At 42.0% G+C, this 144,179-nt stretch overlaps 1 protein-coding gene and 2 long non-coding RNA genes across 20 annotated transcripts; 2 read left to right on the forward strand and 1 right to left on the reverse strand.

Annotated features, from left to right (window-relative positions):
* Nucleotides 1-16,723: 16,723 nt before the first annotated feature.
* Nucleotides 16,724-81,813, reverse strand: PCGF5 (polycomb group ring finger 5). Of its 18 annotated transcripts, none has more exons than XR_013543974.1 (12): nt 39,034-39,170; nt 38,113-38,440; nt 37,135-37,231; nt 35,732-35,787; nt 35,568-35,627; nt 32,620-32,768; nt 30,472-30,570; nt 28,111-28,200; nt 25,218-25,277; nt 23,941-24,049; nt 23,200-23,242; nt 16,724-17,798 (listed from the first exon to the last, which is right to left on the reverse strand). XR_013543974.1 is itself a non-coding variant. In XM_078391333.1 (10 exons), exons 2-10 carry the CDS (start codon nt 38,222-38,224, stop codon nt 24,106-24,108), a joined length of 771 nt encoding a protein of 256 aa, XP_078247459.1. In that variant the 5' UTR covers nt 38,225-38,440; nt 81,679-81,813; the 3' UTR covers nt 20,820-24,105. The 18 variants fall into 18 exon arrangements, 10 of the variants coding, with proteins under 10 accessions (XP_078247459.1, XP_020658853.1, XP_020658854.1 ...); XR_012085527.2 differs by having other exon boundaries at nt 23,941-24,153; XR_012085528.2 differs by lacking the exon at nt 23,200-23,242 and having other exon boundaries at nt 23,941-24,153.
* Nucleotides 41,828-49,320, forward strand: LOC140705918 (uncharacterized). Its single transcript, XR_013543979.1, has 3 exons — nt 41,828-41,956; nt 48,223-48,297; nt 49,217-49,320. It is a non-coding gene; the product is annotated as an uncharacterized LOC140705918 (long non-coding RNA).
* On the forward strand, nt 50,434-51,658 carry LOC144588417 (uncharacterized). The gene is made up of 2 exons (XR_013543978.1): nt 50,434-50,597; nt 51,358-51,658. It is a non-coding gene; the product is annotated as an uncharacterized LOC144588417 (long non-coding RNA).
* Nucleotides 81,814-144,179: the final 62,366 nt, after the last annotated feature.

Genomic DNA, 144,179 nt, shown 5'->3' on the forward strand with positions numbered 1-144,179 from the left:
TTATATTAATTTTTGCTCCAAAAATGCACTAGGGCTTATTTTCAGGGGATGTTTTAATATTTTTTCATGTGAAACAATCCACATTTATTTAAAAACAATCATGTCATCTTCTTCTGGAAGATTGTCATAACTCTCCAAACCCCGAATTCCAGCCTGAATTTCTTGTGACTCCATTTTCTGTAGAACCATTGGCCCTAATCTCTGATGTCCAGCAATAAAGCTCTCTTTAAATGAGCACTTCTTGTCCATGTAGCCTACTCGTAATGCGTTGGCAACACAGCTGTTAGTGATTTTATCCCATGAATTCTTCACCCAAATCACCACCTCCTGCAGTCTGGGCTTCACAAAGTTTTCACACGGATTTCTCTCCATTCTATTTTCAATGTAGTCATTGATTTACATGCGCAAATGGTCACTGAATGGCTTGTTTATTGCAATATCAAGCGTCTGGAGATAGGTAGTCATGCCTGCCGGAATCGTTATTTGATCTATTCTTCTCTGTGCAAGAAAGTTCTTCATGTCTTTAGCACAGTGAGCGCTGGCTGAATCCCAGACTACGAGACCTCTTTGGCCGCCTCGCAAAACAAGTGGCAGCATTAAACCGACCCACTTCCTTATAACTGCTTGTGTGCATCAGGCTTTTTCAGTTTCAAGAACATAAATGCCTGAAACACATTCAATCTTATCTTTCTTGCCTTTGGTGACTATTAGAGGTGGGGCTTTCTTTCCATCCAGACGAATTGCCAAAACACAGGTAACACGTGCACTTTCATAACCAGTGGAGGGAACGAAGATTGACGAGACATCCCTATGATCAATTGTCATTTGAGATCCTTGGCCCATAAACGCTGCAGTTTCATCTATAGCGATCATGTTGGAGAGTTGGTATTTAAGAAAAGTCAATGCCATCAACAAAGGACTTGAATATAAGCGCACATTTATATAAGTTCAGTATCTTCCAGCTTGAACAATGTTGTCGATCTTCTTAGAGACAGTTCATATCACTGAAGGAAGCTATCCAACCAGTGTTGTGATGCTTTGAATTCTCCTGGGGACATTTCTAACTGTGGTGCTCTTGCAAGGGCAAATGCTCGAATGTCAGCCCTGTGCACAACCAAAGCCTTTGCTCTCCTGCCAGCAATCCATTTACAGATGTCTTCCAGCTCAGAAAATAATGGCTGCCTACCTGATCCACACTTGTGCTTCTTAACATTCCCCTTGTCCACCTGTTGACCTTGGTTATTGTACTCTGCTCACCATTTTTGGACTATTTGGAGATCCAACTTACTCTCTTTGCAGAAAGCCACAAGATTCTTGCTCCAGGAGTCTTCCACAATTCTTCTCTTGTACTCAAAGGAACAGCTCTTTCTTTTGGCACTCATCTTGTCTGGGGGTCAAAATATTCTTCCTTTTAAATCTATAACTTCATCAAGTGTTAACTGAAGGGCTATGAGACAGGAGTGGCTTAGGATGACATAGTTAGGAATGATGGCCTACACAAAAATGATGAAAAACTGCAGGTACCAAAATTCAGAAAAAAAAATTTTTTTTTAAAATTTCACATGAGTGCATTACGGGAGGCAAGGAAGAGAGGCAGGAAAGGGCACCCAGTGTGGATCAGTCACCTAGCAGGCACCACGCAAGGTGCCAACACAGCTATGGCTGACGGATGCTCACCAGGAAGGGGGAACTGGCAGGTCTCTTCTTCTTCCTCGTTGGGAGGGGCGCCTCCGGGTGCTGCAGCACTTAATCCGCAGCAGACCTCACAAGCTGCACTTAGCAGAGCCACACACACACCCCTCGCTTTCTCCTCGCCTGGCCAAGTCCTTTTTCTTTTTTTCTTTTTCCAAGCTACGGGGAAAAAACTCCCACACGAGATCTTGCACAGGAGCTGCCAGCCCTGACTTCCCTGTCCTTAACCCCCTCCTCTCCACGCCTCCCATCCTTCCAATTCGCTGGGTGTTCGGATTCTTTTCAACCCTTTCTCAAGCCCTCCCTTCCCGTTCTCCTTCCCCTTCTTTAAACGTACCTGGGGCCACTTCCTCCAGGGGTGTCGCCGCCGCCGCCGGGAGGTGCCACGGGGGTGCCTTGAGTTCTTCCAGGCTCCCATTGGGGCTGGCGGGGCGCTGGGTTCATTTTGTGGAAAACGGCGGAGCCGCGACCTTGGGGGTGGGGACCCGAAGCCGGCAAGCCTGGTTGAGGAGAGGGCAGTGGGGAGAGGGGGCGGAGAGCAGCTGCCTCTCAACATGCCGGTGGCCCTGCCGGCAGCACCCAGCACCAAAGAGGGAAGAGGAGGGTTAAAAGGCTTAGGGTAGAAAGAGAGGAAGGGGGGCGGGGAGAAGAAAGACAGGGCGGGGGGGCCTCCCCCCTCCAACTTTGTGCTTAGTTAGCCTCTCCGGGGCACAGACTGGAGACAGGTGTGTGTATTGCGGGGGGGGGGGGAAGCGCGCACACTGCAGAGGCGCGAGCCCCAAGAGTTGCTGGAGCAAGTTCCTGGCGGGGCGCAGCTCCTTCTTTCCTGGCCGTGAGCGAGGGAAGGGGGAGAGGAGGGGAAGAGGTTGTAAGCCTTATCTTGAGAGCTTGGAGGATCCTGATAAGTCCCTGGTGGAGGGCCGGTTTCGCTTAACGAGGGCTTATTGTCAGGGTAGGGCTTATATTAAAATCATATAAAAATCATACTAGGGCTTATTTTCAGGAGAGGGCTTATTTTCGGGGAAACACGGTAAGTGTGAGTAAGTGCACTAGTGTGAGTAAATGCACTAGTAAAAATCTAAGTGGCTGGACAATCCCCTTGACAAAATATACACATGCTATTGTGCATTTTACTTATACCTGCCTCAAAATACAGGTGTGGTTTCAAATAAAAAATGTAGATAATCATTAAGTAGTTGCCAAAAATGTAGATAATAATTAAATGCAGCATTAACCCACATATTTAATTTCTGAGGTTAGCCACTATACTAAGGCCTCAATCCAGTTGATGGTCCAAATGATAGCCAACCTGCTAAACCAACCACTGAGTCAGAAGTCTACAGTCATATAAATACCATTTGTTCATTGGGGCTATTTGAGTTGAAACTAGTTGGATATAGGCCAAAGGGTAAGGGTCCTTTGTTGTTTCTAGGTTCAGCAGGTATCTAAGGGTTACAATTCAGCTGAAACAAAATACTGGGAGGTCAAAATGTCATAACAAACACTAAATAACTTCAAAGCCATTGTTATAAAAGTTGAAGGTCTTAGGAAACAATGACACAATAATCAAGTTTTAAAATCACTACTTAAAAAAATCCAAGAGCATTTAGAATGAACATGGGGAACTTGCTCAGTCAAGTACAGTGGACCCTCGACGTACAGAATTAATCCGTATTGGAACGGTGGCTGCAGGTTGAAAAGTCCATAGGTCGAATATGCATTTCCCATAGGAATGCACTGAAAACCATTTAATCCGTAACCAGCCGTTTTTGCTCTATAGGAACTAATGGAAACCATGCTAATCCGTACTCTACCACTAGAGTTTTCTGATTTAAAGAAAAAAAGACTTTGGGGTCTTAAACTGCATTTTGCTTGCTTCAAAAATCAGCAGGCATTATTTATTTATTTATTTATTTATTTACTTACTTATTTATTTACTTATTTACTTATTTATATATATCCCGCCTATCTAGTCAATTACGACAACTCTAGGCGGCTTACATCATAAAATACATGAATACATATATATATAAAAGAGAGTTATTATACAATAAACAGCTACAACAAGACGGAAAAGAAACAAAGTGATTCACAATAAAGAAAGAAAAGGAAAACATCAGGGATTGGCTGGAGGGAATTAGCTGGGATTAGCTGGAGGGAAGGCCTGCCAAAACATCCACGTTTTCAGTTGATTCTTAAAGATACCCAGCGAGGGAGCCGCGTGAATTTCCGGAGGTAAGTTGTTCCAGAGGCGAGGAGCCACCGCCAAGAAGGCCCAGTTTCTTGTTTTTTCCTTCCGGGCCTCCCTCGGCGTTAGGTTCCTCAGCCTCACCTCCTGGCTCGCACAAGTGACACGGGTAGAACTTGGTGGGAGTAGGTGTTCCGCCAGGTACCGAGACCCTAAACCATTTAGGGCTTTGTACGTAAGCATCAGAACCTTGAAGTCAGCGCAGAACCGAATGGGCAGCCAATGCAATGCGACCAGAATGGGAGAAATATGATGGAATTTTCTCGCTTCACTAAGGAGTCTGGCCACTGCATTCTCCACCACTTGGAGTTTCTGCGTCAACCTGAAAGGTAGACCCATGTAGCACACGTTACAGTGGTCTAATCTGGAGATTACTAGCACATGCACCAAGGTAGTGAGTGCCCCTGTATCAAGGTTGCAGCTGGGCTATCCGCCAAAGATGGAAAAAGGCGGAGCGGACCACCAACGTCACCTGTGTTTCCATGGTGAGTGCCGGGTCCAGATGGCTCCCCAGGCTGCGAACTCCACTCTTTGCGGCAAGGGTAACCCCCCCAATGAGAGGGAGTCCACCAAGCCACCGATAGTGGGGGCCCCCACCCTCAGAACCTCCGTCTTGTCCAGGTTCAGCCTCAGCCCATTCTCCTGCATCCATTGCAGTACAGTCCCAAGGCACCGCTGGAGGGACAGGACGGCATCACCTGCAGTTGGAGGAAAGGAGATGTAGAGCTGTGTGTCATCAGCATACTGATGACACGATGCCCCACACCCCCTGATGACCCCGCCCAGTGGCCTCATATAGATATTGAATAGCATTGAGGAGATAATCAACCCCTGCGGAACCCCACAATTGAGACTCCACGGGGCCGAGGCACTCTCCCCAAGCTGTACTCTCTGGGGGTGGTCCCACAAGAAGGAACGGAGCCAGGCAAGCACCAGGCCGCCAATTCCTAACTTGGAGAGCCTCCCTGTGACAAACCCAGACCTACTGGGATCTATCACACAGTTACTAAGCTGCCACCAACCATTCCCTATAATAAGTCACACAGACCAGGGATGGATTTTTAAACAACAAAAGAATAAGGTTTATTTTAAATACAAACAGGGTAAATAAAACAATCAGGTGAATAAAATAAAGTAACGTGGCTTATTCTCACACACACAAGCATACAGTTTGGTTCACCTAGAACCTTTAACTTAAAGCACAGACCCTGAACCCATCAGTTCTGGCTAACCCACAGACACCTGAACTTATCAGGTTGGTACTCTGACACACAGTAGTACCCTGTCAGACACCCAGACTCCCACAACAGCTTCTTCTTCCCCAGCTGCTGCTTCGTCCCAACCCAGTGTCTCACAGTCTGTCTCAGCATCTTCTAAACTCTTCACACACACTCCACATATATATACAGTACAGCCCCTCCTCCTGATGTCCCGCCTTCCACTCCCCATAGGATGGAACTTTCCCTCCAAACCCATGACAGACAGGTAACATCAGTGCTGTTATGTAACACCTCCCCTCTTTATAAGTTGTTTTGTAGGGGGAAAGCTAACGTGCTTTTCACCAAAAAACAACCTGTATAAAATACACAAAAACAGTTATACATACCATATAATACTTACATATATTTACACTCCAAGTTAAACATAGCAAATAGGCATTTCAAACATTTACCATATGCATTACATCAATTTTACCTTTATTAATACAAACCAATTTAAAACCAGGTACATTTTAACTTTTTGTCTTCATTATATACATATAGTCCATGTTCTTTCGCCGTCTTCAGTCTTCAGGTCTTCTTGATAAGGCGTCAGCAACACAGTTCACTGACCCTCTGACCACCTTCACTTCAAAGTCATAGTCCTGTAGGTTTAAAGCCCACCTCATAAGTTTGCTATTGTGGGTTTTCATTGTCTTTAACCATTGCAATGGTGAATGGTCAGTGCACAGAATAAAATGTCTTCCCCAGATGTAAGGCTTGGCCTTCTGGATCGCGTAGACTATGGCCAAACACTCCTTCTCCACGGTTGCCAAATGTCTCTCACCTTTTTGAAGTTTCCTACTCAGGTAGGACACTGGATGTTGGTCACCATTCTCATCCTCCTGGCACAGAACTGCTCCTACCCCGCTGTTAGACGCATCGGTGTAGATGATGAACTCCCGGTCGAAGTCTGGAGCACGCAGGACAGGATAGTTGATTAACGCCTCCTTCAACCTCTGGAACGCCGCCTCACAGTCGCTGGTCCACGGGATGCGGTCATCAGTCTTCTTCCTCGTCGGATCGGTCAGCGGAGCCGCAATCTCGCTAAACCTCGGGATGAACTTTCTGTAGTAGCCCACCAACCCAAGAAATGATTTGACTTTTCTCTTGGTGGTGGGTCTAGGCCAATCTCGAACAGCTTCTATTTTGGCCTCCAGGGGTTTTATCATTCCTCCCCCTACCATGTGACCTAAGTATTTTATTTCTGGGCTACCCAGCTGACACTTGCTGGCCTTTACTGTTAGCCCTGCTGCACTTAACCTCTGCAGTACTAACTCCAGGTGTATCAGGTGATCTTCCCAGGTATTACTGAAGATCCCTATGTCATCAATGTAGGCCACTGTAAAGTCACTGAGCCCGGCCAAGGTCTGGTCCATCAGCCTTTGGAATGTGGCTGGTGCATTTCTGAGACCAAAGCTCAGGACTCGAAACTCATAGAGACCAAAAGGGCTGCAAAAGGCAGTTTTTTCTTGATCCCTGGGATCAATTCTTAATTGCCAATATCCCTTTACCAGGTCCAATGATGAGATGAACCGACAACCCCCTATGGTTTCAATCAGGTTGTCTAGCCTGGGCATTGGGTAGGCATCAGGAGTGGTTACACGGTTTAATTTCCTGTAATCGACACAAAACCTAATGCTCCCATCAGGCTTGTCTACAAGGACTATCGGAGAGGACCAAGGACTAGAAGAGGGGACGATTATGTTCTCCCTCAGCATTTCGTCCAGCTCCTTCCGCACCTTGTCCCTATAGGGTCCCGTTACTCGATATGGGGATACTGCCTGCGGGGGTGCATCCCCTGTGTGGATCCGATGCATCACTCCCTTCACTATCCCCGGCTTGTTGGAAAACACCTGTTGATATTTGCTAAGCAGCATTTTTAGTTCTTGCTGCTGGTCTTGGGTGAGTGCAGGACTGATCTTTACCTCCTCTGGGTTGTATTTTACTTCCCCTCTACCCTCCCAGAAGGGTAATTCAGCTTCCTCACTCTCAGCTGCTTTTATAGCAAATAGAACCCTCTGTTCCCCTCTGTAGTAGGGTTTTAGGGCATTCACATGAACCACCCTCCTTGCTTGGTTCTCCTCCTGCTCTATTGGGTAGTTCAGATCTGACATCTTGGAAATGACCCTATATGGTCCTGCCCATTTGAGCTGCAGCTTATTCTCTCTGCAGGGCCTAAGCCAAAGCACTTCCTCCCCTGGGTCAAAGTGCCTCTCTCTAGCTTTGCGGTCATACCATGTTTTCTGTTTGACCTTCTGAGCTTGCAGGTTTTCTGCTGCCAGCTCTAGATTTCTCCTTAGGTCATTCATCAAGGTGTCTATGTATGTCACTACGTCTTGTGGGTCATCCTGGGTGATCTGCTCCCAATCTTGCTTGATCAAATCAAGGGGCCCTTTCACCCCTAAGTGTGCAGCAAACATGTCAGAGTGACCCCTTTGTAAGATCATGGGGCGACACGTTTCAGGTACCACTAGCTGACTTCTGTTCCCATCTCCCCCTTTTGAGATATTCCTCAGGGTCTCTCTATATAAAATCCCCTTTTTCTCCAGAAATCTCACTGGGGTTTCAGGTGTTAGCTGAGCGTCAGTCACCTGTTCAAAACACTTTTGGAGAGTGGCGTCTGCCTTTTGCTCCTGTCCAAATCTGCTGTCTGTGGTTAAGGTTTCCACCACAGCTTCTGAACTCCCCTCTGCTTCCGTCTCGGGCTCATCATTACCCCCCTGAACTGTCCCTGTGGTGGCTTGTGAGCGTGTAATCACTAGCACCCGTTTCACATGTTCAGCCAGGTCATTTCCCACGAGCACGGCTGCTGGCAGAGTCGATGAAATCGCTAGCCGCCAAACCCCCCTCCAGCCTTGAAAGTTGACAGGTACCTCTGCTACTGGCAGAGAGATTACCTGCCCCTCAATCCCTGCCACCTTTATGCTCTCATTTGGGATTATAAACTCCCGGGGAATGATATCGGGATGGCACAGGGTTACCTGGGAACAAGTGTCCCGCAGCCCCCTATACTGACGGTCAAGTATTCCTACGTCCACCCCGGCTGTCTCAAACAACTGAGAATCTGTTTTTATCAGCAAGCAGCGCTTTACCTCCACAAGAGGACCATTTTCCTCAGCCTGCTCAGCATAGGTAGCTGTTCCAGACTGAGTAGCCATGGCAACAGGCTCCCTCTGTGACACTGAGCCTTGCTCTTGCTGGACACAGAACACAGCTTTTGGCTTGGTCCCACTAGAATTCTGAGGCACCATTCCTTTTAGCTGCTTCAATTTCTCACACTCTGAGATCAGATGACCCTTTCCCTGACAGAAATAGCATTTTCTGGTGTATTTTGATTCTCTCTCCTCTTGTTTGGGTTTTCCCTCCAAATTCTGAGGGCTTGGTTTCATGCCTGAGGGCTTCCCTTCACCATGGGCCCCTCCCCCTTGCTGGCTTTTCCCTGGTCCCTGAGAGTACTTGCTGTAGGTTTCTTTGGGTTTACCTACAGATTTCCCCTCACCCAAGGGCTTTCTTATTTGGGAGATAAAATCCGCGATTTCTGCGGCTGCTGCCACAGATTTCGGTTTCCTTTCCCTCACCTGGAATTTCAATTCCCCATGCAGAACTGAATAGAACTGTTCCAGGGCTATCAAGTCTTTAAGCTGTTCATAGGTCTCTGTTCCCTCCTGCGACAGCCATTTCTCAAGCAGCCTCACCAATTGGGCCCCCACTTGGGTAAAAGTCTGTTCTGGCTTCTTGGTGAGGGACCTGAACCTTTGTCTCAGCTGCTCTGCATTTATCCCATGTCTTGCAAACACCAGTTTTTTAAACTCTGCGAAATCTTTCATCCGTTCCTCAGGCATCTCGGCATAAACCTCAGCCAGGCTACCACTGATTAAAGACCGCATGATGGTCATCTTCTCAGTTTCCCTCACTGAGAAGTCCACAAACGCTCTTTCCACTAAGGAAAAGAACACCTCGGGACAATCTCCCTTGTGGTACACAGGGAATTTCTTCAGGTCAGCCTTAGACAGTTGGCCCCCCTCAGAATCCCTATTATTATTATTGTTCTGGTTCATCAGTTCCAATCTCTTTAATTCAAACGCCATTCTCTCTCTCTCTAATTCAAATTGCCGCTGTTTCTCTCTTTCCCTTTCCTCCATTTCCCTCACCCTCAGTTCATGCTGTTGGGCTATGAGTATTTTTCTGAGTTCTGGGTCTTGCTCTCCTGTGCTGTCACCTTGCACTGAGCCAAATTCATCCTCAGAACCTTGGTCAATCTGGGGGTCTTTCACTTCACTCATGTCTGCTATCTTGCTTCGAGTCAAGGGCATAATCCCCCCTCAGAACAGGCGGCTTTAAAAAGTCAAGCCTCAAAATAAAACGACCACTTTTTTCCTTCTTGCCTCAGAACCAGCTCTCCCTAGAGATTGCTGCTGTTCTTCAGCACTACTTGCAACAGTATCGAGTCAGAGCCTACCCCCCTCTGCTGGGCCTCTCAGCTGGCAAGCTAGCTCGCTGTTGCTACGCAGTTTTGCCTCAGCGTTTTCCCGCCAAAATCAGGCTGCCTCAGAGCACCTTAATCTAAGTCTCCCCAGTTGGCACGTTCTTCTACTAGTGCACCTCCCCGTGAGGTACACCTAGAAGATTACCTACGCGCCTCAGACTGTCCCTGACTGGACCCCCCTTGCTCTGGGCACACCTGCCAAGGCTTTGCTGGACCACTGGACAACTGGACCAGTCGTATCCCACACGCTGGACACCAATCAATGTGACAAACCCAGACCTACTGGGATCTATCACACAGTTACTAAGCTGCCACCAACCATTCCCTATAATAAGTCACACAGACCAGGGATGGATTTTTAAACAACAAAAGAATAAGGTTTATTTTAAATACAAACAGGGTAAATAAAACAATCAGGTGAATAAAATAAAGTAACGTGGCTTATTCTCACACACACAAGCATACAGTTTGGTTCACCTAGAACCTTTAACTTAAAGCACAGACCCTGAACCCATCAGTTCTGGCTAACCCACAGACACCTGAACTTATCAGGTTGGTACTCTGACACACAGTAGTACCCTGTCAGACACCCAGACTCCCACAACAGCTTCTTCTTCCCCAGCTGCTGCTTCGTCCCAACCCAGTGTCTCACAGTCTGTCTCAGCATCTTCTAAACTCTTCACACACACTCCACATATATATACAGTACAGCCCCTCCTCCTGATGTCCCGCCTTCCACTCCCCATAGGATGGAACTTTCCCTCCAAACCCATGACAGACAGGTAACATCAGTGCTGTTATGTAACACTCCCCAGGAGGATACTGTAGTCGATGGTATAGAAGGCTGCTAAGATGTCGAGGAGGACCAACAGAGACATTTTGGCCCTGTCAGCCTCCCTCAACAGGTCATCGTACAGGGCGACCAATGCTGTTTCTGTACCGTGGCGCAGCCTGAAGCCCAACTGAAACAGATCCAGGGCATCTGTTTCATCCAAAAGAGCCTGAAGCTGATCAGCCACCACCCTCTCCACCACTTTGCTCATGAAAGAAACGTTGGCGACGGGCCTGTAATTGTCAATTTTGTCCGCCGCCAAATTAGGCTTCTTTCTTATGGGCCTAATGAGTGTCTCCTTGAGGGCAGGAGCAACCCTGCCCTCAAGGAAAGACCCATTAATTATTGATGTGGCCCATTCTGTTGTTATCGGCCTGGCTGCTTTGATTAGCCAGGCTGGGCAAGGGTCAAGGGAGGAGGTGGTGGCACGACAGCGATCAAGCGCTTTGTCCACAGTATCTGACGTCACAGGCTGAAAGCGATCGAGGATCACCGGGCAAGATGGAGCGCTGGACATCTCTGCTCGACTCACTGTATTTAAAAAAGGAGAGAGCTCCTGGCGGATGGCCTCCACTTTAGATTTTTAAAATGCTGCAAATTGGTCCAGTGAAAAACTAGGGGGAGGCCCATCACTCAGACCAATTCCGGATAGGTCGCGGACTATATGGAATAACTCTGCCTGCTGGTTGGACGCTTTGCTTATCCGGTTAGCGAAGTATGCGCGAGCTGCAGCCTTTACCTTCGCCAGGTAGAAGTTAGTCGTGACCCTGACTGCTATCCAATTATAATCCGTCAGGTTCTTCCTCCACCTACGCTCTAGCCTTCTCCCGAGTCACTTCAATGCCCGAAGGTCCTGGTTGAACCAAGGCACCGGGCGGGCTCTGCGCTGGAGAGGGCGTTTAGGCGTGATCGTGTCTATAACCCTAGTGGCAGCGATGGACCAGCTGTCAACCAGAGCCTCGACAGGAGCACCAGCCAGGTCAGCCGTAACACCTCTCATGGCATCCTGGAATCCAATCGGATCCAGTAGCCTTCGAGGGCGGACCATAAGAATAGGTCCCTGCTCCCTGCAAGGGGGGAGAGCCATTATGAGGGTGCATTTTATTAGGTGGTGATCCGACCATGACAACGGGACCGACTCAAGGTCAGTCACCATCGGACCACACTCACTCCAACTGGTGGAAAAAACAGGTCAAGCGTGTGGCCACCCATGTGGGTGGGACCGTTGACATGCTGGGACATGTTCAAGGAAGCCATGGTTTCCAGGAACTCAAGAGCTGGCCCGGAAGTCTCTGCCTCCGCATGCACGTTGAAATCACCCAAAACCAGTAGCTTCGGGGATCTCAACAGTGCCGCGGAGACAAAGTCCACCAGCTCCAGAAGGGAAATGGCTGGGTCGCGGGGAGCACGGTAACCCAGCAAGATCCCAATTCCATCCCTGGCCCTAATCAACACGTGGAGAGCCTCCAGACCCGGCTTTACCACCGCGGAGTGCCTAGCAACCTCCAAGCTGTTTTTATATATAATGGCTACTCCCCCCGCCCCTCCAGTCTACCCTGGTGCTGGACAGCATAACCCGGTGGATAGACAAGTGCTAGGGGAGGACCCCCCTCTCCGCCTATCCACGTTTTGGTTATGCATGCCAGGTCTGCATCCTCCTCCAGGATAAAGTCATAAATCACCTGGGTCTTATTAGATACAGACCTGGCATTCAACAGCACCAACTTTAGAGTGGAGGTCTGGCTGGTCTGGCTACCTCGATACTGGGGGTTGGTCACAGTCTCAGAACAACAGACAGCCTTCAAACATCTACTCGTCGTTCTTCTGACACAAGTAGGGACTGTGCCAACACCATATCTCCCTCTACCCATGATCACAGAGATGTTCAGGGGCCCCTCGCTGGGAGGGCAGGCCTTCCATTCCATATCAAAGAAGGGAGGGGAAGGGAAAGGGGAAGGGAAAGGGAAGGGAGAAGAGCGAAGAAAAAAAGAGAAAGAAAGAAAAAAATTACTTAATATAGACAAATGAAATAGTAAAAAAATAACCATATACAGCGTAATAAAATTAAATAAATAACATACCTAGAATAAGCATACATAGACCAAATACAGTGCAATAACAAAACAAAACAAAATCTAATTAGAAAATCCCACAATGACTATCCCCCGCAAATAACTTTGAACTGGCTTTCTCCGCCACGTGGTCTTGTCCTTTTTGCTGTTATTGAGCTTTATGATATTAATAGCAGCGCTGGTGTGTAGTTCACGCCAGAAGGGCAGGACTCACAGTTCTCAGCAATGTGCTCAAAGTTCACAGTAAAGTGCATAGATGACATCAAAAGCACCAAAAGCGGAGCAGGAAAGAACGCTGTCTCTGCCATTTTCCACCCTTGGAAGCCGGTTAGGGAAACATTGTTGTTAAACCACAGAGAACAGCTGGGGAGAGAAGGACCTGAGGGAAGGACATCCAGCATGGCGCCCGCGTTCCGATGCTCCAGCAGCCTCACAGGCACCCTCGGATTATCATGAAAGACCCTGCGCCCTCCTGGCGACTTGCGCTCCTGGCACTCCGTCCAGTCTCCAGAATTCAGCTGCTGGGTCCTCTGCTACGGTGCCTCCCAAGTCAAACAGGGAACCTCCGAGCTACGCCAAGCAGTCTCCAGCTGACCCCTGTTTTCCGAGCTCCAGTTCTGTCCACTTCAGCTCAAAACCCACAGCCCAGACTTCTGAGCTCTTTCCGAGCTCACCCCCAGCGCTTTGGGTCAAGGTAGGGGAGAAAGGCAATTCGGAGAGGAGAAAATAATAAAAGGCAAAAATAACCAGAGAAAGAAGTGAGGAAAGTAAGAAAAGTGAGAAAAACAAGCAAGGCAGCGAAATCGCTACCCGCCCGTCACCGGCGCCATCTTTTTCCTTCCATTAAAATCCCATTTTACACCATGCCATCCGTCACAGGCCCTCACTGAAAATTTTCTGTATATTTGAAAACTACACATTTTAAAACAAAAGAGAGGTCTCATACACAAACCCTAGAAGCCAGAGAATGCAAAGATAAATACATACAGTAAAATTTACATTTAAAAATTACTGTACAGTCTAATTTTCACATTTAATTTTAATTTAACATTACAGTCTACTTTTCACATTTTAAATCTACATTGCAAGACCGATCAGAGCACAGAAACATAACCCCCCACCCAGCTCTAACCCCTGCCACCAAGCTGCAAAAAAACCAGTAAATGTACAGAAAAGTACTCACCCAGAACAGGTAGCCTCTCTGCTTAAAAAAAGAAAGTCAAAAATCAAAAAATAATTCTAAAAAAATCCAAAAAAATACAGTCCATAGTACAGTATACAGCACTGTACCAGGCAGCATTAGGCAGTACCAGGCAATACAGTACCAGGCAGTACCAGGCAGACTCGCTGAAGACTCTCTCCCTAACCACTCTCTAACTGCCGGGATGAGCGAGGAAGCAGACTACTCTCTTTGCTGGCCAATGGTCAACTGAAAGCAGTTCAAATTTCCCACTTTCTCCGCCTCTTCCGCTATTTTTCTTCAATCCGTAGATCAATTCTCTGGCTGTAAGTCAAAGTGAAACTTTGCAGCCAGAGAAGTCCGTAGGTCGAAAAGTTCGTAAGTGGAGCCGTACGTAAGTCTTGGGTCCACTGTACAGTATATTTCTGCTGAAGAGTTGAACTGATTAGAGCTATGGCTGTTTCTGTTACCTGCTGTCATGTAAGTCACTTCCGACTGTAGATAACCCTAGTAGAGTTTTTGAGGGATGTGAGATGTTTCAGTTCGGTGTTTGGTGTCAGTAATAGACTGGTTGAAGGTGAACAAACTGAAGCTTAATCCAGACAAGATAGACGTGCTCTTGGTCAGTTGAAAGGCACATTGGAGAATAGGGATGCGGCTTGTGTGGGACAGGTTACGTTCCTTTTTAAAATGCAAGTGGGCAGCTTGGGGGTGCTCCTGGATTTGTATCTGAGCCTGGATTCAGTGGTAGCTAAGTGTGCCTTTGCACAGTTAAAACCAAGATGTAACTGAGGCACGTGTCATCATGGCCGGATCCAACCTCTGAACAGGCACAGCACCAGCTGTGGGGACACATGCCTTAGTTACATTGTGTCTGAATTACTGTGACACGCTCTATGTAGGGCTGCCTTTGGAAGGTATTCAGAAACTCCAGTGGATCCAAAATTCCGCAGCCAGATAGTTAACTGGGGCTGGTTACAGGGAACATATAATTGCCCTGTTACAGCAGCTCCGTTGGATGTCAATCCATTTCCAGACACAATTCAAAATGTTGGTTTTAACTTATAGAGCTCTAAACAGCCTGGGTCCAAGCTGTTTCAAAGGCTGTGTCTTTCTTATGCCTATGTGTTAAGATAATCAGGAGAGGCCTTTCTCTCAGTCCCACCACCCTCAAAGGTGTGCTTGATGGGACCTTCTTTGCAACTTGCTCCCAGACTCTGGAACTCTTATGGGAGGCCAGGCTGGCCCCATCTTGCTGTCCTTCTGCAAAAAGATGGAGACCTTTATCTTCAGGCAAGCTGTCCTTTAGGAACTGGCTGTCTAAGAGGGGTTTTAGAATCAGGATGGTTGGTGTTTTGTTGCTTTCAATCTGTTTTAATAATAATTTAATTCAACATTTTAAATACAGTGTTTATTTAATTCTCCTTTACTATATGAATAATTTATTGCTCTTAGCTATCTTTTTTAATGATGTAAACCACCTTGGGTCCTTTTAAGGAGAAAGGCGGAATAAACTATGTTAACTAAACAATATTAAAAAACCATTTCCAGTGACTGTTTCTAATCTTAGTGATTTAATTGAACCTGGATCTCTTGTCCCTTTGCAAGTGTACAATGGAAAGAATTAGTCACACATGAATTGCAGTTGAAATTTTGTGTGTTTCAAGAACAGTTTCCTAGGGAACAGCTTTTCAAAGTATGCAGGTATAAAGACCATCCACCCATCTTTTCATCAGAAACAGGAATACCTATTCATCTGAATTATCTATCAACGCTTCTGTCCCCCTAGTTCCCTGCATTATTCACTATTTTATAAATCTAGTTGCCCTCCAGTCAGTATTTTCCTGGGCTAATGATGAAAAGTTGCATAATCAGTAAATCTAGTTCAGTGGTTCTTAACGTGGGCAATAATGCCCCCCAGGGGGTGATTTCATTTTTCAGGGGGGCGGTAGAACGAAAAGGGGCGGTGTGGGGGTGAAAGAACAGAAGGGGGAGGTAGGGGGGCACTGGAGTGAGCCAAACCTGTGAAGGTGACTGCAGCCGCAGTGCTGGCAGTAGATCCGGTGCTTCTGCTGCCGCCAGATGATCCAGCTATTTCTACCTGCCACGTCTCACCTTTCTCCTTTAGGGGAACACTGAGTGTGGATCGGGTAGAAGGAAAGGGTCTCTTGGGTTCTCGTCCTCACCCTGTGAAGTGCTGCCTCGCACCCGGGTGGGGAGGGAGACTAGGTAGGTAGGTAGGTAGGTAGGTAGGTAGGTACTGTAGGTAGGTAGGTAGGTAAGATATCATCACCTCAGGGAGGGGGCGATGCTAACTTCCTCAATGGCTCAAGGGGGCGTTTCTTTCAAAAAGGTTAAGAACCACTGATCTAGTTGACTCTAGATCACGACCCATTAGCTCAACCCCTTATTACCCTGAACTGTCTCCTCACCCATTCTACCTGATCCCTCCGGGCTCCACCTTGCCTTAGCATTTCTTTCCCCCCAACCCTGTTTTCACCAGCACTATCTTCTTGTCCTGAGAAAAGGCCTGCATTTTTGCAATTAAAAGTTGGCAAATATAATTATTGTTATTAATAAACTAAGCAATTTAAGAAACTATGAATATATCACCTTGGAATGTGACCTTCAAATAAGAACCTCGTTATAACAGAATGACAAATGTTGGGGTAGCGTAAGGCAGAAGGAAGCTAATATTAAAGATGAAAACACAGCATCAATGTATATTCTGCCTTCACTTAAAATTCAGTGAGAGACTCGAGACATACTTGGCTACGTTCAGATATAAAATGCATTTAGCCCAGTTGTAACTATTCAGCTATGTATAGAATGAACATGCCACAAATGGAAAAGTGGGGATGGGAACATTTGAGTATAGAACTAAAACTATTTAGGTGATTCCCCTAAGCAGCAACATTTCCCCCTAGAACAACACATAAATGACAGACAGATTAAATATTTACAAGTGCATTTCCTTTATAAAAATACATATATTTTTAATAAGCAGGATAGACTAAGTCATTAACAATGACCTGGTTTTTTTTTTCACTTCAATTTGAATTATTTATAAGCTAAGTTTTACAACCACAAAAAGGTTTCTTATGTTACCACTTTTGACAAAAAGCTTAAAATATTGCATACTTTAAAAGAAAATTAATAATGGGATGTTACATATTAAGATTTCTACAAATTGCAAGAGCTGTTGTAATATAAATTGATAACCATCAAGCAGAACATAAAAAGTACAGAATAATTACTAATCACATCTTCCTTCTTTTGTCACTTTTGGGATCACATCTTACAATGATGCTTAAGTCCACCCTATGCATGTTTATATTCAGAAGTCAGTTCCACTGAATTCTGTGATGCTCACTCTCAGGTCATGGTACATAAAATGTAATCATTTTCTCCAGCATTTAATTGGAATATGTGCATTTTTTTTTAAAAAAAAGCATCACAATCTCACCTTTTTCATGCCTTACCTGTGGGTGAACCTATCCTCTTTTTGTTGTTTTGTAATCTAGAAAGTTATGAAAAATATCTACTGCTAATTTGTCAGAATTTAAAATTCAGCATTTCTTTAAAAACAAACAAACTCTGAAAGTTAACAGCCACTCTGCAAAAGTTTTTACAAATGAACTAGATTGTATGTAATACCTCTCATGTTGTTGCCTTATTCATTGGGCAGAAGAGGTTGAAAGCAATGCATTTTACATAAACCATATTATAAAACTCTGTAGTGGATATTAATATTTTCAACAGTGAATGCAAGTAAACCTCACAGCTATTTTTAAAAGGCTAAAATCACTTTGGACAATATTTTGTGCTTTGTAGATTTTACAAGATCAACGGGGCAATGAATTTTTGGGTCCTTGTTCAGATATAGCAGAATAAGTAAAGGCAAAAGCCTCTTGTGTTTAAATCTGTCTCTTTCTTCATCTGTGGGTGTCATTCAGAACTTCTCTGCTGCTCTACACAGTGATTTCTGGCTGGCTGTCCTTTGGTGCTGGAGGCCTTCCTCAGAAACTAGAAACAAGGAATAGGGTGTTTTGTCAAATCCATGTAAACACTTGAGTTGGAGGGAAAGGATTTTTGTAAAATAGTAGCTTTTTAAAACAAAGGCTGAAGTGTTTACTTTCCAAAACCATCACTAATGCTGATGATGTCATCAGCCTTACATGGTGTACCATTATTTTTTCTGTGTATAAGACACCCCGTGTATAAAATGCCCCCACTTTTTAAAATCAAAATTTCTTTCTTTGCAAGAAAGTGGAGGGGGAAGGTTTCTGCTTTCCCCCCACATTTCTGTTGAAAAAAGTAGCTTTCGCCCTCCAGGTTTTGCAAAGAAAATACAGGGGGAAAGCAGAAATTGCTTTCCCCCTGCATTTTCTTTGCAAAACGTGGAGGAGGAAAGCTGCTTTTTGCAACGAAAATATAGGGAGAAAGCAGAAATTGCTTTCCCCCTCCATTTTCTTTGCAAAACATGGAAGGAGAAACAGGGATCAAAGCACTTTGATCCCTCCCCTCTCCTTACTTCTGAGTATAAAACAACCCTCAATTTTTCCTTTAATTATTTATACACGGAAAAATACAGTAAGTTACGGCTAAAAGGAAGCTGCAGGACTGTGATAAATAAATTCTAAGATAAATTGTGAAATTAAGACCTAAAAGTAATAAAAACTACAGTTCTAGGCAGGAGATAAATTTCACTGTTGGGGAGGAAATAAGCTCCCAGAAGTTTTCACTTTTTTTGTCTAGCAAGTGCCTTCCTTTCTTCTTTCCTTCCTTCCTTCCTTCCAGTTTCAGTAAAAACCTCAGTATACAACAAGGCATTCTTGGAATATTTCCTGTTTTGTCTGTCTTGGTTTACTAATCTTCTGTATCATCCATTACCCTTGGGGAGACACATACACATCCTGTGTGCTCTTATAGTTTATTGGATTTGTTAAACTCTGCCCTCTATTATGACAAGAATTTGTGAAAAGCACTATAAGACATGTACTGTATGCATAAAAGATGCCACAAGAAATAAGCACTGATTATGTTACGTTGCACACTCAATCTAACACTTCGATTTGGCAATAGTCAAATATAGCTTTGGAAATGCATTTTTTTCCCTTTCTTGTGCTGCTACCCAGAAGCAGTGTGCTTCTATCTAAGATGTGGAAAATGATTCTTCCTGGATAATCTTCACAGTACTTTCTGTATAAAAACAACTTAAGTAACGGATATAAGAACAAGCTTTCTGAATGAACACAGGCAACTGGATGTGCAAATACTGCATACATCTCACTAATGTAATAGAACTGTGTTACATAGGCTTTTGAAACTGGCCACCATCCACTCAAAGGGCGGGGAGGGAAAACATGATTTGGCACCAGATGTATACTGAACATATAGGACCAGCTAGTTGACTTTCTATAAGTGGCAGGCAAAATCAGGCACAACCTATGTGACATAGATCTAAAATTTCAGCATGTAACAAAGGAGATTACTGTAGTCCAACAGAGTCTACTTATATCCATTTATGAAGACTAATGTCTTACAAGAATCCCTTGGCTTAGTTTGAGTGGTTCCCCTGCAAACATATTGCAGTCCTCTGAACATAGTAATTAAAATAATAGCTTGAAATTTTCAGTGTGAAATTCAAAGCTTCCAAGCTTCTTTTGTGAGACAAAAATGCCCAGTGATTCTATGAGAAACACTGACTTCACCCCTTTCGAACACCATACAGACATCTTATACCAGGCTAGACCGATTTGTCCATCAAGCTAAGTATTGTCTACTTTGACAGCAATCTTAAGGTGGAGATCCCAGCAACTGAATCTGGATCCTTCTTCATGCAAAGCATGGGCTTTTCCGTTCAGTTATGATACTTCCTCATAGTTTAATATCAAAAATGATTTAGTAGGAAAAACTGCTTTGGAATGAGAGTCCCCTAGGACATGTGGATTCAGAGGAAATGATCCAGAACAGCTGCAGCAACTCTATTGTCAAATTTGCTATTTTTCTCCCAACCATGTTTTGTTTTACAGCTCGCAACAGAAATCACCATAACCATTGTTTCGCTTTACTGGATTATTAATATCTTCATTAATTGCTTGATATTCTTTGGCACAAAAAGCTTGTGGCTATGTTCTCTTAATCTCTCATCTTACTGCTATTTTTCTTGATCAACAGTAATATTATTAGGAGTGGTTGTAAGTAAAAATGGGTAGCATTTGCCATCAGTCTACCAAGAAGTTATTAAGTTCTATAGAAGACATCAGCAGTTGGCTGTTTTTTGGACAATTGCTCAACCAACAGAGTAGAGGCACTATGCAACTATACGAGAAATAAAAAGCTGTAGGCCACAAAGAGGTTACAGGTGGAAGAGACATTTTAAGGCTTCGAGTTTCACATCTGACAAACCTATCTTGGATTTCCATGTTTTTTTCAAGTGGGAAAAAACCTGTTCATATTTATCGAGCTTATAAAACAATATGAAAATGAAATGGGTGTTGTTTCTCAGCCTGAAACATCTGACAGCTGAATCTTACATGTTTAGATCCCCAAATACTTGTTTTTGCATGTTCTTCTCAGCGCAGTGAAAAGCAAAAATTCTTTTGACATACAAAAAGAGATAATTCAAGGTGTATTATTATTAAATACTGTATAATTTGGGCTGAATATGCTAAAAGAGACTATTAAAATGAAATGTGAGCTTTTGTGGATTATGATCCATTATTTCACACAATGGCCAAAATCCTGTTGCTTAGTGTAGTAATCACAGTAGAGCAGGTGGCTCACTGAAAGAGTGTGGATTTGGTAGTCAGTTCCTCTATATGATGTTTCTTTGATTCAATTGTGACCTGTGGTTTACTTTAGCATACTAAGTCTCAACTGGTGTAGCATCATTTGAATCAATGAAACTTACAGAAGAGCTGACTCATTAAAACTCCTGTAGTGTGATTTAGTACACTAAGCAACAGAATTTTGGTCAGTGTTTGGGGAATAGAACAGTATGTGATAGCTTTATTAAGCCACTAAAGTATCACAGAACTTAGGTTTTGACTTTTTCAAGAATATTTATTAGGCTGGACATTACAAAGCAGGGGGTAGTGCAGAAAAACAGTGTTCAAACTAGACTAACGGTGTGATCAGATGGTGAAAAAGTATGCAACTGATTGCACTGGAAAGAGTCACTTTACAGGGAGCAATCTCATTTAAAGTAACCCTTCTGTCTGTCAGGGAATCATTCCATCCTGCCCCCACCCCCCAAATAGTAGCCCTATGGATGGACCAAAAAGGACCAGTTTAGACATGGATTGGGATTGGGCTGAAAGGGCAATTTCCTGTGTCATGAGATTACCCAGAAATAGATTGCTCCAAACTATGCTTCAAGAGATCCAAAATGTGATCTATTTTCCCATATGATCACACTTTTACACTGCTTAGTCATTAAGGTGATGAAACTCTTTTGTTTTTATTTTTGTTCTGCTATTTAGGAAACCAGTGAGAAGGGAGAAAAATTGACATTTACTAATATTAAACTGAAATGTTTCCACAACATTGGTATTAAAAGACTAGCCCTGATAGTGTATTAATGATGGAAATTTCAGAAATTTCAGTAAAGTTATTGTATATTACTGACCTGCATTGACACAGTCTGGATATTATCTGTAGGTCCTGAAAGCACAGCTTTTGCATTGATTTCCAAACTTTGGGCTGATATATGGAGTAGAAACTTACATGCTTTCCCCATGGCAAGATTCACAAGTTCTGGCTATGTATCTAACATAGGCATTTCTTTCAGGAGGAGATGCAGGAATGGCTAATTTGAATGTTACTCAGAATCATGGAAATGCCCAAATTATTGTTATATCCCTTGTCCAGTGCTTCCAGGTAATGTCTAAAAATAGCTTTCAAAACACACTATTAATATATTTGCCCCAAAGCTAGTTTGTACACAGAGGCAGGTATCTACACTGTAATCAGATGGTGCGCTTGTGTCTGTTCTCATCTAAGATCCAAATAGATTCATCAGCCCAAAAGAACAGTAGACATCCTTTCCTAGGAGAAGTCTCATGTGCAGTATAGCAACTGCTCTTACAAACGAATTGAACTGAAGACGATGCAGTTTTTTATATTGCATGCAGAAGGATGTTCTGTTGCTCAAATTTTGAAACGTAAGATTTCACTGAGTGTGAAACCCTTTCATGAACCTAATTGCAGGGGCAGCCAGTGGTCTTTCAGACATGGCTGGACTCTAAATTCCATCAACCCAAGACAGCACACCTAATGGCCAGGGTCAACAGAATATCTAGTTCAATGTTTGGAGAGCTGAAAGTTCTCTGCCTCTACCTTAAGATGCTATTTGAATTAAAATTACTGCATCTACAGAACTGTGCCCACAATATTTCACAGGTGATCAGTACTGAGGAAGCAGGCACTGGCTTCAGTTCCTTTTCTTCCCATCTCTTTTGCTGCATCTGACAGTGCCGATCACATTATACAGGAGAAGGGACCTCCACAAGCCCAGCAGTGACAACACAATGTTCTGCTCTTCTGTTGGTTACTGTAAATTGGAGCTCACATCTCTTGCATGTGGTGTCTGAAGGGCACTGGGTTATTCCCCAAAGTGCACAATACATCTCTTTATGTAGCAAGACATAATGTTTCACATGCGATGGCAGAACAAATACTGGTTTGGAGTATTTGTTCTGCCACAGTATCCCAAATTTAATTAAGGACCCCATAGCTTCTCAAAGTGAACTATATTACTTATGTTCTATAATTTACTTACAGGTAAATGTGTTTATTAACAGTTGTACAGGTTATTCAACTATATAGTTATTTTGGCTTTCAACTGTGTAAAAATAATGGAAGACAGGAAACAATGTGGAATATATTGTGATCTCTGTAATGATATCCATAACACAACGTATTTTTTTACAAGAAGGAATGCACGTGCAATAGCTAAGGCAACCATCAACATTTTTGTAACACTACTGCTTCTTATCAAAAGAAAACCCTGAAAAGCCAGTAGTTTTGGTCAGGTAGCTTTGTCAATCATATTAAATCCACTTCAGTTTTAATGTGGCAATCAGTTCTACAATAGCTGCTAGATTCTAGATAACCACAGAAATTTGTAATGAATGCCATTAAACTGGCATATTTTAGAATACACCGTTATGTATTATTCATCACCCTAACTAATGCAGAAGTAAACTTAGTGGTCCTAATCCAGAACACCTAAGACCATTCGTTTTAGTAGATCCTCTTTTCTGCAATATTGCCAATATTTATCGAAAATGAAATAATTCAAAAGGGAAGCCCACTCTGGCAACAGTTTGAAGGATAGACAAACACTGTTTAGTGCATCACGAACTTGAAAACTCATGTTCCTCCTTGTACGTAAGTTATTATATAGCAAAAATAACCTTACCTGATGTATGTGTGCTGATCTGCTACTGCTCCAGTTCAAACATCTAGGTAAGTCATACATACTAATGAAGGGGGGTTATGAGACATTATACCATTTAGGTTCAATGCAAAAGGATTGTATTTACTGTCTCTGACACAAAATCTAAAATTTCAGATGCTGCAAACTAATGAGTACATTATATCTGGACCTATGAGAAATTGAACAAGATAAATTGTAGTGGCCCAATAACCACATTCCTAAACCATATATTATATACAATGTAACCACAGAAGGACAATCATGTAAGTATCACCTCTCCAATGGGCTCCCCTTTGTGTGCCCACTCTCAGTAGTTGTGAGACTGGTCATGTGATCAGTTGCACAAATAGTTGTGTAAGTACTTTGCCAGAGTAGGGTAATCCTTACATTATTACCCTTCTGCTCTGAAGAGGATACCAGCCCAAATATTTTAAAGGTATAGTTTTAACCTTTTATACAGTACTTTTTTTAAACAGTGGGTTTTCAATAAAAGTGTACATGTGAAAAAAAACCCCCATCAACTGCAACACCACATGTGAAAGAGCAGAGGGCTACCTCTGCTAAAATAACCAATGTTATGGACCAGTGAATGTTTCTAACAGGCAAAACAAGTATTCAGAGATTTAGACTCCTGACTATACATTTAACAATTTGGCTACAGTTTTCAGTCTCTGATGCCATAACTATCGTATGAATTTTCAGTATGAATGGCACTTGGCTTACTCTAAAAGTGGGGAAAGGATTGTTGATCAACTCAAGAAAAAGTCCGTATTTGCATGCTGCAATTCTGGTTGTGTCCCCCCAGTCCAGGCACATCCATTCATTGTGCAATCTGTCGATGAGTAAACATAGTGCAGGATTAATCTCAGTGGGATCTGGCCCTTTGGTCTAACTGAAGTCAATTCTGGGTCGATACTGGAGTACCATGGGGTAAGACTAAAATCACAATGGAAACAGAACAAACAGAAAAAATGACAGCATGTAGGCACAAGCATGTGAGGAATAATTATTAACATTTCTGAAGAGATTTTAGTTAGCAATTATTTATCAATCTATAGATGTTTAAAATAAATAAACAAAAAGATGGGGGCTAAGCAAATTAGAAATTCAGAGATACACAAACTCCTCCCATTTCATGTCAGATTGGGTTTGAATGCTGAACCAGATTTATGCAACTTCCCAGTGTGTGTGTGGGGGGGCTGTAAGGCTGCAATTAATCACAAACTGTACCGTTGTACTACAACCTGCAGCAACCCATGGGACGAGAGTGCTAGGGAACCCTACCATATCCTTGTTTCCTGCAGACCTAAAAGAGCAGAGTGTCCCTCTCCCTTCTGAAAGGGAAGACTCTTTCCTTCTATGTGTGGGGTGGTGGTGGGTGGTTGAAATCCTGCAGCACAACTCATACACAATGAAGATGATGTCAACACCAGCAGCAAACTAGTTAAAGATAAATTCATGCTGATTAAAGGCAATTCTAGGGTGCACGTGACTCATACACAATGTGTCAAAGTCTCATGCACCTTGAAATGCCCAAAGGAAGCTTGTAATCAGTGGTGACTTGCCACTAGTCATGACATCATTGCTGTGAATGCAGAGCTGCACAACAGAAGTACAGCACATCCATATGTTAACTGGTTGCCATTCAACATTCATTGATAGCAGCAGAGGGAGCAGTAAGTGCTCAAGTATTACAAGAGATCATTGAAGTATTTTATTGGATTTAGTGGAATTGTTTACGTGCCTTTCTAAAAACTAAGTATCTTGAGCATGCTAATGAAAATTACTGTATACATTATTTCCTTCTGCTTTAAAAAACAAAACTACATGGACATTAAACATAACAAATGAGGCTTTTGACCCCAAGGCTGATTTTAATCCAGATTACAAGAACTTTCCAACATTAATAGGGAAACTACCTCCCCTCAGATCTGATTTACAACGGATGTACTGATGTCCTCTTAATGACTATAATGTGTACAGTCGGGAGTGCCTCTTACCTGATAAAAAGAGCCATCCTGTGAGCAGACTTGTGAAGATGAGCAGTTCTGACACCGAAACTGCAAAGGAGATGATTTTCTGATCAGATAAGAGGCATCCACAACTGGACATTGATTATAAGTCATTACATTTTTTTTACATTTAGAATTTTATTATTTTATAATTAAGACAGTATTATATTGCTATCAAAACAAGAATAAGCAGGATTAGCTATTAGGAGTAGCAAACAATCTTTAAGTTGCAAAGAATTTAGCATTCAAATAGAATACACATAAACAAATGTAATATTCATTATTGTATATTCATGGAAGCATACTGTTAAGATTAACTCTTTTAAACATTAAATCAACCTAAACTTTATTTAAAAACAACACAGTAGCAGTCTAAAGGACCACTTCTAGCTATGTTACAGACAAAACTAAGAACATAATCTGTTCTGGCTGGAATCCTATTAGTTATGCTCATCAGCATCCTATTACTTTTGTCAAACTATGCAAATCTCAGTGTTAAATTGCTGCCACTTGAGAAGCTGGTACTTATATTTCTTTTTGTGACTTGACACACAGTAACAATTACTGTACCAGTAGAGATGGTTATGAAATAAACCATGAACCAAAAACACACATGGGGAATTGCACTTTCATGAAGTGAAATGAAATGTCGAACTTTTCATCATTGGCATTTCGTTTCGTCCCTGCCTCCTAGAAAGCTCCCCTTCATGGGCCCCAGGACCAACTTCATTCACCCCCTCTGCTACCACTGGCCAGCTGAGTAAGATAGTCTGGGCCTACTTCCTACCTCAGTGTTTCCTCAGCAGCTTGGGGTATTGTGAGAAGTGTAGCTTTGCTGCCTATTGGGCTATATATAGGGAACCCTCAAAGAACTTACATCGGTGGGAAACTCATGAAAGGGGGACTTTCTGTGTAGCTGAAATTTAGAGATGGGCCGAAACCAAAGGAACCATGAAGAAGTTTGCATTAAAAAAATTTGGCATTGTTCGTGGTTCATGATCACCAACAAATCACCACAAACCATTATGCGGGTTCATGTCCATCTCTAATTACAAGCTTTGACTTCTTAACTAGCAGCAGTTTGTAGATGAGATTTATGTTGTTGGGCTTACACTGGCTTAAGTAAATGAATTCTAGACAGAAAGAAGGTATCTTACTTAAGAGATCCAGACAAATGGAAGGACTTTCAGACTCTAAATATTTTAAGTGAAGATGTGCAGTCTTTATGAATCCGTTGCATTTACATTGATTATGAGAAAAGGTGGATTGTTTTGACTGAATCTGTCAGTTCAAGCTGAAAGTACAATTGTTCCCAAGACGTTATTGTTATCCTATATTACTTAAATGGGAACTAATGATTACTGTAAACCAAGAATGTGCACTTTTCTTAATTTTCTAAGCCTCAAACATTTCAAAAGACAGGGATGAAGCTAATAAATATCCACACAAAAAGTGCTGAAATAGTTCAGCCACTACTGCTAAAAACAGATGAAGAACCATGAAACTGTCCTGTTCCACTGCAAAATTATTTCTGTACTACTAGCATAAAATACTGATCTAACAGACTGTAAGCATCTTGTGAGTTGAATGTTCTTTGATCAAAATTGTTCCAAACATAAATTACACTATTTTTTCTACATTATTTGTTGTGCATTAAATCCAATGCCAAACCTACCTAGATCAGACTTACTGAAATCAGCAGCACTTAAACTAGTTGTAGCTCACAAGTTCATTTGTATCAATGGATCTATTCCAAATTGCACTGGCATCTTATATTAGGCCCTGAACACACGAGGCAAATGTTACCTAGTTATAACCCAGTTAGATTGTTGCATACATTTTTGGTCACACAATATGGCCATTATTAAACCATTTCCCCAGCCAGTGGTGTATCTGCGGTTTATTTCCCCCTCACCAGGAGGGTTGTTTTATTTTGTTCTGATGACATATTGGGACATTCCTTACTGGTACTGCATTTATGAACGTCAATCTCACCAGGAAAAACAGAGAAGGGAGAATGGCCAGATACAAGCGGCCCCCTTCAAGAAGCATGCACACCCTGTGAGGCTTGACAGAGGGGTGGTGGCAGGTACTCCAAGCCTTTGCTGGCAGAGGGAGGGAGGGAAATGGGGACCAGCCAGGACCAAGGTGCCACTTCAAAGAAGCACACTCACCCTGTGAGGCTTGGTGCAGGGGCAGCGGTGTCTAAGCCTGGCATTTGCTGGCAGAGGGAGGGAGGGAGAGAGGGAGAGAGTGGTTAGGGGCTTCATTTTTTATTTTATTTAAAAAACAATATAAACTAAGAAGCTGCACTGCCCAAGGAGACTAGATAGAAAATAAATCAGTTCCACAGTGTAGCCAGCCACAATATTTGAAATAACAAGAAATGAATCAGTCACGTTAAAACAAATTGGAATGTTAGTCCTGGTATATATACTATGTGACCTCCATTCAGTACAGCAGAGGTATGGATAGTATTTTTAGAAGTGGGGAACATTTGCCTGGTGTGATCAGGGCCTAAGTCACAAATATAGGTAGTACACTGTTACTCATGTACACAGAGATGTCACTCTGGAATGTTCCTCAGCTCTTGTTGCCCCCCCCCCACCCAAAAAAAGGTGGATATTTATCGGGGAAATACCCTTAGCTAATTATTCAAACAGATGGAACTATTTATGACAAATTCAACTTCATCTTCGTTGCCCATCATGATTTCCACAGGTTTTTTTCTTTTGGCAACTGTTTGGCGTTAAAGAGGCTTGAGGGGGGAGGCATTTTTGCTGTTATTTTTCCCCTCCTCTGCTTTTAAATATAAATGGACAAATAAGCAATACATATGCAAAAAAGGCAAATTTAAACAAAAAAGTTATATTTTATTTACATTTTCGCCTCGTAGCCTCCATCTTGTCATGTAGATGAATTCCATAGTGTGATCCTTCCCCATGATTTCCCCATTGCATAGTACATCCAGCTTAAACAAAAAGAAAATGGGAAGTTCAGTAAATCATAACTATTAAAAAGTTATAACAATAATGCTCTGTAATCCTTCCAATGTTTCTGAGAAGTGAATTATTACCATGTAACAGGAAATGAGGACAAGAGAATAGATCATATTTATGCAAGATTAACGCTTAGTGAAACAAAAAGCCAAAACAAACAACTCTGATCCAAACTGCTTCCATGTACTTCCACTTCCACTCCTAACAAAGTATTGTATTTAAATAGGCCATTTAAAATTAAAGAAGTCTGAAAAGTCTTGGGGTGTGAAATATGTGGAAGCATTCAGTACAAACATCCAAAGCATCTCAATGTTCTTAACCACAGTTTACTTGGGATCTGTTAGGGCCCTGACAGTATAAAATGGTTACAGGTCTGTCACTTAGAAAACAAAAAACAACCAAAATACAGCACGTATAGATAAAACAAAATGTCTATGTGTTGCTTCTAAAAGATGTGTTGCATCTGAGGTAAGAAGACAGACCAAGATTTGATTTAGTGTAAGAACCTGCCTTATAGGAGGTCAATTTTCCTCATCCCCAGTATTTCCTATTCTAGCTGATATGGAACATCATTCTAGGATGCAGCGATCTTCCATATCACTAGGTTAACCACTGCCCCCACACAACTGGAGAAATAAGAGATTCAATCCGGAACCTAAGTGAGCAAAGTGTACACTCAAATGGCTGAGCCAGAATCTTTTCCCAAATTCAGCCTGCCTGTATTGATAACTACAATATAAGGTGTGAATGTAGGGTCATATAATGAGTAAGAGGTTTCCTTTAGCTATGCTAAAAATCTGCTTTAATCTGTAGTCTATCAGGCTTATTGACACTTAACAGGATTACTCAATTGGTTGATGCTCATTTGGCTGAAATCTTGTTGCTTAGCATAATCAATTGTACTGAAGTAGGCCTATAAGTTGGCTGACTGCCAAAGAATTTATGCTTTTGAATTGTGGTGCTGGAGGAGGTTCTTGAGAGTCCCCTGGACTGCAAGGAGAACAAACCTATCCATTCTGAAGGAAATCAACCTTCAGTGCTCACTGAAAGGACAGATCCTGAAGCTGAGGCTCCAATACTTTGGCCATCTCATGAGAAGAGAAGACTCCCTGGAAAAGATCCTGATGTTGGGAAAGTGTGAAGGCAAGAGGAGAAGGGGACAGCAGAGGACGAGATGGTTGGACAGTGTCACCGAAGCTACCAACATGAATTTGACCAAACTCCGGGAGGTAGTGGAAGACAGGAGGGCCTGGGGTCCATTGGGTCACAAAGAGTCAGACATGACTTAACTAAATAACAACAAGCCCTATAAAATTAGTGGGGATATAGTGAATCACCCCCTCTGTAAGTTCCATTGATTCAAACAGGCGTGGGTTAAACCGCAGAAGCCTCTGTGCGGTAAGGTCAGAAGACCTGCAGTCGTAAGATTGAATCCCCGCGATGGAGTGAGCCCCCATTGCTTGTCCCAGCTCCCTCCAATCTAGTGGTTCAAAAGCATGTTAAATGCAAAAATGTGAGTAGATAAATAAGTACCACTACAGTGGGAAGGTAACGGTGTTCCGTGTCTAGTTGCACTGGCCACGTGACCACGGAAGATTGTCTTTGGACAAATGCTAGCTCTCTGGGTTGGAAACGGAGATGAGCACTGCCCCCTAGAGTCGGACATTACAGGACAAATTGTCAAGGGGAACCTTTACCTTTACCTAACTGTCTTTAGCATAGTACATCACAACTAGATTAGGTCCATTTGAATCAACACAACTTTCAGAGTTGACCTACCAAATCCATGTGGATTCAATTGGCTTACTTTAGTGCAACTGTGCTAAGCAATAGGATCTGAATCTGTTTCATTTTTTCTGTAATATATACCACGCTCTAGGAGTTAAGAACAAGACTTTCAGGGCAAGCACCATTTCTACTATGGAAATGTTTCTGCAAATAATAACATTTTCCACTGAGGTCAAGTTAATTCTGACCTCAGTTAAATATAATCTTCCAAACTGTGTAGTAATCTTCCATAAAACAGAGACCTAATTCTGGATTACAATAATTAAATTATAGACATGTACACATTTGCATTGGAGTAAGAAGGATTGGTTTCTAAATAAATACGCAAAGGATCAGATTACCAATATCTTTCTGTGTTTGGCATTCAAGCATGAAAAATATACTGCTGAAGTTTTTATATTTTAAGCCCACTTCACTTAAATGAATGGCAGGATTTGGGTTATTTTCCCTCATACCTCATAAGAACTTGGAAGCTTTAATTTTAAACTTAGAAATTTCTTGATAGTTCCTACTGTCACTCGTGTAGAACACCGGATGAATTTCTTCATCAATCCCTGTAAGAAAAGAAAGAAAATTTATAAACTTGAACTTTTAAATCTCAGTTAGATCCCAAACTATAAACAGAAACAGACAAATTTGTCTAGAAACATGTTTAGGATGAGGAGATAGCACAAATATATACTTACAATGACAATAAATTATTATTATTAAACAAGAGAGCACATTTAGGATGTGGAACCTCTTGAACTGCATCACACAATGACATTACAGTGTGTGACAATCCTACAAACTTAACATCCTGATGCAATAGTGCTCTAATAACCAAATATTCGCTAACATTCAACCCTCTGCCATGCTTTCACTATTTTATTTTAATGTTTTTATTAATATTATTTTCATTTTGTTTACACTGTATTGATTATTTTGTCTTATTGTCCCATTTTATTGTATTGTTTTGCTTTATATTGTATTATTTTATTGTATTGTGCAAATCGCCCAGAGTGGTCTGGGTTGCCAGATGGGCAGTATAGAAATTAAACAAATGAACAAACAAACAAACAAACAAACAAACATAAATCCACCTAAATTTTCAGTTATTTTTAATATATATATATAAATTTATTAAACCAACATCTGACCTAAACAACATAAACCTAACACCACAATAAAATACAATTACTTAATACACCAGTGCCACCATCACCCTCAGGGCTAGCATTAATAATATTTTAAATATCATTCAGTCCAGTTTCTCTCCAAAACTTCATTGTTTCTTCCCTCAGTGTATACCCCTTCCCTCTCCGAAATACATATTCCAAGAATACACTCCATATTTTCTTAAAATCATTATTTTTGATAGGCCTCTTCTTATTTTCATATCACATGTCAGTTTATCATTAATTGCCATATCCCATAGTTCTCTATACCATTCCTCTAAATTGAGTTGGTTATTATTTTTCCAGTTTCTTTCGAAAATTAACCTTGCTGCCGTAATCATTATTACTATTAAGTTCTTATTTTCTTTCAACAATTGAGCCTTCCTAAGCAAATTCAATAAAGCCATTGACAGGGACATTTGAATATTTAATCCAGTTTTTTCCTTTATTTCTTTAAAATTTTGCTTCCGTTCTTGCTTTCCTAGTTCACATGACCACCACATATGTATATACGTCTCCTTCTCTTTTTTACACCTCCAGCATAGTGATGATACATTTTTGTTTATTATATTCAGCTTTACTGATGTTAAATATTCATTTTTCAGTTATAACAACGCTGTCATTCTGCAAGCAGGTTTGTATTCAAGTTTGCTCATAAGTAAAAGACAACCTTCTCAATAATCATCAATTGCAGTTCCAGTCTGAGCTTTCTGATCCACATTGGAGGCCCTTATCTTGGTCCCATCACCTTGAGAGGCAGATATATTGGCAACATGGCAAAAGGCTCCTAACACCCTGTCAAGGAACACTAAACTGCTCTCACAGATTATTATGGAAGAGCTTTCTATCAGGTGGGAACTATGTTTAATTGAACTGATGTTTTTAATTTAACTGTACTGTATTTTATTTTTAGAAATTGTTTTTGTGTTCAGTTCTATTAATTTTATTCAGTCTCAGCGGCCTAAATCCTATTGCTTAGCACACTAGGGTAGGCCTGTTGAATTGATGGGGATTTGATGAGTCAGCTCCTCCACAAGTGCCATTGATTCTAATAGAATTTCTCTAACTATGACTTACTTTGGCATAGTAAGTTAGGTTCATTTGAATCAATGGAACTTATGGAAGAGATGTATCACTAAATCACCATTCATTCAACAGGCCTACTCTAATACATTTTATTATGTTAAGCAACAGGATTTGGGCTATTATGTGGTGTCCTGAGTTCCACTTTGAGGAGAAGGGCAGGGTCTTAAACAAGCAAGCAAACATTTGCATCTGACAACTAATGGTGCTTTTGACAAGACTTATGATTTTTAGATAACCACTCTGCTATAAAACACAATAATGATTTCAGTAAGAATTTTCACCAGCTTTGTTACATCCAAATAAAATCAAGTCCACAGTGTTTTACTACTTTAAAGCAGCAAAAATGATTTCAAAACTCACCTTTACTACATTGTCCCCAGACTGCCCATTGTTCCGTAAACAATCCAGACATATAGCAATCTGAGGGTCACTCCTGTGATAGTCTTTATCCTCTTGATTTCCATCTCCATCATCATCATCTTTGGGATTTTCTGATTTTGGATTTTCTTCTGGAAAATAATGATAAAGTAGTATGTATCATGTAAACATGTACTACGTATCAGCTGAATGAACTAAAAGTAACAATCCAATTTGTTATTTGAATGCGAGTTCTACCAAAACCAATGAAATGTGTAACTCAATAGTGTGATGCTGGATTTTCCTCTGTACAATGGCAGTTGTGCTATGGTGTATTTAGTAGCTCTATGCTACTCTCCCTGCTGTTCAAAAGCTACATAAAAATGTTGTGGCACATTAACTTGGGAAGTAGTCTGGTATCATGTCCTAGCTTTATTTTTTTTTCATACTCAGGTGAGATGGAGAAATGACCAAGACTGGTAATGAACTAGAGAAGGTCAAACAAGCTGCAACACAGTCGATTTAAGATGAAAGTACCACTGAAAGATGGCTGTTTATTCAGGAAGGTGGTGCTCATCTAGTTCTTGGTGGTACTCCCTTTTAATAAACAGCCCTCACATTTTTGTTCTAGTTCATATGATCTGTTGAACACAATTTCATCTGAATAGTGCCCAAATTAAACTGAGCAGGCTGTTCCGAAAGGGAGCCAGAAGATCGCAGAGAGGACAAAACTGGAGTCCAATGAGAGGGAGAGTTGGTATAGAAACCTGTTTCTTTTTATCTCAGGAAAATAGGCCATGAAAACAGGTTTTAGTGCCTTTGCATACTATAATCTGTTCACCAGCGTATTTTTTCTTTAGAATTCTGCTCCTAGGCAATCCAAATTTTATCTAACACCCCCACAACTGGATTTTGTGACTCCTATGGTTTGTGTATTTTATCATATTTGCATATGTTGCACAGTAAAAATAGCCTTAATGATGACAACTTACTGAAGTTGGTTTCAAGAAACTTGCTCTAGCAACAGCAAAAACATCTCAACTTATTCCAAGCACTTCCCCCATCAAGGATACTGAAATCTCTAGGCACTTAAATTTTGCAAATTTCTGAAAATATTATCCAGATAGTCCTTCAGACAACTTTACATTAAAAAAATGAAAGAATAAGTGGAAGAGGTAGATAACACACACATTACCTTAACCTTATAAATTCATGATATTAATCTGTGCTTCCCTGTTCATAATCAACTTTCAGTAATAGAGTTCTATATAAGGAGTCATGGTGCAAATTAAGGCCAATTGGAGCCAAGCTAAACAAAGCACTAATTTAATTATGTAATACTCTTCTAATCACTGGTTTCAGGTACAAAAAATTTAAGGTTTCTGCACAGAACCAGTTTTGGGCAGGAAAGCAATAGCATTAGGCCATATTTTTCCTATCATTAGATTATAATTATTTCAAATATTTATTTAAGGATTTAGGTTAACTCTTCTCAGGGCATATGGGGGAGGGAATATGGTATAGGCATGTCATTACAATTGTGCATGTTTGCCTCCAAATGTCTAGACATGTAATCACATCAGCAAGGTTTGAGATTTTGATATGAACATGTATTAAATATTAATATTGTATAGTTAAATGTAAAATGGCTGATTTTACCTGACTCACTGTACTGATTGTATTCAGGTGTGGGTATCAAGGATTAAGACTTAATGTTGTACAGCTGTGTACGTGATGAAACTTTGTGTAACAGAAAATGAAGTAATGTATTTTCTGATTGGTCACAGAACTGTATATAAATCATGTGTAAAATGAATGTCTTTATCTGCTGTAAGATCACTTTTTCCTATGCTGTGTGTTGCTTCATGTCATGTTATGCTGCCAGAGGAATGTCTGTTATCTATGAATATATGTAAATAGACTTAAGTTGTTGGTTTTACTCTGTGTCATAGTGTCATAAGTATCTCTGCTAACCAATATCTCCTTACTTTGCTTACATTTACCTTCACAAAGGTGATTCCTGTGCAGGATACATTTGGAAGACATTAGAATTTGTAATCTATGTGTATTGTTCAGTGTCTTACTGATTTTGTAAACAAAATACTAGCATTCTCCCTGATTCTATTCAATGGACAGCCACATAAAAATCCATGCAGTTAATCAATTTGAACTGTCAAATGCTTTCAGATACCTGCACATATGTAATATCCCAAGTGAACAAGGATAACTCATGTAAGACATATATTTTACTTTAAGAACAAAATTTTGCTGTACAAAAACACAGGCAAACTGGGTATCTTTCAATATATAAAGACAATCAAAACAGTCTAGTAGATTATTGGATTTGGACTTGCAAATCCAGGTTCAAGTCTTAATGGAGCTATGAAACTCACTGAGTGATTTTGGGACTATTACTTATACTGACACAATAGTGATTAATCCTTATGAGTTTTTTCTGAGGATTTGGTGGAGAGGAGGACAGCCATGTATACTGCCTTGAACTCACTGGAGGAAAAGCAATATATAAATGTATCCAATGGCTTCAAAACTGTAGACAAGCCAGTACTGTACTGAACTTCTGGTTGAGACAACGGTTTCTATAAATACTGCATTTTAATGTAAGCTATGCTGAAAACAAATAGCTCGGAATATCTAAGTTATATACCATAACCGACTCCAAGGGACAACATCAACATCAAGGAAACCCCAGGCTTGATTTTACAACAGCCGAGCTGGGCTGTTGAGGACCGGACATTTTGGAGATCACTCATTCCTAGGGTGGCAATATGTCAGAGGCAACTTGACAATACATAACAACAAAGTGAAAAACACAATTGCTAGACATGCATATGCTTTTTGTGAGTGTTGGGTGGTAATATAAAATATTTGACTTTACCCAAAAATACACTGGACCTTATTAAAGCACTGTTACATTACCACAAAATAATTACCATCGCCATTTTCTTGAGGTTTGTTTTTCTTCCAGAATTCAGTCTCACGGTACAGTTCCTCTAGATTGCAACATAAAGGCAGATCAATAATCCAGAATATCACAACAGGATGATGGGGGCGGGGATGACAGCAATCGAGTTGTGGTGTGGGTAGGGAGACTTACTTTCTCGAAGTCCTGGAACCAACTTAAATATAATTTCCTCTAATGTGTTATCCAACCTAGGACAGACAATATTAGATGGTTTTTTTAAGAAGCTGAAAGACTTAAGATGAATTTATTTATTTTAAGCTAGTTATTAAGAAACATTATAGACATGTAGTGCTGTAGATGCTAACAAAAACAGTACAATAAATATTTAAGAACATTTACATTTTACAGTAATGAATACAGACTGACCACATGGGTTATTTAAACTGCTGTCTGGAGTGCTGCTGGTGCACTCTCAAAGATGGCAGTCAGATAATATTTTTTGCTAAAGTGCACCAGACGGCCCCACCCCCTGAGTAATCTTACTTGGACCTTTCCGCCCCCTGTCAAGGGTCTTCTACTTTTCTGGTGTGGGTAGGATTGCTTTAGTTTAGATCGGTTCCAGTGTGTGTGATCATTAGAACTGATCCAAAGCAAGCCCTTCCCCTCTCAATTTGTCAATACTGTATCATGAAGTGGCTTAGTAAATAGGCCACTTCAGGATACTGCCCCTTTCATCCAGAATTTGTTTGTGAATAAGCAGGGCTTTATTCTGGGCAGATCTGACATTTAACAACATCAGGGAAAGAATGGAAGGTTGGTTGAGTGGGTTACCTCACACCTGAAAGGTGGCAGGCAAGCTAGAACAGGGTACAGCTTTAAGACATCTACAGAACGTTCTTCTACTATATACCAACTAGCTATGTCCTCTCCCTCCCATCTTCCTTCACGTATCTAATTCCCATGCACTGTTAAGATCTCTATTTATTTTTAAAGGTCACATATGCACACTGGTGATGGTGCACTTGGCAATATTTTAGTTTTCAAGAAGAAAATAAACAGACAAGCACCACGGAAGTGAAATCTATACAACACAAGAATTTTGGGGAAAGGTAGGGATTTTTTTCATCTCTTAGGAGCAAAGGAGTCGAAAGGCAGGTGATGTGAAAAAATATGATTATATACTGTATTATGGAAATTACTTTTCATTGTAATTGCAAGGAACTATGGGGTGGTATCTCAGATAGTCAGGAAGAGGAAGGTCTTCTAATTTAGTTGGAGAGATGCCTTTAGAAATATTTAAAATGAAACTAGGGAACATTCCCAAGCAGTACATAACTGATTACAATTTAAATGCACATGACATTCCTATTTTAGCAATAATTGACCAGCAGAATTGGACTAATAATAGTAATGAAGAACAATTTTAAATTGTGTGGTTTTATTTTATCTAAAAATTTCAGTGATCCTGTCAATATAAGTTTAAAGACAGCTTCTAAACTCTCATATTTTACTGCTATATTTTTTTCTTACCTCTTTCAAATAAGCTATGATATATTGTTTTTTGCTGAAACAATATGCATGTAATATTTCCTTACCGTAACATTTCTAATGGATTGGTCTCATGGACTTGATTGCCACATCTGGGACAGTCATTGCTGTCTTCAAAGTGCTGTACAATGCAACTCTTACAAACTGCAAAATCAGAGGAGAAATGCATTTTAGGCAAAAATGTAAATCAGAAGAATGACTGCTAAATACTGCCATCTAAAAGAGCATAACTAATGAAACAGCCTTTCACAAACTTTCAACCCATATGAAGACTGTCAAATTGATTTGTGAGATACAAAGCATACTTTTCAGAGTCAGGCAAGAAACAGGTATATATGGCAGATGTGCCTGCATACATATGTATCCCAAACTCAGAAGTAAAAGCATATTATTAACCTCTGTCTAGACCATTATATTTACAACTTTTCAACTGAGACAAATCTGCTTAGTACATGTAAATCTGCCTTACAGTGTCTTTTTTTCAACTACAAAGCTAAAATTTTTCTAGGTAAACTGAAGAAACTAGAAGAGAACACCCACCACCTTAAAAGTGAAAAATCCACAAGGCAGTCTTTTTGCCAAAACATTTACTAAAATAACCAACCTAGGAAAACTGAACTTGACCAAGATTTACCTATCAGCCCTACTCTATGCCATTTTGTCTTCGGGACAAATTTCTGCAGTCCTACAACTTTATTGAAATGTCAATTTCCTGGCAAATCCAGGAAGTAAAAGATGAAAAAATCTAGTGCATTTAATTAAAAAAAAAGTATTCAGGGCTTACAATCCATGACATATTTGCTGATAACAAAGCCCTAAATAAATGAAACTTTTTTTCAAATAACTATATAAAAGAATGTCATTTTTTCCTGTATACGATGCACTTTGAATATCTGAAATATATAAATACTATTACAATGATCCATAAGCCATGTGCCTTAATCCCAAAGTTATAAACTATTAGCATTAATTGGAGCAAACAGCATTTTGTTACAAAGACAGATGACTCACAAAATCCTACTTACAAGTATGGAGGCACTCAGTTACTGTAGTTGGTTTGATAAGATATCCTTTACAGATACAGCAAGTAATGTAGGGATTGAAATCTTTTACACAGTGCTTCCTCTGGGTAGCCATTCGTGGCACAAAACTGTGGCAATAGAAGGGTTTTGGACCCCAGCTGTGAGTCTGGAAGGCAATGATGATGATGATGATGACGACAGGATCACAGGAACCGGTGACCTGCTCTGTGCAGCGGGACCTCTCCAGGCATCTGATCAGAGATCCCAGGGGTGCTTATAGGGTGAGGATTCCTAACCTCTGCTTCTTTTTAAAGTTAGACATCTTTGAGCCCTGGAACACACACACACACACACAAAATGAAACCTAGAATATGAAATGTGACCAAAGAGATGGTGTCACAACAAAAACGAAAGGTGCAGTGCATTTTGGCAGGAAGAAGGAATGTCTTTATGTCCACTGCTTGAAAGAAGGTAGATAGGTAACTGGAGCAGCCAGAGTTTGGGCTAAAAGGAGCTCGAGAAAGAAATGCTGAGAAAGAAACGAGCGCATTAGGTAGGTGCCTCTCCTCGAAGAAGACGACAAGCTGGGGCGAGGAAGGGGGCGCTGCGTTTAGGAAGGAAGCCCCCTTTTCACCTGCAGCAGCCTGTGCGAAAGAGAGCTTCACAAATGGGACGCTGGCAGAGAGCGGCGGCTTGCTGGGGCGCTCGCTGGCTGTCCCCTTCTTTTTCCCTCATAACCTCTCCTCCTGGGAAGAACCCTGCTCTCTCCGCGCCAAAGGGCAATTCACAGGCTCATGTGGTGGCACCGTTTCAGGGCTGCGACCGAGACCATTTCTCTCCCCCCCCCCATCGCCCCCTCAGGCGCCGCACTCTCTTCTCCCCCCCCCCCAGTCCCTCGCCACCACCACCACCACCCCCTCCTACCTGCCGTCGCTTACTGGCCTCCGCCGCCACCGCCACCGCCGGCGAAAAAGAAAGGGAAAGAGGAGGCACGGCCTCCCTTTCACTCCGTGCCCGCGCCGCGTCCCTCCTTCCCTTCCCTTCCCCCGCCTCTCGGCTCCGTCGGAAGCTACTCGGACGGGACGGCCCCAAACCGAGTGTTCTTGCCTACCAACCTTGGCGGGCCGGTTTGTAGTTTCAGCCCTTTCAGCCCGCGCTCCCTCGAGCTAAGCCTCTCTCTCTCTCTCTCTCTCTCTCTCTCTCTCTGTGTGTGTGTGTGTGTGTGTGTGTGTGTGTGAGAGAGAGAGAGAGAGAGAGCGAGAGAGAGAGCACGTGTAGGGAGTTCTGTGCCTTCTGCCCCGATAAGGCAAAATCCACCCGTCCTGTGGACGGCAGATGGTCCATGAACGCCCGTGGCTGAGGAGCCCAAAGGCATTATTGGTGAGGCGCCTGGGTTATGAACCAGAGTGCGCATAGTCTACTGTCTGTGACAGAAAGTTTGGTTATTGATCTCTAGCCTTCATCTGATGGGTGAAGAGGAGGGATGGGTTTCTAGGTCAGGGGAAATCCAAAGAAACAAAACAAAAAGAAAAATATGTCGCACTTTAAAGACTAGCCATTATATTTTAATGTGAGCTTTCCTGGACCAGTCCACTTCATCAGACTTATGGAAAAAATGAAATGCTAGGTGAAACATTATGATGAAGTGGACCAGTCCATGAAAGCTCACATTAAAATATAATAGTCTTTAAGGTGCCACATGTTTTTGTCTTGTTTTGTTTTGTTTTGTTTCTTTGGATTTTGCCTGATACACTTGCACAGACTAACAAGGCTACCTCTTCTAAAACTATAATTAAGTCAGGAGAGACTCCAGAAAAGGGTTTCCAGCAGTCCTGAAGCCTGGCATTTCTCATTCTGTTCCCCACTCGTTTTTTTTTTTAAAATGAGACCCTGGTCTTATAGTTCTCAATCACATTGCAAAAGGATTCACTGATTTCTATCTGCTTCTATAAGTGAGGTCTGTTGCTGATTTTTAAACTGAACTCCAACTGACTCCAACTCTTCCTATCAGCAAGTAAAGCCCTATTGCCCAAGTCATGTGAGAGGAGATGGTGCTGTTCAGGATGGGCTGCAGATAATTGACAATACATTCAGGTATCAAGTCCAGGTGCCATATCTATTTTATCAATCAGTATCAACTGTGGCAGGTGAGCATCACTCTTATGTTTTCTAATAATTGTCATCTGCAACATTCAGATTTCATAAACATTTTTTGTCCTTCCTTGTGACAATACTGTCCCCCATGCTGTTCAACATCTACATGAAACCGCTGGGAGAGGTCATCAGGAGGTTTGGGCTGAGGAGTCAGCAATATGCTGACGATACTCAGCTCTACCTCTCGTTTTCCACCAATCCAGGTGAGGCGGTTTCTGTGCTGAACTCGTGTCTGGACCTGATAATGGACTGGATGAGGGTTAATAAATTGAAACTCAATCCAGACAAGACGGAAGTGCTGTTAGTGGGTGCTTCGCCGGACAGGTTGGAGGGCCATTTCCCTGCCCTGAATGGGGTTACACTCCCCCTAAGGGACAGGGTCCGCAGCCTGGGGGTGCTCCTGGACCCCAGTCTAACTTTGGAAGCCCAGGTGGACTCGGTGGCCAGAGGCGCCTTCCTTCAGCTGCGGAAATTATACCAGCTACGGCCCTACCTGGACGAGCGGAGTCTCATGACAGTTACACACGCACCGGTAACATCTCGTATAGATTATTGCAATGCGCTCTACGTGGGGCTGCCTTTGAAAATGGTCCGGCGACTGCAACTGGTCCAGAATCGAGCTGCGCGGCTGGTGAGTGGTGGAGCCGCTAGAGATCACATCAAGCCGATTCTGTTCAATTTACATTGTATTTATTTATTTATTTATTTATTTATTGGACTTATATACCGCCCCATAGTGCTACAAGCACTCTCCGGGCGGTTTACAATTTTTAATTATACAGGCTACACATTGCCCCCCCCAGCAAGCTGGGTACTCATTTTACCAACCTCGGAAGGATGGAAGGCTGAGTCAACCTTGAGCCGGCTACCTGGGATTTGAACCCCAGGTCGTGAGCACAGTTTTAGCTGCAGTACAGCGTTTTAACCACTGCGCCACGAGTTACCAGTTGCTGCCCGGGCCCAATTCAAAGTGTTTGTTTTGACATATAAAGCCCTAAACGGCTTGGGCCCTGGATACTTGAAGGACCGCCTCCTTCCATATGAGCCTACCTGGCAGTTAAGATCTAGCCAGGGGGCCCTTCTGAAAGAGCCATCCCTCAAAGAGGTAAGAGGGATGGCTTGTAGACAAAGGGCCTTCTCGGCAGCTGCCCCCAGACTATGGAACGCCCTCCCAACTGAAATTCGTCTGGCACCAACGTTGATGACATTTCGGCGCCAGGTCAAAACCTTCCTGTTCCAGAAGGCTTTTAATTGAAATAACAACTGTGGGTCCTGATGATGGAAATTTTAATTGTATTTTAGTCATTTTATTGTATTGAATTTTAATTATTGTAAGCCGCCCAGAGACTTCTGGGTAGAGTGGGCGGCATATAAATTAAATAAATAAAATAAATAAATAAATAAATATGCCATTATTGGTCAGGAATGCCTCACAGCATTTTGCATTTGAAAGAAGGAGCAAGGTATACACAAATGAATTAACACAACTCTAACCCCAGAAATAACTATAGTCAAAACAGTGGAGAAACATTTAAGTTTATTTTATTTGTTTATTTTATATATAGGCCACCTTTCTCCCAACAAAGGGACCCAGGGAAGTTTGCCAGGGAATTCTTGTCTTTGATCCTACTATGGACATCCTTCTACAGAAGAACTTCAAGGTTCATCTCTACTTCCTGTGGCTTGAATACAGGTAAAGGGTTTTCTGTCACACTCCATTTGTTAATTAGCTCATCAATACAAGAATGTGCATTGTCACTCAACTAGTATTTTTAATGGCAATCCATTGTTAAGGTAGTGATCATTGCAGTCAATTCCTTCACCCTCTCACCTACCCAAGCATGTCTATAATGTTTTTAACAGCTAGGACAACACTCTATGTATCTCATGAAAGTTACTTGCAAATAAGATAAGTTAGTGTTTAAGGTGCCACAGGTTTTTTGGCAATAAATTAGGGTGGCCATCCATCTTCTCTCCAAACTTTTACACTGATAGTGTCTGAGTACATTTCTATACCAAACCATTACTACTTCTAACCTTTTAAATTTTGAACTTGGAGTTATTCTGAACTAGCAGGTTTTACAAGCAAGGAACAATTTGAGGGTCCCTGTATATTTGCATTTAATGACAATATTAAAAGAACCACAATTTGAATTCCTTAATTCAAGTCTTTTCTTAGCAATTCAGGTACATTTTAAATAGCTATACGTATTGCTGAGCTGGTATAGCTCGGTGGGTAAGACTGTCAGTGACTGGGAGTTTGAATCTCCTGAGAGAGGACAACTGAGATTACCAGAAGCACATGTGGCTAATGGGATTATGTGACCTGACACCTGTGGCAATTTGGGCATTGTGACAACCCCAGACCTACTGGAGTATACCACCCTTTAACTAAGCTGCCACCAACCATTCCCTATAAGGAGTCACACAGACCAGGAATGGATTTTAACAAACAAAAGAACAAGGTTTATTTAAATAACAAACAGGGTAAATAAAAAGATCAAGTAAATAAGATACTGTAACGTGGCAAAGTCCCAAACATATACATATAACAGTTTGGTTCCCACAGAACCCTTTAAAGTAAAGCACAGACCCTGAACCTATCAGTTCTGGCTACCTATAAAGAAACCTGAACCTATCAGGTATGTACTAACTGACACACAGTTGTACTCAGTCTGACACACAGACTCCCACTCCAGCTTCTTCACATCAGCTCCCAAATATATATTCAGTACAGCTCCTCCCCCTGATGTCCCGCCTTCCACTCCCCATAGGATGGAACTTTCCCTCCAAACCCATGACAGACAGGTACCATCAGTGCTGTATGTAACACCTCCCCTCTTTATAAGTTGTTTTGCAGGGGGAAAGCTAAAGTGCTTTTCTCCAAAAAACAACCAGGATCAAAACACACAAAAACAGTTATACAATAACATACAATCCCATACTTACACTCTAGGTTAAACATATCAATTAGGCATTTAAACATTAACATTTACAATACATTAAGTCACCTTTATTAATACAAACCAAGCATGTTTAATAAACAAGTACATTTAACTTTTGGTCACCAAAATATACATAGTCCATGGTTTCTTCGCCGTCTTCATTCTTCGGTTCTTCTTGACAAGGCGTCAGCAACACAGTTCATTGACCCTCTGACCACCTTCACTTCAAAGTCAAAATCTTGCAGGTTTAAAGCCCACCTCATAAGTTTACTATTGTGGGTTTTCATTGTCTTTAACCACTGCAGTGGTGAGTGGTCAGTGCACAGAATAAAATGTCTTCCCCAGATGTAAGGTTTGGCCTTCTGGATCGCGTATACTATGGCCAGGCACTCCTTTTCCACGGTTGCCAAATGTCTCTCACCTTTCTGGAGTTTCCTACTCAGGTAGGACACTGGATGCTGGTCACCATTTTCATCCTCCTGGCAAAGAACTGCTCCTACCCCGCTGTTAGACGCATCGGTGTAGATGATGAACTCCCGGTCGAAGTCTGGAGCACGCAGCACTGGATAATTGATGAGCGCCTCCTTCAACCTCCGGAACGCCTCCTCACAGTTGCTGGTCCATGGGATGCGGTCATCAGTCTTCTTCCGCGTCAGATCGGTCAGCGGAGTCGCCATCTCGCTAAACCTCGGGATGAACTTTCTGTAGTAGCCCACCAACCCAAGAAATGATTTGACTTTTTTCTTGGTGTTGGGTCTGGGCCAATCACGAACAGCTTCTATCTTGGCCTCTAGGGGTTTTATCACTCCTCCCCCTACCATGTGACCCAAGTATTTTATTTCTGGGCTACCCAGCTTCAGTTTGTTCTCTTTGCAGGGCCTAGGCCAAAGCACTTCCTCCCCTGGGTTAAAGTGCCTCTCCCTGGCTTTCTGGACATACCAGGTTTTCTGTCTGACCTTCTGAGCTTGCAGGTTCTCTGCTGCTAGCTCTAGGTTTCTCTTTAGGTCATTCATTAAAGTGTCTATGTACGTCACAACATCTTGTGGGTCATCCTGGGTGATCTGCTCCCAATTTTGTTTGATTAAATCAAGTGGACCTTTCACCCTTCTCCCAAACAAAAGTTCAAACGGACTGAACCCGGTACTGGCTTGTGGCACTGATCGATAAGCAAACAAAAGGGATTGCAGCTTCTGGTCCCAATTGTTTGGATTCTCTGCCAAGTAAGCCCTAATCATGCGCATCAGAGTCCCATTGAACTTCTCCGTTAACCCATTACTTTCGGGGTGATAGGCAGTGGTTTCCTTGTGTTTAATTCCACAGATTTGCCATAACCGTTTCATGAGCTTCGATGTAAACGATGTGCCCAAATCTGTGATTATTTCTGAGGCAAATCCCATCCTGGACATATACCCCACCAAGGCATCTGCCACTGTGTTAGTTTCAATGTTAGTCAAGGGAATGGCTTCGGGGTACCTCGTGGCATGGTCCACAATGGTGAGAATGAACCTGTTCCCCCTCTTTGTGGCCTTGGGCAAAGGTCCCACAATATCCACTCCTATACATTTGAACGGGGTGTCAATCACAGGCAAAGGGCACAACTTCGCTTTGGTCCTGTCACGGTTATTCCCCTGCCTCTGACACACATCACATTGTTTACAGAACTCCTTGATCTGCTTCCCTATTTCAGGCCAGTAAAAATTTTGTGTGATTCTCTGCTGTGTTTTGTTCACCCCTAAGTGCACAGCAAACATGTCAGAGTGCCCCCTTTGTAAGATCATAGGGCGATACTTTTCAGGTACCACTAGCTGACTTCTGATCCCATCTCCCCCTTTTGAGATATTCATCAGAGTCTCTATATATAAAATTCCCTTTTTCTCACGAAATCTCGCTATGGTTTCAGGTGTTAGCTGGGTGTCTGTCACCTGTTCAAAACACTTTTGGAGAGTGGCGTCTGCCTTTTGCTCTTGGCCAAATTTGCTGTCTGTGGTTAAGGTTTCCACCACAGCTTCGGAACTTTCCCCACCTGCTTCCGTCTCGGGCTCTTCAGTACCCCCCTGAACTGTCCCCGTGGTAGCTTGTGAGCGTGTAATCACTAGCACCCGTTTCACATGTTCAGCCAGGTCATTTCCCACGAGCACGGCTGCTGGCAGAGTCGATGAAATCGCTAGCCGCCAAACTCCCCTCCAGCCTTGAAAGCTCACAGGTACCTCAGCTACTGGCAGTGAGATCACCTGTCCCTCAATCCCTGCCACCTTCATGCTCTCATTTGGGATTATATACTCCCTAGGAATAATGTCTGGATGGCACAGGGTCACCTGGGAACAAGTATCCCTTAGTCCCCTATACTGATGGTCAAGTATTCCTACGTCCACCCCTGCGGTCTCAAACAATTGTGAATCTGTCCTCACTAGTAAGCAGCGCTTGACCTCTACAAGAGGACCATTTTCCCCAGCCTGATCAGCAGATGTAACTGTTCCAGATTGAGTAGCCATGGTAACAGGCTCCCTCAATGGCAAGGAGCTTTGCTCTGTCTGGACACAGAACACAGCTTTTGGCTTGGTTCCACTCAAATCATGAGGCAAATTTCCCTTTAGCTGCTTTAATTTCTCACACTCTGAGATTAGATGGCCCTTTCCTTGACAGAAATAACATTTTCTGCTGTACTTGGAGTCTTTCTCATCTGGTTTTGGTTTTCCCTCCAAAATCTGAGGTCTTGGTGGTTTCATGTCTGAGGGCTTCCCTTCAACATGGGCCCCTCCCCCTTGCTGGTTTTTCCCTGGTCCCTGAGAGTACTTGCTGTAGGTTTCTTTGGGTTTACCTACAGATTTCCCCTCAGCACCTAAGGGCTTTCTTATTTGGTAAATAAAATCTGCGATCTCTGCCGCCTCTGTCACAGATTTCGGTTTCCTCTCCCTCACCTGGAACTTCAGTTCCCCATGCAGGATTGAATAAAACTCTTCCAGCGCTATCAGGTCTTTGAGCTGCTGGTAGGTCTCTGTCCCCTCCTGAGACAGCCATTTCTCTAGCAGCCTCACCAGTTGGGCCCCCACTTGGGTAAAAGTCTGCTCTGGTTTCTTTGTGAGTGACCTGAATCTTTGCCTCAGCTGTTCCTCATTTATCCCATGTCTGGCAAACACCAGTTTTTTAAACTCCGCGAAGTCTTTCAACAGTTCCACTGGCATCTCTGCATAGACTTCTGCCAGGCTGCCACTGATTAAAGATCGCATAATGGTCATCTTCTCAGTTTCCCTTACTGAGAAGTCCACAAACGCTCTTTCCACGAGGGAAAAGAACACCTCAGGGCAATCTCCCTTGTGGTACACAGGGAATTTCTTCAAGTCAGTTTTGGACAATTGGCCCACCTCAGAATCTCTATTGTTATTATTGTTCTGATTCATCATTTCCAATTTTCTTAACTCAAATGCCATCCTTTCTTTTTCCAGAGCAATTTTCTCTCTCTCCCTCTCCCTTTCCTGCATTCTTTCTCTCTCTAATCTTTCCTCCATTTCCCTCACCCTCAGTTCATGCTGTTGGGCTAGGAGCATTTTTCTGAGTTCTGGGTTCTGTTCTCCCGTGCTCTCATCCTGCACTGAGCCAAATTCCTCCTCAGAACCTTGGTCTACCTGTGGTTCCCTCACTTCACCCATTTCTGCCATTTGGCTTCGAGTCAAGGGCATAATCCCCCCCCCCAGAACAGGCTGCCTTCAAAAGTCAAGCCTCAAAATAAAGCGACGACTTTTTTCCTTTTTGCCTCAGAAACAGCCTTCTATAGATTGCTGCTGTTCCTTCAGCACTACCTTGCAACTGTTGCCAGGCAGAATCCACCCCCTCTGCTAGGCCTCTCAGCAGACCGGCTAGATCACTGTTACTTCACACAGCTTTGCCTCAGCCCTTTCCCGCCAAAACGGGTTGCCTCAGAGCTCCCTAATCTAGTCCCCAATCTGAGTGTGCACGTTCTTCCACTAGCGCACCTCCCCGTGAGGTAAGCCTAGAAGATTACCTACGCGCCCTCAGATTGTCCCTGACTAGACCCCCCTTGCTCTGGGCACACTTGCCAAGGCTTTGCTGGACCACTGGACAACTGGACCAGTCGTATCCCACACGCTGGACACCAATCAATGTGACAACCCCAGACCTACTGGAGTATACCACCCTTTAACTAAGCTGCCACCAACCATTCCCTATAAGGAGTCACACAGACCAGGAATGGATTTTAACAAACAAAAGAACAAGGTTTATTTAAATAACAAACAGGGTAAATAAAAAGATCACGTAAATAAGATACTGTAACGTGGCAAAGTCCCAAACATATACATATAACAGTTTGGTTCCCACAGAACCCTTTAAAGTAAAGCACAGACCCTGAACCTATCAGTTCTGGCTACCTATAAAGAAACCTGAACCTATCAGGTATGTACTAACTGACACACAGTTGTACTCAGTCTGACACACAGACTCCCACTCCAGCTTCTTCACATCAGCTCCCAAATATTTATACAGTACAGCTCCTCCCCCTGATGTCCCGCCTTCCACTCCCCATAGGATGGAACTTTCCCTCCAAACCCATGACAGACAGGTACCATCAGTGCTGTATGTAACAGGCATGATGCATGGTCCCAGAGCACCAAATGAAGCAGGAACTGGTAAACTATTTCTGTGTACTTTATTCCCAGAAAACCCTAAGAGGATTGCCACAAGGTGGAATTGTCTGGTTGGCATATAATTATTATTAAATGATTGATATTTGTAATACTAGAGCTATATGACACTGAAATGTTTCATTAAAATACCAAGAAATAAAAAAATTAAAAAATCATGCAACATACTAAGAACCTAGCCTTCATATTTCAATGTATTTAAGCCTTAATATCTATTTATGTCAAAAATAATTTCTCATGAATTAATTGTTCCACAGACCACTAAGTGGTTCCTGTTATGCTTACTATAAAATGGAAAAATAAAGGAGTCTTGCTATTATATACTCTCTCTCTCTCTTTATATAATGTGCATATAGATATGATAGTTTGTCCTTCATTTTGAAGATGACCATCTCCATCAGATTCACCACTTGGTGGGAAAAAGAAAAGTGGTAAGACTGTGCAATAGCATGTTAATGAAGATGTAGTTCAGTATGAGCCTATAAGATATGGAAACAGTAGGGGCAGGTTCATCTATCCAGGGCCTGTTGGGCTGTCAAGAAGTTGCATCCTTGCTTTCTGGCTTCTCTCTTCCTTTTTGCATCCTTAAATTTGTTTTGTTTTGAATAAGTACATATATGTATTCATATACATATAAATAGAGATGTTGATTAGGGATGTACTTTGGGCTCAGATATTATTTGGACTCCAAAACAAACTGGGAATATTTGTCAGTTTCCAAACTGACGCCAAGTGAAGTAAGGAAGTGGGGTATGAATTAAATCAGGGCTCTCTCTAAGGCATCAAATATTGATTATACAGTATGCTTCAATTTAAAAAGCTGGTTTAAAAAAATCTCTTGGTAGAGCAAGAAATGCTTTAACAGAGCTGTGTAGCTTAAAGCAAAAGGAGATTGACATCTCAAGCACCAATGAAAAACCCATTCTCTCCTGGAAATCTCAATCATGAAATGCTAGGGAGGGCTTAGATCAACCAGCCAAATTCCCTTGTTATCAGCCATTTTGCATCTTGGTAGGATGAGAAAGAGTTGTTAAGGTGCTACAGATTTCTATTTGCATTGCTCTACTTTTTCAGTAGGATATGTTTGTGCATTGGATAATTTCTTTTCTTTTAGGCAGCTGTAGATCTCATTTTGCATTACTGTGCACTTTGGAATCCAATAAATTGAGTGCCTGTGTGTGTAAATGAGGCATCAATGTCTTGAGTCTCTCATGCTGGATTTGAGTGGAGTAGATGTCATTAGCATTAATAACAGGACCTAAACAACACCCTCATAATTTGCTGCTGATGTATTTTATTTTTGTAGCACTTATACTTTTTCTTTTTTCGCTGTGCTATCCTGCATTCCAGATAGGATGGGTGGCAAATGTGATTGACACAGCAGCAATCAGATACTCTTCCCACTGGGGTGGTAAAGCTACTACAGAGGAATTTCCTTCTGCCTTCAACAGACATTTTCACTGAATAAATTAGAGTAAATTGCAACAGTTCTGCATGAGGAAGGAAGGAAGGAAGGAAGGAAGGAAGGAAGGAAGGAAGGAAGGAAGGAAGGAAGGAAGGAAGGAAGGAAGGAGGTCAGAGCTCTATATTTTTTCCATCTTCATGTTTTGTTTTTTTTTTACTGTTTGTACTCATAAAATACATACAATACATCTTTTGAATATTTAGAAACAAATCATAGTGATTGGGCTACAAGTGTAGGAAAGCGATGGGAGGAAAGCGATGACAAACCTCAACAGCATCTTAAAAAGCAGAGACATCACCTTGCCAACAAAAGTCCGAATAGTCAAAGCTATGGTTTTTCCTGTCGTGATGTATGGAAGTGAGAGCTGGACCATAAAGAAAGCAGACCGCCGAAGAACTGATGCCTTTGAATTGTGGTGCTGGAGGAGGCTCTTGAGAGTCCCCATGGACTGCAAGGAGAACAAACCTATCAATTCTAAAGGAAATCAACCCTGAGTGCTCACTGGAAGGACAGATCCTGAAGCTGAGGCTCCAGTACTTTGGCCATCTCATGAGAAGAGAAGACTCCTTGGAAAAGACCTTGATGTTAGGAAAGTGTGACGGCAAGAGGAGAAGGGGACGAGAGAGGATGAGATGGCTGGACAGTGTCTGCGAAGTAACCAACATGAAATTGACACAACTACAGGAAGCAGTGGAAGATAGGAGGGCCTGGAGTGCTCTGGTCCATGGGGTCACGAAGAGTCGGACACAACTAAACGACTAAACGAACGAACGAACGGGCTACAAGTAAGACAAATAATGCAAACCAAATCAAAGTAGATTTGCCCAGAATCCTGTTGCATAGCTACCTGGGCATAACTTGATGTTATACCTGCAGTGGCAGAAATGCTATCCATGAAGCACTTCCTCTGTCTCATTATGCAATTGATCATTACAGGAATCACACAGCTCATTTAGCAATCAAATTTCAGTCTCCTTTGCCTCACAAAGTTATACTACGAAGAACTGGATTTTGGCTATAGATAGTCATACCTAATTAGACAACTTTAGCATCTTACCCATGTCAATATATAAGGAGTAATTTTATGCATTTCTGATTGTAGAGACAATTAGTCCTGGTTGGCATTCTGGCTTCAAAGGGTTCCTAGCAGCAGAGCCCCATGGATGTTTACTGAGAAAAGACTAACTTCAATGTTGTCTGTCTAATGTCAAGTTATGTGGTGTGAAGTTGGAACCGATATATAAGGACCCTAATAAGGCTTTCAAGGTAAGTGAGATATTTAAGGATTGTAGGATGTTTATTATATATGAATTTAAGATGTCTAGCTTGGAATATAAGGAAGAAATCTGCATTCATTTGCAGCAAAAATGGAAATATAAGTTAAGGTCTGTTCTATCCAGCAGTTCTTCTGGATGAAAAGGCAGGTAAGATACTAAAGAGTTTTCTACAGATTTTAGGAATTACAGTACACACCACAGAGAATATTTTTTAGAAATTACTAGGTTCAAGCTTTATATCTTTAGACACCTAAGTGGGTTAATGTATGCGATTTTCAAGACATGATACAAGTTTCAAGGTAAAGCTTTAAAGAAATAAATTGACTCTCTGATCCTCCTTTTGAAACATTTATAATTTTTCAGTATCAAACTCAATTTATTTTGAAGTTAAGTTACTGTTATTGCCTTGTTTGCTGAGTTTTGATAAACTATTATAACGAAAGAGAATTTTTCTTTTTCATACACAAGAATGAATTTGGACTGATTCTACTTAAATAGGTGAAAAACAAAGCATCTATCAAAACAGCTACTGTATATGCATTGACAATACTGTATACTATTTATTTATTTATTTGATTTATATACCACCCATCTAACCGAGGATTACTCTGGGCAGTTCTCAACAATTGCAGACATAAAACAATATAATAAAAACAAATAAACACATTTTAGAAAAATTAAAAAATGGTGGTAATTAAATAATACTATGTAATATTTATCAATTTTCACTATAACTTCTCATTTTGCAGAGAAACGAACCAACCACTATCACCATTACTACCAAATTAAGAACAAATAAGAAGGCTCTGCCCTGCAGTTAAGATTTATTGGAGTGCCATTTGGAGGAAGGAGTCACAGATGAGAAATCAAGGACCTGTCTTCCTGCCCCAAATCAAGAGTGGCTCTTTTGACATCAACACAATGACGCAAGCATATTTTTTTCCTGTAGATGTTGATGTTATTTTAAAGATGTTACTAATTTTTCTATTGTATATTGTTATATGTATTTTAATGACTGGCTTTACCTAATAAACATCATTCCTTCCATGTTTTCATCAGTTGATAATGTTCTGTGCAATTGTGCACGGAGTTGGGTCTGTTGAACACTGAACATTCAACAGACCTAAACTGTGAAGTCAGCTGCTTACAAGTGAATATACTGAATTTCTCTAATGTTAATTCTCATTCACAATGAAACCCTCACTGGTGGCTAACAAAAAGCACATGTCATGTGAAGCCATGCTTTTAAAATATAAATTTAAGCCAGATTTTTAAAAATTAAAATCTATTGGTTGTCCTTTTTTTTAGGACAACTCAAATGTCACAAAATAGAAAGCAAGGATTTTTGTGTGCATGTGGTTTTTTTTTTTTTGTCCTTTTAGGATCAAATGAGGGGTTAAACAAAAAACAGAGATAAGGAAGCAAAAAGCTTGCATGACATTGGGTGCTTTCGGATAAGCCCTTCAAAAGGCAATCATCATGCTTCAAACATGGAATTTTACAGGGGATCCAAACCTTTCTTTCTCTTTGTAATTATCCTGCATTTCCCTACAAATCTTCCACCCATTTTCCATACCAGACACAGATCCATAAAAGATAAAAAGGTAGAATAGGTAGTGGGATTATTTATTTATTTAATGGCTTTGAACATACCGGTAGGTGCTGACTTGTTTTAAGTTCCTCAAAGTTTAATGAGATAAAGAAATAAAAAACAGAGCACAATTGTTGCTGTTGTTCTTTTTATATGAAGTCTAGCTATTACCTGGGTCCATCCACAGCTTTCTGTGCCCTACATGGCCAGAGCTCCAGCAAGTCTTTGGTTTGCTGAATGTTTTTGCTACATCAATTATCTTGACTGCTTTTTTGTAAACTTTTTAGTTTGCTACTCCTCCTCTAGATCTGGAGCAAGAAGGTTTACATCAGAACAGTTCAATTCACTCTTCTTTTTACATACCTATATTTCCCCCTTTATAATTTCCATAGAAAGGGCCAGGTCTTTTGAAATGACTTTAATTATGCTTGATTTTTTTATTGGATGGTTGTCTTTGTGTGTTCTCATATCCTTCCTAGTGTGTAAGGCCTAGGTTATGAACAGATTTCTTTAGGAAGGAAACTCTAGAAGTATGTGTCTTCTGCTATCAGCTCAGAACTTAAAGCAACCCTGACGGGGCTTTCAGAGTAAGGGTGCGACTGCTGTGCAAGGAAGCCAGAAAGGTGGTGGTGAGAGACAGCCTGCGAGTGAGGGAGCCCCCTCAGTCCTCCTGCATAGGGAAAGGAAGAAGGGAGCAGAAAAAGGAAGGGAGGGAGGACAAGCAGCAGAGAGAAAAACGAAGAAAAACCATGCAGGTAAAAAGAGTCAGGAGGATTCCCTCCTTCTCCTGGCTGTTTCTCTGTGTGTCTGTGTATGTCCACACTGACTGAGGTGATGCACAAAGTGGAAGAGAATGAATGGCCAACAGCCATCAGAGGAAGGCACTGATTAGAAGCATTGCACTGTTTGAGACCTCACTAAACCATCCAATCAAAAATGAAATTATTATTTTTGCCTCTGCTAGACCATCAATGATACACTGAATCACTTAGATTAATTTTTTTTACAAAAAAAATCTTTGCCTTATGTGTAGTGCCAATTGAGAAACTGCAGTGGAACTAGCAGAGTCAAATAATAATAATTTCACTTCCCCTGCCCTTACACAGAGGAGCAGTGAAGTGTTCAATTTGCTGATATCCTGAAGTGGCTTTCTTACTAAGCCACTTCATGATATAGGAAAATGTCACCTGCAAAGCTCAATTTTAGTCAATTCCCAGCAATTGCGCATGCTGGGAAGAGGCAAAACTAGAGTACACCAACCCGCATCAAAAAGTAGAAGCCCCTGATTAGGACTTTAAAAGGTGTGGAGTGAGTACCCTGAGGTAAGTTGGCTTGCTCTAGTGATTGTGTCAAGTGATCACTGGAATAAAGAGGGAGTCAATCCATCCCTGCAATGCAGCAAACAGTGGGACAAACATTTATCTGAATGAGTCCTAAGTGAGATATTTAAGGAGTGGTATTTACCAGTTCTACACAAAACACACACACACACACACAGACATAATTTCCATCACCCTATCAACTAATTAACCAACTAACTAACCATTTATTCATGCTCCTTAAAAAGGACCCAAAGCAGCTTACATCACTGAAAGAGAATATTTAAAGCTGAAAGCAATAAGTATACAACAGTAGCTTCCATCATTAAAAGACAATATTTAAAGGTAATGACACAGCTCCAGAAATTAAAGCTACACAACTCCAGAAATTAATGATAAACAAACCACCCTCTTTAGAACTCTCAGTAATGCCACATTACAATAATACTTTATATCTGAGGGTAAAATAAAATAATTTAAATCAGCACAATACTTTAGAACAAACACGGCTACTTAAATAAATTTAAAAAGGACTGACTTAGAACCTATTATTATTTCATCAATAGTGGTTGATGCCCACCGTAATTAGCAGCCAGTGGTGAGGAGAACAGGGGTTACAGGTTGACCCAGGACAAAAAGTGAGTGTTAACATGCACGTGCATACACAGACACCTTCACACATGCAGTTGAAGTAGGCAGTCAAATAAATATTCTCCCCACCCCACTTTTCTCTCTCACACACATGGACACAGGCTGGCATTTAGTCAGCTTATACCTCAAACCATTCATTCGCTCCACAACTATGCTGAAGACTAGAAGGGGGGAATGCTGGGTAGTTGCCTTATTCATGCACATTCATTTTCTCTTTCCACCAGGAGGGAAACCACCAGAAGGGAAACTCAGGCCAGGCCCTGACGTTCTGCTTCAGAAAAGGAGGCAGGCAGAAGTGGGCTGGCTGAGGTAGCCAGAGGCGGGACACTTCCCACTTGCCCTAATCGACCAGCTTGTGACTTGTAAAACTGCAAAGTAGACCAGCCATTTGTATAGATAAATGGCTTCTCAAGCAGTTTGGACTGCTCTGCTCACATCTTAAACATATGCAGTGCTACTTTTAAAAGACAAAATGTGCCAATAGACCCTGGAGCCTTGACAAAACTGATTCCAAAGTGGCAAGATTGTTGTATTAGCAATGTTGACTTTCACTTTCCCACCAGGGACTGAGCACAGTATTATATCAGCACTTGTGCTGCTTGACACAGGGTGAAGTCACACATTGAAAAACTCCTGGGCCTGCTTTGGGTTTAGTATGCTTGAAATCGATTTAAAAATATCCATTTACATGACGTATAGCTAAGAGCACTTTTTTAAATTTGAAAAGCACTATATTTTAAATAGCCATAAGGGGGTTGTTTCTTTTAACTCAACTGTGAACACAATTTATTTTGAATCGTTTTGGCATGTGTGAAAAACTATGTTAGAGCAAACTGTGTCTGTGAGGTTTGTCAAGTATTGGATGCCAGGATCACGTGTTTTTTTCCTCTCTGTTTCTATTTTATTGCTGTATCACTTAAGTGCTAGAAAGTGCTGCCAGCTGCCTTGCAAGTGGTTTATCTTCTTGTACCTTGCGGATCTATCGCTATGAAACTTTGAGATACATTAAAAAGCTCTCGTGGCTTCCAGCAGGTGAAGGGTGGAGAACGAGGCAGGGAAGCAAATGAACAGGCCAGCCAGGGTCATGATGTCAGGAAACTTCCCTCTCATGCCCAATAAGTCACCCAAAATCTCACGTGGGATCAAGAGTAATGACTTTCAAGTTATGTCAAAAGACTTCAAAGTCACCACCAGCTACAAGGGCTCTAAGCAGCTGCAGGGACCATGTGCTTGCACACATGCATCAAGAAGAAGACAGCAGGTTTCTTCCACACAGAGAGTTGGATAATGTCCAGCAGTGCACCTGAAGGCAGTGGTGTAACTTGGAAGACTTAGGGCAGGTCACATGGCATGTAGCTCTCTCTTCCAACATCTTGCTGCTACCTCCCAGCACTGGCTGGTCAAGGCAGCTACCCCATGCTGCCTAATGGCAAGACCAACCCTGAACTAGATTTTAGAAATCCAGCTAATGTACGGTTTTCGCATAAAAGGACCTCCTGGATTAATATACTCAGGAATTCCAAAAAAGCTGGAGGCAGCCCTCATCATTTTGACAATTTATTATTCTTTTCTTCTTTACATCACTAAGGGTAAGAGACCTCATAGTGTTGACGCAGGCTTAGACAAGATATGCCCAAATTATCAAGTAAAAATTTGAAAGTTATTCAACTGAACGTTCCACTTTTCCTCTGTCTGCAATACCCAGTATGTGTTCAGTCAAGAAAGCTATTGCTTTTATCTTCTGTATTGGGTATGAATTTTCAACAATGTGCCTGTATAAGGTTCCTTCATATGCTGTGGTCAAATCAGGTATACACTGAATATTTAGTACAGTCTCTTCTGCAATATTAAAGAAATATAACATAATTTGCAACTGAATAATTCTGTTAATTTCTCGATTAAAGTATGCTGTGATAAATTGTACATTATAGCATCCTAGGCATATTTCCGCAATACATCTCACCATCCGTTCTGTTGATAGCATGGAACATTGTTGAAACTTTTCATTGCAAAATGCCATTCTATCCAATTTCCTTTCTATCACAAATGAGATGTTGGTGAATAATAATGCAATTAAAATTCTATCTTACACCTGACAAAGGAAGATCATAAATCCTGTTCTAGTAATTAGACAATGCATATATATTTTCATATCAATACATGAGCAAATTAAGCACCTAAGTATGTCTTACTTGCCTATAAAAAATTAATAGGAAAAGAGAAGCAAGCCTTTCTTGCGAGGAAAGTGCTTTCCCCCTCTACTTTCCTCGCTAGAAAGTGGAGGGGAAAAGCAGGAATCAAAATGCTTTTATAATTCCTGCTTTCCTCCTCCACTTTCTTCCAAAGCAGGGATCACTTTGATGAATCTCTTTGATAATTCCTGCTTTCCCCCTCCACTTTATTCCGAAGAAAGCGGAGGGGGAAAGCACTTTCTTCGCAAGAAGGTGGAGGGGAAAAACAGGAATCAAAGCGCTTTGATCCCTGCCTTCCCTCTCCACATTCTTGCAAAGAAAGAAATTCTGGATTAGAAAAGTCTTAAACATGGGGGAGTATTACACATGGAAAAATACGGTATTTGCTACTTTAGTTGAAATCCAGCTCTGATTGCAGTTACAAATAAATGTGGGTTAATGTTTCAAAACTATTATGCCAATGCCCTGCTTTATGCATCACAAGTTTAGGATAGTCCTACACCCACCCATTCCACAGCAGAATACAATTCCAGTTGCATTCCATGAGAAATGGGACGGATTTAGGCAAGAATCATTCATCTACCATTTATCTTCCTGGTGCTATGTTAAAACAGCATATCTGTCTTACCATAGAAAATTCCCCCACTGCCTAGCTTTGACCAAACCATGTCCGATCTCTCACTGGAACCAGGCACAAACACTTGTTCTGGATTCACAGAGGTTTGTTAGCCCTCTCGTTTCATCTTTTAAAAAACCATGATACATAGCTATATAGACAGTACTTATTTATCATCCTAAATTCTAACTGTAATCCTGTTCTTCATCATAATGTTATCCTGGATTATTGACAAAAATCATAGAATCATAGAAAAGTGAAGTTGGAAGGGGCATACCAGGCCATCAAGTCCAACCCCCTGCTCAACACAGGAATACAATCAAAGCATATCTGCCAGGTGATTATCCAAGTTTTTCTTGAATGCCTCCAGTGTTGGAGCACTCACCAACCCCCACGGTAACTGGTTCCACTGTTGTACTGCTCTAACAGTTAGGATGTTTTTCCTGATATTCAACCAATATCTGGCTTCCTTTAACTTGAGCCCATTGTTGCTTGTCCTACACTCTGGGATGATCAAGAACAGATCCTGCTGCTCGCCTGTATGACAGCCTTTGAAGTATTTGGAAAGTGTTATCATATTACCCCTTAGTCTTTTCTCAAGGCTAAAAATGCCCAATTCCAATTCTTTCAGCCTTTCCTCATAAAGCTTGGTTTCCAGCCCCCTGAACATCCTTGTCGCCGTCCTCTGAACTTGTTCCAATATGTTAGCACCCTTCTTGAAGTGTGGTGTCCAGAACTGGACACAATACTCAAGGTAAGGCCTAACTAGTGCTGAATAGAGGGGGAGTAGCACCTCATGGGATTTGGAAACTATATTTCTATTAATGCAGCCTAAAATAGCATTTGCCCTTTTTGTAGCCACATCAAACTGTTAACTCATATTCAGCTTGTGATCTACGACAATTACAAGATCCTTCTCGCTCATGGTTTTGCTGAGCCAGGTATCCCCCATCTTGTAACTGTGCAATTGGTTTCTTTTTCTGAGGTACAGTACTTTGCACTTATCCCTGCTGAATTTCATTCTGTTGCTTTCAGCCCAGAGCTCAAGCCTATCAAGGTCATTTTGAATTTTGTTTCTGTCTTCTAGGGTATTAGCTATTCCGCCCAATTTTGTATCATCTGCAAATGTGACAAGCATTCCCTCCACTCCCTCATCCAAGTCATTAATATTATGATGCAATACAATATTATTAAGATGCATTAATATGTTTAATTAATTAATTAATTTCCTGTCCCTACAGCCTGGGGGCCGTACTGAAATGGATGCAGGAAAATGGGCTGAGGCTGAATCCGGACAAGATGGAGGTTCTGAGGGTGGGTGGCCCTGTGGTTGGTGGCTTGGGTGACTCTCTCATGTTTGGGGGGGTGACCCTGGCCATGAAGAGTGGGGTCCGCAGCCTGGGCGTACATCGCACCCGACACCATGGAAAGGCAGGTGATGTCGGTAGTCCGCACCGCCTTTTTCCACCTCTGGCAGATTGCCCGACTGCGGCCCTATCTTGACACGGGGGGCACTCACTACCTTGGTGCATGCGCTTGTAATCTCAAAATTAGACCACTGTAACGCACTTTGCGTGGGGCTGCCTTTGAGGCTGATGCGGGAACTTCAGGTGGTGCAGAATGCGGCAGCCAGAGTCCTCACTGGAGTGAGAAAATACCAACACATTTCTCCAACTCTGGCCGCACTGCATTGGCTGCCCATTCATTTCCGCGTCGACTTCAAAGCTTTAATGCTTACTTATAAGGCCCTAAATGGTTTAGGACCTCGATATTTGGTGGTATGCCTGCTCTCACCAAGGTCTACCCGGATCACCCGCGCGAGTCAGGAGGTGAGGCTTAGGAGCCTGATGCTGAGAGAGGCCCGGAAGGAAAAGACACGAAACCGGGCCTTCTCGGCGATGGCTCCTCGCCTCTGGAACAACCTCCCTTCAGAGATTCGTGCGGCCCCTACGCTGGGAATCTTTAAAACCCAATTAAAAACATGGTTGTACATCCAGGCCTTCCCTCCAGTCAATATCTGATTTCTTTTCTATTCCTTCTTATTTTATTCTCACTCTATTTTATTGTAACTGTATCAAATGATTATGTAATGTTCTTGTGTTTTATTGTTTTATCCTATACTGGAAGCCGCCTAAAGTGGTTGAGTAGACCAGATAGGAGGGGTATAAATAAATAAATAAATAAATAAATAAATAAATAAATAAATAAATAAATAAATAAATAAATAAATAAATAAATAAATAATGAAGAGCACTGGGCCCAGGACTGAGCCTTGGGGTACCCCACTTGTGCCCTCCTCCCACTTAGAGCAGGACCCATTAATCATCACCTTCCGAGTATCCACCTGACACTTGATCTATCTAGCCCACACCTAGTTAGCTTGCTATTCAGGATATAATGGGGAACTTTGTCAAAAACTTTGCTGAAGTCAAGGTACACTATATCTACAGCATTCCCCCTGTCTATCAGGGAGGTTCCCTTATCAAAAAATGAGATCAAATTAGTTTGGCAGGATTTGTTCTTGACAAATCTGTGTTGGCTTCTAGTTATTACTGCATTGTTTTCTAGGTGCCTGCACAATGACCGCTTTATTACTTGTTCCAGAATTTTGCCTGGAATTGATGTCAGGCAGAGTGGCCTGTAGTTCCCAGGTTCCTCTTTTTTGCCCTTTTTGAAGATGAACTCCAGAAAGGGACTATAGAGCTTAGTGAAGAACAAGTTCCACAACAAAATATGAGAGATGAAACATCAATACATCAAAATGTTTCTTAAAATTATATCTTAAGTAGCATGTCTGCTCTTTTTTTTTAAATATCAACCTGGGGGCTCAAAACCTTACAATGAGGGCAAATCATCTTACCTAAAAATTTATTCCACAGACTGTTTTGGTGAACTGTGTAGAAGAAAATTCCACTCTGCACATATTCAGAGGAAAATTTTGTTCATAGTTCGTGTAATACAAAGCTAACCCTAGCACAGTAATTGAATGCCACTATGTGAGAATGCAAAACAGCATACAACATCGTGTAATTTCCATGCACAATGTAGTGCTGGCCCAATATTAGTCTCCATCCTCCTTCTTAGCTGGCTGAAAAAAATACTTTAATACACCAGGTGAGCTTTGACGTCCCTTCTTACACTGCCATTCTGTATGGGTGGCAAGCCTTAACATGGTGAAGGGATTTGTGGGTGCTAGTGAAGCTGAGAGCAATGCTGTTAGGAGGCCAAACTTGATTACAAGCCTGAACTCATAGCAGGGTCACACCAGGCAGAAAGGTTACAGCTAAAATATCAGACTTAAGATGCATCCACCTTCTTCAAGGTAGCTACTGGACAGCAGTAATACTTGAAGTGGCACTGGCAGAGGAGGCGCCAGCAGTGATACTCAGTAACTTTTGTAAGTACTGTGCAGAAGGTGGCAATAGTTAAACCCATGCTAAACTTTCTTTAGGATTTTTCTTTAAAAAAACTGTTATGAGACAATCCAAAATGAAACAAGGAATAGTGCTGAAAGATGAGACTCCAAGGTTGGAAAGCACTCAGCAACTGGAGAATTTATTTATTTATTTATTTATTTATTTATTTATTTATTGGATTTCTATCCCACCCATCTAGACCAAAGGTCTACTCTGAGCAGTTTACAAAATTAAAAACAATAAAACCAAAAACACTTATTATAGGTTCAAGATAGCATAGTATAAGAAATTAAGATATGGCAGGAGGGAAAGCCTGCCCAAATAACCAGGTTTTAAGTTATTCCTGAAAACAACCAGAGAGGGAGCCAGGCGTATCTCCACTGGCAATTTGTTCCAAAAGAGAGGGGCCACTTCTAGGCCCCTCAGTCACCTGGCCTGGCTGGAATGAGGTCCTAAGACCAAATGACAAATATGAATAGCTCTTTTGCTAATGATGCAACTAGATTAAAGCTGAAAGGACATCTAGTGGCTGACATGCACATAAATGAAAGGATAGTCTGATGCGGCACAACACATAGAGTTGGAACATAAAACATGAGAAATATGAATCAAGATAAGCTGGAAACTGTAAAGGTAGAAATGGAATGTATAAACATTGCAGTGCTTGGTATCAGTGAATTAAAGTGGACAGAATGGGATATTTTCAGTTAGAAAAAGTACAAAGTGTTCCACCCTGGAAATTACAAATCCAGAAGAAATGAAGTGGCTCTAATACTGAGGCAAGATGTAGCACAGGCAGCTAGGGACTATAATACAAGCTCTAACCAAATAACATCAATCAGACTCTGTGGAAGGTCTATTGACATAATCATCATTCAAATCTATGCTCCAACTACAGATGCTGAAGAAGATAAAATTAAAAGCTTTTACACAGGCATCCAAGAGGAAATTGATCACATATCAAGACAAGGCATGCTTATAGGTTACTGGAGTGCAGAAGTAAAGAACAAAGCAAGGAACAAATGTTGAAGGAAATTTTGGCCAAGGGGATAGAAATGAAGCAGGATAACGACACTGCAAAGCAACAACCTTTTAAATGCAAATACATGCTTCAAACAACCAAACAGATGGCTGTACATGTGGACATCAACCAGATGGTCAATACAGAAATCAAATACTGTAGACCAGTGGTTCTTAACGTGGGCGATAATGCCCCCCAGGGGGCGATTTCATTTTTCAGGGGGGCGGTAGAACAAAAAGGGGCGGCGTGGGGGCGCTGGAGCAGAAGGGGGCGGTAGGGGGGCGCTGGAGCAAGCCAAACCTGTGAAGATGGCTGCAGCCTTTTTCCAATGTGCATGAATATATATTTTCCTCCAATCTTAATTTAGTTTCAGAGTTTTCATCTTGAAATTTTTAGTTCCTGCATTGTGGTTTGTTTTTATGCCCTTTTTATATTTCTTTTTGCGTCTTAAAATTCGCTTGCAACTAAATCATTAAGTGTTACTTTTTGGGGGCATTTCATTTTCTTGGAATTGAATTTTGTTTTCATGGGTCATTGGATTTAAGTGTCTTAAATAAATAAATAAATAAATAAATAAATAAATAAATAAATAAATAAATAAATAAGTAAGTAAGTAAGTAAGTAAGTAAGTAAGTAAGTAAGTAAGTAAGTAAGTAAGTAAATAAATAAATACATAAATATCATCGCCGCGGGGAGGGGGGGCGATGATAACTTCCTCAATGGCTCAAGGGGGCGTTTCTTTCAAAAAGGTTAAGAACCACTGCTGTAGACTACATAATTGGAAGCAGGGAATGAAAAAGCTATGTTCTCTCTGCCAAAACAAGACTAGAATTGGATTATGGGACAGACCGTGAACTGCTAATAGCTAACATAAGAGGGAAAACTGAAACACTAAGAGAATTATAGTGCCAAAATATGATTTAAATAACATTCCTGATGAATTTAAAGTCCCCATAAGGAACAGATTTGCATTATTAAACTCAGTTGACCATGAATGAAAAGAATTGTGGGTTGAAACCAGATATATTATTAGGGAAGAATGCAAAAAGACAATTCCTGTAGTAAAAAGAAAAGAAAAACCTAGATGGATGATGGAAGAAACACTGAAAATTGTAAAGGACAGGTGAGACTCAAAAGTAAAAGGTGACAGAAAAAGGGTCAAAATCCATAATGGAGCTTTTCCATGACTATCACATAGAGACAAAGAGAACTATTGCAAAGACCAGTCAAAGTAATAGAGGAGAATAAAGGGGAAAATACAAGATATCTCTTCCAGAAAATCCAAGAAATCAAGGGGAAATTTAAGCCTAGATTAGGAATACTAAATGACCAGCTATGACACACTGTCTGACTAGGAGACAATAAAGAGAAGGTGGAAGCAAAATATTGAAGATCTATACAAAAGAGATAAAAGGACGCGGGAGTCTTTTGTAGCGGTTACCCTATGTTGAAGAACCTGCAATTCTAGAAAGTGAAGTGAAAGCTGCTCTGAAAGCACTGGGAAGAAATTAATCACCACCAGCAGATGATTCCTTTGGCCAACAGAACTACTTCAAGCAACAGAGTCAAAATCCTAACATGAATTTGCTAACAGATATGGAAAACTAATCAATGATCCACAGACTGAAAACTTTCAATATACATTCCATTCCCCAAGAAAGGAGATGCCAAGGAATGCAGTAACTACAGTATAGGACTGTTGCTCTAATTTCTGATGCAAGCAAAGTGAGGCTCAAGGTGCTGCAACAAAGGCCTTTACCTTGTACAGGGAGAGAAATGCCTGATGTTCAAGCTTAATTCTAAAACAGGAGGAGGCACTTGAGATTACTGGCTACTGGAGAGCACCAAAGAATTTCCAAAAATTGATATGCTTTATAGACTACAGCAAAGCCTTTGACTATGTAAACCATGAGTTGTTCTGAAGAAAACAGGTGGACCTCAGCACTTGATTGTCCTGGTGCATAACTTGTATTGTGGACAAGAAGCTACTTTTACAATAGAATACAACAGACAAAAGTGTATTTTATCCCCTTATCTGTTTAACATATCATGCGGAAAGCCAGTCTAGAATCAAATGAAGGAGGAGAAAAAATTGGTGGAGGAAAAATCAATAATTTAAGATATGCAGATGACACAATCTTTCTGGCAGAAAGCAACAATGACTTGAAATGATTTTTAATGAAACTGAAAGAAAAAGTATCAAAGCAGAACTGTAGTTGAACATTAAGAAGACAAAAATCATGACTATAGAAGAACTACACAATTTCGACAATGAGGAAATTGAAATTGTTCAGAATTTTTTATACCTTGGCTCAATCATCAATCCAAATGGAAACTGCAGCCAAGAAATCAGAAGAAGACTGAGACTACTAAGGGCACCAATTAAGGAATTAGAAAAGTGTGAATTCCAATGAAGGAATCAGAGTAAGGATGTATCACTAGAGACCAAGGCTAAGATCATGCCTTCATTGGATATCCAGAGCAAAAGATGCAGGTGGCTCCTCTGACTTAAAAAAAAAAGAGGGAGTGAGGGGAGAAAGATGAATGCACCAGAATATGTTCTATCTAATATTGTTTATTGTATTTTATACAATAAAATACACCTTATACTAACAGAAACATATGCAACAAATAGATACAAATAAAATGCTGAATATTTTCTTAAATATATGCAATCCTGTCCACTTATATTTCACCTAGCTTAACAAGACCTAAGGCCTGTATCAAAATATTAAGCATGCCTTCCACCACAGGGTCATCTCCTTCTTCTAATAAAAGAAAGTGGGTGGAAACAATTATAATCACTGTCGCTTATGAATACAGTAATAGCTACAAATTGTTCTCCCCTTCAGGTATCTGAGGCTACTTGTAGTCAGCATATATGTTGCAGGGAGTGTGAATCTTTCATCTTTGTATGCATAGTTAGATTAGCCTCCCCCACCCACATCCACCCTCTCTTTTTATAAAGCATAAGGTTCTGGAAAAGCACCAACAACTAGAAACCAGAAAGTCAGTAGGATGTAGTCTTTGTGATTGTATGGTGTCTTTTCCACAATGCATGCATATGATAGAAGTCACAAACTACTGTTCACTGTGACTTCTGCTCAACATCCGCAATGGCTTTTCATTCTTACCAGTTACAGACACCTGCCAATCTATGGCAACACTAGACTGCCTTATTGCTTCTATTCAAATCCGTAGCATTCACCTGTTTCTGAGCAATTCCTTATGACCTTCAATGTTTGGAGGTTTTATTATCAGGCATAAAAAATCAACATGGAATTCAGATATGACCTTTGGGAGGAATTAGAGACTCTGTTTATAGATTACCTCATCTTTCTGAGAACATTAAAAAGAACAAAATTACCTACAATAAGTATGACCTTGACTCTTCTCAACCCTTTCTGTTTGCAAAACAAGAATCAAACAGGATAGCTTTTGATCTCGGACTAGTAAAGTTTGCTTTATATAAATTTTTATTTCAATATCAGTTCAAATAAAAATATGGCTTGTAAAGACATGTATAGTCTGATAAGGGTCAAGAGATTTTGTTGACTGGAAAAATAAGAAAGTAATCCATGTGTTTCAAATGTGTTTCATACACTGATGGGATTTTTGTGTGTATGATTAATGGTTTCTTTAATTTGGACATTAACACAGTATTCTTTGTCCTTAAATTGCAGATTGTTTGTATGACTATTCATTTTTTATCTTTCTGCAGCAAATGCAGCCTGTATTATGCATGGGTTCATACTACATCTCCACTTAATCAGCACCAGCTAACATGACAAGGCACTTCAGTACACGGAACAGCGGCCTAGCGTGGTCTAGCCGCCTAGAGTGGTCTTATAGACCTATGGGCGGGATACAAATCAAATAAATAAATAAAATAAATAAACAAGTTGCAGCTACCATGTGGTGCTCAAGAGAGGAATTCCCCTCCATACTTTTATGTACCAGAGACACTGATGAAGGTAGGATATGTAGCAGCCAGAACTCTGCAACCACATGGTTGCTGACTTTGATCAGTGGTTACCATCCTTGGGTCTGATGCTGTTGGGCTTCAGATCTTAGAATCCCCAGCCAGAATGGCTAATTGTGAGGGATTCTGTGAATCATAGTCCAACATCTGGACTAGATAATCAACTTGATGTGGACACAGTACATGAATGGAAAGTTGCAAAGTGATTTTTTTGGGGGGGGTTCACCATGGTTATTTTTAGTTGCAATTATGTTTATATTTATTATATTAAATATTGTATACATAATACTGTTTTATTTTAATCCTCTTGGCACACAGATAGATACTGTAATTTTAATTTGACCTGGAACTGCAGACAACCTAGAGTTTTTAGTTACTGTATCTCTGTACTCCTTCAGGTGGATTTTCCTTTTATGCACCCACATCACTCCTACCTCCTCCAAATGATCCACTCTTGCTCGTTTCTGTCTTCTCCTTGACATCCACCTTTGGAAGATTGACATCAGCTCTTTGGACTGGAGCATTAGTCTCCTGAATGAGGCAAGTATGTGGTGCATGCCAGGAATGCTGACACCAAGATGGCAGCAGGATTGAAAAGTTGTTGCTGCCATGGCAGTGGTACCTTTTGCTCCACCCGAGTTTCTGTCTCTTCTGGGTGCAGCAATGGCAAAACACAGTGAAGGGAGAGGGGAGCTGGGTGGGAAGATGCCTCCAAGCCTAGCCTGAGTCATGGACGAGGAAAGCAAGAGGGGCAAAAAGGTGAGGGGGGAGGAAGTGGGGCACAAGGCAGGAGAGGTGTTTATTTGGGCTTGAGGGGGAAGGGTTCTTCACTGAGGCGGCTTTTGGGAGGGCAGAGAAGACATGAAGGGAGGTTCATTTCCCCATACAAAAAAGTAAATTAAACTCAAAGTGTATTGACTTTTTGTCCTTCTTAAATTTGCTCTGGTAGAAAAAGATTCACACACACACGCAATTATGTATTATTACATTAATATTATTATATTGGGGAGGCAGTGGAAGACAGGAGGGCCTGGTGTGCTCTGGTCCATGGGGGTCACGAAGAGTCAGACACAACTTAACAACTAAACAAACAACAACAAAAACAACAAAATATATTGGGGTAGAATTATATTCTGAAAAAGCTATTTTAATGTGTGTTTTTTACTCTATTAAAAATGCCTTTTTATGCAAATGTGGCAGGGGGTTACTTAGCTGTTACAAAAAAAGGGGGGTCCCGATCCAAAAAAGGTTGGGAAACACCATCCTAAGGCAATTGTTTGAAAGTACTGCTACAAGCACATAACACTAGGATTTTGGTCCTCAGTTCTCCATTCCTGCAATGTTCCGCATCAGACACAGTGCTTTTTCTCCTGATGCACTCCAAAGTATATGATGCAGTCCTAGAAGATGACATAGTGCTGCAATTTTGGTCGCCACCTAGTTCTACAACAGCCATGTCTTTCAAAGATCTCTGAGATTTCAAAGGCACCTTATACGTAGTAAACTACTTGAAAAATCCAGGAATGCCTTTTCATTTTTATACAAATGCAGACAACCATATCATTTTGAGTTAAGCTGTCCTGTAAAGCAAAGCATGTTGTGTATATACCACCTCATAGCGCTTACAATGTAATTATGCTGGCTAAACATTACTCCTCCCCAGCAAGCTGGGTACTCAATTTACCAACCTCGGAAGGATGGAAGGCTGAGTGAACCTTGAGCCTGCTACCTGGGATTGAACCTGGGCTGTGAGCAGAGTTTTGGCTTAACCACTGCACCACTAAGCTCTGAAGCAGTGGTTTAAGCACTGATTTTCCTACTTGAACACCTTTTCTTGCCAAATATTGGATTTGCCTTTAGTAGCAAAACTACAATTTTATGTTTGTACTGCTCTACTTAATGTGAACAAAAATCAATGTTATAAAGCACATTGTTTAGGAAACAAGACAAAAATAAATGAACAATTGATTAGGCAATATTGCCACTAGTGAACAACAAAGGGCAACATGCATCATTCAGACCTGTCAAACTCCTACAACCAGTGTCATTATGATCAGTTTCCATGCTGAGAATACAATGTCAATGAGAAGAGATACTATGAATAACTAAAAATGGTTTCATCATTTATAGTACATTGCCTTAAGCTGACATCAACATTAAGACTGAAAATTATGTAAAAGTGGTTCCCAACCATGGGTAACCAAGGTGTTCTTGGACTGCAACTCCCAGAAACAGTGGCCAAAACAGCTAGTGGTGTAGGCATCTGGGAACTGCAGTCCAAGAACATGTGGGTCACCCAAGGCTGGGAACCACTGCTGTAAATTGCAGAGTAGCAATTTGCTAGATGGGGAGTATAAAAATTGAATCAATGAATACATACATAGACGGAAGGAAGGAAGGAAGGATGGAAGGAAGGAAGGAAATTTTCACTATAGAGGCTTTCCTCATCCCTTATGAAAAGGAAACAACAAAAGAACCAGCTATCAAGCAACATGTACAAGCAGGATGCTGCTACCATTAGGTGGTTGCTGCATGTAATTGTTTCTGCCCATGTCTTTGAATCTATACCATCAGGGCTGGATTTTCATGCCACCCCTGCACACCTTAAGTCTTACAGCACTAGAAAGTGCACCAGTTTAATAGGATTTTGTATTTTAATAGGAATGTTGCCCTTCTTTGCAGCTCAGTTAATACAAGAGTGTGATAACCCAGCTATGGAGAATAGCTTCAGGGCTAACACTTAGAGTGCAGCTACACAGTGAGAGAAATGCAAATTCACTTGCTGTGAAGTCGCACTGGGGAATTCAGGTTTCCCTGGGTCTGTTTGTATTAACTGCCCACACAAGGAGAAAATTGCCTAAACAACCTCATTTGCAGATAGTTAATGTACTTCTCTTGTACCCCTGCAGAAGGTGCTGTCACAGGACAATTACCTTAATAAGTTGTAAACAAGGCTGTTTAGTCAATTTCCTCCTCTTGTTCAGTCTCTCTCTTTTGGTATCTAGATGTCCAATGCAACAGTGGTGACATCAAGTTGTTAAAAATAAAATAAAATAAAAGCCACTATTTGGAAAAAAAAAATCTAGCCCCCTACCCCAGCTACTGCACCAACCACAGCACACAAATTGCTGCATTAGTTCAGGTGATCACACTACCCGAACTGGTACAAATGGATCTGCTGTGGAAAAAAGTAGACTCCCTAGCAATAGAGAGAGAAAAACAATGGATCTGGAGGTGTGGGGGAGACTCTGCGTGGATTCACATATTCTCTTATACCATGTGATCAGTTTAAAAAAATATGTAATTTGAAACATGGTCTGATCCAGCACTGTTCTTCCTATGCTATTAGACAGATGAAAAATATAACTTCTAACAAGTTGCACGTCTGGTTCACATGTGGCTAGAACTGAATTACAGCTATGGAGCATTTCCAACATGGAAGTTTGACAATGAGGAATGCTATGTAACACAAAAGCTTGCATAAAGTATGCTTCATCCAGCATAAATGTTAAATGGTCATATTTATACTGTGAGCAGTACGGTCACATCTATCAACTTCTTAAAATCTTATGTCATTTTCTGCCCATCAACACATGTTAGCAAACGTATATATACTAAATGATTTATTATTTCTCTTCTGTAATTAACTCAGCAACAATAATCTACTCTACATGAAATTTTAAAGCATTATTAGTTCTTCCGTATGGAATTTGAAATACAGTACTGTATATTTATTATGGGTGTGTTCAGGTGGTTCATGCATAGGTGAAATGTATCTACTGTTACAAACCAGAGATAGCCATCTTCCAGCAGTATGTATATGAGTGCACACTGCTCCCCAAATGTTTTGGGTGCAGTGCTTATCACTCTGCCACCAACTCTGAGTAGACCAGAAGCAAGTGTGGTAGCCAAGGGATTAAAAAAACTGGCCAGAGGGGCAAATCACATGTTGTCCATCTCTGTAGGAGACAAAGGCCACTCTTTAATTGGCCACGTTTTCCCATGAAATTTAGATGCCCACCTACATACAGCATACATAGTTGTGGGGATAGACAGCAGCTTTTATAGGCATTGTTTTAGCAGTGGTTAAAACGCTGTACTGCAGCTAAAACTGTGCTCACGACCTGGGGTTCAAATCCCAGGTAGCCGGCTCAAGGTTGACTCAGCCTTCCATCCTTCCGAGGTCGGTAAAATGAGTACCCAGCTTGCTGGGGGGGCAATGTGTAGCCTTTATAATTAAAATTGTAAACCGCCCGGAGAGTGCTTGTAGCGCTATGGGGCGGTATATAAGTCCAATAAATAAATAAATAAATATAAATATTTGATGCAAATGGTCAAGTGCAGAATGATTATCATGTCCAGTTTCTATAACAAATGACAATCCAAAGTTGGTCATATAAGCTTCTTTGCCTGTATCAGCCACAGTTTGATAGTTTGGATGAATTGCCCATCTCAGTGCTACTACCAATGAACTCTTTCTCTGCACAGCACTGCTGTTACATGTTGTACTGATTCTTGGTGCTCTACCTGACTTCTGAAGATAGCAGGATATCACAGGATAACCAACCTCAGTGATTAGTTATTGGCTCAGAGGCACTATCTTCTTAAGACTACTTAGATCCAATTCCACCTAATAGTACTCCAGTCAACACATCAGGCCTGGCTTTCCACAGAAAAGAAGAGTCACTACACTGTTCATATAAGAGCCACATGGCACAGTTGTTAAACTGCTGTACTGGAGCTAAAACTGTGCTCATAACCTGGGGTTCAATCCCAGATAGCTGGCTCAAGGTTGACTCAGCCTTCTATCCTTCCAAGGTCAGTAAAAAAAGCTCGTGGGGGGGGGCAATGTGCAGCTTGCATAATTAACTTGCAAACCACCCAGAGTGTGCTTGAAGCACTGTGGGGTGGTATATAAGCAGCATGCTTTTTTGCTTTAGAACAAACTTTTCAGTGGTTAGAGTCACTCTGTTTTGATAAAACCCGTTTATGGTTCTCAGCTATGCTTTCCTTTGAGACACTGAAGCATCCTTAGCCGTTGCTTTTTGAATGCATACTAAGGTGATGCCAATTAAAAGGTACAAAAAGTGGGCCACCTTTCTCTTTACCTGGTCAGAGAGACATCTTCATCATTCACAATCTCAAAAATAAGTCAGAGAGTGTAAGAGAAAGAGCTGGATCTTGTTGTCTGGATGTTATTTCTGTTGTGAATGTTCCCAAAGTGAGAGACAAGAAAAAGGTTAAAGTTTCTCTCTCTGTAACAAAGTAAGTGCTGCATAGACACATGGGTAGTCAGTCCCACAGCAGACCCATATTAAAGGAGGACAAACAGTTAAAAGCAAACAACTAGTCTTTATTGAGAAAGTTTTACATTACAGATAAAAAAGCCTAAACCCAAATCCTAACTAGGCAGAAATGTGTCTCAGAAGGCACACAGGAGAGGAACTCAGTGTTACATACAGCACTGATGTTACCTGTCTGTCATGGGTTTGGAGGGAAAGTTCCATCCTATGGGGAGTGGAAGGCGGGACATCAGGAGGAGGGGCTGTACTGTATATATATGTGGAGTTTGTGTGGAGAAGTTGGGAGAAGCTGGAGGAGAGCTGAGAGAAGAAGCTGGTGTGGGAGTCTGTGTGTCAGACAGGGTACTACTGTGTGTCAGTCAGTACCAACCTGATAGGTTCAGGTGTCTGTATGGGTAGCCAGAACTGATAGGTTCAGGGTCTGTGCTTTATTTAAAGGGGTTCTGTGTGAACCAAACTGGTGTATGTAAGATTGAGACTAAGCCACGTTACTGTATCTTATTCACTTGATCATTTTATTTTCCCTGTGTGTTATTTAAATAAACCTTATTCCTTTGTTCGTTAAAAATCCATTCCTGGTCTGTGTGACTCCTTACAGGGAATGGTTGGTGGCAGCTTAGTGAAACTGTGGCATATCCCAGTAGGTCTGGGGTTGTCACATTGATTGGTGTCCAGCGTGTGGGATACGACTGGTCCAGTTGTCCAGTGGTCCAGCAAAGCCTTGGCAAGTGTGCCCAGAGCAAGGGGGGTCTAGTCAGGGACAATCTGAGAGCGCGTAGGTAATCTTCTAGGCTTACCTCACGGGGAGGTACGCTAGTGGAAGAACGTGTAACCTCAGATTGGTGGGACTAGATTAGGGAGCTCTGAGGCAACCTGTTTTGGCGGGAAAAAGCTGAGGCAAAACTGGGTAAAGTAGCAGTGATCTAGCTTGTCTGCTGAGAGGCCTAGCAGAGGGGGGTGGACTCTGGCTGGCAACAGTTGCAAGTTAGTGCTGAAGAACAGCAGCAATCTATAGAAGGCTGGTTCTGAGGCAAAAGAGAAAAAAAAAGTGGTCGCTTTATTTTGAGGCTTGACTTTTGAAAGCAGCCTGTTCTGGGGGGGGGGGATTATGCCCTTGACTCGAAGCCAAATGGCAGAAATGGGTGAAGTGAGGGAACCCCAGGTAGACCAAGGTTCTGAGGATGAATTTGGCTCAGTGCAGGATGAGAGCACGGGAGAACAGAACCCAGAACTCAGGAAAATGCTCATAGTCCAACAGCATGAACTGAGGGTGAGGGAAATGGAGGAAAGGGAAAGAGAGAAACAAAGGCAATTTGAAATGGAGAGAATGGAAAGAGAGGAAAGATTAGAGAGAGAGAGAATGGAAATGGAGAGGGAGAGAGAGAAAATTGCTCTGGAAAAAGAACGGATGGCGTTTGAGTTAAGAAAATTGGAAATGATGAACCAGAACAATAATAACAATAGGGATTCTGAGGTGGGCCAATTGTCTAAGACTGACCTGAAGAAATTCCCTGTGTACCACAAGGGGGATTGCCCTGAGGTGTTCTTTTCCCTAGTGGAAAGAGCGTTTGTGGACTTCTCAGTAAGGGAAACTGAGAAGATGACCATCATGCGATCTTTAATCAGTGGCAGCCTGGCAGAAGTCTATGCAGAGATGCCAGAGGAACTGATGAAAGATTTTGCAGAGTTTAAAAAACTGGTGTTTGCCAGACATGGGATACATGCGGAACAGCTGAGGCAGAGATTCAGGTCACTCACCAAGAAACCAGAGCAGACTTTTACCCAAGTGGGGGCCCAACTGGTGAGGCTGCTAGAGAAATGGCTATCTCAGGAGGGAACAGAGACCTACCAGCAGCTCAAAGACCTGATAGCGCTGGAACAGTTTTATTCAGTCCTGCATGGGGAACTGAAGTTCCAGGTGAGGGAAAGGAAACCGAAATCTGTGGCCGAAGCGGCCGAGATCGCAGATTTTATTTCCCAAATAAGAAAGCCCTTAGGTGAGGGGAAATCTATAGGTAAACCTAAAGAAACCTACAGCAAGTACTCTCAGGGACCAGGGAAAAACCAGCAAGTGGGAGGGGCCCATGGTGAAGGGAAGCCCTCAGACACGAAACCAAGACCTCAGATTTTGGAGGGAAAACCAAAACAAGATGAGAAAGACTCAAAATACAGCAGAAAATGTTATTTCTGTCAAGGAAAGGGCCATCTAATCTCAGAGTGTGAGAAATTAAAGCAGCTAAAAGGAAATGTGCCTCATGATTTGAGTGGAACCAAGCCAAAAGCTGTGTTCTGTGTCCAGAAAGAGCAAAGCTCCTTGTCACTGAGGGAGCCTGTTGCCATGGCTACTCAATCTGGAACAGTTACATCTGCTGATCAGGCTGAGGAAAATGGTCCTCTTGTGGAGGTCAAGCGCTGCTTGCTAGTGAGAACAGATTCGCAGTTGTTTGAAACCGCAGGGGTGGACGTAGGAATACTTGACCATCAGGCTAAGGGATACTTGTTCCCAGGTGACCCTGTGCCATCCAGACATTATTCCTAGGGAGTATATAATCCCAAATGAGAGCCTAAAGGTGGCAGGGATTGAGGGGCAGGTGATCTCGCTGCCAGTAGCTGAGGTACCTGTGAACTTTCAAGGCTGGAGGGGAGTTTGGCGGCTAGCGATTTCATCGACTCTGCCAGCAGCCGTGCTCGTGGGAAATGACCTGGCTGAACATGTGAAACGGGTGCTAGTGATTACACGCTCACAAGCTAACACGGGGACAGTTCAAGGGGGTATTGATGAGCCCGAGACGGAAGCAGGTGGGGGAAGTTCAGAGGCTGTGGTGGAAACCTTGACCACGGACAGCAGATTCGGCCAAGAGCAAAAGGCAGACGCCACTCTCCAAAAGTGTTTTGAACAGACACCCAGCTAACACCTGAAACCCCAGTGAGATTTCGAGAGAAAAAGGGAATTTTATATAGAGAGACCCTGAGGAATATCTCAAAAGGGGGAGAGTTGAGAAGTCAGCTAGTGGTACCTGAAAAGTATCGCCCCATGATCTTACAAAGGGGGCACTCTGACATGTTTGCTGCGCACTTAGGGGTGAACAAAACACAACAGAGAATTACACAGAATTTTTACTGGCCTGAAATAGGGAAGCAGATCAAGGAGCTCTGTAAACAATGTGATGTGTGTCAGAGGCAGGGGAATAACCGTGACAGGACCAAAGCAAAGTTGTGCCCTTTGCCTGTGATTGACACCCCGTTTAAATGTATAGGAGTGGATATTGTGGGACCTTTGCCCAAGGCCACAAAGAGGGGGAACAGGTTCATTCTCACCATTGTGGACCATGCCACGAGGTACCCCGAAGCCATACCCTTGACTAACATTGAAACTAACACAGTGGCAGATGCCTTGGTGGGGTATATGTCCAGGATGGGATTTGCCTTAGAAATAATCACAGATTTGGGCGCATCGTTTACATCGAAGCTCATGAAACGATTATGGCAAATCTGTGGAATTAAACACAAGGAAACCACTGCCTATCACCCTGAAAGTAATGGGTTAACGGAGAAGTTCAATGGGACTCTGATGCGCATGATTAGGGCTTACTTGGCAGAGAATCCAAACAATTGGGACCAGAAGCTGCAATCCCTTTTGTTTGCTTATCGATCAGTGCCACAAGCCAGTACCGGGTTCAGTCCATTTGAACTTTTGTTTGGGAGAAGGGTGAAAGGGCCACTTGATTTGATCAAACAAAATTGGGAGCAGATCACCCAGGATGACCCACAAGATGTGGTGACATATATAGACTCTTTAAGGAATGGCCTAAAGAGAAACCTAGAGCTAGCAGCAGAGACCCTGCAAGCTCAAAAGGTCAGAAAGAAAGCTTGGTATGACCACAAAGCCAGGGAGAGGCACTTTGACCCAGGGGAGGAAGTGCTGTGGCCTAGGCCCTGCAAAGAGAGCAAGTGTCAGCTGGGTAGCCCAAAAACAAAATATTTGGGTCACATAGTAGGGGGAGGAGTGATAAAACCCCTAGAGGCCAAGATAGAAGCAGTTCGTGATTGGCCCAGACCCAACACCAAGAAAAAAGTCAAATCATTTCTTGGGTTGGTGGGCTACTACAGAAAGTTCATCCCGAGGTTTAGCGAGATTGCGGCTCCGCTGACCGATCTGACGAGGAAGAAGACTGATGACCGCATCCCATGGACCAGCAACTGTGAGGAGGCGTTCCGGAGGTTGAAGGAGGCGCTCATCAATTATCCAGTGCTGCGTGCTCCAGACTTCGACCGGGAGTTCATCATCTACACCGATGCGTCTAACAGCGGGGTAGGAGCAGTTCTTTGCCAGGAGGATGAAAATGGTGACCAGCATCCAGTGTCCTACCTGAGTAGGAAACTCCAGAAAGGTGAGAGACATTTGGCAACCGTGGAGAAAGAGTGCCTGGCCATAGTCTACGCGATCCAGAAGGCCAAGCCTTACATCTGGGGAAGACATTTTGTTCTGTGTACTGACCATTCACCACTGCAATGGTTAAAGACAATGAAAACCCACAATAGTAAACTTATGAGGTGGGCTTTAAACCTGCAAGACTATGACTTTGAAGTGAAGGTGGTCAGAGGGTCAGTGAACTGTGTTGCTGACGCCTTGTCAAGAAGACCCGAAGAATGAAGACGGCGAAAGAAACATGGACTATGTATATATTTTGGTGACCAAAAAGTTAAATGTACCTGTTGTTTATTAAACATGCCTGGTTTGGATCAATAAAGGTAACTTGATGTATTGTAAATGGTAAATGTTTAAATGCCTAATTGATATGTTTATCCAGAGTAAGTATGGTATGGTATGTTATTGTATAACTGTTTTTGTATGTTTTGGATCCAGGTTGTTTTTTGGAGAAAAGCACCGTAGCTTTCCCCCTACAAAACAACTTATAAAGAGGGGAGGTGTTACATACAGCACTGATGTTACCTGTCTGTCATGGGTTTGGAGGGAAAGTTCCATCCTATGGGGAGTGGAAGGCGGGACATCAGGAGGTGGGGCTGTACTGTATATATATGTGGAGTTTGTGTGGAGAAGTTGGGAGAAGCTGGAGGAGAGCTGAGAGAAGAAGCTGGTGTGGGAGTCTGTGTGTCAGACAGGGTACTACTGTGTGTCAGTCAGTACCAACCTGATAGGTTCAGGTGTCTGTATGGGTAGCCAGAACTGATAGGTTCAGGGTCTGTGCTTTATTTAAAGGGGTTCTGTGTGAACCAAACTGGTGTATGTAAGATTGAGACTAAGCCACGTTACTGTATCTTATTCACTTGATCATTTTATTTTCCCTGTGTGTTATTTAAATAAACCTTATTCCTTTGTTTGTTAAAAATCCATTCCTGGTCTGTGTGACTCCTTACAGGGAATGGTTGGTGGCAGCTTAGTGAAACTGTGGCATATCCCAGTAGGTCTGGGGTTGTCACACTCAGCATGTTGGCTCCTTAGAAAAATAGCAAAGATGGATGAGACTGACAGGTGACCCTAGGAGTCTATCAACAGATATGGGAGAAAGTAGAGGTCAGAGAAGCCTCCATGGCATCTACTCCCAAATCCCGCTTCTTGTCATTTGGGCTGGATCGGTGCTAAAGTGATGCTCAGAGGACACCTAGCCAACAGCTTCAGGATGTAAAGGATGAGGAACGCTGCAGACGAAGAAATGGGCCTGATCAAATGATACAAATGGTGGTAGATTTCACTCACGCTATCCCACAGACTCACTCACTAGCTGACATCCTGTTGCTTAGCACAGTAAGTTGCAACCAGCGTCGGGCTATTGAATCAATAGGGATCTGGTGAGTCAACTCAATGATTCAATTGGCCTACTCTAGTTGCAACTTACTATGCTAAGCAGCAAGATTTGAATAACCAAGAGCTATGGAGTTAGAAATGTACAGCCACCTTCTTAGACAATTTAAGCATCCGCCCTGTCTGGGTACATGGACTCCTTGGTCATTAAAAAAAGAGAGAGAGTCATCAGACAATCATGTCAGAGTGGGGGTTGATTTTAAATGATAGATTAGTTAAAGGAAGCAGCTACCAAATTGTAGTTTCACTTATTTTGCAAAATGACATCCAGCCTTTGGTACTATAAATTCCTTCAGTGGAGGTCCCATGGCTGCATGTATGTCTTCTTCTTCTTCTTCTTCTAGTAATTAGGCACAATTGGTGTCATGTTGGGCTAAGCCATGAGTTTATACAAAGCAGGCTATCCCAAGTTTAAAGGACTCCAGTGTCAAAAAGAAATACTAAGAAATACAAATTTAAACCAATACATTATTGAAATAAGGCAAACATTATAATCTTTAAAAATACTTGTGTCTATGGTTTCTTATTCTATTATAAAGGTAACTAGATGCTATGTCACTCTAAATTACTGTACAGTTGTGCCCCGCTTAACGATTGCCTCGCTTAACGAGGAAATCAGTTTACGATGAAGTTTTTGCAATCGCAAAAGCAATTGCAAAACAATGTTTTAAATGGGGCTTTTTCGCTTTGCGATGATCAGTTCCCTGCTTCGGGAACCGATTCTTTGCAAAACAATGTTTTTTGAACAGCTGATTGGCAGCTTCAAAATGGCCACTGGCTTTCAAAATGGCCCCTGCTGTTTTCTAGGGACGGATTCCTCGCTTTACAGGCACCGAAAATGGCCGCCATATGGAGGATTTTCACAAAACGAGCAAGTATTCAGCCCATTGGAATGCATTAACCGGGTTTTAATGCATTTCAATGGGCTTTTTTGTTTCGTTTGACAATGTTTTCACTCTACAGCGATTTCGCTGGAACGAATTAAGGTCGTCAAGCGAGGCACCACTGTAGTATGTACCACTAGATCTACTATGCATTATTTCTTCTAACTCTGCTTGTCAGAAGAAATTTTGTGAAACAGGATCGTTTAAATCTTGTTGCACTGTCTTACCCTTGGGGGGGGGGGGGAGGCATGTTAAACTCCTTATTGAAAGTTACCAAAGAATATTTGTTAGACCACCAGTTATTTCTCTGGGGTCTTCATTATACAAACAGATTAGTCACTTGAGCTGAAGCTCAGAGTCCCTGCACACCTCAAATCATCAAAACAAGTAAGTGAGTTGGTGTCTTAGAATGCCGTTCCCCAGATGATCCAGTGGAGTTCGTTTCTGAAAGATTCTGGCCACTCCTCAAAACATTTGTGATCCCAGGGTCTTCTTTTTCCTATAGATCACAACTGCCATGGTGGGAGTTGACTGGGAAGAAGATCTGATTGTCAGGGGTTCATAAGCTGTACTGCAGGAATGAATTCTGCTTAAATGGAAAGTTTCTAGCTGCACTTGCCTTAGTTCTCTGATCTGTCAGCTGGGACTGAGGCCATAATCCTGCATATGGGAAGTCTCCTTTATTATCTTTTCTCTGGCTTTAGTCCCTGATTGCCTGTAGTTCTTGTTATTCCTCTTTCCCAGCTCTACTTTCTTCCACCCTTTCTGAATCTGACTAGATAATACAGTATGCTTGACACCTATTGGAAAATGAAACTTTTCTAACTTTCCAGGTCTCAGTGAATCTATGGGTTATCCTCCTACTGGAAAAGACCCTGATGTTGGGAAAGTGTGAAGGCAAGAGGAGAAGGGGATGGCAAACAACGAGATGGTTGGACAGTGTCATTGAAGCTACCAACATGAATTTGACCCAACTCCGGGAGGCAGTGGAAGACAGGAGGGCCTGGCGTGCTCTGGTCCATGGGGTCACGAGGAGTCAGACACGACTAAATGACTAAACAACAACAGTAAAATGTAACACAGTTTCAAGACTGGTTCTCTGTTTATATTCACTATATTCCCCGAAAAACATGCAGACAACAAGGTCTTAAGATCTGGCTTCCTGTCTTTTTCCTTCCCTTCCACACTTTTAACATTGTTCTTGACAATGAGATGCATTTGAAAACCTGCATCTTTTTTATGCCTTTTTAGTTGGCCTGAAAAAGGCACCTTACTATAAATGTCAGAATTTATTTTGTGGCAACACAACTAGCCATACTTTTATTTGTGGCTTTTGACACTCCCAGTTGGGATACTGTAACCCTCCTATAGGTTTGGAAAAAGCAGTTTTTGGATGGCAGCTACCAGAATACCCCAGTCAGGATGGACAATTCATTAACCTTTATTATCTGAGAACAGTGGAGCTGGAAGGGGCCCAATGGATCATTGAGTCCAGCACCTGTCAGGGAGGCACCGTAGCTCTGCCAGATATCTAAACCACCAAGCTATCCAGCAATTCTACCTGAACATCTCAAGATTTCAAGTTGGCCATCCTATCATGTTCTGAGACTGTATCATGATGTTACTGTATTATTGTTGTATTTATTATTATAACCAGCTTCCTTTTAAAGAAAAGGAAAATATGAATCTGAAGAAGATACATTGCTGCTTTCTATTTAAATCTTATATATATTTCAGAAAATGTACACGTCCAAATGTTACAAATTCACCGATGCTTCCACAAGAATCAAACAAAATCAAAGAGGACTTTGTCTAAAGCAGGAACGAATTAGCATTTCATCAATGTTTTTCCCCAGTATACGCCTGGAAGAGAAGATCATTGGACAAGATTTAAAGCTCCTCATTCCACACAACATAGGTGGCATCCCAATCAATTTAATCATCCAGGATTTCAGTGTAACATAATATTGCAGTCTGAAGTTTAACATTCCATGTTCTGACATTCTGGTTCTTACTGCAGGTGCATTAAAACAAGCTCAAGTTCCATTTGAAGTCTCTCTCGACTAGAAAACTGCAGGCTTGTTTTTTGACTACAATTCCCAGCTGCATGTCGGTTTGGCAATTCTGGGAGTTGTAGTCCAAAAACACAGATCTGCGCACCGCTGGACAGCAGAGAAGTGATCTCAAAAATAGCAAGTGTCATCTTATGCATATTTACTCTAAAGTAAGTCCTGGTCAGCCTTACTTTCAGGTAAGTGTTTACAGGATTCCAGCAGGGGGGGCACTTCCTCCGACCCTAGTTTTTGGAATGAAAGCCCGAACCAATCAACTTTTACAGAGCGTGTGCGTGTACCGGAGAGAGAAAAGTGAGTCACCATTCGGTGGAACTGATGACTCATCCATTCAGTCATCATCTCCGAGCCATATTAACAAGCAAAACACACGTGGGTTGTAATCCACAAACCCATTTACACAGAAGTCTTTCTGAACCGGCGGGAGTCGGAACAGCGCTGCACCGGGTTCTTGAACTACACCTACTTTCCCCCCTCCCTCCGAAACACCCAAATATTCATTTTCTACATTTCTTCCATGACGAAAGCGCGGGGGCAGACGAGAGAGGTGCCCAGAGAGTGAGAGACACTCAAAAGCCAATCCAATCCAGCCCCCCCCCCCCTTCTCTCTCTCTCTCATACACATACACACAACGCACACCAATATACGCACAAGAGGGAGATCAGACCGTCAGTTTTACTTTTGAGATCAAACAGGTGTGCGTGGAGACGGGGGAGGAGGGGGAGGAGCTGGTCCCTCAACACCCCCCCCCCGGTAAGAGGCAAGGCGCAAGGGAGAGCGAAGAGCTAGCTCTTTTCCTCCCCTCGAAGACTTGCGCCGTCCCTCCCTCTCCTCCTCCTGTGACATCTTATATAATAATGATCTCAGCTCATCAAAAGCGGAAGCCCGTAAGAACAAACACCAAAGCCGCCTTTGGTCTGGAAACTGGCGAGAGAATCGTTTTCTTCCCCCCCCCCCCGACGAAACCGTAGCTCCTCCGGACGAGGAAACCTTTCAGTCGTTCAGACAAAAGGAGCGACACCGGCGGGCGTTTTTGCTAGAAAAATCCAAACCCCCCCAAGAGAAGGATGCAGCCCCCCCCCCGAGGCGGATCCCGCCTACGAAGTGGGAAAGGCACCTCGCCGGACTGTCTCCCTCGGGATCCCCGCTTCCCCACCTTATTCCATTTTGGGCGGAGGGGGGGCAGCCTGGCCCCGCTTTGCCCTCGAGCCCGCGTCTACTTGAAGCAAGGGGTCCTTCATGAAAGGGACAGCGGCGGGGGTGGGGGTGGGAGGCGGAAAGAAAGCCCAAGAATGTCAAGAGGAGAAAGTTAAACTCTCCCTCAGAAAGAGCCCCGGGGGGGGGGCGGGGAGAGAGAGAGAGACGCCGCCTGGCTCCACTCCAAGGCGGGCTTCGCCAGGAGCCACGGGCGCTTTAAGAGCAACTTGTTATGACAGCCGAGCCGGCCGCCACTGACACAGCCAGCCAGCCATCCCTCCTCCTCCTCCTCCCGCTCCTTTCTCCCCTTAACTTTCTTCCGGGGGTGGGGGTGGGCGGGTAAGGAGAGAGGGCGAGGAGAGCAGGAGAGGAGGCGATCCCTTACCTTTCCCCCAAAGCGCCTCCCCCCCCGACAGCGCGCCCCGAGGACGCAGCCCGCGCGCGCGGGTCCTGGCGGTTGCAGGGGAGCGAGGTGCGCTTCGAGCTGTGCTGTTCAGCTGACAGGAGTTCCGCGGGCGGGCGGGAGGAGGAAGAGTGGGAGGGAGAGGGAGGGAGGGAGGAGGAGGATGCTGAGAGAGTCAGCGAGGAGGAAGGCTGGAGCAGTGGCGCGGAGGGAGCAGGGTTGCTTGAGGGGGGGGGAGCAGGCGGAGGACTTTCCCAGAGCTTGTTGTTTACGCATTGCTTTGCCCTGCTCGGTGCACACAATTCACTCGCTGATTGGACACAAACTGGGGCACAGCCTTCCCTTGCTTTGCCTGCCTGCCTGCCCGCCCGCCCTCTCGTCTCACAGCCATGGTACTGCTGCCACACGGAGCCCCGAAGGGGACTACTGGCGGCGGCGGCGGCGGCGGCGGCTCCTCCCGGGCTGGCAAGTTTGCCCCGCGAAAGGAGGGACTTCGGCTCCCGTCAGGTTCGCCCGGGCAGCCAGCGCGCGCGCACCCCGGCCCCGGCCAACCGTCTTCCGCGGCCCTCTGGCCAAAGGCGACCGCGTCCGCGCGCACCTTCGCTTCTGCAGGCTCCAACCTCCGCCTGCCTGCCTGCCTCCCTCCCTCCGAGGCATTTCTCTCTCTGTGTGTTCCTCGTTCTGCTCTATACACACGCGGACAAAACTCTAGAGTCAGGCATGTGCGTAAGGTTTGCGCATGCTCAGCCAGGTCCAATGAAGTCAGAGTGAAGCTGCTGCCCTTAACCCCCGGTCGCCTCCGAGCCAGCAGCACTGACAGGAATTCTTGGCCGTAAATTATATAACGCAGGCTGCCTGAATGTTCAAGATCAAATTGAATATTAGACACCTTTGGGCCAAAAAGCCACCCTCGATTGTACTGCACACTTTTATTATAATATCATGAAGGGTACAGTCCCAAGATCCAAGCGCAATTAAATTTGCAAAAGGGGAGCAGTGATTACCAGTGTCGCGCGAGCCAAAGGAAGATTACGCGGACGTAAGCCCCACGAAATTCGATGGGACGTACAGGAACAGTCTGCATACCGTACTTAATGGGCCACACAGAACTGCTGGAAGCATGCACTTCTTTCAGCAAGATGGTTTAACGCAGAATAAGATAAGACGATGCCTCCGTGGGGCTGCCTTTCTTGGTTCCTGTCGATATAGCACCTGTGGAGGCTCTCTTCACCACACAGCCAAAAGGCAGAAATGTCACCTTCTGTTACCGTGATTAATAATTTTGTGCACCAAGTCAATTCTGACTTGTGGTGACTCTCATGGGGTTTTCTAGGTACAATATAAGGCTTTCAGCAGTGGTTCAATGGTCCCTCTTTCTAGTGGCCCTGCAGGTTGCCCAAGGCCACACACCTGTCAGGGCACCTAAGCCCATCAGGCACAGAAGCTCTGAGTTTTTTCAGTTGATCAGTGGCAAAGTCACAAATTCTGAAGTGCAAGGTTGTTCCATGAGACTTGCACACACGTTTCTTCTTGAATGTGCATGCACACACATCCACAGGCAAAAAAATATATAACTTAGCTGTACCAACAGGGAGAGGTGAGGAAGAGGCAGGAATCCATGAAGAGGGAAGAAAGAAGCTGCCATCCATAGACCACCACCACCCTTCTTCTCACATAGCTTGTCAAATGTACAGGTGGCAGCCATGGCTTTCCTACTTGCCCCCATGCTTTTATGCTGCCCCCTCCTCTTCTTCGACTCAGCAGTAGGACATTGTAAAGCACACATACAGAAACACCCAGGCATCGAGAAGGAGAGAAGCAAAGTTTTCCACACAGACTGATGAGCAAGTTACAGGATGGGTCCTGTTCTGGATTTTAGTTAACATACATATGCAGACAAAGATTGGGGCACAAAAAGAAAGGCTTGCACAGGCAAGTGACAGGGTGAGCCAGCTTTTGTCACATTGGAGGGAACATTAGGTGGGACAAGATTCCTCCTCCACCTGAAAGGGAGAGCAGTCTGGGATGAAGGGAGAAAATACGTATCTGTATGAGATGGGAAAGGAGAGTACTTTGAAGGAGTGGCCAGTCCTTCAAAAGAAACAGGAGCTGGCAGCTACCTGAGAGGAGGGGAGGGTGGCATCTGAGAGAGATCTGAGAAGGTGAATAGGAAGGGATCTGGTAGGGTGCAACTACAGGAGAAGTGCTGGCACTTCAACACTGGCAGTGATGTGGTAGGATTACACTGCTCTGATTGATCCCTCTGCTGGGAGCACAGTGAGGATTTGGATTACTGAGTGTAACTTGGCAGCCACGTGGTCCAATTCATACAGCCAATTCTTTCAATATTCTTGGATGCAGTTCATCTGACTCTGTCAATTTGAACTCATTCAAGGTAGTAGGGTATTCCTTGACTATTTGTTTACCGATCTCCAGCTGCAGTCCTATCCCTTCACTTCATATTTGTCTGGAGGATCATAATCTGTCCTTTGGGAAAAGACTGAGTTAAAAGAGGAATCAAGCACTTCTGCCTTTTCTTTGTCTTCTGTTACCATTTTTCTATTTTCATTGAGCCACTGTTTGTTTTCTTTGTCTTTTGCTATGCACATACCTCAATAATGCTTTTTTATTGCTTTTAGTGTCTCTATATAACCTCAGCTCATTCTCAGCTTTTGCCATCCTAATGCAATTCTTGCTATTTCTTGCTATTTGTCTGTACAGTACTCTTCTTTTGTGGCCTAGCCTCCTTGCCACTTCCTGTTTTCAGGTCCTCTGTGAGCTTTTGTGAAGTCACACTGGCCTTTTTTGCTCTCTCCCACCTTTTTTTCTTGTTGGAATTGTTTTTAGTTGTGCCTTTAGAACTTCCTTTTTAAGAAACTCCCACCCTTCTTGGAGTCCTTTTCTTGTTAGGATCTCCTGCCATGGGACTGTACTTATCATTGTCCTGAGTTTATTAAAATTGGCTTTTTAAAAATCCAGCATATATGTGGGACTGCATTCCGCTTTGTTTTCCTTTGAAATCAAAAATTCTAGTAGAACATGGTCACTCTTGCCCAGAGTTCCCCTTCCTGCCACTTCACACACCAAGTCATGTCTATTGGTCAGAATCAAGTCAAGGGTAGGTAGACCTCAAGTTTCTTTCTCCACTTTTTTGTAGGAGAAAATTATCAGCCACACAAGCCAGGAATTTTTGAAGGGGCATGCTTGGCAAAATTTGCCTCCCAAAAGGTGTCAGGATAATTGAAATCTCCCAGCACTGCTACATTATGTCTCTTTGAAATGCTTGCAGTTTGTTTTTCAAAAGTTTTGTCTGCATCCTCTCCTTGAGTGGGTGGTTGTTAGTAGATCCCAAGAGTCTAAAAGATTCTAGTAGGATTTAAAAAAAAAAATCACATTCAGCCTTTAATCCTTAGTAGCTACATTTGCAAGACTCCAAACTTTCTCTGCTGACCACTAGAAATAACTATAGCACTTCTACATTAAACATAAGCCACCATGGGGCATCAGTGGTATCCAGGGAGTTCTTGGGCTGACTTGTGCCATTTATGGAACCTGATTCTGGACTCACTGGATGCTTTACCAGAGAGGAGAGCTTTCTTTTTGGATACACAGGGCAATGGAGGTCTGTGAGCACAGGAAGTAAACCGATTGTATGATTAAAAGAGTGGGAAGCTTTGGGCTCGCTCACACCTGGCAAAAGAACCCCAGCTATATTGATTTGGCTGTTTTTTTTTTTAATCATTTCATAAATTTCCACACAACGCATGGCCAAGATTGACTCATTTTCCTGGCCAGTGGTTTATTTCCGGTGCCCCCCGCCTGCCAAGAGAATGGTTTTAAATTGTACCAATGATGTATTGATTCATTCCTTACAGCATGTGTGCATGTTCCTATTGAGTCTTGTCCCATCCTCAGTTCCCAGGGAAGCTGGCTGCCATGTTGCTGTGTGGCTGCCCTGTGATTATTATTTTTTTTAAAAAAATTAATGGCTGAGTTATTGATATATCAATAAACAGAGGTCTACAACTTTACAGGGATAATCACAGTGTGGATTGACCTCCATGTGCCATTTGTCTTGTTTACTGTTTGATACCTCAGTCTACTTTCTACCAAGCAGCACAGCTGTACAGGTGGAGGGTGGGACCATTTTGGGCAATGCATTACTTCCAGAGTCGCACACACCACAGATCAAACATTCCTGAATGGGAATCCTTTTTCACCATATTGATGTCTCAGTAAGGGCTTTTTTAAAAAATGAAATGAAAGTAGGGGCATCACTACCTGAAGAAACATCAGAGAAAATAAATTGATTCCACAATGGCAATAAGGATTCAAATAGGAAGAAATGAATCAATACTGTTAAAAACCAAGTGGTATATATACCATGTGAGTGTGAAAATAAATGTATCGGTACAACAGGGGTATGGAAAGAATTGGTACAATTGAGGTTGTTTTGGCAGGTGTGATTAGGACTTGCCCGGGGAACTGGAGTGGAATGGGAATCTTCTGAGGTCCAAAGAGCTGAACCCAGGCATCATAGCAGGGCAAGGAAGGTGGGACAAAGGAATTTTATGGAGCAAATAATCTCCATAAACATGCCAGTGTGGGGTCTGCCCATGCAGAAAGAATGAACAAAGCTGTCTGGGCACTCCTACAGTGGTAGGGTTTCAAATAAAGAATACAAAGAGCTCTATAGTATAAGTTCAAATCATCAGGTTCAGGTTAGGCATCCTTCAGTCTCGAAAGACTATGGTAGCGTGCTCTGTGTGGAGGACTTGGAACAGCGTCTAGTGTGGCTGAGGAGGCCAATTCGAGAGTGACAATCCCTTCCACACTGAAGACAAATCCAATCTGTCCCCTGTCCAGCTCCCTGGTTTTGCTGCTTTTGTGATTTCCTCTTTGCCTCGGCCTGCTGGGCAAGGGTCGCTTCAAATTGGGAGTTCAAATCATACATCAAGGGAAACACATATCTTCTGTTGTACAGTGTTTTTCCTCTCGGTATCCAATTCCTTCAAAGCATAAGAAGACTTACAAATAAAGCCGTGATGAACAATCAGAAAAGAAAAACAAACTAATTTGCAAAATGCAGAGGAAGGCCAGTTCACACTAAGACAATCTAAAATCTTTTACACTCCAGAGAGCTCTACTTTGAGTATTTTATTTTATTTTATGTATATGCCACCTCACAGGACACACTGTCTAGGAGAATCCCTCTCTGATTTGGACAGTGGAGGATGGAGATATTCTGTTGAATTGGAAAACCAACAAAGAGTATTGTGGCACCTTAAACATATTACGTTTTACTGGGCCTAAGCTTTCACGGACAGCAGCTCACTTCGCCAGATGCAGCTGTGGTTGAGAAAAGCTGATGCCAAGTCGAAGTTTATGATCTTTTAGGTGCAACAAGTTTTTTGTTGATTTTGCTGCAATGGACTGTAAGCTAATATGGAAAAATCTATTGATCATTTAGCTAGAAAACTGCTAGCAGTTTTTTTCTTTAAAAATAATTTATTTATTTCTCTTATTTATAGACTGTCTTTCTCCCAATATACTCTAAGGTCTAGGCATAGAAGCTGAAAGATTGGGGCAGGGGACTGGTCAAAGTAATGATGGAATGTATTTTTTGAATATGTATTTTGGAGAGGGAAGAGGTATACACCAAGGGAAGAAACAATGAAATTTTGGAGAGAAAATAGATTGAATGAAATTTAATGCTAGTCCTGAAGGTGATGGGGGCACTTGTGAAATTGTATCTTATTGTTTTTTTATAGTTCTATGTCTGGTAGTAGGTTTAGGTTGTATTAATTAAAAATGTAAACCATTTTTTTTAAAAAAAGTAATGATGGTGCCATATTATCATCAAGAAGGAGGGAGGGAGAGACACTGAGAAATGGAAGTTCAGTATCTCTGCTCATGTCTGGTTCTGTTCTTTCAATCAGATGTCCTAAGCCTTATGCAGTTATTAGTGTCTAGCCCCCTCCCCTATAATCACTTTCTTTTTGTGGAGAGAGTGACATATCTGTAGAGGAAGAGGCCTGAGCTCTTGTGTAGGATCTCCGTCTGAGCAAGATGCCTCGTTTTCTAACGTTCTTGTTCATATGGAATATCTATATACGAGCAGAAATCTCTCCTCTGCAGATAAAATGCTGTACACATGCAGAGAGTGACAATGGAGAGGGAAGTGTGTAGCTGCTCCCCTCTAATACATTGAACAGGTAAGTAATGACAGAGCAGGGCTCTAGTGAGTTCAGTGGGATTTACTCCTAAATGCACATAGAATTGTGTCCTGCATAGGACAACTGTATGTGACAACAGAAAAGTGTGAACGCATCTTTGTCTTCCAATTCTGTTGTTATTGTAATCAGCAGTGATTGTGTTTCTTGGTCAGGTTCCTCGACCCTGTAAAGCTGTGATACTTTTCCCATTTCAGTTTTTACTGGCAAAAATTTCTTTCCCTACTCACATTTCTTCCTAGATGACTGATATTTGTGCAACAGGGTTTAAGAGAGAGAAAGGGAAACCTATGGGCAAAATACAACATTTCTGGCTATTGTATTGGCATAGAAAAGACTGTTTTTCCCCTATCTATACTATGCACACCTTATCCTGACATAATATTCACAATAGCAGAAGATTAAGTGGCTCACGGTGGTGGTGATGTTCAGTGCTGAAACAAGAAGCAGCAAGAAAAACCAGTATGGGATGTTTTGCTACATTTTTACTTGCTTGGACTTCCAACCCAGCCCTGGAAGTGTTTTGTTTTGTAATTAAGTGACATTTCAGAAAGAGGCAGTTCCCTTCATTCAAAGATGATCCTCTTTTTCCTCCTGTGTTCTCATTCCATTTTGTGGTGTTCCATGCAGCTCAACTGCAGATTGCTCTTCCAACCCCCTGAATGCCTTGTATCCCTAGAATTTTTTGCTAGTTAGTTAGCTATCATCTAAACCATTGGTTCCCATCCTTGGGTCCCCAAAAGTTCTTGGAATACAACTCCCAGAAATTCTGGCCAGCACAACTAGTGGTGCAGGCTTCTGGGAGTTTTAGTCCAAGAACATTTGAGAACCGAAGGTTGGGAACCACTGATAATCTATCCAGGGGTTTACCTAGCACTCAAAATCTTTCCTTTCTCTGACATATCACTGTCTTAGTCTTAATCTGATGATGTGTGTTGCTTGTATCTGGATTCAGCACGGAGTTAGCATACATACCTTTCTTGCAGATTATAAGTATTAGTGCTATTACAGCAGCCGGTCATCTCAGGACCAGGTCATTGTGATGGCAGATCATTTATAGTGATCCGCAAACTGGCTGTCACATAAAATAAATCCCTCCTTTCCCAACTGGTACATATGATCTAGTCAACATGGTGACATGGCAGCACACCAATGATGTACTGTATGTGGAATTATAGATATATAAGAGCCAGTCCATAGTGGAGTTTGTTTTTTGGTGTGGGTAGAATTGCTCTGCTTTGGTTTGGTTCCAGCACGTGCATTCACTGGGATCAAACCAAAGCAAATGCTGTCCCTTTGTTTAAACTGATTCCAGGCTTAGAAAATTGAAAGCTTCCACTCCCCTATGGCAGCAAAGTGTTTTAAAGCCCTTATAAGGCAGCACTTGTGGGGAAACCCTGCTCATGGTCATTATCTGCATTCCTGTTTCAATGAGAGCAAACTCTTCTGGCAGAAAGCAGCAGCTCCTGATGGGCGGGGTGAACTCTCATTCTGCCTTTTCCCTTAGAGTTAGATCATAAGTTCAAAGACTTTCTCTGGCCAATCCTAGTGGCAATTAGGTAACCAGTATCCTCTCTGAATTCTCACAACATACGATGTAACCCTGATGTAACCCTTGCTAAGTTAATACAGTAAAAGAGTTCTCAAGGGGCCTCGTGGCGCAGTGGTTAAAACGCTGCAGTGCAGCTAAAACTGTGCTCACGACCTGGGGTTCAAATCCCAGGTAGCCGGCTCAAGGTTGACTCAGCCTTCCATCCTTCCGAGGTCGGTAAAATGAGTACCCAGCTTGCTGGGGGGGCAATGTGTAGCCTGTATAATGAAATTGTAAACCGCCCGGAGAGTGCTTGTAGCACTATGGGGCAGTATATAAGTCCAAAAAAAAAAAAAAAAAAAAAAGGTGTTGCCTTTAGGCTCTGCTGGTTCAGATATCAGCTTGTCGACTTCTTTGCAACTTCTCTAAAGGCTAATTGCCTTCCTATTGTCTGTGATCACCCACATCAATAGCCTTCCTTTTGCTCCCTGATCACCTATAAGCACTGATGCAATACATGACTTGGGGGACAATGTTTTTTCCTTCTCCTCCTCCTCCAAAGAGAAATGGGAAGAAGCTTTCAGTTTCCCAAGGTTGTGAAGCACTTCGAACAAAGCACTGAGGAGTAGACAAGAAGGGACAAGAAGGAGGGTTTTGATTTTGCTGCTGCTGCTGCTGCTGCTGTTGTTGTCTTCTTCTTCTTCTTCTTCTTCTTCTTCTTCTTCTTCTTCTTCTTCTTCTTCTTCTTCTTCTTCTTCTTCTTCTTCTTCTTCTTCTTCTTCTTCTTCTTCTTCTTCTTTCCCTTTAAAGGGAAAGAAGTGCCAAACAGGGTTGCTTGAGATGTGGGGTGGTTGATATGTGCAGATGGATGCAAGGATTGCACCAAATGATAAACTGTATTTTAAAGCAACCCTGTTCAGCTCAAACTGGCCTGATCCAGTCTGGGATAATTTGGCAGTCTGTCTGTTCACACCCCAAAACAGAAGTCCTGTCAAACTTCTCAGTTTAACAGTATGAACCTTACCATTTCTGTTGGTGCCGTTTGACTATTTCTCTGGCAATCATTTACGGAATTTTGCTAAATTGTCTTTGGATAAATAACACAATTATTCATTAAAGAGCCATTTCAGGCTATCCATCAATCAGTGTTGTTCATTATTAAACACCACTGCATAGTGAACATAGAAATCTGTCAGATTTGTGAATAAGACACCAGGATCCTTCTGACTGCTCTTTATTTGAGCAGCCCTTGTGCAGCTGGTACTTCTACTGCTCTGCAAACTTAAACGGTTTCTCTCTCCCCATATCCCACTCCTCAACACAATCATATCTCCATATTGCAGAGATGGCACATTTTCCCAACATTCAGAGCTTCAATATTTTGTCTCCGATCTGAAAAAATATTTTAAATCTCAGCATTTTATGATTATGATGAATGCTGAGATGTGGTTGTTTGAGTGCCATGGACACTTATGTAGCCCTACTAAATGATAGGTGGCATAGTTCCCTCCCTTCCCCCATTAATCGCATGCCATTTTCTAGATGGAAACATTAGTTATGCCCCCTTTATGATTCCTTAGGGAAGGAATAATTTTTGAGGGATTGGGGTAATTTTTGCCCTTCCCTAGACCTTCCCTCACACTATCTGTGAGCCCCGATATCTCCAGTTACATCCAATTTCTTTCTTTAAGTCTATTTTTTTGCCTCAAAGAGGCCCTACAGATCCTCAAATAGTCTTTAAATGATGAATCATCACCCCCCCAAGCTATTAGGGACATAATAATATTTGCCATTTGGGGGTAAGATTGTCAGGTCTCAGGATGCTGACTGAAGTCTCAGGGAATTGCTGTCTTTCCTCAGATCTTTAACCCAGGAGACAAATCTGAGGATTTGCTGGAGGAAGAAAAAATTTGCTGGACGAAGAACAAGCTTGATTGTTGGGTGTGATGTGGTTTTAAAGTCCAGGTGCTCATCTCTACCCCTTCTCAGATGGTGTTAGGTCTCATTGACTCTGTAGGAAGGTGTTTGTATGTGTGTTGTGCTTGCACAGTGTTGGTACACCAGAAAGGTTTGAGGGAAGGAAACTGTGAAGAGAGCTGGCAGGAAGGAGGACACTGTACTGTTTGAGGAAGGAAGGGAACACAGCACAAACATGGCCACTTTTGAGCTTTTTGCTGCCTGACAAAGCTCCTGAAGTGCCACGTATGCTGTACTGTAAGGCCATACAAGTATATTGATTGGTCGGTTTTCGAAATAGTGTGGTGTTAAGATGTCCGTGTTGGAGTTCCACAGTGGTGTCCAGAAAAATTACCTGCTGTGTAGATTGCTCCAGGCTGAGGCTGATATTCATAAGAAAGTTATTGAAATCAAGATGGAATTTCTCTAGGGATTCCTTTCTATGAGTCCAGATAAGAAAAAATGTCATCAATGTACCTCAAATAAGAGTGGTTTTTGGCAATAAGAGTTGAGGAAGTGTTGTTCTAGGTCAGCTGTGATTATGTTTGAATATTGTGGGAACATGTGAGTGCCTGTGGCAGTTCTGTTGATCTGGAGGTTCATTACAGAACAAGAATCCAGAGAGAGACAACTGAGAGAAAATATATGCATATGTTTAGAATCCATCTCAATGAACTAAATATAAGCCAAGGATTTTTAGAATGTTACAATTATAAAATGTTACATCTTTTGTAATTCCTCAATATAGCCAAGACTCATAGGACTTATGAGAATTAAACAAAACCCCAAATCCACAGGAGGACAGGAAGATGAATTATACATTCATAAAATATGCATGCTTTCTTATTTTCCAGAATCTTTTGCCAGGATAATTTTTTTAAAGTTAGAGACAAAAAGATGGAAATCCAAAATTTGGCTAGGTATTTATTGTTAGTCATATAGATCTGCAGTTCTCAAAGAGATTACTATCTTACTTCTGTATTGGTATGTATAACCAAAATAAAACAAAAGTAAATATGGCACCTTAAAGACTAGTAGATTTATTTCAGTTTGTGCTTTCATAGATTGTAGTCCACTTCCTAATGTTCTGCAATTCGACTCATTTCCAAGACAGAGAGCAGAGCTGTGGCTATGGGAGTTTAGCTGGGACCTGAAGTGTCTAGCTTCAACTCTCCTACAAGTTTTCACACTCACAATTCCTGCTTTTTTTTCCCCATCATGAGGAGACCCTGGTACTTTCATAAAGGGATTTCTGTGCCTCAAAGGTGAAAGATCTCTAGCTTAGGGGACATAGGGCAGGCTTCTTAGCACAGGCCTCTAGCACTTTCCAGCTGCTTTCCCAGCATTTTCCCCTTGAGACAGCTATGTTATTCTGCCTAATGGTCATGTTAGTTTGCTTTGCTTTGGTTGGAGAACCTCGGTGTTCCAGTGAAAAAATTTGCCTTGCAAATCTGAAGTCTGACTACACCCTGAACTAGGCACCCTAAAAGGAACAGAGTCCTCTGCAGAATTGCTGCAAGTGGAAATACCAGGGACCAAAAGTGGCTTAGTTCTTGGTTACTTGGTCCCGCTCCAAGTAACACTTTCAGTGTCATCTTGAGATGAAGACATAAAACAGGGAGGCAACAAAGATGGCAATCTTGCAGTAAGGGATGACTTCAGTTGCAATGATGTACAGTTGCAAAGGCCAACATCTTTTTGTAGATCTTCACAAGTGCAGCAGGAATGATGTCACTGGCAGTCTGCTGTTAATTAAAGAGTTCTCACTGAATGATATAAAGTCATACACACCCTAAAATCAGAAAAGATACTCTTCAATCTGCGACCGCAGGTAACGTCATTCCTGTTGCACTGGTGGCTGTGCAAGACAATACTGGTCAATCATTGGTTAAATGTGCATTCATTGCAACAAAATGAAACAGTGTAAGTCCAGCATTATGTTTGAAGAGTGAAAATTCCTGCTAGGGTTTTTACACCATTGTGCAAGTGTATTGGAAGCCACCCTTGTGCTTACCTCTGAAGATGCAAAATCGCATCTTCATTATGCAACTGATGATACACCAGCACAGTAATATAAATGGACACATGCCATGATTTCTGGGTTCAATAAATGACTGTGAGCAGTTGGACACAGAATGAAGCTGAGGGAAGGTAATACAGCAGAGGGAAGCTAACACAAAGTTTAGTCCAAAGTTTTAGGAAAATAAAACTTGAGACCACTGTTCTATCAAATGCAGGAAATATATAGTGTATAAGAGGAACTTTATCTCCCCTCTCAAAAAAAAAAATCCCAGTCACAGCATTAAAAAAAGGACTAATTTAAAAATAAATTCAAAGCTTTAAAAACAGTCAGATTGGTTAAATGTCCTCATAAGATTTGGAAGTTATTTAAAACTGCAGATGTGTGGCTGGAATATATACCCTCGATTAAGAATAGTATGAAGAAGTTGGAGAGGGTTCCAGTGTAGTTAACGTTCGCTAATAAAAGACAAGAATGACTTCATTTCAAATATAGAAATCTTGCCCAAATTAGGAAAACAAAAGTGAACATAAACTCTTTTTTAGTACATTGCTGGAAAGATTAAGACCAACAATAAAAATATCTTTAAATAAAGACAAAAGCAGGAAACTAGTCAGAAGGGCATTTGGGCTCTTAGACTGTAAATGAGCAAAAGCATTGCTGAAAGGGGATATGGCAACTGTGGGGAAGCTGAATGAATTCTTTACCCCTTTTTCATGAAATACTGGATTTGCTATGTGCCTTCAAATTGGAACTGATTTATAGTGACTCTAGCAGGGCTTTCAAGCTACGGTAAGTCATATATTTAAGGAGTGGTGTGTCCAGTTCCACACACCCCGTGGCTGAGCAGGGATTTGAACTCAGTTCTCCCAAATCCCAGTCTGTTACTACACCACAACGGGTATCAAAATGCTAGATAGAAGATACAAAATTACCTTGAACATTAGAACTCAGAGTCACTGAATAATGGAATTCTTTTTCAGTAAATTCAGCAGAGTTTTTTTTAAAGTAATTCCTCATACAGAATACGATGCCCACAATATGTTGTGTTGGCCAACAGCGATGTGCATTTTTGTTTAATTTTTTTTTTTTTTTTTTTACAAAACTCATATTTCTTCGTTCTGGAAACCCCACCTTCAGGACCTCACAGACACCTAAACAGTGGTGAGAAGGGGTAGGCAGGACTGTAAGCACAGTGAGGCCACCAGGGCTATGCCCCAAGGGTCCAAAATCTAGAAGGGATCAAACTCTAGATGTGAATATGCTGATGAGTGTTAGAAAAACAGCAACACCTTCTATTTACATCCCCCCCTTTTAAAAAATAATAAATAAACTTGGTCTTTGGGGAGCGGGAAGCACCTCATTCTCCTGCTTCCTCTTGGGGAGGCTCATTCCCATGCCAAAGTTGGATTCGTTGGGAGGTGTCACTTGCTCAGGTGCCAAAATAGCTACTTACAGCTCTGGGGTTAGGGTTTGGAAGAAAGGGTATTAGAGAAGATAAATAATCCATTTCCTTGTGACAGGTAAATGAAGTCTCTAGCTTCACAGGAAGTATGCTGCTAAATCTCAGTTGCTGGGCTGGGAGCAAAGACAAAAACAGAAATATACCATTCTCTTTGGTGTGACATAAATCCACCCACTGTTGGGAGCACAGTACTGATCTACACTGATTTTGACTCTAACCCAGTCAAGACTCTGCATGTGTATGTGTTCAAAAAGCTAGTATTTATCCTTCAGGCATGTTACATTGCAGCAGACATGTGAAAGGTACAGTTTTTAAAAAATAGTTTACTAAACTTCCCAGTCCCTAAAACAGTTTTCATTATAATTACAAGGTTTGCATGTTCACTCACCAGCTAAAGTTTATTTTCTGCCCACAAGGTTTGGCACCATTGACTGTTTCCGACATCTTCCAATCGGAATGGAAGTGTCACCTGACAAACAAAGCTCTGCAAATTGCTCTTTCCCCAAATGCCTTCATAGCGATGGATTATGCCAATGCCAAATCAGCTATCAAGCAAAGGATCTGGGACATAGAACTTCAAGAACATTTAGGTTCACTGCAGAAAACAAGGGTCGTAAAAAATAACGCCTTTATACTATAGTTCCCTCCTATTTGACCAGTATAACACCACTTAAATCTAGAAAAGCTTTTACCTTAGCCATTTTTAATGTTTTGCCCTCTAATCTCTTGGAAGGGAGATTTCAGGGTATATCCCACTCTGCTTGTTTATGTCCTTGCCATGGTGGTGATGTGGAAACCGTGGGGCTTGTTCTCTTACACTGTCCTTTTTATTGAAATCTCCACAAGGATATTCTCTCCCCTATTTTTCAGAAATTTCCAGGGAGATCTGACGAATTTTCTGTTCTCTGACAAGGTTTCTTACATTACCAGCAAAATGGCCAAATATTGCACAGCCTCTATAGGTTGCCACAGTTTTCTGACCACGTAAGGTGTGCCCCTGCCCTTGTTAGAGATTTCTTTTTTAATGTTACTTTCTAGGAAAGTTGGGGTGGCATATGGTTATATGTGTCTCTTAATTTCATCTTATGTTATGTGATTAGCATGATATTTTAAAAGTGTTTATATTTTTCAACTCCGCTGATAAACTTACAACTTCTGTCTTAACTTCAGTGTCTTAAAAGAGCCAATGGTGCACTGACGGTGATGTATCTTGTGCAATGTCTTTCGGTATTATTTGATATTATGTGATTTTATTTAAATCATGCATTTTTATCTTCCTGCTTATTGACTGTAAGAAATATCACTTACTTGATAGGGGCTGGACTTGATGACCTATAGGTTGCTTTCCAGCTCCGCAGTTCTAAGATTGTTATTGTTGTTGTTATTGCAAAGGTGTAGCTTCTGCCTGACTGCTGTGCTGTGTTGGCAAGATGATCTAAAGAGGAAATCTTGATGGCTACCTATATTGGAATTCTAAAGCCTCAGTATAAGTATCTTTCAAAAGTGTGGGGAAAATGCTTTGTGGCCATGCTTAAGTCTGGCCTGTGTGCAATCCTTTTGTCACATTTAATCAATTGTATCAGGATTTATGGGACAAAGACTTAAGCTAGTGGTGTGTGCTCGTTAGATTTTATCAGCTGCATGGCACCAGACCTTTGAAATATGGCTCAATGCAATTCTAAATATGTAAGTGAATAAATAAAATCTTTAAAGTAGGGTATGGGGCGGAGGCAGAATAGGGACAGGAAACAGCATGAAGAAGCACAGATGGGTGGATTGAAAAGGAAGTATTTTAGATCTGTATGTGGCTGAAACTGTTCCCCTTGGAGATCTGGTTGTTAACTGCAGGTGGTGCCAGATTTTTTTTTAAAAAAAAAAATCTTCTAGAAGTCATTGAAACAAGCTCCAACAGAAAATAGAGGAAAATCAATGTCCTCTTTATTCCACAACGGCTTTAGATATTATGGGTATGAAACTCCCTGGCTGGGTGAAGAAGTTGGTGAGCAGTTTTAAAATTCTTACAATATAAGAATACAGTTTTAAACATTCTTACACTACCTTAGCAGAATTCTACAGCTCCACACCAGTAGCAAGAGCCTGCGGTCCACCTGGGGAAGGGTGGAAGCCTCATCCCTAAAGCAAGGATGAATATTTGCAAAATATTCAGCAAAGCTTGTGTGTGGCTGTGGGTGGATGGATAATTGAGAATGCAAAAGTTACTAGGAAAAAAAAATCAGAAATCATACCATTTCCTCCCCCCCTCCCCCACACACATATGGATAGTATGGCCAGGTCAGCAGTGTCTGATCCCTTGAGATTTCAGGAAATCATAGTGATTGTCATGCCCCAACTGAAAAATTCCTCCCAAATGAGGACTTGGGGCTTCTGACAAGCAGCCCGCCTTTAGAACTGGTGGAGAGTAAGGTCCAGACAGAGGCTGAGCCCTGAGAATAGATGATGAAGGTTCTACCTTCATCAGATGAATAGACCTGTGTAAGCTCCAGAGTTACCCCGAAGTTTCCAAGAGTGATGGTGCCTAAATAGACAAGGCAGAAGAAAGGCCCAGTCACAGAAGAAGACCAAGCTCAGCGAATTCCTTGGGACACGTTGAAGAAACCCTGGGAGCTGCCACAGCTGAGCCATCGGTAGGGTTGGCAACTCAATGGTAAAAGCATGTGGCCAAAGCTTGGCAAACTGCTGAAGGCAAGATGATTCCCTGCACTTCTGGAAGCTCTGCTGACTTTTGACCTTTGACTGCTGTCCAGCACTGGCTTTGGATGCTTGCATTCAGCTTTTTGATGTACTGGGTAAGAATCCCTCTTCTTTTGACCCTGGCTTTTTTGTCAGACTGAAAAATAAATATTCCTGACATGGCTTGTTTCCTGGCTGTGGAGAGGGTAGCCATGCCAGTCTGTGCAAGCATATCAGGCAAAATCCAAAGAAACAAAACAAAACAGATGTGTAGATGTGTGGCTATTTCCAGCTTGACTTTTAACTGACTGACCCACTAGTGGAACCTGCCTGCCTATGATAGTGAAGTCACAGGGGCAGGACCTTCTGATGTCACAGAGGTACAGCAGGCAAAGGAGATAAGTGTCTTAAGTCACCTGACAGAAAAATAAAGGCATTTAAAAAACAAAAACAAGAACCTCCTCCTGCAATGGAGCTCACCTGAAGCCTTTGCTCATCAGCTGGAGACCCAGGAGAAGGTCGCAACCACAGGAGACTTCAACTGGTGCTCTGAGACCTGGCAACCCTACATGAGGGAACCCTTTGGCATCTTCTGCTCCAAGCCCAGAGTCACAGTGATGCCAGGCAGTGTAGTCTACTGGATGTCTAGTAAATTACACCTCAACCAGCCCTTTGAGAAGGGAAATCTGGAAGCGGTGTTGTCCAGTTAGCCAGTATACATAGGAAACAACCACAATGCTACCTTTGCCTCTGCCACTTTGGAAAGTTCAACAGCTTCACTCAGCACTTCAGCAACAAGCTCCCCCCTCCTGGCTGCAACAATCAAGGTCTAGATTTGTCCATTTTTACAGCAGCATTAACAGACCGTTGTATGCAGCTCTACTCAGCAAAAAATTGAAACAAATGCTCAATGACAGTCTATTGCAGGCTGATTTAATAGTTCATAGTACAAAAGGGCACCAATATAATCTTTGGAAAAATCAGCTTTTTGTATTGAAAACTATTCATCTTTTGCAATAATAGGATGAATATTCAGCAAACAAGGTAGTAACAATAGTGTGCTCTCTCTTTTTTGTATGTTGTACATAAAACAGTGTGCTCGCCCTTTTTTATATGTTGTATGATCCCTTGTAAGTTTATTGATTTCAGTGGGAGATATTTAAAACCAATTTCTATTTTAGAGTAAACCCTGTTAACCCCAATGAGACTGCCATTTTGGATTCGGTTATGTTTCGGTCAATTTACTGTCCGCTTGATTGCTGTGGTGGGGCTAGGCCCATGTTTCAACTTTCCTGTTGAAATACATATATGAGTCAGCTCTCAAACATCTATAAGGATAGTCAGTGTGTGAAAGTGTCTCTCAACAATACAGTTCCAAACGCATGAAGCTTAGGTTGGAACTACACAATGCAAATCACTCACAGTGATTTTTTTTTTACTGAAGTGAAACTGCTCCAGTCACACACTTTTTTAATGTGAAGATGAAGCTCCTCACACACACACACAGAGAGAGAGAGAGACAGAGACAGAGACAGAGACAGAGACAGACAGAGAGAGGCAGAGAGAAAGAGAGAAGCAACACTAGCCAGCCAATACAAAGGGAGCAGGGAAGTCTCCCAGTACTGGCTGTCCAGTGTTGTTTTTCCCCCTGGGGGTCAGCTTCAGTGCCTCTGTTTTTACCACACCGAACAGGTGAGGACTCTGCTACCCTTCCTCTTCTGAAGGACTTGCTTGTCTTGGTGGGCAGCTGGATGGCAGCGGCCATGGTTGGCTTCTAGTCATCATGCCATCTCACACCCATTTGTTTTATTAGAAGATCTGATCTCAGCTTTACTTTTTTTAAAAAAAGCATCTAGCCCAGTAAAAGTTGAGAAGGCAAAGGGAGTAGTTACTATTCTGTCCAAATGACCTGCAGCAAACATACCTGCTACAGCCTTTCAGTGCTTCAAGCCAATGAGTGCAGTTGTATTTGTGACTAACATCACATTTTTAGGCCTTAGAGATTTCAGAGTATGAAGTGACCCATCTGTCTCCTGTCTCTGCACTGCATAGACACTATGTGCAGTCATGCAAAGAAGCACAACTATTTAGAGGTTCAAATGACAGCCTTCAACCAGGAACAGCCTGAGCATGTGTCTGAAGACAACAGTAAAGGCCAGAACCTGAAAAATCAATTTTCAGGACTACAGATCCCAGAATCCTCTACTCAACATTCCACCTTAACTGCATTCCACCTTAAGTAGGAGTGAGAATGGAAAAGTCAGAGTGTGTATATGACAGAGCAGGAGAAAATAGCCTTGGGTAAAAGTCCGCTTTAAGGATCACTTGCTCTAATTTTCCATGCAAGCAAAGTGATGCTCAAGGTATTGCAGCAAAGGCCTTTACTGTACCTTATATGGAGTGAAAAATGTCTAATGTTCAAGCTGGATCCTGAAAAGGAAGAGGCATGCAAGAGCATATTGCAAATATCCCCTGGCTACTGGAGAGCACCAAAGAATTCCAGAAGATCAGTCTATGCTTTACAGACTACAGCAAAGCCATTGACATGAGAAACTATGGGTTGTTCTGAAAGACATGGGTGTGCCTCAGTACTTGATTGTCTTGATGCGTAACTTACATTGTGGACAACAAGCTACAGTTAGGGCAGCATATATATATAGAGAGAGAATAATGCATTTTATCCCCTTATCTGTTTGATCTGTATGCAGAACATATGTATCTTATAGAAAGCTGGACTAGATTTAGATGGAGGAAGAAACTTGAATAATTTAAGATATGCAGATGACACCATCTTACTGGCAGGTTGCAACAATGAATTTAAATTGCTTTTAGTGAAGTGAAAGTTCCAAAGCAGGACTGTAGTTGAATGTTAAGAAGACAAAAATCATGTCTACAGAAGAACTAAGCATCTTTAATGCCAACAATGAAGAAATTGAAATCATTAGAAATTCTGCATAACTCGATTCAATCATCAATCCAAATGGAGACTGCAGCCAAGATATCAGAAGAAGACTGAGACTAGGAAGGGCAGCAATTAAAGAATTAGAAAATATCATCAAGAGTAAGGCTGTGTCACTATAGACCAAAGCCAAGATCATTCACATTATCATATTCCCTATTACAGTACGTACTATGTATGGGTGTGAAAGTTGGAGAGTTAAGAAAGCTGACAGGGGAAAAAAATAATTCATTTGAAATGTGGTGCTTTGCAGATATCCTGGACTGCCAGAAAAACAAGCAAGTGGATCTTAGATTAGTTCAAGCCTGTACTATCTCTGGAGGCAACAATTTTGAAACTGATGCTGTTATACTTTGGCCAGCTCATGAAAGACAATAATGCTGGGAAAGGATGAAGGCAACAGGAAAAGAAGAAGACCAAATATGAGATGGGCTGACTCCCTAAAGGCTTGAATTTACAAGAGCTGAGCAGTTATTGTAATCCAACCTCTACCAATTTAGCAAGGAGTAAGCCCCATGGAAATCAGTGGTATTAATCTGTAAGGATACTTATGTAGGATTGTACTGTTAATGGACCTCTTACAAAGCAGATTTATATCAGCAGCGGGAAGATTTTTGCGTGTGTTCAGACAATTGATTCTCAGTTCTATTTCTGTAAACAGAAACCAGTTCCTTCCTCAAGTAATTTTAGACTCTGTATTAAATATTCTTAGTTGTAAATATGCATTACTTCCCTAACTTCCCTAGTCTGAAACAAGTATTTGCAACTCTTTGTTGGGGTGGGGTGGGGACTTGATTTTTCTTATGATGCCTGAAGCAAGCTCCCATACTTTATGGAATATTTATACTGGAGAAAGCTATACCTGTTGAATATCTGCATTACCTGTGATTATTAAAGGCACAGGAACCCAGAGGTGGGGGGGAAAGTAGGTGATTAAAGAAAAGAGATTGAAGTGGAACTAAATGTCATTGAGCTGTAACTTGTATGCACCCCTGCACTATATACAAAGAATTTAATAAAATACTGTTCCTCTCTATAAAAAAACTTTGAAAATAACACTTCTGAGCAGGAAACTGGTGTTGTGTGTAGGTCAAACACTTCACATCTCAGACCCAATTTGAATAATAAGTACATTATTTGCATAGCCTGCCAATATGGTTGCGTGGATTTTGGGGGCGGGGGACGACAAGAATATGGTATCCCTAAGAGAGAAAGAAATACTTTTTTGTGTTTCATAAGGTTGGAGAGGAGAGGTAGGAGAGGAACCATGCAGTGAGCATTGGAGTGGAAGGAGAGAGAGATGTGTGTGGCAGGGGAAGAAAATGTAGAGGGAAAGAGGGAAAAAACCATCAAGGAGATCACTAAGCGATCTGCCAACTCTCTGAAGCAGATCTAGGCTGACTGAGTATTGGATAGGACCATGTGGGAAAGGCAGGCTTGTGCTAAAGAAGGTGAAGCGGGGGGGGGGGGAGCAGTGAGAAGTATGGGGTGGGAAGTGAGCTCTTATCCTGGTGAAGTTGGTACGGGTTATAGTCACATCAGGATGGAGGGAGAGAAAACACTCTGGGAAATAAAGGGAAAGGAGAAAAACCACTGGGTGGTACTAATGGGGTTCCAATGCAAGAAAGAACAACCCAGGCACATTTACTACTGAAAAAAAGTAGCTAACACTGGAAAGAAATGTAACATACTGAAGAGCAACTTTGCTATGTTTCCAGGCCCATTTACAGAGAGACAGCAACTATAACTTTATAAAAATCTGGAAGGAAGAAAGGTATTTAATGTGAGTTAGCTGCAATCAGGCCTGAACCCACTTGCAACTCATGCCCAGGTTTTAATGTGTGTTATTCCATTGTTACATGTGGTGTCCCCTTCCTCAATTCCCTTTGTTGCTTATACCCATGCTTGACCCACACGTCAGCTGTGAAGTAAAACCAAGGAGAGAGCAGGCTTCCCCTTGCCCTGACATGCAGAATCTTTTCCATTTTGGCAAAGAAACACAAGCTTCAACCTCACAGGAAGCGGCTTTCCGCTAGTCTTGACGTTTTCCCTTTGCTGACTGGTAAGGAATCAGACCTTCTAGCACACTTTGCCTCCTTTCCGCTTCACCTTCTCTGTGTGCACGTGCAGGTGGTGGTAAGCTGTACTCTTCATAAGTAATGGGTGCTTCACCACCTTACTGAAGCAGGAAGATCCTTACCAAGGAGGATCTTGGGAGGCAAAACAGTAGAATATATGTAAATGCTGAACCAGAAGTGGTTGGACTGTTTTTAACTACAGTAGGGCTTGACATCGTGTGCAAGTGACAGGACCTGTTGCAGCTTCCACTTGGCTGGAGCCTCGTGGCACAGTCGTTAAACCGCTGTACTGCAGCTAAAACTGTGCTCACGACCTGGGGTTCAAATCCCAGGTAGCCGGCTCAAGGTTGACTCAGCCTTCTATCCTTCCGAGGTTGGTAAAATGAGTACCCAGCTCGCTGGGGGGGGGGGGGGGAATGTGTAGCCTGCATAATTAAATTGTAAACCGCCCAGAGAGTGCTTGAAGCACTATGGGGCGGTATATAAGCAGCACGCTTTGCTTTTCCTGAGTGTGTAATTTCAGTCTAAGTTTTTTTAAATATCATCCATATTTGAAGTCTCTCTCATTCTCATACTCACAGAGACAGCCTGTTGGAAAACATTCATTTCTAGCACATGTGTAATGCTGCAGAGTAATAACATCCTATGACAATAGCATTTGGAGTGGGATTCAATATTGTGAAACACTCAGTGTTCTTACAAAGGAGTAGGCAGAAGGTAACAAGGGTTTCCAAGCAGTTTCTCCAGAAACAGGGCAATTAGCAGAATCCCTTATAAAATGATTTTCATGCTTTCTTACTGGTTATGCACAAAGCGTTAATTGGGTATTTGCTGAGTCATGAAAGGCAACAATTCTTATGATGGCTTTGCACCCCATGCACAAGCAGCTTACAGACACAAACTGTGAGCATGTGGTATTTAGCCACAGGAAGTTGACAGCCTGGGCTTTCTATCCCAAAAAGAGAGTTCATAGTAAGAATAAGAACAGGGATCAGACTGAACATGATATTGAATGTTATCTTTCCACTTGTCATGTAGTATTTTTCAAACAACATTTTAGTTGAGGAAGCTGACAGAAATTATGAAAGCAAAAGAGAAGGCCTTTATTCTTAAGGCTTGATTAGATGGCTCAACTTGAACAAGTTAAATAGGGTTGCTAAGGGTCATTTGAGGTATGGTATGCCATTTGGTGTGATCCTTGCATTTACGCAGCAGACATACCTCAAGAACCCTGTTTGGCCTGCCTCACTTTTAAGAGAAAGAAAGAAAAAAAGACAACAAAAATATTCTCCTTCTTTGCTTCCCCTCTGTCTCCTCCTCCTTCCAAGAGGATGGTTTCAATTTCCCCCCTAAAAGGTATAGCACATTAGCATTTCCCTGGATTGAACGCTAAACCACTTCTGAATGCTCTTTACCTAGAAAACCCTGAAAAAGGTCACCATGTCAGAATGGACTTGACGGCACATAATTATTTTAATAGGCTTATAAAACAGCACCAAACTTTGCTTCTTTCCTCTCTCCATCCACATTGAAGCAGAGGAAGTTTTTAATTTCTCAATGATCCCTTAACAATATTGGGAAATTGAAAGTTGATAGGAAATTGAAAGGACATCCACTTTTGGTTGGTTCTTAGTGATTGCAGGTGCTGGAAATGAACCAAAATGGAATGATCTTAACCACACCTAAAAAAGAGTAACCCCTGACAGGGAGCCAAAAAAGTACAGATAGGAACACTCTGGAGACAGCCTAGTTCATACTGGTATTTACATCATGTGGTTTCCAGGAAAAGAAGCAAATCAGTCTGTCCCCATGGCAGACGAAACAGTGTGAGAAATCCTCATGTAGTCGCACCCTAAATTTAGAAAAGGGATTCTCACCCCCTTCAAGTAATTTTCTCAATAAAACTTGATTTTAGCTGCTCCTCCTGCCTTTATTGTGGCTCTGCAATGGGACTGACTTCCCACACATCTGTGTTGCATTTACTCTGCTACAAAGAGAGAAACCTTGATATTTTTCTTCTCTCACGTACTGGGAATACATACAACACTTTCAGTGCATGAGGGAGTTCATCTGAACACTCCTATTGTTTCATTTGACATTGTTTTGACTTGTTGAGAGATGAGTTTGGAATGAAAGGAATCTGCGTGTATATCACAGGGAATGGTTGATCTGTGAGAGCACTGCCAACGGTCTTCGGCTGCTCAACATTGAGCAGTTTAAGGCAGTGTTTTGAAAGGATTTAAGATAAGTTCTGCTTGTCCCAGGTTACCATTTTCTTTCTTTTGTTCTCTGTCACCTCTTTGTTTTTATTAAAATAGTTTTTAAAAAACCCCAAAACCTTCCTTCCTTTTTAAAAATCCACATTCATGAGGTAAAAGTAGGATGGCAGAACCCCATATGGGCAGGGTAATAATCATTCAAATCTCCACATCTTTGAAAGCTTCCCATACCAATGTCTGAGGATGTGGACTTGTCCGTGAAAGCTCACATTAAAATGTGGCAGTAAGTCTTTAAGGTACCACAACATTTCTGTTTTACTTTTTTTATTTTTCTTTTGTTTTTGTTTGATATGCTAGAGCAGACTAACATGGGTACCTCCTCTAAAACTCACCAGTTCTGTAAACAATGCTCAATGTTTAGAGATGGGGGTATTCGTATTCATATACGAATATCCCCCATAGATGCAGATAATGAGGGTCCACCCTCCTGGGACCAGACCAACCACTCACCATTCAGCCGCTGCTGTGGGCTTCACATTCCCTTCCTATCTCTCTGGAGCTCACGATGGATTAGCCACTCTTTGACCTGATAGAGAAGCTCATTATCCTGACTTCTGCCAGAAGTGGCTAATCCATCATGAGCTCCAGAGCAATAGGAAGGGGGTGCGGAGCCCACAGCAGCAGTGGAATGGTGAGTGGTCAGTCTGGCCCCAGGGGACCAGACCCTCGTTACCTGCACCTGTGGGGGGATATTCCACAAAGATGTGGAGATTTGAATGATCATCACCCTGCTCATACAGGGTTCTGCCATCCTACTTTTACCTCATGAATATGGATTTTTTAAAAGGAAGGAAGGAAGGAAGGTTTTGGGTTTTTTAATACTTATTCATATACGAATACCCCCATCTGTAAGCCCATCTCTGTCTAATAAGCAGGCAGACATGAAATCTGAATTCATGTCAGGGACCCCTACCCACAAATTACCAAGTTGGCTTACCTGGGCAACAACTATCAACAGCAATACCCCTCCCTATGGGAGGCAGAAGGGAGTCACATGCCCCATATACTGTGTATCAAATAAGTACTGTTTAGAGGAACAGAATACTGTACAGATTCTGTAGTCACTGCCAACAGGTGTACATGTCTTATTAGTTAGTTTAATTTAACCATTCCCTGATTGCCTACATTCTCTCAAGGAGTTCAGAGTGGCATGCACAGGACTGCCCCATTGCATCCTCATGATACCCTCTGTGAAGAAGGTCAGTTTCATAGCCATCCAAGAAGTCAAACATTGTTTGAACAATTATCTCAGTGCTCACTGGGGTTTCCTGCTGGCTCCTGAAGATCAAAATCACACACCTGAAGAAACCTTGTAACAATACTGTATGCTGCTGATCTGAGTCTTGTTATAACTTTGCTCCATGTACAAATGAGAAATCAGACAGTTCTTCAAGAGAAAAAGCACCTGAAATGCCAACCTCACAGGTTCATTTTGACATGAATAGCTAAAAGCATTAGATGTTTTTAAAGGTCAGCAGCAAGGACTCTGGCAAATTTACCATATAAAAGCAAAATCTCCCTGGAGCTCCCTCTTGTAAGTTCTCCATTTGTGAGTTGAGTTTTTTTTTACTTAGTGACAAAGCAATAGACTCAAAGTGTTAAAGTGCATGTCTCCATGCTAACATCCCTCCCCCCCAGTGTGTCCTGGACTGGATCCTCTGGTTGTCTTATTTTTTTTGGGGGGGGGGGACTCTTCCTCAGACCAAATTCCTGGGTTGACCTGGTTGAATGTATGGAGGTATAGCAAAAGCATATCAAGCTCACCCTCTATATGAAGCAGCCACCTCAAGAAGCAGATGCTGAGGTCCAAGGAATAACAGTGAGAGGGTGGGGGACCTCATCTCTCCTAAATTAACCTGTTAATCTTAAGTAGAACGGCAGATATTATTCCATCACCAGTGCTGACTGTCAATCGTCAGTCTCATTTGATTGGCTTCTGTATGTGGAATAGGATGGACACCATTTTGTCTTTTGGTGTAAAAAATTGTATTTTGAGACTACAATTCTCAGAAAGTTGATATAAAACTGCCCTGATCTAGATTTAAATATCTCTCTACCCCTCATGCTGTTTTCAAAACTTCCCTTCAAAATGTAACATTTGGAGCAAATAAATTCAAAAAGGGTACATTATGACAGAAAAAAAACATGGGGAGATGGATCCGGCCCTTTCATCAAGCAACATCTTCTCCGTCTGGACTAGGCCCCTGTGGTTGCTTTTTCTAGATGAAGATATGTGATAATTTCTCATCATACCAGTTACAAATATTTTCAGAGGAATGTCTAGTCTGGAAAATGCTGGTGATGTCACAGGTCTGCTTTGTCTTTAAAAAGCACTTCAATGCATTCCCTTACTTTTGCTTCAGAAAACTAGCATGGCTCCATGTCCTTATTTTCAGGGGGTCCTTGAACCTGGAGGTTTAAGGAAGAAAGTGGCCAGTGAAGCAGAATGGAGTGCAAGAGGCGTTGAGGGCAAAGCGGAACAGGCATGGCTTAGGCAGGCGTGGTGAATCTTAGGTACTCCAGATTTTTGAGCTGCAATGTCAAGAATCCCCAGCTTGTATTGTCATTGATAAATCACTGTGGGTGCTGTAGTTCAAAACATCTGGAGCACCAGAAGTTCACCACAACTGACCTAGGGCTTATTTTTGTCACATGTGGGTGGCTTGTTCCTTGCTTCGAACAGCAGGAGACCTTGCACTATCCCCAGTTCCAGGCCATGGAGCTTTGGTAACAATGCCTGAAATCTGGTTCTAGACATTCCTTGGCTCCTGTTCTCGAAACCCACTTTGGGTTTGACTATGGGCTGCCTTTGCCTTTTGCCTTTGAATCATCATTAGTGTTTTTTCCTTTACTGAAGCTAAGCACACACCAACACAGAAGCACAGAAGGGTAGGTTGATTGGTCACAAAGGGGCAAAAAGAACAACCAGGTGAATGCTTCAGCTAGACAGCTTGCCTGGGGCTTTAGAAAGCCTTAAGCAAGGGAACAGTTATCCAGCTATTTTTGGTTTTGCACAATTGCATGCATTAAAAAAAAAAAATCAGATTTGCAAATTGCAATTTTTCTCTCAAACCAACTAAAAAGCCAAACCATCTTGCTTCTCACTTGAAGAAAAAAAATGTTTAGTGCTTTCTTGTTTATCACGCAAAGTTCAGGTCGCATTTATTCCTCAAAGTCTAGCTGTTGCATGCATGTACCTTACTCCCAAGTAGTCAGAAAGTTGAGAAGTTCCCTTTTATTTGGCTACGGTTCTATTTTCCTGAAATCAGATTGTTGGAGACTTGTATTTCTGTGTGGTAAGATTTATTTAAATCTTATGTACAGTTTTCAAATAAGAAGGGTTTCCATCACATTTTCTTATTTATTTCCTTCTATAACCAATTTTGCCTTGCCCTTCTGCTGTTTATATTCTGTTCTGCACAGCTAACAAGAAATAAAATCAATTAATATACTGTACATTATAAAGTAAAATTACAAAACAGGATAAGAGAAATTATTATGAATAATAGATTTTTTTGTTGTTTAGTTGTTAAGTCATATCCGACTCTTCGTGACCCCATGGACCAGAGCACACCAGGCCCTTCTGTCTTCCACTGCCTCCCGGAGTTGGGTCAAATTCATGCTGGTAGCTTCGGTGACACTGTCCATCCATCTCATCCTCGGTCGTCCCCTTCTCCTCCTCTTGCCTTCACACTTCCCAACATCAGGGTCTTTTCCAGGGAGGCTTCTCATCAGATGGCCAAAGTATTGGAGCCTCAGCTTCAGGATCTGTCCTTCCTATAATATATTATTATTAATAATAATAGATTAATAATACAAAAAGAACAGTTGATAAAACTCAAGGGGAACAAAAGTCTTCAACACACAATTAAATACAAATGCAACACACAATTCAATAAAATACATGCAACACACAATTCAATAAAAATAAGCATTCAGGATCGTGGTGTGGCCGCTGAGAAGTCTCTTGCTTTCTCCCCAAGATACCTACAGCGAGGGCATGGAGAAGGATCTTCACATTAGGTCTCAGGACGTAGGAAGCCTGGGAGGCAGTGATCTTTCAACTATCTACTTCAGCACTCTTTTCCAACCTTGGTTAACCCAGGTGTTCTTGGACTGCAGCTCACAGAATCCTCCACCACCAGCTGTGCTGGCCAGGATTTCTAGGAGTTGCACTCCAAGAACACACGGGTTATTCAAGGCTGGGGACCCCTCTTCACAGTATCTAAAAGGCCACATATTTCCCATCCATTTCTAAGGTAGGTGTGGACAAAGTGTGGCCTATAGGGCTACATTCAGTCCCAAGAGATATTTTGACAATTCCACTTCCCCTGTCCAATGTGTTTGTCCCCAAAGTGCATTTTCTACTCCCCAAAGCCTCCAGGAACAATGGTTTTGTACCTAACCTTCCCAGACAGAAAAAGAAGGCAACCAGAAGTGGCCGTACAGCCATTTCTGCTGCATTTTTTCTTGTTTTCAATTTTCAGGATGGGTGCGGTGCATGGTGGGTCTTGGGAGGGGAGGTAAATTTCCCCTAGACTATTGGAACTTGACCACCCATGCTCTAGAGTTTTCTGTTTATAAATTTCTGGTTTATAAAGTGCAAAGAACGGAAGATTTCCAGTACTCGCAGCCTCTGCCTCATTGCAACACCTTGGTTCCCCTTTGGATCCTTCTGCTGCCAGCTAAACAGTTCCTCTGCAGAGGGGCAAGGAAAGTGAAAGTGTTTTTTTTTAAAATGAGGTCTCTTGTTTTTTAATGGGTCTGCTAGATCATCACTGATGAGCTAATTTGGGCAGTCGTTGCCTCTAGCCTATGTGTGAAGGTGGAAGGCCAGCCATATTGCTGAGGCCTTCTTGTCTCCTCTGTGGTGCTCAGCTCGCAAGCATGGCGCCTTCAGGCTGTTGCTTCACGCCTCTCGGCCCTGCCAGCTAATTATACAAGCAAAGGAATCGTGTCAATCATGTCATGTCAGTGGCATGCCCTGCCACTGTGCTAGAAAGGTGCACGGCAGCTCTTCAAGGGATCTATTTAAGTAAAAACATGTGCAGACACAGACTCTTTTTTTCTGATCCATACTGTGCCATCACCGATCCATATATTACAGTATATTGATATCCCACTGTGGATGCCCTCAAAGTTCTTAACTGCTGCTGACTTCTTCTTTCTTCATGGCTTGCAGCTTCTGGAACCATGAGAATTTCTCTCACAGGCACAAAAGAAAAACAGAATGCAGGCTTCTCCTTCAGATAGTATTACTTTTGTCAACAGTTTTGAGTTTTTCATCATTCCCCAAAATGCAGAATATTTCTGTAATCAGCAGAGACAATGACCTGATCAGGCCAGCCATTAAGCTCACTTCAGTTTGGATGTGAACAAAACAATTTACCCAGGGTCTAAAGAGTGGGCCTTACACACTTCTGATGACAACATGTGAATTCAGTGGAACCAAGTGCAACTCTTCAGCATCTGAATGCTTCCTCTCTGCTTGAGAAGTACCTTTCAGCAGTAATAAGAATCCAAAAACCTTATGGCAAGGCCTCCATTATTCCCTACCATCTTTCACTCTGGGAGGGGAACTGAATGGAACAAAAAAAAAATCTATATTTTTTAATGCAATGAAATTTCTTAGTGTGAGGCTCTGCTCCTCGAGAAATCTTGCAGGAAATCTCCCTGGATTTCTGTGACATTTCATGGTCCCCCCCCCCCCCCCGAAGAAATATTATACTGTGCAGGCTATTGCAATTTCTGTGCAGAATGACATCTTTTCTGCATAGGATTCACCTGGAAAAGGCATTAAACTCCACAGAGTTTGGCAATTTCCTGTGCAGAACAATGGACAGAAAAATGGAGGGGGGTATTAGGAGAGATAATGAAACTGGAAGGGGCTTATTTTCACAGGAAGCTGGGAGATCTCATGGATGAGAGAGAACTTTCAGTGGAGAATCTTGGCATGGTGAGACTTGCACAACTGCCAAGAACAAGACATTTTGAAAGTAGGTATTCCTACCTTTGACTACAGCCTGAAATGCCAAGTTTGGGGTGTAGCCATCACAAACATTCAGACTGGCTCTACCTTCATCAGGTAGAACAAATGCTACAAACAGTTTTTCTTTGCTCAGCCAATGCTGACCTACTCAGGCAGAGTTCAATTAGTTGTTGTTGTGGGTTTTTTGGGCTCTTCGGCTGTGTTCTGAAGGTTGTTCTTCCTAATGTTTGTCCTCTGAAGATGCCGGCCACAGAGACTGGCGAAATGTTAGGAAGAACAACCTTCAGAACACGGCCAAAGAGCCCAAAAAACCCCCACAACAACCATTAGATTCCGGCCGTGAAAGCCTTTGTGAATACAGTTCAATTAGTGTTTGGTCTTGTACGTTGCAGGGAAATGTAGCATAGTTTAAATAAAGCTTAGAAAAATTACTCATTAAGAGTACAATCTCCAGAATACTTTGGCCAGTCAGTAATTTTTCTGAGTACTACTCCTGTATGGCCAAGAGTTGTAGTCTATTAAATTAACTCTTGCGTTTTCTGCTATTAGCCATTTAAGCCCAAGTAGTTTGGGAGGGAATTACCTGAAAATCCAACTTCATTTGCACTAACAGAGCAACTTGGCAATAATTAGGTTGAAATCTGTGACAGAGAGCAGCCACTCATCTTGCTGATGGAAATTTTCCAGACATTGTTGTTTTTAAAAAGTAACTTTTCCATACTTTTTTATTTGTATGGTGTGGTCATGCCATAGAACTGCAGGATTTCCTGAGTGTTCAATTATGGCCATATTTCCGCCTTCCATTCTCAACTGGCCATTATTAGTTCCTCCTGATTTCCATTTTGAGAAAAGCATTTTTGGCTGAAACCAGAGAAGCACATGTCATACAATCTGTTATTAATTTTTATTCTGAGGGCTCTAGGACATCAGTCTCACCCACAGGAAAAGCAACAAGTTGCGCACAGAAATATATATTCCATTCCTTTTTTTTGAAGCAATGTTGGACTTCTGAGGTGCCCTATTCTGTTGAGCATGTGCTCCACTGCCCTCTGCAGGAAGTCCAAGCTATTCTGTCTCACATAAAGAGAAGATGGGCCTTTCAGCTTCAAGTGACCTGGACGGTTGTTTCAAGCAGACACTTGCCACACGGAAGCTGTGGGTGGATTCAAAATGGTCAGAGGCTGAGCACATGGTTCTCCTCCTTATGGACAGAGAGAACATATTTAGTGTGCACATTGTTGCTTGGTTCTGGCAGCCCAAGACAGCTCACAGCATCAGCATCAGCCAGTAGGCAACATCTGTCTGAATTATTCTATCCCAGAATGGACAAAATCTCTATTTTATGATTTCATGTAGAATCACAGAACCTGAAGGGATCCTTGAAATCATATTTTACTACTCCCAACTCAAATGCAGGCTTAGTGACAGATGGCCATCAGCCTCTGCTTAAATATTTCCAGAGCAGCCAAATTAATCAGTAAGAGTCCTTTCCAAGAGAAGAACAGTTCTCCCAGATAGAAATTCCCTCTTAATTTTTAGCCTGCAGTTTCCACCTACTAGTTCTCATCCTCTCCTGCAAAGAACAAGTTTCCTTCATCTTCTGCCTGACAGCCCTTTGGACATTTGAAGACAGCTATTGAACTTCCCCTTAATCTTATTTTCTCCAGGCTAAATGTATTCAGCTCTTTCAACCATTCCTCAGAGGATTTGCACTGTAGACCCTTTACCATCTTAGTTGTTCTTCTTTGGATAGGTAGTAGTATTATTTCCTGTGACTTAGACCCTATGTTCCTGTTAATGTGCTTTTAAGATGTCAAACATATTGCATTGCCAGTTTGTAATCCACTGAGGGTGAAGGCACACATTCAGATAAATCTTTTTCTAGAAGGAGTGCTCCCTCAGGTAGTGAAAAAGGTATAATTGTGAAACTACTTTTAAAAAATGAGTAGAACACATGTCATTGGGATTCTCTCTGGATGGTAAACAACGGTTTCTTTTGCATGTCTAATTCTGGAGTCATGCATAACCAAGTCATGTTACTGGGAGGCAAATGATGTAACAGTGCGAAAAATACATTTCTCTAAGCATGAGAAGTGGAAAGATTCCTGGGTATTTTTCACAGATACTACTCCCAAACCAGGTTGCCTCAATCCTATACATGTATCTTTGATTGTGCATATGTGTATGTCACTGTTGAATTTCATCTTGTTATTTGACTCATTGATATAATCTGTCTAGAACTATTTCAATTTCAATCCTGTGTTCTATGTCTTTGGCTGTCTTTCCTAGCTTCATGTCATCTGCAGATAAGTCTGGAAAGCTGTGAGTTTGGGGCTTACCCCTGAACAGACATGCACAGAAACTAACCACCCCTGCCACTTTTTTGCCCTACATAAATAAGAGCCAAGATCTTCCTAAGCTTGATATTTATTATCTTCTGCACAGCAGCTCATAGGACGGGATCGCTGGTAGGTAACGACAATTGTGGCACAACGCACATCACATTTGTGTAAGCACTGTTGCATGAGTGGCAGCTCCCCATGTTGTGAGTTCTCTTGCACAAACTTATTCTCTTCCACAGAGCCCGGGAGAGTTCACTTTTCGAACTACAGCTAACACAGTCTTCCAGTGAAAAGGGCCACTATATTCTCCTGAATCCACCACCCAGCATGGCGACTGACCATGGTAGCTGGGGAATTCTGGGAGTTGTAGTCTTAAAAAGTAATGTTCCCAAGCTTTCCATTTCCATGAGCCGTTGCTGGTGCAATTTTTCTATACAGTAATTCCTTTTAGCATATAGTCACTGCCTATTCCAGCCAAAGGAGAGAATACTTGCATCTCTGCCTAGAGTGGTCCTGATCTGACCAGATAGGCCAGATATAAATAAATAAATAAATAAATAAATAAATAAATAAATAAATCATCATCATCATCATCATCATCATCACCTCCGTAGGCATAGTAGTTGCCTTAGGTTTAGGAAAGTTTCACTGCAGTACTTTTTTTATGACCCAAATTTTTTTAAAAAATGAAATGTTATTCTGAAATTGCAGGAAGAAAATGTAAAATGCTGTTGCTGAACTTTCTTTACCTCAGTTGTTACAAGGTATTAGAAGAACAGCTCAAACAATTGTCGGAAGAACAGAATCAGACAATCCGTTAATCTGGTGTAGATCTGAAATGGAACAAAGACTTCTGCTTCTCTTGTTTTCCTCTGGTGTGTCCCTGTCCTGAAATACCCTTTCCCTTGTCTCACGTTGTCTATGTGACCTGCAGCAACCTAGGCTTCAAATAGCCGGCTGGCTAGGCTGGTCAAAGAAATTAGCTGGGCCCAGACTAAATTAGCAACCTTTCCTGAGACATTCCGATCTGCCTAAATTTAATTTGGATGTTAAATGAAAATGCAGGTGGATGATTTAGCTGAAAGTTGGAGTCCTGTGCTGTAAATACCGTTGGAAGCCACACAGCTTACACTGAAAAAATGCATGTCTTTCCATGGGGAGATGTCGATAAAGACAGAAGGACCTCCTTAGGTTTCCTACACTGTTCTTTACCTGCTTTGACCTATGAAAATACAATATCACATGTTGATGTCTTTCTTACATTTCTTTCCTTACCCTCACTGGGAGATAGAAGACATTGTGTTTTTGTTCTTGACAGGTGAGAAGGAAGCCATGACTTATTGCATCTTCACCATTGTTAGCTATGGATTCTTATTATCTCCCCTATCTCTGTAATACACACTAGATTTCTTATTCTGTTAGATTAAGAAGAGTGGGTGCTCTCTTAACAATTTCAATGTTCAGGGGCTGAATCAAAAAGGTACCTTAGCTGCTGCTTGCGGCTGCTTTCTCTTCTCACAGGTAGACCAGCTAGGTGGTCTGCTAGAAAATGGCAGAATCACTTTCATATGTTAAAGAAGTGACAGAAAGAATGGAGCTAGTGTGCACTCTTTCTCGCATAGGGGGTTCACTTGCTTAGATAATGGCTGAACAGGCAGGGGCACATCGCCACCGAGTAAATGCTTCCATTTGTGATCTGGGGATGCCCATGGCTAACACACAATGCGACAAAGTTGCACGCACCCCAGAAAGTCTTTAATCAGCAGCAATCTGCCACTGCTGATGACATCATTTCCATTTCCATTGTACAGGCAGACCTTGCTCAACAGCATTATGGCCTCACAGATTTTAATGCTTTCTAAATTTTTCAGAAATGGCACCCGCTGAAGTACATTTTTTTTCCTGAGTTATAACTAGCACAGAATCTATTCATGGCACACATTTCTCATTACATGCAACTCCACTGGCATTCCTAATGACCAGAATCCCTTTACTATTCATTCTCTTCCTTCCTCCTAGACCTAGACTGGACACTTAAACACTGTATATCATAATAACTGTGGAAACTCATTCCAATCTGGCATGAAAACTGCTAACTCCCAGTTTCTAATGCAATTAAGGAACAGCAAGATGGCTCTGGCAACTTGTCAGGTGGAATACTTCCCACCAGTCCATAGCCAAGAGTCCAACAGGGGTGGCTCAAGCTGTTTTTCATGTAGAAGCAGAGCTTTAATTAATACCTTGCATGTTAATATTAATGGGTGCGACAGACAGATAATTGGAGCAGTCTTCCAAAGGCTTCTTAGACAATTACATCATGGCAAAGCTGCAACCAATAAGGTGACAGGGAGAGATTTAGAACACAAAGACAGTCTAATTGCCAGATAGGATGTACGAGGGGGTGCTGATAAGTACTGAGCCTTTCCCAGAAAAAAATTGAGCTAGGAAACTGTAACTGCCACACTATTCTACATATTCCCCCAGGAAGTCAATGCACTTCTGACATTTGTCCTGCAGCTTCTTAAGTCCCTGCAAATAAAATTCTTCTGACTGCTGGTGTAACCACTCATTTGCAGCATTAGTTGCCTCCAGAACACTCTCAAATCGTTGTCCCTTTAGGTGTTTTTTTGAGTTTGGGGAACAGATAATAGTCAGAAGGAGCCAGGTTGGGAGAATAGGGTGGCTGGGACATCACTTGAAAACCTAAGGATGCCAGTTTTGCCATTGTTTCACCTGCAGTGTGTGACGAGGCGTTGTCATGCAACAGGATGACACCTTTGGAGAGCTTTCCTCGACGTTTTTCCTTGATGTTTTGCCTCAACTTCGTCAATAAAGCACAATATTATTTTGCGTTGATGGCTGAACAGTGTTGGAGGTAGTCCATCAGCAGAACTCCCTTCTTATCCCAAAAAAACTGTTGCCCTTTGCTTCTGTACTGAGCGTTGCACTCGGAACTTCTTTGGCCTGGGGGAACCATTGTACCTCCATTCCTTAGACTGTTCCTTTGTCTCAGGATCATAACAGTACAGTAGATCCATGGCTCATCACCAGTTACCAGTTTGCCCAGGAAATCTGACTCATTTCTTGCAAAATGTTCCAAAGCAGCCACTGATGACTTCATATGTTTCCTCTTTTGTTCGGTTGTCAAAGTTTGGGTATCCACTTTGCTGCCAGCTTTTTCATTTCCAAGTCGTTGTGGATAATGGCACCAACTCTCTCACGTGATATTCTCAGATATATAGCAGTAATTTTGGCTGATATTTAGCGGTCCTCCATGACCATGTCATGGAGGGCTTTCACATTTGCAGGCACAGAGACAGAAACAGGCCTTCCACTGGGTTTCTCACTTTCAACACCAAAATGGCCAGTTTTAAAATTGACAACCGAACATTTAACTGTTGCATATGAAGGGCCACTGTCACCCATAGTTTCATCATGGATCTGCTTTGCACCTTTCCCTTGGAGAAACAGGAACTTGATTATGGTCCTATGCTCTTCCACATTGAATTTTTCTGGAGGTGTTGCCATGTTCACTTTGGAGCTGAAAATGAAAGATAAGTTAAAATCATAGGTAGTTGATCTTTGCAGCATTGAATACAGACAAATTGGCCAATACACCCTGCAATTTATAGCTTCCTAGCACAATTTTTTCTGGGAAAGGCTCAATACTTATCAGCACCCCCTTGTAGAACAGGGGTTGGTTTGCAAGCCAGACCAATACGGCTGAGTTGATAAAGAAGGCCTGAAGGACATATGTATATGTGAAGTCTGTTAGGGCTTGCCTAGGGAAGCAGCTGGATAGGTTTAGAAAGGTTCGGCTATGCAGGGATAATCTTAAACCAGAGGTGGGCAATTAATTTCTATAGGGGGGGCACATGAAACTGTGTTTGGGGGCCAAACCAACTTTACTTAAAAATAAAATGAAACAGTGATGTTATGATTGTTTTTATTTTAAACTTGTTAATCTTCACAAATACTAAAGAGGTTTTTTTGCAGTATGTTAGAGATAAGCAACTGATCAACTTTAGACAAAAAGCTATAAATGGTTTTGATGTTCAAAACTGTCCGCAGGCCGGACAGGAATGGCTCGTGGGCCATATGTGGCCCTCGGGCCGCACTTTGCCCAGGTCTGTCTTAAGCTGAGGAAAAATCCTAGAAGAGGCTAGGAGTGCCTTTGAAAGCACTAATAAAAGCAGTTAGCCTTTCTAGGAAGGACTGGCATTTTAGTGAGCAGGTTAAAATCCAGCATAAAGTTCATGTTGACACCTCAAATTAGAAAACCTGATATAAGAATTATTGTGGCTTTATTAGAGTAACTAAATAGTTCATCTCCCATTGAGTGTTCTTAAAATAAATTTCTGTTTCAGTTCTAGAATCTGCCTCACTTTAGTAAGTAAGGGGACAATGAGTTCAAAGAAATATTGTAAATATTAATTGTCACCAGCTCTGGTTTAAGTGCTATCCTAATAACATTGTAAATTACTTTTACTTACCTCAGTAAATACAGGGAATGTTAAAATGGTTGATCACTCTTGGTTTCTGTTATATTAGTAACCCTCCATCTTCAGAGGGGATGTCATAATGACTTTTTCACAGAAGCCTCGTTTGTAGGCACTACAGGTGTACCAACAACAACAAAAAAGTTTTTATCTTTGTAAACACAACTGCTGGGATAAAATGTGCACCTTCAAAACATAAAACTCATTTTCCCCCTTGTCTGTGGGAGAATGAACACATTTCAATGGTAACCAGAAGTGATTCATATGGATATCTTAATTTATTTTTTCCCATTCAGTTTACAGCAGATCCAAGCAAAACTGTACTTTGAATCTCAACTTAGGGCATAGTTACATTGTGAAAATGAATAGGAAAATGGATTGGGAGTTTTCAAGTTGGTTTAAAGTCACATGGTAGTCATGTGGTTTGGTGGTCGGTATGTGTGTCCTCTTGGAAAAACTTTAAATCCATTTTTAAACTGCGTTGTATAGAGGTCGAGGTGGTTACATGGGCTGTCAGAAACATTACGTTTGAGGCTCTGCCCTGTGCCCACCGGCCCTCAGCCTGGTTGCCACTCACAGCCACTTGCTGCTGCTGCTGCTGTGACATTATTTTTTAATATTTGTTTTATTTTTTTATTTCTTTCAAAGGCATCATGCCAGATCAGTATTTCAAATAAGGAAAAAAAAACAGATTGGACTGCAAGATTTACCTGCAAGATTTACCTGACACATGCATGCACACATGCACGCATGCAAACACACACACACACGCATGCATGCACACACACGTGCACACATGCACACACACACACAGAGGAGGGGAGTGGAAAAGGAGATGGGGTGATGGAACTGGAAGCTGGGGTTGGTGAGAGGGAAGGCACACCAGTGAGTGGCAAAGAGAAACTCATCACAGAAATTGACAAGATTGGCAGCTTTTAGGTTTGTGAAGGATGGAGCACATTTCTCCACCTAGCCTTTGTTTCTCTGCTGGCTCTCTTTTAAGTTTAGGCACCAAGGTTTTCCTGTAGCCCAAAACTTTTGATCCTGGCGTGCATTACTTGACAAACCCCATAGACACAATTTACACTGACAGAGGTGTTCACATGTGCCAAAAAGATTCAAAATAAATAGATTTCACAAGTGATTTAAAATAAACAACCCTCACACGACCGAGTAAAATATCACATTTCCAACCAAATTTTTAAAAAAACCATGATTTCTGGATTAAAAAAAATCTGTGCTTCCCCATGCATCATGTAGTTGGAATTTTTAAAATTAATTTCAAACATGCTAGACAGGATTCAAAAATGTTTTCTTTTTGTAATGTGTAACCATGCCCTGAGATAGAGAACCGGCATAGGGAGAGGTCATGTAGTTCTCTAAATCAGAACTTGAAAAAAGTTACTCTGTAGATTACAACCCCCAGAATCTTCCACACAGATGGGAATTTGGGGCATAGCTCAGAAAGTGACGTTTCCAAGATCTGCTCCAGATGTTGCGGGACTCCAGCTTTCACCAGCTCTAGCTAGCGTAACTAGTGGTGAGGGAGCACTGGACTGCACTACCACAGTCATCTGGAAGAACAAAGCAGTCCAGCACCATTTATGTCTGAAAAGTAAACACATTGGAAACATATATTATATAACTACTGATATATACCATGTATATATACAGTATATAACACATGCAAGCACTACAGGCTTCATTCCAGGCTGTTTGAAGGATTGTATCACCCCCATATGGCCTTTCTGCCACCTTCTCAAGCTCGCTTGGTGAGAACCCAAGAGAGGGCCTTCTCAAGGGCTGCTCTCAGTCTTTGGATTGCACTGCTGCCCCCCCGCCCCCGAGAAGCCAGGTTGTCCCCCTCCCTCTTGCCCTTCCATCATCAGGTGAAGACCTTCTTCTTCAGGCGGGCTTTTAAGCAGCAATTTACCTCAGGAATGGCGTGTGGTTTTTTTTAACTTGCAGGTTTTAAAACATTTTAGCATTTTTTTAAAAAAAACTTGATTTTTAAAATCTTAATGTATGCTTAACTGTTTTTTAAATCTGGTATTTATAAATACCCCCTTTTAAAGCGTTTTTAAAAATCTGTTGTTTTATCTGTTGTAAGCTGCTTTTGGTCCCCTATGAGGAGAAAGGGGGCATATAAATAATTTAAATAAATGAATAAAATGTACACATTGGGATGAGTTAAAACTAATTCTGGTAATTTCTCTCCGTTTTGCATTGTGATCAATGAAGTCTGTAATGGGTTCTCTGTTTTTCTAAAGAAGCAGCTCTCAAATCTGCTTGGTTTGCAGCTTTCAGTGTTATTCTGAGTAAAGCCTTGGAGCCTTAGAGCGGTTTCTGCAAGCTTTTATTTGCAGCTTAGACAGTGGAGAAACTATGAGCTCTCTAAAAATGCCAAGCAGAAGTGTGAAGCCATGGATCCGTGGCTGAAACTTTCTGGACCCCTAAGTTTCATTGTCACCTCAGGTCATGGCTTTCATTTTTATTCCCAATAAAACTTTGTTTGAAGATATAGCTGTTGCTGCATGGTTTCATTCACAATGAAAACAACAGTCGCTGATAGAGAAACTACATATGTGCACCCCACATATGTGGTGCTGCGATAACTGACTCTATCAAGAATCTTTACTCTTTTCATAATATTGTACTATATTTCATAAATATAGTATTAATTAATTATATATATTCAGGATCTGTCCTTCCAGTGAGCACTCAGGGTTGATTTCCTTCAGAACGGATAGGTTTGTTCTCCTTGCAGTCCAGGGGACTCTCAAGAGCCTCCTCCAGCACCACAGTTCAAAAGCATCAATTCTTCGGCGGTGTTTAACAACTTTTTAATCAGTTTGGAGTGAGTGTTGATGGTACTAAAACCAGGTTTGCCTTGACCATCTACCAGAAACTAGTGGTGGTGAAGGCTTCTGGGAGTTGTAGTCCAAGAACATCTGGAGGCCCAAGGTTGGGGACCACTGGACTAAGGCATTGGGAAGGAACCATGCAGGAAGATTTTCCCCAACCATCAGCACATTTGCCCCCCCCCCCGATTTTACCCAGACCAGGAATGCCAGAGTAGCATGCCTGAGTGGTTAGTGTGGGCCTCTCTGACCTGAGGTAATCTTGACAGTATCATGGTAAAGCTAGGTTCAAGGACCTATAGGTCAACGGGATTGGGACCTTTGGCCGGGTGCTATCTGGTGGCAATCTCATAGCTTCAAAGAACCACATAGACTACAGTACCTTGATCTAATTTGGTGAATGATGGGCTAGCCTCCTCCTCCTCCTCCTCATCATCATCATCATCATCTTAGAACTGCAGAGCTGGAAAATAAATATAACTAATAAATAAATCTTGCTCTCACACAGAAGTAGGATGGTTGGTAAAAGGTTCAAATCTAATCTTCTTACAGAACTGAGGGGTTTCTCTACTGCCATTGTATATGCATGCATGAAGCTTTCAGTCTTCTACGTGAATTCTTAAATTGTGCCATCCAGAAGCAGATACAGTACACTGGAAAGCTGCTTCTGTTTTGGCTCTTATCTTGTCTTTGGTCACAACCCACTGCTATTTTTTCTTTTGTTTGAAAACATTCAGATTTTCAGATTTTCTTTTCTTCATTCTATGTGTTCCCTTTTCTTTGTTTCCATTGGTAATACTTGCCATACATGATTTTTCCATCTATGGATAAACATAGATTTATCTGTCTATGATTTATTGCATTGTTGCTGTTGTGTGCTGTCAGGTTGGACGTGACTTGTAGGGCTTTCAAAGTATTTAAGGAGTATTTCTACCAGTCCTGTTCCCCCAGTGAGCTTCCACGGTTGAGTGGGAATTTGAACCCCGGCCTCCTGTGTCCTAGTCTGTCACCCTGTTCCTATGATTTATTATACAGTACTCTCATTTATAATGAGAATAACTGTTCAACCAGCTTTATATTTTACAAGAACCTATTTCTTATTTTCTTCTCCACTTCAATGAATGTAGCACTAAGCTATAAGGTAAATGAATTATTTTAAAACAAATCTGTAGAATTATGTCTGATTTCACTGATTTTCTCCTCAACATGTTCACCTAGGTGTGTTTACTGTACTTGAGCACCTTGTCTGGGCACTCTTGACTGTGGCTCTGAAAACCTGGACATGTAACAGTTGAGAATATAAGATCCTTTTGTTTGTTATGTGCCCTTAAATAGCACGTGACTTATGATTGCAATAGGGTTTTCAAGATATGTCAGATATTTGAGGAGTGGCTTTACCATTGCTGCCTCAGCTACGTTTCCATGGAAAAGTGGGGATTCAAATCCAGGTCTTCTGAATCCTAGTTTAGCACTCTACCCACTCTACCACATTGACCATCCAATAAGAGCCTCATGCACCCTTTATTTGTATGTACGGCCATACAGTGGCATCCATATGAGTTCCTGGTGGTGGGAGCTCATAGAAGAGAGAGGATAGTTATCTGCCTGCAGGAAGTTACAAGGTAAAGTTCAACCTGAGGGAAATTAACAGAGGAAGAGGGATGAAGAGGTGACAAGGAAGTAATCAGTGATGGTTTCCAATGCTCAGTCTCGGGCAAAGCTGCAGTGACGTGTGGCACTTGACATGTTGTTCAACCGTACCCCCCACCTACATTCAATAGAGCCAATGGTGAGGCATGATGAGGAATTCTTTAGGAGAATTGCACAGCGTGGGCTGAGCTTTGCTGCCACATGAAGTTGACAGCCAGTGGTGTCTACCCTGCATTGTGGACATGGTGGCCCCAGACAGAGCCCCTCCCCCATCAGTGGCTGAGAGTCTGCTGTGCTAAAGGAGAAGAAGGAGGGGGGAAATGGCAGTGGCGATCAGCCCCTCATGTCATGAACATGCTTCTCCTTACTTGTGGTTGGTGGGACAGGCACAGCTCTGCATAGAGCTGGAGGAAAGAAGAAGAGGCGAAGGTGGCAGCGTGGCCCATTTGCCCTTATGCCCGCCACCCCCACTTCCCACTGCTTTACGTGGTGCCCTCTTGCCCATTGTTGGAGGCAGGGGGTGTTCAGGCCCAAAAAGCCATCAGCCTGCTGGGTGTGGCTTTGTGGAGCCAAGAGAGAAAGGAAGAAGCACCGAATTGCTGCTGCTCTGTCTTGGTGGCAGGGGTAGCATCTTGTCCCCTCACCAGGAACAAAGTCAAGGAGGGAGCATTGCCTGTCCTGGGGAAGAAGGAGCATCAAATCTGCCACTGCTAGAGGGTCCTGTCACTCTCTGCAGCCGTTTCACTCTGCTAAATGGTAGTTACCTGGGCAATAATGGTTCTATTATTTACACATAACAGCAAACAGATCTTGAGGTGAAGTGCCTCAGCCTGGCTGGTTTTCCTGCTTAATTCAAAAGCAACAATATTAAGGTCAACTCATTAAAGTTAAGTATTATCTCCAATATCTACTTGTTATCTGTAGGTGAGAAAAATTCAGGGATGTACTCTCGAGTCCCCTCTAGTGGCCATTCCTAATAACACAACTCAAATTACTTGGAAAAATACAACAGGATTAAACCAAACAATGGTTTTCTTGCCATTGGTTGTTGTGGGTTTTTCGGGCTCTTTGGCCGTGTTCTGAAGGTTGTTCTTCCTGACGTTTCGCCAGTCTCTGTGGCCGGCATCTTCAGAGGACAGGAGTAGGAACTCTGTCCATGCAGTCCTCTGAAGATGCCGGCCACAGAGACTGGCGAAACGTCAGGAAGAGCAACCTTCAGAACACGGTCAAAGAGCCCAAGAAACCCACAACAACCATTAGATCCCGGCTGTGAAAGCCTTTGCAAATATGTTTTCTTGCCACTTTGTGTGACCAGGAGGGGAGGTGGCTTTGCTGACTGACAGCTTTAACATGCTTTTGATGAAGCAAAAAAATCTCTCCACTACTCTCCAGTCACAGTACTTGTACGGAGGGATTGTGTGACTACAGTTAATATTGTTCATCTCGCACAGCTCTCTGTTATTCCTTGTCCAGATTTAGCAGTGTTTGTAACAGTTAAAGCAAAATACTTCTGAGAATACAGTTGTGTTGTCCACAGCCTGAGTTTGATCTGAGTCAACTCTGTACCTTTTGTCTTGCGAAAGTCGTTTCAATGGCCTATCGTCTTTCGCCGTCTAATTTATTTGAGTGGCAAAATCTTCTGATTCTGTGTTAATTTATGTTTGTTTCAGACAGTAAAATTAATTCTGTTTGGTCTTCTATACATCTGATAGGCTCTGGCTGTTCTTAGGGGTCTTAGTGTGCTTCATTAAAAACAAAAACAAAAAAACCCCCCTCTCATCTCTATTGCATGAGTGTTTTTCTGTCTCTCTGTGTGTATATATCTGTGCAATTGTATATTTATCTGAAATGTTTCAGAAGGCCTAGAATTCATATTCTGAAGATGAACCACCACAACTACTATTAGTATTTTTTTTTTGTTTGCATTGCCTGTTTCATTCATATTTGTGTGAGCAAAGAGCTGTGTTTAATTTCCATTATAATATAATAATTATATGCCATCAAGTGGACTTATGGTGACCCTTTTCAGGATTTTCTGGGTAAAGAGCATTCGGAAGTGATTTATCATTCCTTTCTTCTGGGGGCATCCTGGGACTATCCAGCTTGCCCAAGGCCACACAGGCTGGCTTTTCTCCCAGGAGGCACAGTGAGGAATTGAACTTTCAGCCTCTGGCTCCACATCTACCAGATATGTAACTCATTGGGCTATCCAGCCAGCTCTTTTCCTCATTATTTCTGCTTATAACACTTGTTATTATACTACTGTTCTATCTGGTCATTAGCTTAACTTAGTCATGAGGCATTGCCACAGCTGTAATGGAAATACACACTGTATTCTTAAGGACAGAGAGATGCAAGCTTTTTTTTGTCTTTGTGTGTCCAGGAGGTGGTGGGATTGAACCTACAGTACTTCTACTGTCAAGAGGGTGGTTCTACTTGACTCTGAATATCAGAGGCAAGCAGGAGGCAGCATCTGAGAGATCAAGTCCTGAGACAGCACGCAAGTGGTCTGGGATCATGGCCACCAAAGAAAAGGCAGGACATCATTCCAGGTGAGTGGTCATCCCAAGACTTCTCTCTGCCTTCATTCTGGGCTGCTAAGGAGCAGGGTTCCATCAGCAGAGGATCACAGCACCAACAGCTCTCCTTGGGAAAGAGCATCAAGCATTCTTGCTCAGAACAGCAGCAGAGATGTCACAGCAGCTAAGCAGCAAAGGCAACGTCTGTCAGGCAAAAACAGAGTGCTGGATCCTCTGGCAGCCACTCTCAAGCTTATCTATGTAAGTGACTTAGGCAGCTACAGTAAGATGGATGAGGGAGCATGGGACCATAAATGGAAGATTCCACAGCCAGCCCAGATCACTGGATGCTTTGATGGCCCTTGCTGTGCCCTTCAGTGCAGTTCTTTGACTCTTAACCTTAAAGATGCTCTTAGAGGATGAACTAAAGCATCTCCAAAAGTGGGGAAGAGGGACTCAGCCAGTTGAAAGGGGTGCTTTAGTTAGATTTGCCACAGCTGCCTGCTGCTCTGCATTGGCCCATCTCTTTGCCTGCCTGCCTGTCTCTGCCAACCCCTGCTGCCTCTGTGGTGCCTATCCTGCCCTCACTACTGAAGCACTCTGACTATTACATTTGACATGTACATGTGCAGCAGTATTATAAAACCTGAAGTTGAACCATAGAGGCATTCTTTAGGGCTCTAGCATTATTCCATCCAGCAATGAGGCTCCACCCACCTGGAAAGATAATCTTTGAGAAAACTGCCTGCCCGCCTGCCCAGTGCTCCGTCCTTTAGTGCATTACTTTTAGCCAATCCCCTACATCGTGTTTTTCTGTGTCTTTTTATCCTGGCTTTTCTTTGGTTCAGTTCTTGAGCTGCAAACCTGAGGATTTTCTAAAGGCTCTAAAAAGGTTCTGCCGACACTAGGAGAGAGCGAGGGGACAAAAGCAGCATGAATGGGCAAGACAGGGCGTTCAACTGAGAGTATCTATGGGCTTTTAGGAACTGCGTTTTGTTTTGTGTTTTTAAACAAAACTCACAAGTGCCTAGTATGTAACCTGTGAAGACAACTGCCTGAACTCTGGCAAGTCTCCTACCCTCTTTAGGTTCCATGATGTCTCCTGTTTCACATACATCGGTGAAAAAGCAACCAAACAGAATGTCATGGCCATTTTGGTTTTCCAGTGCAAGTTGGTGGGAATGTTGATGACCCAAGTATCTGAACACATTCTGACTGGGCAGCTAGAATGAATCTAGATGAAGCCCAGAGAGAACTGGGGTCCAGTCTGAACTTCTCAATCAGCCTTTACACTGAATCAAGGCATAGCCTTTGTCATTACTGGCTAATTTACTCTTCAAAATTATCCACAAGTTAATATATTACTTGTCACTGGTTATTTCTTAGTTGTCCCTGTACTGCAGAACTTACAGAATCCTCACGGCCAGTCCAAAGCTCATTCTGCTGTAGCTAGGACTTCTGAAACAAGAAGCCTTCCAAGTAGCAGTGCTGGTGTTCCGCTCTCTGCCTTGCTCCAAATGCCATGATGGGCCTAAGGGCATGTGCTTGCCACCTGTCTCCCTGGTCCCTTCCTTCATTCCTTGCTTTTTGGCATGGTGACATACCACAACTGCAACACATAGAAGCACATTCCATATACAAAAATCTAGCTCTCTCCACCCCCTGGTCTAATGCACTTCACCCTGAGAGAAGTCTCCCCCCCGTCCCCTCTGACTGAAGATCTGAGCCTGCAATGTGCTCACAACCTGAGACTTGGCAACTCTAATAGCAATAAACTAGTGGTGCAGTGGTTAAACTGTAGTACTGCAGGTAAGTTTCTGCTCACAACTTGAATTCAGTCCTAACAGCTTCAGGGAGCTGGCTCAGGGTAGACTCAACTTTTCATCCTTCCAAGATCAGTAAAATGAATGCCCAGCTCACTGGAGGGGCAAGGTGGTTCTTGCATAATTATGTTGTAAATTGCCCAGATAGTGCTGTAACACTAGGGAGCGATTTACAGGTAGAAACAACAACAATAACAGTATCTGATGTTTGGATAGCACTCTCAAGTGTTTGAAAAATATTTCACATACCATACTGCAGGTTATCTGTAAACTGGAGCCAAACCGCTTGAAATACATGTCCAGTTCTAATCCATTTGTTTCATGCAGTTGGATAACAGTGGCAATGGCTGAGAAGCTCATTGACAGCAGTGGCGGCAGGATTCTTCCCAGACATTAAAGATAGCACTGCTCCTGCTGCTGCTGCCACCACCTCACTCCCAGCTGCTGCCCTCCAGTCGCCTGCTGGACAAGCTCTCTCACCTGGCTGATCACTGGATGGTGGCAGTGGTGGGGACCACATTGGCAGCAGTATCAGCAATGATGTAGGGGACTCTCTGGTCATTGGAGATACTGCTGCCACTGCCACCACACTCCCACCTTGTGCCATTCAGCTGCCCACAAAGCCAACCAACTCTGCAAACAAGGGCTCTCTTGCCTTGGTTGACCACAGAAGAAACTTTATTGCAGTTTTAAATGGTGTACATTGGGTGCTATTCTAAACCACAGTGAAGCTTACACCATGTGAAGTGATGAAAGTCGGTTCACATTTACTTATTGCTTTTCCTCTGGGTGTGTAGTTTCAGCCTTAGTTGCAATTCGTACAATATTCCCATAAGGTAACTCTTTACAGATGGGAAAAAGTTTCCTTTCCGGACATCATCTTCCACAATGCTCCAGCCATTGTGATCAGAATGTACAACTTAAATATGAATGAATGTGCTCTGGAATTGAGAATGGGACAGGATCATACCCTTGCCTTAAACAAAATGTCCTTTACCTCCCTGTTCTCTCTTGCCACCACTGACTGATAGCATACGAAGCTACTTGATTTCACAAGTACTCCCTGTGAACCACGCTTTTTAAAAGACACCCCCTACTTCATCATCAGTGTGGCACTGTCAGTTTCTTTCTAGCTATTCCTCATCATTTTTTTTTCTTTTTAGTTCTCCTCTTCCCTTCCTTCCTTGAGTAGAAATTTGTGGCTAATATGAGCAGCCTTGAGCTACTCTAGGGCCAAAGAGAATTTTTTAAAATGGCTGAATATGCATAGAATTAAAATGCTTCTAAATTTTTTTAAACCAGTTTTTTTTGGGGGGGGGGTTGACCTACAAATGTTTTAACACCTATGTATTATTGTCTTTCTTCCTTCCTTCTCATTCAGATATCTGTTTAAAGGATCCTCTTTCATAATGAAAATCAGATTAGCTTAGAAGTGTGCCTCCGAAGCAGAGATATGATGGAAAATAATAACGATCAATTAACAAAGGGCTTTTCTGTAGGCTGAGACTCATCTTTATTTTAGTATAAACTCCATTTAATTTATTTACCACCTTTCATTTCAGAGTCCTGTAAATCTTACAGTTGGAAATTGGCACTCCTACCCTGATTTATTTCTTTATTTCCTGCAAAGAAAGAGCTTTGTACACAGACATTCATAACATTTCACAGATCCCCGCTGTTGCTATGGAAATCAGCCCCTTTTAAAATCTATGTGCAAACGCAAGCCCTGCCAACTGTCTCTCGAAGCTAAAGGTGTGCATGAGTCAAATTATTTGTCGTGCATTATTCCCTCATGACCTTGGTGCCATCAGGGGAAGAAAAAGGATTATTATTAACATCTCTAAAGGGAGCGCCTGTCATCACCCAAAGGGGATTTGCAAGTCAGAAAGATTTGAGTCAAGAGAACATCTGCCAAGTATATTTTCTGTGTCGCATCTACAGTTGATTAGTTATTAAAAGTAGCTAAGAAGCATCTATATGAGGCAAGCCGATGGTGTGCTGAAGCATCGAGTGGAATATAGCAATGCACAGCTTACAGTCGTGCTGAAATTGGATCAGGGCTTGAACTACAAGAGGCCTTGTTGGCTTCTAATGTTGTGGTGGAGCCAGGGCCCAGAGGGTCAAAATGACAGGACTTTCAGTTTAGCAGGTTCAATGATGACATTTGCCACCCCACCACAATTTTTGTTTTTTGCTCTGAACTTAGTAGTGTTGGAGAGGGATGATGTTTCTTGGCAGCAGTGTTTGATAGAGACCCACCCTCTTGTAATGAAAAGTATATGTGGGTGTACGTATAGGTGTGCTTATGAGGGGCATGGTGTTTAATGCACACCTCCAGATGTGGAACAACAGCCCTGCCTATATTTTATGGCTCTTCCTGAGGCTATTGACACAGGAGCTGTCACAACAAGCACTCGCAGTTCAGACTTGGCCACCACACCACAGCACTTCCCTTCCCTTTATGATCAGCCCACCCACCTACTGTTTTTAGAAGGCTATGGTGAAGGAAAGGATTCTGCTAAAATGGGGAGGGCTTTGTGGATTTCAGTAAGGTTCCTTCTGTCTTTTCTCTCCTGATTTGAGCAGTGAATCTTTCGCTTAGAGACAGCGCAGAACAATTTGCAGCCTGAGGCAGAGCAGCAAATGGTGCCTCACCATGTCAGTCTTGGTGCATAGCACCCCAAGGCTGGTCAGATTATTCTGTATCTGAGGGGTGGGGGAAAAACCCTCCACAGCCACCCACTCTCAGGCAGTCAATGCACAAAAACATTGCAAATGGAAAGATAACAAGGTCTTCCCTTTTCATGATACCCCAAATCAGTAGCCTAAGGTATTTGTCTTTTATACCTTCTGGAAGGCTCGCCCCTACTTACCTGCAAAAGCCAAAATTTAAACTAGAACATATAAAGAACCTCCTTCGATAATTTAGCTGATTGTACTTTCCATATGGTGTGAGAAATGATTTGGAATTAATCAGCTGAGAATGTCTGCAGTTCAGTGTTCAAACTCCTATTCATGCCTTCTCTTCACAAATCACACACTGAGAGAGGTTCCTATACTTAGCAATGACAGTGATAAAGAAAGTAGGTCACACATTCTATGTGCTATTTATTTGCATATGTCTCGTTTGTAACAACCAAGCCAGTGCCATTTTTCACCTTTAACATGTTCACTGCTGTGTAACTAAGGATTTTTGTGGCCTGACTCTCTCAAGCAGCAGATGGGATGCTTAAACCTGTTTCTGGACGATGTCACTCCAGAGTGCTAGTGAGAGCTTACCTGGCTCAACGCTGCCCTTATGAAACAAGATTCCTTCCACACAGAAAATAGCCACATCAGGGATCTGGAAACCAGCTTCCCCCCTCCCCTGACACATTGTTTTTCTGTATTCTGGAATTTTGTGTGGAAGAACACTCAAGTGGTACACTCCAGAAAATTTTTTATAACCTAACCTGATGTCTTCGGAAGTTAAATTTCTGGCTTCAGTCCTATAAACCAGCCTTCCTAAAACTAAGGATGAGGACAGTCATAATCTAATATATCTGCAGGGCAGTAGTTTCAGAAAAATGGCATCTACCCATGCAATTTTAGATGAAATCTGATTGACCTCAGTGAGATTTAGCAATCTGGAACTCAGATAAAGAAATATTCAACACTGTGAGAACTGTTTGCTTTGCACTCATTTGCAAATAGTATAATTAGTGGTTTTGAATAGAGAAAAGAACTGAGAGGCTTTTAAAAATATATTAGTTTAAATGACCTGAAAGAATCTACTTTCCTAGAAAAGGGAGTGAGCTGAGGCTAAAAGTAGACATGATGGTAAATAAGAGTGCACTGTATTTGCTGCCAGAAATGACCATTGCTTATCTTGTTCCATCACAGTAATGTTGTTATAGAAAACAAATGCCACATGACATTGTCCTGTGAGGCATCCCTCCATGTGAAGCAAATAATGTGGGATGAAAAGTAGAGGAACGTACAATGTGCTTAATGCTCCTTTTCCAATAATGAAGGTGTAACTTCGTTAAATTATTTAAGGAATTACAAGATCCCTTTGAGAGGCTATTGTAACTCCTTAGTTAGTTTAATAATTATGAATATAATGGTTGGCCCTTACAATGAAGGAGGAATATTACATATCTCATATTCTGGCTTGCACTGTGACGTATTGCTGCCTGTTCTGGGCAGCTTATGGTGCGCGCGCACACACAAACATTGTTTCTGGCCATAGGCCTTTACAAAGGCAGACTTACATAAAAAACGGTTAAAACAAAAGAATGCCGCAGGGGTCAATAAGCCCATTCTGGGAATGGTGGCATAGTGTATAATATCAAAGTCGCTATATTCTACATTTATGCAATATTATGAACCTCAACTTCTTAGCTGCCAGAGCAAATTGTGCAACAGAGTACGCAATATGCAGCTGTTATATCAGCGAGTAGTCTTACTATTATTTCCATTGAAGTATAGTTGGGACACAGCTGAATAATGGGAGACAAAAATCTTTCTCTGGGGTTTTCATAGAAAGGACATAGTAATAACTAGCGAGTTAGGTCCTCAATCTGATTGCAGCCATAGACACATTTCCACTCCTCTGCTGGGATTCCTTTATACCTCCCTTCAAGATATGCTGTGTCATCGGCCCAAGTTCTGTGAATGCTCTGCAGATCTGAGGAAAAGTCATTCTTTTAAAAACCCTAAGAGTAATACTGAAGAAAGTAATGAAAAGGTAAACAGCAACAGTAATACATAATTTGGAGGGGGCTTGTAACAAGTTGCATTATAAATTACTCTTTTAAAAAATGAACAAAGCCTTTATCCCATGGTGTCCATTCCATTAGTAGAATGTTGTGCAAGCAGTTATACAATTGCAGAGTTAGCACAAGGATGCTGTCGATACAGAGTAGACTATTTGTCTAGATGGGCAGGGCATAAATCTAGCTAAATAAATAAATAAATAAATAAATAAATAAAAATACAGCTTTCAGTTGCGCAAGGGGTCGTGCACTGGGCCTGGGCTTGGCTCCCCCAATTTGGTTTGTAGGCTGTTCGGGGGTTTGGAGTGTATCTTGGTTGGGTGTGGGGCAATCTGTGCTCCATCCAATTCAGTTTGTGCCCTCAATCTGAACCTATCTGTAAATTTGTATGCACTAAAAAACTAAAACAGTGATACCTTTTTTTTCCATTGATGTATATGAAATTTGGAGGCACAAGAGATCCTAAGAGTATGTCAAGTTTCAGACAGTCAACTTCAGAGGTTTGCTAACTAGGTACCTTTAACATTACCTTCTTCTTTTAAATCTTAGTAGGCTAGAGCCATTTATGCCCCATGTAATTCAGTTTATGTCCCAGATCTCAACTGGTTGGCAGATTCACTTTGCTTTGCTCCAGAACCAAATCTGGCCATTTTGCTTCAATCTTGACATTATACAAATTGGTTCAAATTGGGCTAATTTGATCCAGAATTTTAGTGTTTTTTGTTTTGTTTTGTTTTTTGGATGCCAGAGGACCTCTGTGATGGGCTCTTGATTGGATAATTACAGTCCCACATGCCCTGCTGTTAGAGCACTGCTGCTATCTAATGCAACAACTGTGGCAGGGATTTTAATAGAGTTTCCAAGCTCTTGCTCAAGTGATGGTATTGAGTTGACTGGGGGGGGGTAAAAGTGGGGAGGGTGCAAGGTTCCCGCTAAGCTGGGGGTGCGCGTGCATGACTCTGCTTCCCTCCACACAGGTCTCTACCTTCAGCGTGCAACGATCACATTAGGTTCCGGTTGTGACAGAACTCAGCGAGCAGGGGGCAGAGTCACACGCCCCCACAGGGATGAAACCAAGAGAGAGAGGCAGAGACCCGCCCAGCATGGCTGAAAATTAGAGGGTACGTTGGGAGGGTGTATTTTGTACCTCAGGCCAGTGGCTCATCACATTCCAATATGCCCTTCCCAAAGTAACTAAAAGGTGACACTTAGAGAATTTAAATATATAAAGTCTCAGAAGTTTCATTAAGATCTTCATGTTATATAGTTTGAATAACATGTCCTAGACATATTAGCTGTCATTGTAAAAGAACGTACAGTATTCCACACTCCATTTTTTTCAATTTTTCTGGGGGGGAAATTGGCTTTGGAAAAAAGGGGGGAAAACTCTCCCCCCCACCTCCAATTTTTCTGTCTCCCTCCCCCAGGCCTTTCCATCTCTAGTGACTGGTTCAGCTATCTTCGAGAGACAGGAATATAAATATTTCAAAAAACAAAAATTAACAGTAGTAACAATTAATTATTCTCAATGGCCTTAGAACTTGAACGCAGAAGGCAAGTAGGTCCAGCAGGCTTTGTGAGAACCACCTTTTGTTTTTAAATACTCCGTACTTAGAAAATCCTAGAAAAGGTTTCTATAAGTCAGAATTGACTTGATGGCATGTAATTATTATTATTATCTTTAATTTTGCTTTAATATACTGTATTTGAAATTTGCTAATACATGAGCTGCTTACTTTTGGACACCACAGCAATATCTGTTCTATGTGTTCATCTTATGTACAGTAACTTTGTATGTACATATATAACTGACTGGATGGCATAGTGGCTAGCTCAGCGGTTCAGGTATCTGGATGCAGAGCCAAAGGCTGGGAGTTCAGTTCCCCATTGTATCTTTTGTGAGTAGAACCAGCCTGTGTAGTTCTGGGCAAGCTGCACAGTTCTAGAATGTCCCCAGAAGAAGGGAATGGTAAACCAGTTCTGTGTATTCTCTGCCTGGAAGCCCTCGGAAAGAGTCTCCATCAATGTTGTTGTATATAACTGACACAGAGTACAGACAGACCCAAGAGGAACAACACAAAAGCATAATGACACACTACATGAACAATATGAACTCAAATCAAAATCAAGCCTATCTTTAAAAAACCAGGGTCCAAATTGTGAGTGGGTTGGGAGGGGGTAAAAGGGTAAGGGAAGTTCTGATGCCTAAAATAACACTGAAAGCAGCGCAAAGCCTCTCTGAAATCATCCACAAATATGACGTTAGGAAGATTGTGACTGGACTGAGAATGAATTAGGAAAAGTGGATTGAAGGTTGCAAACAAGTATGGTGAAAGGAGAAGAAATAAAATCTGCAGTAAACACAAAAGCCTCTTTCAGAAATATTGCATCTTGTAACAGAGGAATAGCAAAAGGGCATAGCAAAGGGGAGGATGACTGATGCTAAATGCTCCACCAGCCTTTTCCCCAGGCACGGTGTTTGGAAAGGGCAAGATTTGTGCCCCATACTAAAAGCTGAACCTGTCAATGAGCAAAGGCCAGTTCCTCTCCCTCCCACCATCCATTTTTCTTGGATTTTGGAAACATACTATGTAGAGTTTTCTCTACATAGTAGCTAGATTGCTGAATTTACCTGAACCACTATGGCTTAATCCAATTTGACTCACACCCAATACAGATCAGTAAAAACTGTTTTGGCTGAAATGAAGATCAGCCCCAAGTCAGACTGGTTTGGTTCAGGATTTGGGATTCAGCAAAATTGGTTGCATAGCTCCAGTAAGGTGCAATGGAAGGGTGTTCATCTCCTGGGCTGATCATGCCCTACCCATGACTCAATCTAGTTTCATTCTTTCCACAGGTTCACTTTCACTACTGCAGTGGTTTTGCTGGTGGCATGTCGTGTCATAGTTGATTGTTATCTAACATACTGTCCTAGCAGTGCTGTATCTGGTTTACACTGGCATGATAGGTGTTCTACCAAATCCTATTGCCACTCAGCTATTGGATCCTAAGTACAGGATTGCTATATCAATGGGATCAATCAATTTGTTACTTTCCACCAGAGAATCCCAATTGGATTAATGAGATCTGTAAACATGACAGTAATGTGAATTCCATGGATTCAATGGATCTGCTCTAGCTAACAATAGTTGTTAGAATTAGCCTCAGTTTTGATATTTTCTTTGAGAGATCATAAGGCAGTCTTCTTCTAGTACTATAAAGAAGGACTGATTGAGTGCATTTCAAAGCTGTTATGCAGTGGTATTTAGTATTTGACTTTATTTGACAGCTGACACAGCATGATATCTAGATAGAGCACACACTGGTATTCAGTATTTCAAGGGTGACAGTTTATGAGGTTTTGTATCTGATGCCTCCTACAATTATAATAAAAAAAAATCAAGCAACTAAAGCATCCAAATACTGTAATGACATTCCAAATCCAAATTTGTCTTTCAGCTTTGAAGCATCAGGGTTGACATTTGAAATTTTGTACACTTCTTTACTCACATGTTCCAAATAGCTGTAATTAAGATCTCAAGAAGGTTCATCCCTAGTTTTTCAGAATAAGGAAGCTAGAGTCACATAACATAGCACTGATGGTTCAATGCGCCACATGGCCAATGTGGAGAATGCACAATCGTCCCCATGTGACATGAAAACCGACCTTGTAAACAAGCACACAAGTTTTAGCAATTAGATATCTATTATGAATACCCAGCAGCTGCAGTTGGGAATAGTTTCAAGGATGAAGGCTTTGCATTCTCTATGTATAAGCAGGTTACGTGAGAGAGACTGTGTGTTGACAGCTGCTTTGGTCAGGTTTATTGTTTGTTTATTCAGCCAAGCTCCTCCTGGTTTTCTGTCATCGAATAGCAGAGTCTGGACTTTGTGGCTTCATGAATATATACAGGCTCAATTTGGGGCTGCGCTCCCCCACCCCCAAGAGAGAGGTGAGATTTTTTTTCACCAACTGCTTTGATACAGACCTCTCACTGAATGCACCCCTGTTCATGATCTGAAGGGCAAAATGTTGTGGCATTTTAAAGAATAACAGATTCGTTTCACGATGAGCTTTTGTGGGCCAAGTCCATCTCTTCAGATGTAATGGAGTGAATTTTGTGTCTGAGGAAGTGGATTCTGATCCATGAAAACTCACACTGAAACAGACCTGTTCGTCATTAACATGCCGCAACATTGGATGCTTTGCTTTGTTTTCACTCTCTTCCCCTCGTTCTTTAATTTTGTCAATATGCCGAGATAGAAACGCATGGCTACTTCTTTGGAAACTGCTAGATGATCTGAAGCTTTCTTTTCTGAAAGAATCCTGCAGGATGTGGAGTTGTCCCATTACTGGTTCCCAGGGCTTTGTTTGCTTAACACGCTGAGCCAAAGTAGCACAACACTTCCAGAGATGCAACTAAGCCCTTGTGCACCTCTACAGCTACCAAAGAACCAATGTGTGCATTCTAGAATATCAGATGGCACAAGTTACCCTTCCTGGACTGTGCCAATTCAAACTACAGCCGAGGGTATTTATTTGAATACTCATCCATGTTGTAGATGAAAAGCTTGCACATAAGGAGTCCTGCTCAGCTCTCATTTATCGTAGCTCTTCATTGACAGTGTGCCTGTGTGTGTTAATGGGAAGAGGAGCACAACACATGGAACCACAGCTGAAGTCAGAAGAGATACCATCCAGCACAAGGTGAACATTTCTGAATATTTAGTTTGGTTCTGTGCATCTTGGGTAGTGAAACGTTATCAGATTTGAAGGATATACAAACCTTGTTACAGTTAATGGAAAAAATGACATCATTTAAACTTAGCAAAATACCTTAACAGGGTTACCACGGTGTCCCAAGAACAAACATACAGATTCTGTTTACATGAAAAGAGTGTGTATTTTTTTTGGTCAATTTCAGACTCTGGTTGTTGAAATAAATATATCCATTTGATATGAATTGAACAGACGGCTTTGCAGATAATAAATGGTTGCTGCACGAAGTTTTAATTCATGCAAGTCTACCTCATACTTCAGTTGTATGGAAGCATAGGTTAGGACGGTAATGAGGATTCAAACAAATCTATGATGGATGGGCTTGTCAATAGGGTCTAGAAAACTTCTGGAGCAGTATACTCTGAATGGACATCTCTGAAAGTCACAGATGCCTTGCCTTTGAGTTTCCTAGACACCTTTAGCTGTGCACTGTGGGAAACAGAATGTGATCCAGCAACTATTTTTCAGAGCTCGGAAAAGTTACTGTTTTGGACTATAGGTCCCAGAATCCATCCCAGCCAACATGGCCGGTGTACATGGAGTTAAAATAATAATAATTATTATAACTGCACACTCTGCTTCTCATGCAGGCATTTAATTTGCATCAATACTGATGGGAGACACAGATGTATTTTGAAGGAGAGTGATGGGTTCCTCACGAGGGATTTAATTGACCACAGAAGCACTTGAGTTAAATGTGCTCCCACATTTTAAAAAAGAAGGGATGAATGCTATTTGCAGCAACTGTTGCCCATAAACCAAGGTTAAGATCAAAGTAAATCTGCCCAATTACCCCGCCCACTGCTACAATTATAAAAATGTTTAACTCTTAACCCGTTCCTATCTGCCGCTCTGAAGTCAATGTTCTGCTGGCAGATGGCTGAGCTGCAAATGTCAGCTGGCACCAGTGAGAAATGGAGGGGCTGCTAACGTATAGGGTGTGACGTATAGCTGCTGAATACACCTAAACAATGTTTATTTTTAAGGACTGAGTCAAAAGCTCTCTTTCATGAACATATTTGCCTGCATTTAAGCTGGAGTAGTGGGAGGCAGAAACAATTTTTTTAGTGATTGTACTAAAACTGATCAAGACTCCTGTGGTACTTAAAGACTAACACATTCTATTCCAGCCCAGTCTAGGAAAGATTATGTCAAATAAAACATATTCGTATTTAAAGTACCTCATGACTCGTTGTTTTTGCTGGCACAGATTAACATGATTGTGTTTAGTCGTTTAGTCGTGTCCGACTCTTCGTGACCCCATGGACCAGAGCACGCCAGGCCCTCCTGTCTTCTACTGCCTCCCGGAGTTGTGTCAGGTTCATGTTGGTTGCTTCGCAGACACTGTCCAGCCATCTCATCCTCGGTCGTCCCCTTCTCCTCTTGCCATCACACCTTCCTAACATCAAGGTTTTTTCCAAGGACTCTTTTCTTCTCATGAGATGGCCAAAGTACTGGAGCCTCAGCTTCAGGATCTGTCCTTCAAGTGAGCATTCAGGGTTGATTTCCTTTAGGACTGATAGGTTTGTTCTCCTTGCAGTCCAGGGGATTCTCAAGAGCCTCCTCCAGCACCACAATTCAAAGGCATCAATTCTTCGGCGGTCTGCTTTCTTTATGGTCCAGCTCTCACTTCCATACATCATGACAGGAAAAACCATAGCTTTGACTATTCGGACCTTTGTTGGCAAGGTGATGTCTCTGCTTTTCAAGATGCTGTCAAGATTTGTCATCGCTTTCCTCCCAAGAAGAAGGCGCCTTTTAATTTCAGGGCTGCTGTCTCCATCTGCAGTGATCATGGAGCCCAGGAAGATAAAATTTGACACTGCCTCCATATCTTCCCCTTCTATTTCCCAGGAGGTGATGGGACCAGTGGCCATGATCTTAGTTTTTTTGATGTTGAGTTTCAGACCGTTTTTTGCACTCTCCTCTTTCACTCTCATTACAAGGTTCTTTAATTCCTCCTCACTTTCTGCCATCAGAGTGGTATCATCTGCATATCGGAGGTTGTTGATATTTCTTCTGGCAATCTTAATTCCGGCTTGGGTTTCTTCCAGTCCAGCCTTCCGCATGATATATTCTGCATATAAGTTAAATAAGCTGGGGGACAATATACAGCCTTGCCGTACTCCTTTCCCAATTTTGAACCACTCAGTTGTTCCATGACCAGTTCTAACTGTTGCTTCCTGTCCCACATATAGGTTTCTCAGGAGACAGATAAAGTGGTCAGGCACTCCCATTTCTTTAAGAACTTGCCATAGTTTGCTGTGGTCCACACAGTCAAAGGCTTTCGCATAGTCAATGAAGCAGAAGTAGATATTTTTCTGGAACTCTCTGGCTTTCTCCATAATCCAGCGCAAGTTAGCAATTTGGTCTCGAGTTCCTCTGCCTCTTCGGAATCCAGCTTGTACTTCTGGGAGTTCTCGGTCCACATACTGCTGAAGCCTACCTTGTAGGATTTTGAGCATAACCTTGCTAGCGTGTGAAATGAGTGCAATTGTACGGTAGTTGGAGCATTCTTTGGCACTGCCTTTCTTTGGGATTGGGATGTAGACTGATCTTTTCCAATCCTCTGGCCACTGTTGAGTTTTCCAAACTTGCTGGCATATTGAATGTAGCACCTTAACAGCATCATCTTTCAAGATTTTAAATAGTTCAACTGGAATACCATCACCTCCACTGGCCTTGTTGTTAGCCAGGCTTTCTAAGGCCCACTTGACTTCGCTCTCCAGGATGTCTGGCTCAAGGTCAGCAACTACATTGTCTGGGTTGTCCGGGATATCCAAATCTTTCTGATATAATTCCTCTGTGTATTCTTGCCACCTCTTCTTGACATCTTCTGCTTCTGTTAGATCCCTCCCATTTTTGTCTTTTATCATGTTCATTTTTGCGCAAAATGTTCCTCTAATATGTCCAATTTTCCTGAACAGATCTCTGGTCTTTCCTTTTCTGTTATCTTCCTCTATTTCTTTGCATTGTTCATTTAAGAAGGCCCTCTTGTCTCTCCTTGCTATTCTTTGGAAGTCTGCATTCAAGTTTCTGTAACTTTCCCTATCTCCCTTGCATTTTGCTTCCCTTCTCCTCTCTGCTATTTCTAAGGCCTCGTTGGACAGCCACTTTGCTTTCTTGCATTTCCTTTTCTTTGGGATGGTTTTCGTTGCTGCCTCCTGGACAATGTTACGAGCCTCTATCCAAAGTTCTTCAGGCACTCTGTCCACCAAATCTAGTTCCTTAAATCTGTTCCTTACTTCCACTGTGTATTCATAAGGGATTTGGTTTAGATTATACCTGAGTGGCCCAGTGGTTTTTCCTAATCTCTTCAGTCTAAGCTTGAATTTTGCTATGAGAAGCTGATGATCAGAACCGCAGTCAGCTCCAGGTCTTGTTTTTGCTGATTGTATAGAGCTTCTCCATCTTTGGCTGCAGAGAATATAATCAATCTGATTTCGATATTGCCCATCTGGTGATTTCCATGTATAGAGTCGCCTCTTGTGTTGTTGGAAAAGAGTGTTTGTGATGACCAGCTTACACCCCTTGAAATTTCTCCAACAGAAGTTCAAAATGAATTACAGTGGGGTCTTGACTTAAGAACGGCTTGAGTTAAGAACATTTTGACTTAAGAACCCCTCTCATAGGAAAATATTGACTTGACTTAAGTACTTAGATTTGAGTCAAGAACTGAAAAAAACCCACGTGGGAGGCAGGGAAAGTGCAAAAAGTGAACTTTCAGTTAACTGTTGGCCAGTGAAAAGGGTGCCTGTCTGCTTCCTCACTCCTCCCAGCGTTTAGAGAGTGGATTGGGAGACAGTCTTCGGACTGCCTGGTACTGTCCTGCCTGGACTGTATTTTCCCTGCCTTCCCTGAACCTTTCTTGACCTAAGGAAAAAAGAAACAAAATATCCCCCTCTAGTGGTCGAAGGCAGAATAGCAGCTTCCCATTAGTTTCTATGGACGTAAAAGAGCAGATACGGATCAAATGGTTTTCAATGCATTTCTATGGGAAAAGCAGATTTGACTTGAGAACTTTTTGACCTGAGAACCGCCTTCCAATATGAATTAAGTTCTCAAGTCAAGGCCCCACTGTACTCTTTTTCTGAACTGGTGTTTTCTCCACCATTGTATAATCATTTTGCCAGTGGCCACAGATGTATTCAAGATGCTATAGCCTAAAAAAGTACAGTAACTCATAGAAGCTCCAGGAAGAGAGAGTTTGCAAACTTAAAGTGTGTGTGTATGTATGTATAGAAAGAGAGGCTCCAGGAGAAAAAACTGCCACCCACTTATTCATGGCATTTTCAGTGTATACCCCATCCTCCAGCTGCTTGTGGAATGTGCTGAACATATGCATTTACTTGATTGCTTGAGTGCTGAACATGTTCATATGAACTCCCAGCAGAGTTTCTTCTATAAATGGCTAAATCCAATATTAGTTCCCCAAATAGAGTAGACTTGTTTAAATGAATAGGTAATATGTGTGTGTGTGTGTGTGTGTGAGAGAGAGAGAGAGAGATAGAGAGAGAGAGAGAGATACAGTATGTGTGTGTGTGCCATTCAGTTATTTCTGACTTATGGTAGTTCTGTGAATTAATGATCCCAAGAAGAACCTATCCTTAATAGTTTTGCTCAGATCTTGCAAATTAAAGGCATGGCTTTGTTTATTAAGTCAACCCATCATATTTTAGGTCTTCCTCTTTTCCGAACAGTAGTATTTTTCAAGTGAGTCTTCTTATGCTATGTCTAAACTACAATAGCCCTACTTTAGTCATTTTAGCTTCTAACAGGAGTTCAGGTCTGATCTGCTCCAGTAACAGTAAAGTTATATAATTTTTCGGTAGTCATTGTTTTTGTCCTCTTAGTGTTCAACTGTAATCTTGGTTTTGTACCTTTTTTCTTTTGGATGGTTGCCATTTTCTTGTACAAATATGATGCCATCTGCATATCTTAAGATACAATATATTTTTGTCTGACACCTTCGCAAATTGAAGATCATTCTCTTTCTCCATTATTTGTCCTAACTGTGGCCTCTTACTCAGAGTATAGGCTTTGCATCTGGACAATTAAATGTCATTTTCTGGAATGATCCACAACTGTTCTTGATCTACACAACTGAAGACTTACTATAATCTATAAAACACAAACTAATTTTCTTCTAAAATTCTTGGCGTACTGCAGTAGCCAAACTATATTTGCAATATAATCTCTAGCATCTTATCTACTTGTTGGATACCTCTTATGTCCATCTCATTAGTTTCAGCAGATGCATTATAGTTGGGTGTGACACTGGATTTAGACATGCAGATATCCTTGTATCGCAGTTGTGGTCTCCCTCTGCAAGCAGCATCTAAAGGCCTTCAGAATGGACCTCAACAGATGGGAAACCTAGACATCTGAGTGTTCAGCCTGGAGGCAGGCGGTGCATCATGGCCTCTCCCATTTTGAAGAGACCCTTGCCCAGCAGGCTGAGGCAAAGAGGAAGTCACAAAAGCAGCAAAAGCAGGGAGCTGGACAGGGGACAGATTGGATTTGTCTTCAGTGTGGAAGAGATTGTCACTCTCGAATTGGCCTTCTCAGCCACACTAGACGCTATTCCAGGTCCTCCATACAGAGCACGTTACCATAGTCTCTCGAGACTGAAGGATGCCTGATATAATCTATGTATGGCCCTTAGACCCACCACACAGGGGGGAAAACAGACATTTCCAGTTTCCAAAATTCTAAATACCATATGAAAACATTTGACATTAAAAGGCCATTTAAAATCTAGCACTCATAACATTTCAAAATTTCAGGTACTTCGTATACTTCGGAAATTCCATGGTAGCTATATACTAGATTTTGAATTGTGTTTTAAATGGCTATACTGTATATATTTATATATAGCCATTTAAAACACAATTCAAAATCTAGTACTGTATATAATTACCATGGAATTTCCGAGGCCTGAATATCGCCATACAAAATCTGGCTATTCAATAAGTGACCTTGAAGTCTGTATCAAGAAACTAAAGTCTTTTTTTCCCCTTTGATCAGTGGGGTGATGATCTCCTTACAAGCCACCTCACAATCAATTCTTTGCCTACAGTCTTCAGACCCATCATATAGTAGCACCAAATCAGATTATTACCCCATTGATTGAAAACATCCCTGGCCAACCAGAGAAAACTAGACCTGGGTGGGTGCTGAAGCTCTGATTTCTACCACTACTTGCCACATGGATCATCAGGATAATGTAAACAGCAGTGCTTGGGAAAGAGATTCTCTGGGCTTGTGCAATCTGTCTGGTAGTCTACTGGTACCAAAGTGTGTGATGAGCAGTTTTAGGAATCCCTGGCATTAGGATGGGACTCTCTGCATGAGCAGAAGTGCAGATGGGTCTTTTGTTATAGTTAATATTGAATGTCCAAAGGGAGGATTTTTCAGTTGTGGTGTTGCAGTGGTCGCAGTGATGGCACATTTCGAAACACAGCTTCCTATCCTGATATTCCACGTAGTCCCAAAGAGATGTTCCACAGAGCTGTAACTAGCAATTTTGGAGCCTAGGACCTTGTATGATGATCATTTCATGGCTTTCGCAGCTTCAGAAGTTACAAACAAGTTTGCCAGTGTTTGATCCCTTGCATCTGGGTTTTTGTAAACATGACAGCTTTGAAGATGCACCCCTCTGGAGGGGCTAGTGTGCTACTACTTCTCCATTGTGAAAATGTCCATTTGTTTTGGCCATTTATCTCAGAGTCAATAAACTGATTTTAAAAGTTCCAGTCTAAAATGTCAGCAGACAGTCTTGTATAAAGCTAATAGGTCTTCATTGTCCATCCAAGATCAAATTACTTTGCATTGCACCAGGAGCAGAAAAAGATGTTATAGATAAGGCAGAATTAAAGGTGAAAGCTCAGTAGTGTGGGAGAGACATGATCTTGTTTTTAAAAAATCATACTTCCAAGGAATCCCAATTACAAAACACAGCAAGCTCATTTTCAGATTTTGGGAGAAGACCAAAGCTTCTGTTGTGACAATGACACACAGTTGGCCCTGAATGTTTCTAATTACAAATCATATATAAAGCTTGTTTCTGTCTCAAGACAACTCATAAACAATATTTTGTTACCAAGGAAATTCCCACCAAATATTGTGAGGAAGGCAGTTAAAGTTAGAGGAAGTAGTAGCTCTTGCTATCATTCCTTCTAGCAAGTAAATCTTTCACATTACAACTGGCTCTTGAAGTCAGGTCCAGTTTGAAAACATGTTGTTAGGAAAGCCATGATTGTCTCAATCTCAACCCCTCTTCCAGCTCTAATTTGATTTGCAACATGGGCATATACTAGCACTGCCCTACCTTCTTGGGCTATTATAAACATTACTGAGGAAATGTACACATTAAGAATTTTGAATACTTGAAACGCTTCCATAGAAATAAGATCTCTGGTTTGAACGGGAATGAGTATCAGGAGTATGTGAGAAACAGGTGGTGACTCTTGAAGATGATTAGTGGGGTGTGGGTGCATTTTTAAGTGTTAGAGACTGATAAGAACTGGTGAGTGACTTGTAGCAGTAGGTTCATGAACCCTGATCAGGTACCAGTTTTTAAATTTGTCATCTCTCTAAGGGCACACACAGACACATAAATGATTGATTCAGAGGGGTGAGAAATCTTTTCTGAACTGTTGATACGATTACCAGCATTTCAAATAGCAAACAGTTCTGGATGAAGCCAAGTAAAAAAAAATTGGTCTGTTGGCTTTCTGGTCATGGGGAAACCTGTACAGTGGTGCCTCGCTTGACGATGTTAATTTGTTCCAGCGAAATCGGTGTAGAGCGAAAACGTTGTCAGGCTGAATAAAAAAGCCCATTGAAATGCATTTAAAACCATTCAATGCATTCCAATGGGCTGAATACCTGCTCATCCAGCGAAGATCCTCCATACAGCAGCCATTTTCGGGTGCCTGTTAAGCGAAAATGCCTCCTAAAAACAGTGAGGAGCCATTTTGAACAGCCGGTGGCCATTTTGATTTCTGATCTGGACAAGCCCTATCATTAGGGAGTGTAAAGTAGCTGCCTCAGGCAGTACGTAAGAAATGTGGTATCTTAGGGAGGGTAGCCATTCCTGCCACAGCTGGTAAATGTTTGTGTCTTTTGGAAGTATAACCTCTAGATGATTATGATGATTATGATTATGATTATGATTATGATTATGATTATGATTATGATTATGATTATGATTAGTATTAGTATTAGTATTAGTATTAGTATTAGTAGTAGCAGCAGCAGCAGCAGAAGCAGTAGTAATTGGTAGCACTTAGTAATACTAAGTAGTATTGGTATTATAAAACACCAGGCACAATAAATCAAAATTATAAAAACATCGACTGGTATTATGTAATAGATACAAATTTTATCCAAAAACCCAAGTATCTGTTAAATATCAGCGCAGTATGTATGTTGCTCCTAAAATTGCTGGGTTTTTTTGTAACTCTGATGGTATGCAAGGTTTCCCAACAACTGCTTATAGTACTGTGTGACATATCTTGATATTGTTCCCAAAGCCCCAATGACTACAGGGACCAAGTGTGTTTCTTCCAGAGGTGAGATGATGTTTCAATTGCCAGGTCTCTGTTCTTTCTTAGTTTTTCCAATTTTGGCATCCCCCAGAATTGCAATGTCAATGATCCAGAC

Source organism: Pogona vitticeps, chromosome 3 (genome assembly GCF_051106095.1).
Source record: "Pogona vitticeps strain Pit_001003342236 chromosome 3, PviZW2.1, whole genome shotgun sequence".
Taxonomy (NCBI): domain Eukaryota; kingdom Metazoa; phylum Chordata; class Lepidosauria; order Squamata; family Agamidae; genus Pogona; species Pogona vitticeps.

Coding starts and splice junctions, on each gene's coding strand:
- PCGF5 (XM_078391333.1), bottom strand. CDS start 38,224: ATGGCTACCCAGAGGAAGCACTGTGTAAAAGATTTCAATCCCTACATT. Junction 32,769..35,567: donor ACCTCAAGAAAATGGCGATG/GTAATTATTTTG, acceptor ATTATTTTCCAG/AAGAAAATCCAAAATCAGAA. Junction 24,154..25,217: donor AGGATGGCTCTTTTTATCAG/GTAAGAGGCACT, acceptor TTGTGATTTTAG/TCTTACCCCATGGTACTCCA.